General features: G+C 39.8%; 4 protein-coding genes and 2 long non-coding RNA genes across 7 annotated transcripts; 1 reads left to right on the top strand and 5 right to left on the bottom strand.

Moving 5' to 3' along the window:
* Positions 1-27,549: 27,549 nt before the first annotated feature.
* LOC124290141 (adipokinetic hormone/corazonin-related peptide receptor variant I-like) lies at positions 27,550-72,624 on the bottom strand. Of its 2 annotated transcripts, none has more exons than XM_046726835.1 (6): positions 71,849-72,623; positions 34,679-34,883; positions 34,414-34,521; positions 32,933-32,996; positions 32,330-32,418; positions 27,550-29,684 (listed from the first exon to the last, which is right to left on the bottom strand). In XM_046726835.1, the coding sequence occupies exons 1-6, from the start codon at positions 72,446-72,448 to the stop codon at positions 29,335-29,337; spliced, it is 1,416 nt and encodes a 471-aa protein (XP_046582791.1). In that variant the 5' UTR covers positions 72,449-72,623; the 3' UTR covers positions 27,550-29,334. The 2 variants fall into 2 exon arrangements, with proteins under 2 accessions (XP_046582791.1, XP_046582799.1); XM_046726843.1 differs by having other exon boundaries at positions 29,661-29,985; positions 71,849-72,624.
* Positions 72,625-85,091: 12,467 nt separating this feature from the next.
* Positions 85,092-88,843, bottom strand: LOC124290167. Its single transcript, XM_046726866.1, has 9 exons — positions 88,823-88,843; positions 88,535-88,588; positions 88,080-88,109; positions 87,926-87,967; positions 87,180-87,241; positions 86,585-86,687; positions 86,323-86,407; positions 86,034-86,103; positions 85,092-85,516 (listed from the first exon to the last, which is right to left on the bottom strand). Exons 2-9 carry the CDS (start codon positions 88,565-88,567, stop codon positions 85,504-85,506), a joined length of 438 nt encoding a protein of 145 aa, XP_046582822.1. The 5' UTR covers positions 88,568-88,588; positions 88,823-88,843; the 3' UTR covers positions 85,092-85,503.
* Positions 88,844-89,031: 188 nt separating this feature from the next.
* On the bottom strand, positions 89,032-89,553 carry LOC124290202. The gene is made up of 3 exons (XR_006901855.1): positions 89,500-89,553; positions 89,296-89,334; positions 89,032-89,076 (listed from the first exon to the last, which is right to left on the bottom strand). It is a non-coding gene; the product is annotated as an uncharacterized LOC124290202 (long non-coding RNA).
* A 295-nt stretch (positions 89,554-89,848) lies between these two features.
* LOC124290184 lies at positions 89,849-92,082 on the bottom strand. The gene is made up of 5 exons (XM_046726884.1): positions 92,063-92,082; positions 91,313-91,429; positions 90,892-91,161; positions 90,631-90,759; positions 89,849-89,920 (listed from the first exon to the last, which is right to left on the bottom strand). The coding sequence occupies exons 1-5, from the start codon at positions 92,063-92,065 to the stop codon at positions 89,849-89,851; spliced, it is 591 nt and encodes a 196-aa protein (XP_046582840.1). The 5' UTR covers positions 92,066-92,082.
* Positions 92,083-92,129: 47 nt separating this feature from the next.
* LOC124290135 lies at positions 92,130-93,699 on the bottom strand. The gene is made up of 3 exons (XR_006901841.1): positions 93,624-93,699; positions 92,236-92,383; positions 92,130-92,151 (listed from the first exon to the last, which is right to left on the bottom strand). It is a non-coding gene; the product is annotated as an uncharacterized LOC124290135 (long non-coding RNA).
* A 1,125-nt stretch (positions 93,700-94,824) lies between these two features.
* LOC124290125 lies at positions 94,825-101,699 on the top strand. The gene is made up of 13 exons (XM_046726820.1): positions 94,825-94,896; positions 96,189-96,263; positions 97,037-97,111; positions 97,327-97,759; positions 98,259-98,565; positions 98,722-98,847; positions 99,194-99,368; positions 99,566-99,690; positions 99,913-100,042; positions 100,238-100,393; positions 100,522-100,644; positions 100,801-101,421; positions 101,601-101,699. Exons 5-13 carry the CDS (start codon positions 98,357-98,359, stop codon positions 101,643-101,645), a joined length of 1,710 nt encoding a protein of 569 aa, XP_046582776.1. The 5' UTR covers positions 94,825-94,896; positions 96,189-96,263; positions 97,037-97,111; positions 97,327-97,759; positions 98,259-98,356; the 3' UTR covers positions 101,646-101,699.
* Positions 101,700-144,179: the final 42,480 nt, after the last annotated feature.

Genomic DNA, 144,179 nt, shown 5'->3' with positions numbered 1-144,179 from the left:
TAGTTACTACCGGACTATATTAGTCGTGCCCTGTCACGTACACACTGAATGTAGCCTTTGACCCGTTTGTCATTCAACCACAATGTAACGCCTGCTCTTAAAATTTAACCCCTAACGTTATCCGTTATCCGTCTAGCATAACCCAAACCTCCCAATACCCTCAGGAATGATTAAGAGGGTATAAGTTACATGGTCTCTGGTATGGGGTTACATTTATACTTTTAAACTGGAAGTGTTAGTTCAAAGTAATGGTGTGACCTAAGCAGATGTAAGAAAACTTCCAATATACTAGTATTTACACTGTTCATTCATTTTTCGTCAGAGACCCGTGAAGATCCGGGGTAGAATAGGTCTTCAGCAACCCATGTGCTTGCCATAAAAGGCGACTATGCTTGTCGTAAGAGGCGACTAACGGGATCGGGTGGTCAGTTTCGCGACTTGGTTGACACATGTCATCGGTTCCCAATTGCGCAGATCGATGATCATGCTGTTGATCACTGGATTGTCTTGTCCAGACTTGATTATTTACAGACCGCCGCCATATAGCTGGGATATTGCTGAGTGCGGCATAAAACTAAACTCACTCACTCACTCACTCACTCATTGTTCGTCAGACCTTGTCAGAAAGGTGTACCTAAGAGTCTTCAGCAGTTGCGACTGTATCCCCAGCTTTGGGAAAAATTTATCCCTTTAGAAGCTATTCGTTGAAGTAGTCGTATGTCCTTGGAAGCTATTTGTTGAAGCCTTCAAACCTTTGGAAGTTATTCGGTGTCTCCAAGACTCAAAGACTCCAACACAAACTGTGTACCGAAATGATTACACGTATCGTATATTGTCGGCATCAGTAGGGTATTACAATTCCACATTCCTAAGGAGGGGCGTGTTGGATTGAACACATGTATTCCACGATGAAGTCATGAAAGTGTTTTGAAAAATATTTTACTTACACGAGTCGCGGTCTAATGTGTAAATCAGACAGCTGCTTTGCAATCTTCACGTTAAAACTTCTTTTGAAGCAGACAATGACTACGTTCACTACTTGTATCCAGGTAGTAGGCAAATTGAGCGCTCCAGATGTTGACATTGACGGATATGTGAGTCTAATCTGATGCTGATACTGATACCGCCGTGCTTTTTACATGTTAATGAACATCGTGGTTCAACAACTAAGATGGTTTAGGCAAGTCGGCAGTCGAAAAACTACGCTGACAATTGACATATGCTCATCAAGCATTTTTGTAACGTTGAGCAGCAAGGAGCTGTTTGTCAACCTCGACGCCATCAAACGCGTGACGCATGTTGCATTCAGGAATGATTCATGAATCCTGAAAAAGCCAGAAACGAAGGTCATTAAACTGCTTCAATAAAAATTGCATTGAACTGCTTTTAGAGTCATATTTGTTTTGCGCAGGCAATATTTCAACAACACCAGGGTCAAATGATTGCTAACTGATACTTGCTTAGATGAAAAATCTGTTAGTCCATAATTAAATCTGATAATAAAGAGATGCGAAGATTCACTCTGTAAGCTTCGACTCCGGACCTGTCTGTGGTACCGATTAGCAAAGTGCGGCGTTACACTCTCTACATAATTATAAAAAATTATAAGAAAAACATAACTGATCAGGTAACATAACAAAACAACCTTGGTGCCATACTTTTGTCGCATTTGCTTGCTTGTACTTTTCGAAACTATAATGATATGACGTATGTAGGAGAGCAGGCGTCTATTAGACCCCAGGGTTGTTGTTCATTATTCTTTCCGTTTGGTTTTCATCTGGCACCTAGTAAAGGAAATACAATGCCCACAACCTCGACTTAATATAATAATAGGACGCAAGAGTTTGCCGTAGGGTCACTGACGACACGTGAGTGGGGAAGGGAAAGGTTTCTCTCTAGCTCGGACTGTTCTACTGCGATACAGCAATTATCCTTACCACTTCTAAGTCCCATAACACACCGTCGTATCAAGAAACTCTGTTCCACATGATCTTTGCCTGTTGCATGACGACATCCGGACGTGAACCTAAGGCTAGTGACTGCCTCCGTGGTGTAGTGGTTAGAGCGTCCGCCCGAAGAGCGGAAGGTCGCGGGTTCGATCCCCGACCGCGTCATACCAAAAGACGTTAAAATATGGTACTTGTTGGTTCCTGCCTGGCGCTCGGCATTCATAGGTACAACAAGGACTGGTCGGCTCGGAGTCAGTATAATGTGTCTGAGTGGGGTATTCATGCTTCACTGCGGCATAGTATCTCAGTGGGCTATAAAACCAGCTTAAGTATGGGCAGCCGCACATACACATACACACGCATGCACGTCCTCATATGAGCGAAATATTCTCAAGTACGACGTTAAATTTCACCTCACCTCACCTAAGCCTAGTCGCTAGCTAGTGGACATCCCACGGCTGTATGGAGTTACAGGTATTCTGCAGTTCTATAATCAAACATTAACTTGAACTGACATTTGTTAAAACATTCAAATTTAAAACATAAAAATTCAATGTGCATCAACAGTTACTTTTGTATCATTTCCTTAAATGTTTCTCGCAGGATACTCTGCACTGCCTGTTTTCCAAGCCTCAAACACAAATCGACATAACATGCAGCTGAGTTCATTGTCATTATCTCTACCGACGTGTGCGTGATTATAGGTAACCCTTGACCTTACCCTCGTGTTTCTATCATCGTACCTATACATGTGTTTTCAAACTTCTGTCTCGCTGCAAGAAGCACTTCATTGTCGCCCGACAGTGATTCATGTCTCAAAGAATCCAATTTCACGACTGACACATTTCGCAGCTGTATTCTGCAACTTCTTAGTCGAATCGAAAAGATATACCTCCCGTCTTTCGTGCATTCCAGAACAATGGCCTTATCGTCACCACATCCACTAACGGAAACATATACCTGTGCATCACCAACTAATACGAGAACAGGTAAATATTTGCATTCATTGAAAGATGTTGCAACAGAACAATATCCACGTATAATATTGTCCACGCAACAGTAGTAACAGTGTCAATATGCATTCTCTGTCAACGTCATCTCAAGCTTAAAGTTGCACGATGCATATGTCAATCTTTATTTCTAAAGTCTGTGTCAATAACGATATTTATTAGCAGTGACATTAGTTTACAACGGCGCTTCATTGACAACACAAAATGGATTAGGGATGCCTCTCTCAGGGCTGTCACAGATGGGCGGGCATGGGTTTGAAAGTCTGTGTCGACTACGTGGGAGGTTAATTAGCTCCCAAATTTGAGGGCTGGAGAAACAGCCTACCAAGGAAGTGTTAGTATGTTTCGTGGACCTATTTAGCCGATGCCCGTTGTACAGTAATGTGAAATCAATTGGTCTGAAAGACTGACTGACTGAGTTTGGTTTTACGCCGCTTTTAGCAATATTCCAGCAATATCACGGCGGGGGACACCAGAAATGGGCTTAACACATTGTGCCCATGTGGGGAATCGAACCCGGGTCTTCGGCGTGACGAGCCAACGCTTTAACCACTAGGCTACCCCACCGCCCCTGGTCTGAAAGAACGGGAAGACGGAAGGACGACATTCCTCCTCACGGTTCAGTATACCCGCCACGAAACTGCCATCATAATCAGTGACCTCTAGAGGGGTCACGTGATGTATAGCGACGCCTACACTATTACGAAACCACCGACGATTGTAGAAGAGCACTCATATCAGCGTAACATTCTATCCGTCAATAAACACGCTGACGGCTAGTTACAACTGCAATCGAGATGAAACCTGGACTCACCTGTGAAATATGACCAACCTCCGGTCCTGTATCCTGCACCTCAGACGTTTTCTTGTCCATGCCAGCCCTCCACCTGTCGATGATGTGACAGCAACACTGGACGCACAGCTGGACATTGTCGTCGGGTATTAAGCTTATAATCAATTACCCACAGTGCTTTCTCTGTTCTGACGTAAGACTTAGATGTCGATGGCAGAGAAATATAAGTCTGAAACCGACTGCCAACAGTGGTTGGTCACTGGTGTTGTTGGTACCAATACCAGAAGGATTTATGGTGTTACGATGAAAACAACAACAACGCTTTGTGTTTGTTTGTTTGCTTTTCGTTTAACGCTGAATTAAGCTATATTCCAGGTATATGACGGTGTGTAAATAATCGAATCTGGACCGTTAGTTAACTGACTCAGACTCTAATGCACTATGGCTGTGTGACGAATGTTTCTTTGGTCATGTAATGGCCGCGCTGCACTAGTAAATTAATGGTAATTATGACGAAATGTACATACTGTTATCAAGCCTGATTCCGAAAGGCTATGGTATTTATTGTCTAATGTGATGCAGAGGCATTCCTTTATTATTTGTTTGTTTATGTATGTCTAAATGCAATAAACCTCAGTAAATATTGGCAGCTAGTTGTCTTACTGACACTGATCTATACCCATTGCTTATAACGTTTTAGACATGATTCTTGTCCTAACATCGGATGAATACAAAGTAAGATTGCACGGGTAAGATAAGCAATAATCAGAGGAAGCGGTGAGATTGATTAACCCACAGTCAACCCATTTAGGCGAGGTGGACACAGTCGGATGTGATAATACGGGGCAGACCAGTGTAAACACTGTTATGACCAAGGTTACACCATTATGACCAAGGTTACACTGTTATGACAATCCTTGGCAACTGGTGAGGCCTGAAGTTGACCTAACTCTGACAAAGTTTAAGAAATCTGTAACTAATGACTTACAATATAAACAAGAATATAATCAATTAAAAAATATATATAATACTCATAAATCCTTATCTACAGATGGGTCCAAGGATGGTGGCGCGGTGGCTTGTGCCACTGTCATTGGATCCAGAACAATCTCTTCTCGTTTACCAGATCACAGCTCTATTTTTACAGCAGAAGCTAACGCCATATTAACAGCTCTTAAATATATGAATAAGCACCGTAAATATGAGTTACACATCATCTTGTCCGATTCTCTTTCGTGTCTTCAGGCTATTAAAAATCTATCTTGTAAACATCCACTTTTATTAGAAATTATTGAATTGTATAATGAGCTTGCTACTGGCCAATGCGACATCGTCTTTTGTTGGTTACCCAGCCACGTTGGCATTTCTGGGAACACAATGGCTGATCTTGCTGCCAAGGCAGCACTCAACAAATCTGTGACACCACTTCTTATTCCATACTCTGATTATAAAGCCAGCATTAGAACATACATCCGCGATCTAATGCAGAAGAAGTGGGACACCCAAGTAGGTATTAATAAATTACATGCAATAAAACCTTACATTGGTTACACCTACTTGGGTTGTCAGTCCAGATTTGAAGAGGTCATTATGCGACGATGTCGCATTGGCCATACCAGATATACTCATGAATATTTACTGAAAGGCGAAGATCCTCCGTTTTGCATCCCTTGTGATGAAAGAATCACAGTCCTGCTTGACTGTGTTGAATATTCCATCACAAGGGATAAGTATTTTAATGTCACAATATTGAAGGATCTTTTTTATAATGTTAGTACTCATTTAATTATTGCATTTTTAAAAGAATTAGATTTGTTAAGTGATTTGTAAATAGATAAATATTTTATTATTGGTAATTAAATTAGTAACTGAGATTGTTAGTGGCTGTACCCTCAAAGGGGGTTGAAGTAGCGTAAAATTATTGTCCTCCTGAGAGGGTACGTAAGTCCCAAAACATTCAAGTCAGTTTAAGTGTACCAGGTTTTTAATCGTAGTATATTTGTATTTTTAATGTATGGCTAAATCAAAAGTAATGTAAGTCCCCTTGGGCCTTAGTATGGTGATCTACCTTCAGTTGTTGGCGCTCTATAGCCCGTATTTTATATTGTATTGTCTTCTTTAATTGGAATATTTAAACTTTGCGCTAGTTTTATATTTATAACTGTGATTCTGTAGTCCTTTTTACTGTCCATCGTCGACAGGTTTTAATCTTTAAAATGTTTCTACTTTTCATTGTATGGCTTGTTTTCGTCACGATTTGGCTGCAATATTGCCGATGTGACGTTAAATCTTAACTCACTCACTCACTCACTCACTGTTATGACAAAGGTTACACCATTATGACCAAGGTTACACAGTATTATGACCAAGGTTACACCATTATGACCAAGGTTACACCGTTATGACCAAGGTTACACTGTTATGACCAAGGTTACACTGTTATGACCAAGGTTACACCATTATGACCAAGGTTACACCATTATGACCAAGGTTACACTATTATGACCAAGGTTACACCATTATGACCAAGGTTACACTGTTATGACCAGTGTAAACACCATTATGACCAAGGTTACACTGTTATGACCAAGGTTACACCATTATGACCAAGGTTACACTGTTATGACCAAGGTTACACCATTATGACCAAGGTTACACCATTATGACCAAGGTTACACTATTATGACCAAGGTTACACTGTTATGACCAAGGCTACACTGTTATGACCAAGGCTACACTATTATGACCAAGGTTACACTGTTATGACCAAGGTTACACCATTATGACCAAGGTTACACTGTTATGACCAAGGTTACACCATTATGACCAAGGTTACACTGTTATGACCAAAGTTACACTGTTATGACCAAGGTTACACCATTATGACCAAGGTTACACTGTTATGACCAAGGTTACACTGTTATGACCAAGGTTACACTATTATGACCAAGGTTACACCATTATGACCAAGGTTACACTGTTATGACCAGTGTAAACACCATTATGACCAAGGTTACACTGTTATGACCAAGGTTACACTATTATGACCAAGGTTACACTATTATGACCAAGGTTACACCATTATGACCAAGGTTACACTGTTATGACCAAGGTTACACTATTATGACCACGGTAAAACTGTTATGACCAAAACAACCATTATGACCAAGGTTACACTGTTATGACCAAGGCTACACTATTATGACCAAGGTTACACTATTATGACTAAGGTTACACTGTTATAACCAGTGTAAACACCATTATGACCAAGGTTACACTGTTATGACCAAGGTTACACTATTATGACCACGGTAAAACTGTTATGACCAAAACAACCATTATGACCAAGGTTACACTGTTATGACCAAGGCTACACTATTATGACCAAGGCTACACCATTATGGATCTTTACCTCTTTCGTTGTTTGCTCGACTGGCTTTGTTTTTGTTTTTGTTGCAGTAGTAGTAAAAAGAGAAATTGGACAATATTTCAAAGAAAGCCAATCGTCACCTGGAGGGTTTGTCATGGAAAAATGTTTAACATTATGTAACCGTTATTTTTTTTTAAAACAGAAGGCCAGACACTGGCTTGTGAGGTTTATTCGTTGTATTCTTTATTAACAGACACCTCTTTGCGTGACACTAGGCTTTAGAAGAAGCAACGTTCTCTCGAAGATTATAATGCTGCTTTAGATCTGAAGTTTAGTGCTTTGTGCGCTCCGAGATGCCATCTGAGTATAGTGAAGTGCAATGGCTGACATGCAAGTAGTTTTTAGTGTTTGAAAACAACCAATCAACACAAGAGGCCGCATGAGTCACAGGACACAACACAAGCGATAACGCAATCTATTGACACCCCTCATACCCGTAATAGACTAGGCAAGATCTAAAAATTAACTACAGACTAACAATTAAAAAAAGGATACAACTTCAGTTAAAACTATGCACAATCACTTCATATATACTAAATCTTAAATGAATTCATACCTGCCACAGTTACATGGCCAGGCACAATAATTCTTCGGTTTCCATCAAAGGTATGATCAAGTTGTTCAAGCGATTCTCACGGACGACCGTACTAGATCAGGCAGACCAAAATGTTCCATAAGAAGTAGAGATCGGTACGCTACCTTCAACATTCGGCATAGCCGATTACGCAGCACACTTGGTAGGCGCAGATAACATCACAATGGCATCCGCTGTTAGGTTTCAAGCAAGGAGACCCTTCTCAACACAGTAAACGGTAAACGGATGCAGGATTGGAACACGGTATTCTTCACCCAGACGAACCCGTGAAGATCATGGTTAGAATTGATTTTCAGTAACCCATGCTTGTCGTAAGAGGCGACTAACGGGATCGGGTGGTCAGGCTCGTTGACTTGGTTTACACATGTCATCGTACCCCAATTGCGTAGATCGATGCTCATGTTGTTGATTACTGGATAGTCTGGTCCAGACTCGATTATTTACAGACCGCCGCCATATAGGAATATTGCTGAGTGCGGCGTAAAACTAAACTCACTCACTCACCATGTCTCATTTAATGAATCGTTTGTTATTTTTGGATGTCTATGGTTTCTGGAAGTTTCTTCTTGTTCCAGCAATTTTGGATGGACTAGAAGGCGACTTGGAGTGACTGTAAGGGATTTGCAGGGCGATTACAACAGGGTGAGATGAGGGATGTAGTAGAAGATGAACTGGATGGATGTATAGTGAAGTGAGGGGGCATGGAGGATGGACTACAGGGTGAAATCGAGGAATAGAAGGTGAGACGAAGGAATGTACAAGTAGGTGTAATGTGACATGTACAAGAACATGAGATGGAGGGATGTACACAATGTGGTAATGTACGATATACAAGACGATGAGATTGACGGATTTACAAGCAGATGCAATGTGGGATATACAAGAAGATGAGATGGATATGAAATTTAAGGGGTGGATATGACGGTGAGATGCTGGGATGGATCTGACGTTGACATGGAGGGATGGCTATGACGTTGAAATGGAGGGATGGATATGCGGTGAGAGAGGGATGGATATGGCGGTGAGATGGAGGGATGAACATAAGGTGAGATCGGGGGATTGACTTATGGTGATATGGAGGAATGGATATGACGGTGAGATGGAGGGATGAACATCATGTGATATGGAGAGATGGATATGGCGGTGACATGGAGGGATGGATATGACTCTGAGATGGAGGGATGGATATGGCGGTGAGATGGAGGAATGGGTATGATGGTGAGATGGAGGGATGGATATGGCGGTGAGATGGAGGGATGGAAATGGCGGTGAGATGGAGGGATGGATATGGCGGTGAGATGGATGAATGGCAATGGCGGTGAGATGGAGGGATGGATATGATGGTGAGATGGAGGGATGGATATGGCGGTGAGATGGAGGGATGGATATGACTATGAGATGGAGGGATGGATATGGCGGTGAGATGGATGAATGGAAATGGCGGTGAGATGGAGGAATGGATATGATGGTAAGATGGAGGGATGGATATGGCGGTGAGATGGAGGGATGGTAATGGCGGTGAGATGGAGGGATGGATATGGCGGTGAGATGGAGGGATGGAAATGGCGGTGAGATGGAGGGATGGATATGACAGTGCGATGGGGGGATGGATATGGCGGTGAGATGGAGGGATGGAAATGGCGGTGAGATGGAGGGATGGATATGGCGGTGAGATGGAGGGATGGAAATGGCGGTGAGATGGAGGGATGGATATGGCGGTGAGATGGAGGGATGGAAATGGCGGTGAGATGGAGGGATGGATATGGCGGTGAGATGGAGGGATGGATATGACGGTGAGATGGAGGGATGGATATGACAGTGCGATGGGGGGGATGGATATGGCGGTGAGATGGAGGGATGAACAGTGTTGTTAATGTGGGGGATCGACATAAAGGACAGATTGGGGGATGGACATGGTGGACATGATTGTTAGATGGAGGGGCCTTTTAAGGAGGTGACATGAACTAGTTTACACGAAGGTGTAAAATTGGATTTTTGTGACAATAGGTATTACTGAGATAGGACCTTACGACTTGTTGCATATATACCTTCTGCTATCAGGACTTGTTAAACACGTTAAAAACGCTAGGCAATGGAATGTGCACAAATAACTTTAATTCCAGTAATTTAATCAAAATTCAAAAATAAAAATATGACGCCAGTATTGAAATTCCCAAGCGCCACACAACCATAATAAGATTGATTCTAGCAGCCTTTAAAAGTAAAAAAATAGGCATCAATCATATTTTCAAATCCAATCTAATTTGTATGGTCGTTAAGGGAATGTGTGTGGCTTTGATACCGTGTCGTGTTGCCTGATTCCAGCTCAAAAAATTGTCCACCAGTCAGGCATAATGTGAACAAAGTGGATAAGTCAAGCTATATTGACTGGAACAAAGATTTCTACTGAGATGAAACTTTCCAAAATCACTGATAATGGAAAGCGGACTAAATGAAGCCTTCCCCCTTAAGATCAATGGATAAAGCCAACTACTCCAAAGAAAAGACCACGACGGCAATAATTAGCTGTCCCCGGGGTCGTCTTAAGCTCGTGCCAATTTATCATCATACTTTATACACTGCATCGCTATATCACAGATGTGGGGCCTTTGTGTGATGGATAGAGACTCAAGTAGTACGTCAGTCAACAGGGGTCAGGCCTGGTTGTTCTGGTTAGAGTATAAATAACACATAGCAGTCAACAGAACTAGGGTCTAGCTGTGATGGCTGTGAGAGCCTATCGCCATTACTCATTAGTTTATTTTTGAGTGACATGGATACTTTCCTCGGATTACATGGTTGTGAAGGATAACTCTTAACTTAGATTCATTGGATATAGTAATGATGTATCAGTTATATTACTTGTTTCACTACATGCAGAAATTTGCCTAAATTTCATGTAGATATGCAAAAGAATGTATTTAGCTAATTCTGAAAATTATTGTGAGGTGTGGAAACTGAATGTAAATGTATCCAAAACAAAGACTATTATATTTGGAGGAAACAAAAAAGATGAAAATATTGCACTAGAAATTGTGAATGATTATAAGTATTTGGGAATTGTCTTTCATAGATGAAATAAATTTAACACAGCAAGGAAATCTCTTTCGGAGCATGCAGCAAAAGCTGTGTATTACATCGTTGAAAAGGGAAGGTATAATAGCCTATCAATACAGTGTCATCTACCAATTACCGTATTTTGAATATAATTGTACATTGAACTTCATATGCCACGCATAGTGGTCTGAAAGTAATAAACGTTCTGTTCTGAACGACACAAATAACAATGGCAACCATCAAAGGCGTGGCCTAGCTGTTATCGTTAGTGCTGACAGTGAGAAGAGTCGAAGTGAAACGTCGATCAACAGAGGCGTCACAGAAAAGTTATTGTGACAAGTGTGTTTGTGAATGATAATTTTGTTTGTTTAAACAGAGAAAGTGTGTGATAAAACGGTCAAAGAATCGAAACCAAACAATTAATTTGCAAGAAGCTTGACATATCCGAGAAAAATGACCGGCAGTGTTCGTTTATTTCTATTCAGTGCCGTCTTCAGAAGGCAGAAGGCAGACAGACATCTCTTTTCGCCGTTTTGGGACAAGTTCCCCATTCCACGCCTCAGGGAATATGACGTTGCTCGATTCAACGTCCATAGAAACACCGCTTGGCACTTATGGTGACGTTTAGAACACGAAACATCAAGTTATAGACCGTTCCCATTGTGGCCGCCCACCAGTAGCAACTCAACGTCAAGATCGATGGATAGAACCATGAACCTCCGACACAGGTTCAAGCCAGCAACCCTACAGCCCGTACCAGGCCGAGCAACAGAATTGTATCAGCTAGGACAGTTCGACGACGTCTACGGCATCCGTGCAAGACGCCTTGCCAATTCCAAAGACAGAATACCGACGTTGACGTCTCCAATGGAGCAGGGGTAGCTTTGTAGTAGAGGGTGTTATGATCTTCCGCAGCAAGAACGCCGATGATTGTGATTGAGAGGAATCTCAATGCTGTGAGGTATCGAGAAGAGATTTTGCAAATAATTGCTTTACCGTTTTTTTTGCAACAGAACGGCCTAAAGTGACACGATAACACCCGATCACACGAGTTGTATAGCAATATCGTTATATAATATGTTAATATGTTCCCCTGTCCCGCAAAATCCCCTTATTTGTCACCCATTGAACACGTTTGAGATGAGTTGAAAAACATTTACGACGTCATCCAAATCCTTCAATACTGCAGGATCTCCGCCAAATCCTTCTTAATATGTTGAATTCTCTTCCCAAGGATTTGCATCGACATTTTTGGGCCTGAGTGAGACAAATATACCAGACTTGCATCAATGCACAAGACGGGGACACTCGCTACTGACCATATGAAAGAGGTGCTTGTGAACACCCTCTTGTGTTGTGGCTTAACGCTGTTCTTATGGTCGGTTGATCGTTACCATACCTTAAAAAATCTTTCAGTGTAATTTCATTCGCAGGAGTACATGTTTAAAACTGATTCTGTTCGATGTTTGTGAATCACATTAACGTTTGCCTTGTATATATTAAGCGTGTATGTGTTATTGACACTGTTATTCATCGATACGGTATTTTTGAGAGCATATGTCATTCTGCCATCACAGTTGCCTACATTGGGTATGCAAAACTCTTAGGATTGTGACCGGAGACACTTGCAACAGGACAGACGCTTGAACAATCTAAAACTGGTTTACGACTGTCAAAAGGTTCTCTGGACCATCAGTTAACGGACTTACGACCGCTGCAGTTCTCCAACCTTTCGTACAAAGCCCGCCCCCCACCTACTCACCTTTTAAATGCTTTTAAATGATAAGCGAGGGACGGGATCTCATCTGCCCAAATTATACTGTGCCTAGATGCACCACATAAGTTCGGAATGAGTAGTCTTGCTGTGGCCCTCTTCGTTTTATCATAATTTGGTAAATTGTGATATGTAAACAGCAATTATGCCATAAATCCTGCTTGCTTGGACGTACCACAAAAATATTCAAAGTATCTTTTGAGCTGGCATGAACATCATGAAATGCTTGTGTTTGCAGGTCTGTCTATTTCACCATTCGGTCATTGATATTCGATTTGTGTTATTAAAATCAAATTTTGCAACGGTTTAGACACTTGATATTACCATGCATTATTCACCCGTTTAAGATATCGCTGTTTAATCATTTTACAATGTTATTACACATTGTGTAATAACATCGCGTGATGCCGTACGTAGGACGTCAAAGTGGTTTACTGTTATGACGTCACAATGCTAATACGTCTGTCACAATAGTATTAGACCTTGCTTGACTCGCTGAAAGCTGAGAGTCATCACACTCGTTGAATTCTTAGGAAAGAAGTACTTTGCTCGGTATTGTTTGGCTAATGTTGGGTGAGTAATAAATAAAATACTAAAAGAGTAATAAATAGAATACTAAACGATGCCCCGTGTAATACCAGTTTCTCGTGAATGGTATTGGTATCTAACTCGCTTTCACTCGTTTCATAAATATGATATTACACGGGACATCGTTTAGTATTCTCTATATACAGTTAATGTGCTTATCAGCAAGTATTAATGTCATGGGTCGTGAACTGCGGTAATTCATTATGATAGAAACCCATCTTGCTCAATTTCAAGATAAACCTGGTTAGCGTTGTCATGGTCGTCTCTGGAAAAATAGGTACTTGGAAATTACAGGTATAACTCTTTAACCAAAATAAGTATTGTCACATTAGAGACTAGATGTCAGTCTAATAAACACGCTCAGTCCACCGAAAACGAGTAGAGCAGTCCATTTAGTCCACATTTAGACATTCGAATCTAAGTCGCCTTCCACAGAATAAAAGAAATTGTATATCCATAAAAATGGTCATCATTCTTCGTTAACTTTCTAATAAATGAAACATACAACTTTATGGATGACATATTCTTGTTTATTGCATAGAGCGACGATCCGGTGCATCCAAAAAGCTTATTATTGAAAGGATCAGGATCATCGCAAAACCAAAACCATCACCTTCGGCTAAATAGACATACACCTTCAAAAACTAAATTAAACAACGTCGCCAGACTTCTTCAAAACCCCTATACAATGCCCAGAACCAAGCCAACAACAAACTGGAGCTTGATAATGGTGTAAAGAATCAACATCGAAACGTCACTCTATGCAATAAACAAGAAGTTCTCATCCATAAAGCTGTATGTTTTAGTTTTGACTCACCAACTTCTAGAATGCTAATGAAACAATCTCTAATAAAAGATACGTATTAAGATTTTAAATGAAACTGTGCGACTCAGCGTCAGCGAACACTTTAACTACAAGGCAACCTCATGAAGGAAGAAGGAGAATTGAAACAGAGAATTCGCTTCCCTGAAAGCAGGACTGGCTTGATTGATTAACTGTAACATATATAACATGGCCACGCCTTAATTGACTAACATGTGTTACAGGGCCTCTGATGATCAGAGAAGGGCGCGTCTTTCTTGATTGGCATGTGTTACCTCAAACCGCAACTGTTCAACAACGCCTTTGTTGACCGACATGAATTTCTTGTGCCGGTAATCATCACAGCTAGAGCACGTCTCTGCTTGATAGGTGATACATTTGCCTCTAACAACTTGGCCACGTCTTTATTGACCGCGGTGACGTGACGTGTCACCGCCTATAAAACTCTACATTCCTGTAATTGGAATTGATAAGTTAAGCCAATGTCGACACGGGTTGACAGAAACAGAGATGAAGGACTGTCTGGCAACTAGTGTTAAGTGATAGTGAGATACAACATTCTTGGCTATGAAATTACTTACCCAGTGGTCAGTGATGGATTGATGAATAGCAGGTGGTCATAGCTTCTCAAAAGTAAGAAATCAATCAACCGTGGCTTGCGTGATTGGAAAACAGATGCGCTGTGTACTTCTATTACCCGGCTGAGATGTACATATTACTGTTCCAGTTTACGTAGTATGGTGATGGGAATTATATTTCAGATATCATTAAATGTTCAGTTGGTCAAAACGGTGAGTATCAGCGCGAAAGTTGTAAGGAATTTATGACCACTACGGGTGAGATCGTCTAGTGATATACATTTCTTTTAAAGTTATCAGTTAAGAGTCAATATACATTTCTACACAAACACACTCGGAACCTTTAAAACCGCTTTCACATATCTGCTCACACGAACGGCAGTAAACCTCCAATAAATCGCTACCACTCAACCCACGCCTTCATCTGTTACTCTATCGCAAACCTCCTACTATATCACCCCGCCAATAACACCAGCTGTCGCGGTGCTGCAATTAACATATCACCTTACTACGACCCCGTCCCTGTACCACAAGTACCAGACTGTAACAAGGTCTATACTGTCTGCATACCGTAACACACACACCCCCTCCAAATGTCGTTATACTGATGACCAACAACAGTAACTACACATTAAACGGCACCGTAAACTCCAAACTGACATTAAGCCTTAAGTTTGCCACTGTTACTGCATCGTAAACCAAATATCACTGTTCTGCAAACTTCCAACTGTTACTGATCTGAAAGACCAGCTGTTCTGCAAAACCGTTTCTTTCGTAAACGACATTGAAGGACACATGAAATACATTTAAGCAATGTTTAACAAAATGAAGGGTTGCAAACATCAGTGTTTGAACTGATTTCTGCACACTAAAAACTCATCTACAAACATACAATTGAAGGCTTTCTGAGTATTTTGTTTCCCAGGCTGAAACAATAACATCATGACAATAATCAGTCCGTGATAAATTGGTGTAAAATCAACAACAAGGAAAAGTGATATAATTAGCAGTTGCATTCTGACATTAAGGAGTCCACAAATGAATACAAATCATTACAAGGGGACAACATCAAACTATCTTTCTCCAACTCTACGGGTGAGAATATATACGTGAATATTCCGTAATAGGTCAAGACATTTCCAGAACCAGTCTTGTCTCCAAACCTGAATATAGTCACTAGCACTACCACCACCACTATCTCCACTGAATCTTAACAGGAACAATGTAATACGTTACTGTTTTACAAACATCACTATAACCACGCTTCTTTTAGTCTCAACACCAATGATATATGTTGATAAAGAAGAAACTCAAAAAGAAACAACCGCAATAGCATTACAGATACAGTACCTGTTTTTAAGCGGGATTAAACAACTATATTTTTAGGACAAAATATATTCCAGGAAGGGAATGATAGTCTGCCTGAAACTGAATCGATTGATTATCCCGGAGCACCCCTATTTTCAGTGTCCCTGAGGCGAAGTTTGCCTTGGATTTGGTCTGCAATCTCTACACGCGTTCCTGGTCACTAAGGGGTCTGTCATTTGTAACCTGTGAAATGGTAGTGAATTCCTCAATGTTCAATCCGTTTCATTTGTTCTGCGATCGTGAGTGTGTCACGTTGTCGTCTCGTCAAATCAAGGCAACTTCCAGGTGTATTATACTGCGTTCTACACCACAGTGCAGCTGTCTCCTCGACAGTATTGATACTTGTTGAGTGAGTGCGTGAGTGAGTTAATATCTAACGTCACATCGGTAGTATTTCAGCCATATCGTGACGAAAACAATCTATACATTAAACCCAAATAAATCTATACTATATAAACCTGTCGTCGAAGGACAGCAAAAATACAAGAATATCACAGATTTGGTTTAAAACTAGTATGAAGGTCGATCACCACACACCATGGACGATGGTGATACGTCATGGAATATGCGCACGTGCATCAGGGTAGCTGTAATCTGCTCCCTCGTCAGTGCTACAGATATCGAGGTTTTCCTGCCTACTGAAGGTAAACAACTTATCAGGTTCCATTTGCTCGATGTGTTCGCATTCAATTCACAGTAAATGTCCGTAAATTGTACACCAATTGATTAATATTGGCATACTTGCAGTATCAGAATTTGTAGCCCAAGGTTGTTGTTCTCTGCCCCTACACTGTCACAGTATCTATCATCTGAACTGCATGCGACGCGATCGTCGTGTCGTTTTAGTCAATCTATGAAACGTCCTGCGGTAAAACGCGGCATAGTCGTTGCAGTCGTCTGATATGCACGCATCAGTTGTCGTATACTATATCTCTTGAACATAAAAGTCTTCTTCAACGCAGCTCATCACATACCTGGCTGCATACGGATGCACCTGCTCTGAGAATAATGAACACAATGCTCATTGCAGTCACATGAGTGCAGCCTCCTTGAAAGTTCCAGTTACATTCTCCATGTTGAGGTATCAATTATCCCATATCATAATATAAAGCTGCAAATGGACCACAAATATGCGATTTCTATGAGAGTAGTCCAAAACATACATCTGTTGACATCTCGGGTGTCCCGTCAGTCATTGCTGTTTGACAACACTCATTCATCTTTCCACAACGACTATTGAATCCACCTATATGTTTGTCAAATGTTACATTGTCTTTACCCTCTGGTTCACGGTGAAATGTGTATTAAATGGAGCACTTGGTTGCACTAGTTTACCTTGACGGTCGTAAACAACATTTGGAAGACACCTGTAGACTTGTCGGCACCATTAACTTTGCCGCCGCGGTCTTGCTTCACCCGAAGTTCTTGGATGCCTGTTATAAAATCAAATACGTTACTGTACCATAACACTGTACCGTGTAACAGTACCATATGACAGTACCATTTAACTGTACCATGCCACAGTCATAAACCTTACCATGCAACTGTACTTACACCTTGACTATGAAACTGAGCCATTCACCTTGACTATGTAACTGTACCATACACCTTCACTATGTAGCTGTACCTTTCAACTATTCCAGAAGTCAATGCCGGAAGACCTTTCCGTTCCAATCATCATGAATCAAGTGCATTAGTGAAGATAACAACTATTGTCTTTTACAGCCAGATAACAGACCAAACTCAACAATCCTGAAATAATATAAACAATATTTTGTTCGTGTTTCTCTTTATTGGTTCACAAGAGCACAAAATCACAGATATACAGAGCCGTGATGCATACGGCTTATAATAATACAGTACATGATGTACAGGTATGATATCAGTAGTTTAATATATTCATATACATGCATAAATCATTAAACGTATAGATGATGTCAGGTAGTTTGGTGGTTTGGAGTACTGAATATAAGGAATATAAGTTTCTTGCTGTTTAAACAACGAATGACTTGCAACTACTGTACAAGTTAGTCTTATTACTATACCATATAAACCGAAATAGATTAAATCGGCAATAACTGTATATTTCACTTAACATTGCCTATCTATGGTATGCTATTTACGTCGTATTGCATAGTAGCGCTGTCACTGTGTACATTACAATATATTTACATTGTTGGCCTCTGGGCCATATATACCAATAAAATCTGTCTGTCTGTCTGCATATAAGGAATATTGGTTCAAATTCGATTCGACCACTAAAATATTAATTGTACAATATCAATGAAAACAATATCTGAGCTACAATGGCTTCAAATGGCTTCCAGTGGGAATATTCCGATGTTAATTCTTCTCAGTGAAATTCGCCTGCATTCTCTTAGAACCTTGTACATTTTTTGTCAAAATGTTACTTTACGTGACTATGTAAATTTTGAAGGCTATGCAGGCCAGATCTAATGGAACAGGATGAAGCAATACTTACCATCACGGTGTTTACATGTCACTCCCATTACACTACGACCCATGGTGGTATACGTGCACAGTTGTTGCTTATGCATATTTTTCTTCATAACAGTTGTTATTAATACCTTCAACACGAAATTTCCACTGTTTTGTGAGATGCACCTCCAAACAGTATGTGACCTTTCTGGTGTGTTGGATGAAACCATGTTCAGTTATGACAACTTGTAAACACAGCCTGACAAGCGCTGTTTTATGCGCACTGGGTTAATGCATCATGGACATTTTATTTCCAATTATATTTTTTCCTGCAACATCAGGCATGCTGATCTCACGATTCAGTTTTCTGCTATAGAAAAACCAATTTGTAATTTGTGGGATTGCGTAATTGGTTTTATGAGCGATGGATTGTGTGAGTGTTTGTGATAACTGTCAACACCACAGAATGGCACGAGGAGATGAGTTGCAGCGCGTGTTGTAGGACATCCTTAGCTAAGATCTAGAGGTGTGTGAGATGTGTCAGAGTGGCGTCCATTATTAAACAAACAACCTACAACAATGGGGTCGAATACAAGCTTCGACATGGTTAATAATATCATTGGTGGTTCGTCAGCACCAAAATTCACTCTCTCGCTGTAGTGGAAACAGATTCGAGACTGAAAATATTATGTGACATGGTGAGTGAGTGAGTGAATGAATGAGTTTAGTTTTACGCCGCACTCAGCATGGCGGCTGTCTGTAAATAATCGAGTCTGGACCAGGTAATCCAGTGATCAACAGCATGAGCATCGATCTGCACAATTGGGAACCGATGACATGTGTCAACCAAGGCAGCGAGCCTGACCGGCCGATCCCGTTAGTCGCCCCTTACGACAAGCATGGGTTACTGAAGATCACTATTCTAACCAGGACCTTCACGGGTATGACATGGTGAAGATGATGTCAACAATGACAGGATGCACTGTTACCGTACATATACTATATTTTTGCATTAAGTATTGTACTATGCATTAAACGTTAAACCTGTTAAGGGGTATATAAACGTGTCTAATGTAAAGGCTTATAGAATGTGCACAAGTGATATAGGATCTCCACATCCACAACATCTACTAATTCTACCGAAATAGACACCTAAACATGTAGTAGTGTATTTTACTTAACATGTTTTACTTTAGATCATATCACATCTAATTCCAAGATGTGCTTACTCTTTCATACTTTAGTTTAATGTGTTTAAACTATGGATCGTGTTCAGGTTTGTTTGGAGAATGTCATCACATGTTTTCCTTATATCATATAACGTACAGTTAACGAGAGTGAAGTGTCTTTTACGTCTATAAAGATCCATGCAATTCAACAACAGCACGTAATCATTGTTACGTGAATATACAGATAGTTCTGATGTTTAGTGACCTCATATTTGTTTACAACGTTGAAAGGGGAGCGGTTGCAGATCTTGGAGAGAAATCTAAAGGTCGTACTAACAAAGCCTGCGCAGTTGGAAAACACATGGAAGCACGCGTTATGGTAGGGGACGACAACGTGCTGACACAGTAAGCAGACACGCAAGTTGCAGGGGAGCGTGGACGTGCTGATGTAGTATTTGGACACACAGGTGGTAGGGGAGCATCAACATACTGATGCAATGTGGAAACACACAGGTGGTGTAGGAGCATCAACGTATTGATGCAGTATGGAAACACACAGGTGGTAGGAGAGCATCAACGTACTGATGCAGTATGGAAACACACAGGTGGTAGTTAAGCATCAACGTACTGATGCAGTATGGAAACACACAGGTGGTAGTTAAGCATCAACGTACTGATGCAGTATGGAAACACACAGGTGGTAGGTTAGCATCAACGTACTGATGCAGTATGGAAACACACAGGTGGTGTAGGAGCATCAACGTACTGATGCAGTGTGGAAACACACAGGTGGTGTAGGAGCTTCAACGTACTGACGCAGTATGGAAACACACAGGTGGTGTAGGAGCATCAACGTACTGAGGCAGTATGGAAACACACAGGTGGTGTAGGAGCATCAACGTACTGATGCAGTATGGAAACACACAGGTGGTGTAGGAGCATCAACGTACTGATGCAGTATGGAAACACACAGGTGGTGTAGGAGCATCAACGTACTGATGCAGTATGGAAACACACAGGTGGTAGGTAAGCATCAACGTACTGATGCAGTATGGAAACACACAGGTGGTGTAGGAGCATCAACGTACTGATGCAGTGGTGGAAACACACAGGTGGTGTAGGAGCATCAACGGTGGTAGGAAAGCACTGATGCAGTATGGAAACACACAGGTGGTGTAGGAGCATCAACGTACTGATGCAGTATGGAAACACACAGGTGGTGTAGGAGCATCAACGTACTGATGCAGTATGGAAACACACAGGGTGGTGTAGGAGCATCAACGTACTGATGCAGTATGGAAACACACAGGTGGTGTAGGAGCATCAACGTACTGATGCAGTATGGAAACACACAGGTGGTGTAGGAGCATCAACGTACTGATGCAGTATGGAAACACACAGGTGGTGTAGGAGCATCAACGTACTGATGCAGTATGGAAACACACAGGTGGTGTAGGAGCATCAACGTACTGATGCAGTATGGAAACACACAGGTGGTGGTGGTGTAGGAGCATCAACGTACTGATGCAGTATGGAAACACACACAGGTGGTGTAGGAGCATCAACGTACTGATGCAGTATGGAAACACACAGGTGGTGTAGGAGCATCAACGTACTGATGCAGTATGGAAACACACAGGTGGTGTAGGAGCATCAACGTACTGATGCAGTATGGAAACACACAGGTGGTGTAGGAGCATCAACGTACTGATGCAGTATGGAAACACACAGGTGGTGTAGGAGCATCAACGTACTGATGCAGTATGGAAACACACAGGTGGTAGGTAAGCATCAACGTACTGATGCAGTATGGAAACACACAGGTGGTGTAGGAGCATCAACGTACTGATGCAGTATGGAAACACACAGGTGGTGTAGAAGCATCAACGTACTGATGCAGTATGGAAACACACAGGTGGTGTAGGGTACTGATGATGGAGTACACAGGTGGTGTAGGGCATCAACGTATGATGAGCACACTGGTGGTAGGGAAGGATGAGCGTACTGATGCAGTATGGAGCACACTGGTGGTAGGAGCAGGATGAGCGTACTGATGCAGTATGTGAGCACACTGGTGGTAGGGAAGGGTGAGCGTACTGATGCAGTATGTGAGCACACAGGTGGTAGGAAAGGATGAGCGTACTGATGCAGTATGGAAACACACAGGTGGTAGTAGAAAGCATGAACGTACTGATGCAGTATGGAAACACACAGGTGGTAGTGAAAATGAGCGTACTGATGCAGTATGTGAGCACACTGGTGGTAGGGAAGGATGAGCGTACTGATGCAGTATGTGAGCACACTTGTGGTAGAGGAAGGATGAGCGTACTGATGCAGTATGGAAACACACAGGTCGTGTAGGAGCATGAACGTACTGATGCAGTATGGAAACACACAGGTGGTGTAGAAGCATCAACGTACTGATGCAGTATGGAAACACACAGGTGGTAGGTAAGCATCAACGTATTGATGCAGTATGGAAATAAACCGGCGGTGTAGGAGCGTCAAACGTACTGATGTAGTATGGAAAAACACAGGTGGTAGGGAAGGATGAGCGTACTGATGCAGTATGTGAGCACACTGGTGGTAGGGAAGGATGAGCGTACTGATGTAGTATGTGAGCACACTGGTGGTAGGGAAGGATGAGCGTACTGATGCAGTATGTGAGCACACTGGTGGTAGGGAAGGATGAGCGTACTGATGCAGTACGTGAGCACACTGGTGGTAGGGAAGGGTGAGCGTACTGATGTAGTATGTGAGCACACAGGTGGTAGGAAAGGATGAGCGTACTGATGCAGTATGTGAGCACACAGGTGGTAGTGAAAATGAGCGTACTGATGCAGTATGTGAGCACACTGGTGGTAGCGAAGGATGAGCGTACTGATGCAGTATGTGAGCACACTGGAGGTAGGGAAGGATGAGCGTACTGATGCAGTATGTGAGCACACTGGTGGTAGGGAAGGATGAGCGTACTGATGTAGTATGTGAGCACACTGGTGGTAGGGAAGGATGAGCGTACTGATGCAGTATGTGAGCACACTGGTGATAGGGAAGGATGAGCGTACTGATGCAGTATGTGAGCACACTGGTGGTAGGGAAGGATCAGCGTACTGATGCAGGATGTGAGCACACACAGGTGGTAGGGAAGGATGAGCGTACTGATGCAGTATGTGAGCACACTGGTGGTAGGGAAGGATGAGCGTACTGATGCAGTATGTGAGCACACTGGTGGTAGGGAAGGATGAGCGTACTGATGCAGTATGTGAGCACACTGGTGGTAGGGAAGGATGAGCGTACTGATGCAGTATGTGAGCACACTGGTGGTAGGGAAGGATGAGCGTACTGATGCAGTATGTGAGCACACTGGTGGTAGGGAAGGATGAGCGTACTGATGTAGTATGTGAGCACACTGGTGGTAGGGAAGGATGAGCGTACTGATGCAGTATGTGAGCACACTGGTGGTATGCGAGCGTGAACATACGTCAGCGCCTATCAAATGATCTATACCACATCCATTATCAGTATCAATGTGAATGTCGTTTTACTGTTCTTTGAAGTGACAAATGAGCAAGTCCATAAATACAAGCATCATCTTTTCCCGCTAATGAGGAGAGACGTTGTCTTTGCCAGATGACGCTGTCTCACCCACCTCCATGAACATTGAAAGGCATCGATTCAAAACACTTGGGTTATTGTTATATTTTGTTGCAAATAAGTTGTCGTCTTTGCATTATGTGTAGGTGTTGCTATGCAAGGCTAGACAATATGAATAATATACTTTCATAATGGACCTAATAAATGATACACTTGCACATATCTATGGCATTTTCTGGACTCTCAACTGTCATCCTGCATCCCCTGTCCCTCTTCACCCGACCCCACCCATCTAACAAATTGACAGTGGACCTAAAGAACAACCTAATGTAGTACAAGAGCATATTTCACCTACCTTCAAAATTATCCTTCGGGATGTCACGAAATCGACAGGAAGACAACCTCTATTTCGAAAACTAAGACTAATTTACAAAGATCGCCAAGTTGGAGGACATTTTCTCTCGAACCTGTCCCCATGCAGCTTTTCCTCAAAAGCCACAAACAAATGCAAATGCTATCTGATATATCTATATATCAGATTAAATAACAGCGCCTAGAACTGACCGAGTGGGTACAATAGATAGCTGGTTGAACTGCAGGTTGAAATGGTGCATGCCTAAACTCATCATTCAAACACACGTTTGTTTAATTCAGAGCTACCAAGATGAAGTCACATACTGCAGTGATCAAAGAGCTAACTTTAATAGACATTTCCCAACATCAGTGTTAGTAATCGTGTCTCAATTGTCATGATATATAAGATATTTTTCAAGGATTGGTTGGAAGCTGAGGGAAGATATTTAATCATCTTGCTGAAAAGAACTACTATAGGATTGCTAATAAGTGAACTGGTCCTGATCGGCCGGCTTGTTAACATACGACGCGTAGAGGTTTCTGAACAAATGAGATCTGTCACGCAAGGTTGGCACACGCGAGGAATTAAAAAAGAGTCCTGCAGAGGTGGAAGTGTATCTGCCACAGGCAGATGGGTGATTCAGCACTGTCCTGCATGTATATCCTTCAGGCAACTACATGTACCTCAAAATCAAGGGCGGACTGTTCTCGTGACAGACTCACGTAAATACCATTAAGCAAATGTTCTTTCTTGAAAATATCTTGCAATTACACAATCACAGCTTTCATGCAGAATGATATTCCCTACACGAACATGCTATCAAAACTAAATTCATAATGTGAAAAGACTGTAAGGCAACTTCGTTTAAATCAGTGCATCTCTCACGCAAGGTCAGCACACGTTTGCAGCATTGCATGCTGAACGACATCAGAAACACGAAGGAATGCTCTTGATAATGTCGTTTTACACCATTCCAATAATACGAAATGGTATAGTTTTGTAACCTAGTGTTAGGTGGTATCGTTAGGTTTTGTTTCGAGCTTCATAGGGACACAGTCGCGTTAGGCATTGTCACCCCTCACATATAGATTGCAAGTAGCGGTAACCACAAATGTGCTTAACACATGTTGGGAATCGAAGTCGGGTTTTCGGCGTGAAGAACTAACGCTTTAACCACCAAACTACCCACCAACCTCTCGTTCTTAACTTGAGCTATTACATTTCCGTTTTATCCATATTCCTAAGCCTTAAAGTCTGACGCAAGGGCACGGTTTCACAAGACAATCCTTTCACTATCGACGTTCCCGAACTTCAACACAGACTTGCGATAGTCCTAGTGCTAATATTGCGCTCTGGAATGGGACGCATTGCCAGATCAAAAGCAAGTGTGTCCTCGACATAATGTTAGGTATGACGTAAATTTAGATTCTTAATTCTTACATTAAGATTGTTTTTGTAGACCGGCATACGTACAACCGGCAGATTCAAGTTTGTGACAAACTTCCTTCTCTTTGAGACGTTTTGGTCACTCCTCCAGGAGGTAACATGGGGAGTCCAGGTTTGACTCTTAAGACTCCACGCATGCTGCCTCATTGTGTGTTTGTTTCACAAGTAGCCTTACTTGTTCGATTGATAGTTAATTTGATGGGGCAGTGGGGTAGCCTAATGGTAAAAGCGTTGGCTCGTCACGCCGAAGACCCGGGTTCGAATCCCCACATGGGTACAATGTGTGAAGCCCATTTCTGGTGTCCCCTGCCGTGATGTTGCTGGAATATTGCTAAAAGCGGCGTAAAACCAAACTCAGTCAGTCAGTCAATCAGTCAGTTAATTTGATATTAACGCTGCACTCGCCGATACTTCAGCAACATATCGGCGGTCCGTAAGTTATCGTGTCTTCACTAGACCATTTAGTGACATCTACACAACTAAATCAACGAGCCTGACTACCCGATCCCTTTTGTTTTTGAGCATCTTTCCAACCAGGATGTTCACGGCTGTACTCGTCTCCTGACGACACGCATGGGGTTGCTGAAGATCATTTCTCGCGTTTTCCGTTGGAAGATCTTCACGCGTTTTCCAGTTGGTCGCCTCTTACCACTAACAACCACTGGTAGTACAGGGTTGCCTTTAATCCTTTCCTTTGCCATCACAGGAAGTCGACAACAACAATTGAGCAGTCTCTTAGCCTCAACAATGCCTTTTCATATGCCTATCCGATTAGTTGCTTCTTAGTACAAACATGGGCTGCTGAAAATGTTTGAGAACATCAATCTCTACAAAGGCCTGAGTTTAAAATCTTTAACTGACGATGTTCTTCATGATAATGCTGCCTTAGAAAGGGGACGCTCTTCACCATGTAAAAGTCACTTGAATACTCCAAGTCTTTTTTAACGAACGTTACTGCGCTGAGATACTATTTATTTCTTAAAAAGAACAGTTTTGATTTATTTTCTGTATATTTGACACTTAATGCTTGCTCCTTGTAATGCACATTTCGTGCTTTTTTCTGTGTTTGCAATGTGTTTTTATAGGGTCCGTATTCAGCTGTCTCTCATAACGCATTGGTTTAATGGTTCTATACCTTCGTTTCCCTGCCTCTGAGATGACGCCGTAGTTCCTGCACTCAAGACGTAATGGCGCTCTGTAAACGATCACATTTCTCTCCGATACCGCTGCTTTCTCCATCTCCAGTCTCTCTTCCAGAGATCCCCTTTCTGGGGTCGTGGTACCTGCATTCTGGATCTACTGGCTCAAGGTCATGTTAACATTGTATAATGCGATTTGATTCATAGTGTAAGGAAATGCAGCTCGTTCATCGTTATCGGCAGTTGCGTAAACATCAAGAGTGGGAAAACCTCTTATCTTATGAAGTGAAAGCACAAAGGTTATATTACCGAAGTGCTGGGAATGTAGCCATATAGTAATAAACATATCACATGTCACGGTATATTTACATACAAACCAATAATATTGATAACTTCCGTCTTGGCAAGGTACATGTTATCAAACTTACAGTTTGGATAATAACATTTGTCCAACAACATTGTTTTGTTTTCAACACCACAAATTGTTTGTATTGGAATAAGAATGTTCGTTAAGTAAAAATGGGTCCTTGATATCGTACATTTCATTTTCGCATTTGTTCCAGGCGGGCACTGGGGGCACAGTTGTGCCGGGTGTCGCAATTCCTTAGGCGTATCAGCGACATACGTTGTTGGTTCGAATCACAGAACTCTCCTACATCACATCTTGTTTCCCTTCCTATGTCAGGACCGCCTCCGTGGTGTAGTGGTTAGAGCGTCCGCCCGGAGAGCGGAAGGTCGCGGGTTCGATTCCCAACCGCGTCATACCAAAAGACGTTAAAATATGGTACTTGTTGGTCCCTGTCTGACGCTCGGCATTAATGGGTACAACAAGGACTGATCGGCTTGGAGTCAGTATAATGTGTCTGAGAGGGGCATTCATGCTTCACTGCGGCATGGTATCTCAGTGGGCTAGCACTATAAAACCAGCTTCAGTCTGGGCGAGTACAAGCAGCCGCACATACATATACACACGCATGCACGTCGTCATATGAGCGAAATATTCTCCAGCACGACGTTAAACCCGATTTCATCTCACCTCACCTCCTATGTCAGCCTCTGGATGCCAACACCCACAATACCCCAGTACATAATGCACATGACGTCATGTGAACATATGAACCTGGTGTTCGGATGCTAACACCCACAATACCCCCAGTACATAATGCACATGACGTCATGTGTACATATGAACCTTGACAGCTATTCTCGAAAGGTTCGTAGCCCTACGAACTTCTTAAGCACATTCTTAACACACGAGCAAAGTTAAGAATTCTTAGGGCTACAAACGTTTCGAGAATAAGGGCCCAGGGTGTTCGCCTGCGAAATAAGGATTTTGTATCAACAACCCCGACACACAACATTCATTTTCCCAACAAAAATTTATGTCGGATGTAGCGTCTAATGGACATATGACTCTTCGAACACGATGACAAAATTATGGATTGAAACAAACATAATATTTATTTATTCTTTTTATGTACAAAATATACTGCAGCAATATATTCATGACGTAGGTCAGGTTATATTACCGAAGTGCTGGGAATGTAGCCATATAGTAATAAACATATCACATGTCACGGTATATTTACATACAAACCAATAATATTGATAACTTCCGTCTTGGCAAGGTACATGTAATCGAACTTACAGTGTGGAAAATAACATTTGTCCAACGATATTGTTTTGTTTTCAACACCACAAATTGTTTGTATTGGAATAAGAATACGATCCGGTGCAGAGTGGAGAGTTCAGAATCACTGAAGGTGACCATTGTCCACGTGTGGCATTACCTTGAGTAGCATCCAACAAATTCGCAATGTCACTTTATTACTCTCATTCACATTACATTTTGGCGAATGTTTCCACCGTAGGAGCGTCACCTAGGCATCAACATAAATCGCCGCACATGGGCATTACAGGTGTTTTAATCCACGTGCTAAATGTAAGGTGCACGTGTCATGCCATGCTGCTTCACCTTTCGCCATCACTGTCAAACGTGCGTGTACGTGCCACAACTTTGCATTGCACATGCTAACTGACATATGTATATGTCACGTCATGAAGCTTCAATTTTCGCCATCGCTGTCAAACGTACATATACCCACCCAACTCAACCTGGTACTGTCACGGTGTATATATGTATTTGTCTTACGTCACGTTTCATCTTTCGTCATCGCTGCCATATACACGTGCACATGTCTAAATGCCTCAGTTTATCTCACACCTGTTACATACACGTTCACGTTAATGCTTTTAAGCTGTCCACATGTTCACAAAACCTACCTTATAAATTGCTGTACATATCCGGGAACCTCGCTTTAGGTTAAACACTTTACTTCCAACATGTGCACATATTGCAATCAGTCATCTTTAGTACCCAGTGTCGTTTATCCGGGCATGTATGAGCATGCCTCAATACGTCCCAGCTAAACGACAGTGTCAACATGCATACCCATCAATCACATCTTTGCAATCCGAAGTAAGAAACGTTCTTATGATCACTGCTTGAAAACAGGACTTTGCATACGTTATCTGGTGTGACATTTACTCATTCTTCTCAAATGAAGATTAAGTAAATGTTCTCATTTTAAAAAAATCAAAAACACACCTCTTTCCCCCGCACACAATATCATTGAAGTTTGCATATATGGAGAGGAAGTCTCGAGTAGACTGAAACAGAAGCCGCAGCCGAAAATGTATCAAATGGATGTCAGTTGTTGTCTGAAAGCAAATAGTAATCTTTTGAATTGGATTTCAAAATTGACAGTTTCCCCTGTAAAGAACTGAATGGGTGCCATGAAACAGAGCTGGTTAGCATATGATTGGTAGGCCATTAAACAAAGGATACGTGCCTACACAATGCCATATTTCTACATTCATTGGTCAGGTCGCTGGTTGTGATGGAGATGTTTCATCACTACACTTGGGAGTAGTGACTTGTATTTCACAATTCGGGAAGATAGTCTACTAAAGTCAAACTTTTAAGGAGTTTACCCATTGTAATAAAAAATGCTAATGGTGTTTTCGGATTTCTACTTGCATGTACACTGACAGACATCAAATGGTTTTCTAAGTACACTTGTCGAGCTATGGCAAGAACTGTCGCGTCGTTAAGGCAGAGAGAATACCAGTCCTTTTCAGTGCTTCATCGGTGCACCTCTGGGCAAACATAATGAAGAGACCATACAAAGTCACCGACAGTTCAGAGTCAATAAATACCACAGCTCTCAGTTCATGACTGAATGATTATCAGAAGCCGACAAAGTTGTTAATGTTGGCCCTCGAGACGCTGTTCTCCCGGGAGACAGAGACGAGGGACATGCGGGACTTTGTTGGGGAGCAGTTGGGGCCGGGAGGTAGCGGATGCACCCTGTCGATGACTCGGGACTACGGAAGTACACTCTCTCTGTTGTCTTGGAGGATATGGAGCTCTGAGACAGCCTTCGTCCCTGACGGTACGCGCCGATGAAGGATCTGCTTGTGCTGGTGACCTCCCCAAGTTTCTTGCTTCGCCATCGGGACCGCAGACAGCAGCAACATCGTTTAAATTCTCTTTTGAAATTAATCGTGAACATCCCTGTAATAGACAGTGCGTGTTGAAGGAGCGGTATAGCAGGGATGTATGCAATGTTGACAGTCACAGCCGCTAGCAATATAGTCAGCTTCGGGGTATTTAGCAATGTATTGCAAACACAGTGTGACTGAAACATACGTGTGTGTCAGTTAGACTGTGTTTGTCTTTCTATGTCAGAAGGAGCATGAGTACATGTACGGCTGACCCGTGGCAGATTTACTGGAGAATGGGTTTCCGTTTAATCGTTGTTTAAACCATCTGTGCCATTTCTTGCTTTCTCGGCGAAATGCAGTGGTAAACATGCCTGCAACGAAAAGGCACCCTAGTGTCAATCTGATTTGAAAGATCTTTTGTTTTTGTCCTGCTTAACTATAACTTATACTTTTGAAATTTGATTTTTGTCAAAGAAAATTCTACAAAGAGCATGCAATTAATTGCAAAAAACACTGTAGTTACACAAATGAAATAATTTCAGTGCAGGCATGTATTACAACTTGTTTCGTCGTCATCAGAGAACACTCGTACACATGAACAAACAGTACATATCTGTAAACGCACACGCACACACCTAACTAAGATAAACAGTCAATGAAAGAAAGCAGGTGCTTCCTGTCTCTTTTCATATACGCTTTGTACCACCGTGTATTTGTATCATCGTACCAAGTGTCACCCAACACAAACCATCTTTTCTCAACTTTGACAGAAGAATAAGCACTCATGGCAGCAAGACGAATTATGGTGAATTATTTAATTCACCCCTCCCCTATTAACAATTAAATTTTGAAAAAGTGTTCGTACAAAAGTGTAAAAGAGCATAAGGGACAACGTTACTACAATGTTGTTATATGACTGTCAACAGCCAATTGGATACAATATTTGTTGCCCATCGTTGACAGATATGTAAGTTACACGTAAAACATATGATGCACTTCACTACGAAAACTGGAAAGTTATTCACCTGACATTATAAGAAACTGCTCCACCTTCCATATATACGATGATAAAGTATCTACCTATCATGTATGGGGCATATATACAATTCCGACTACAAGGCCCCCCCCTCATTCCCACCCCACCCCCAAAAAAACATTCCTAGGGTAACTATTTCACAGACACTAGAATACACGATTCCTTTACCACAGTCACGGAATTAAATGAATCATTCTCTGACCATTGCCCCAAGAGTGAATTATTCTCCAACAACAGACGCTAAAATAAATACCCATCCTTCCAAAGACACTAGAATAGATAAGTCTCTTACTTCATAGACTGATATAAATATTTCGCCTACACCAACCTACATAAATTATTCTCCTACCACAGATACTCGATAATATATTGCATCTATCACAGACACAAGGATATATTCACAGTTGACCTACAGTTGACGTTATAATACATACTCCCTGACCATCAACATTGGATTACTGGGCTCCATTCGACACAAAACGAAACAATTCTCTGACCATCATCAATAGAGTAAGACACCCACCAAGCACGAACCCAAGAATACACAATTGTCCTCCAACAAACACAAGAACAGGATAAATGTCCTGACAATGACATTAAAATACATAATTCACATTCAACGCACACCAGAATACATCATTCACCTACTGCAGACATTAATTCGGCCACTTAACTAGCGCTGAACGCCACGCCACACGGGCATGCTCTAAGCGCATACAACATAATGGACATGGATATTCCAAGCAACTTATATAGTGCCACAGGGACATGCTCTAAGCGCATACAACAAAATGGACATTTTTACCCCGCTAACCCAAGCTGCCTGTGAAGTGCTAGAAAGTTAATAGTCATATAACTTATCCAACTGCTGTGTGAACAGAAGTAATTTTGAAAAACCTCATTTGCCTCCGGCGAGACCATATGTGTTTCGTTGTGGGGCAGGACAGAAGCCCTAGAAACTCTCAGGAGTCAAACTGCCAAACACCATCACCCATCCAAGGACTCTCTGTGACCAACGTTGCTTAAATGCAACTGATTTGTGACCAGAGCTCCTGGATCTATGCAGAAAATGGCACTGACATAACTACCTGAAAACACTACTGTTCTAGGGCGGTGGGGTAGCCCAGTGGTTAAAGCGTTCGTTCGTCATGCCGAAGACCCGGGTTCGATTCCCCACGTGGGTACATTGTGTGAAGCCCATATTTAGTGTTCCCCGCCGTGATATTGCTGGAATATTGCTAAAAGCGGCGTAAAACCAAATTCACACACACACACACACACTACTATTCTACCACAAATTCTGGGATAATAATTCACTCACTACTGACACCAACGTAAATAAGATGCGGAGAAAACCTTCTCCTGCCACAAGGTACATATTTCAAGTACCACTGACACTGTGATAAATATTCACCAACTACATACAATGCCCCAAAGACAAACTTGGGATAAATAAACCAACTACCACAATCAAGGGGATAAATTGACAATCTAACACGGAGATGTTGGTACCTAAACACACACCACAACAACGATGGTAAATAATTCACCAACCACATAGTTCATCTACCACATACACAGATAAATATGTAACCTACCACTTACTCTGTAATTATAACTCCATTCTTTAGAATACATTCTTTACCGTCCACAGACATACGAATGAATAGTTCACCTACCATAAACGATAGGGTCCATGCAGGAGTTGGAGACGGCAAATAGGAAGAAACCTTTGTGTATCGTATGGTCCACTTTACTGGCTGACTCCCTGAAATGATGGTATACATGGTAACTGTACCCCACGGCTGGAGTCATCGATCACTACTTCAAGATACGGTCGTATTTCTTATCATTTCTCTTCTGAACTTTTCAATGCATAGCAATTGTACCATCCACATACATCCATTCTTTTCTTTTGCTTGAGGTATAATGTTTTTCCGTTGAACGTTATATAAAGCTATCAGTGCACATTGCCGTTATATTGCTTTTCTCTTGCTTCTGGCAACAGTAATCTATATCGGTGTTTCTGTTATAATAAGAAAGTTCTTAAGTATGAGAATTACATAAGTATTACACTTTAGATACAAAACATAAACCTTACTTCCGAAGTAACCGTGGAACATGTTTATCATATCAAAGCAAACATTCGAGAAATTCGTGCGCAGGAGCTAACATAAAATAGGTTATGATTCCGAGCGTGTTTTTCTTTCATATGTATATAGATCCGAAATCTACATTCCGACAAAGGACAGTATACGTGAGCTGAGCTTTACAGTACTTACTTATCAAACCACCACCAAGCTGAGATGACAAAATATGGTGTCCAACACATGGCAAATACACCCACTGAAAGTAGAGATAAAAATCAAATCAATTTTACGAAATGGCAAATTGGATACAAGTGGCGCCAATAAATCCCGTAACCTGCCAAACGAGACACTTTGACGCACATATAAGATGCACAGGGCCGGGAGAATAAAAGCTTTAATGTCATTTAAGCAATTAAGATGCAAGTACGACATGGCAAATATAAAATAACTAGTTAATGTCCACATACTTCAATTTCTCGCATAAAGTTGTGTCAGAATAACCAAAACCACGTTTACTCTCCGCCTTGACATCAGGAGCGCAGACCTTTATTTTACTTTTTGTAAACTTAATTAACTTAATTTATCCTCTAACCATGATACTTAAGAGTCAGGTCGCTCTTATTAGTTGACAATTAACCTTCTGGGCATACCGGACATTAATATTTTCTCTGTGTACAATGTTCACCTTTACATAAATGTCATTGCTTATTCTCTGTGCCATCATTTAGCTGTAGTGAAACATCTGAGAATACAAAACTCACAAGTTTCGTTTGAGAGTATGGACAGTGTACAGACAGACAGACTACTTTGACTAAGTAGCATTATCACTATTAGTTTAAGCTACAGTAACACCTATAAATAAGTAATCTGTTTTACTTACTGTTAAACTCTACTTAACTATTTCTTTTTCGTCATGTTTAATCAAATCATTCAGTCAGTTTCTATTTTATACTGTCGCACGCTGCCTCAAACCCAACACTTGAACCAAATATAGATTTATTAAGGAATGGTCCCTAACTTTGACGTAACGCTCACTGACAATTAATTACTGTGTGCCCAGTAAGCGCAATAAGCGCCAGGTCTCCAACAAGCGCCTCTAATAAGCGCCGGATCTGTAAGCCCGTTGAAAAAATAAGTGAGTGAGTGAATGAGTATAGTTTTACGCCACACTCAGCAATATTCCAGCTTTATGGCGGCGGTCTGTAAATGATCGAGTCTGGACCAGACAATCCAGTGATCAACAGCATGAGCATCGATCTGCACAATTGGGAACCGATGACATGTGTTAACTAAGTCAGCGAACCTGACCACCCGATCCCGTTAGTCGCCTCTTACGACAAGCATGGGTTACTGAAGGCACATTCTAACCCGGACCTTCACGGGTGTTGAAATAATAAGCGCCCCGGCGCTTATCAGAGGAAATACGGTATATTCTGTTCTTGGGGAATCCAGAAGTATGTGTTGTAGACAGTCTGTGCGAAGACCACAACAAACACGGTCCCTACTTGCATCCATTCTTGAAGACAATGACGTGGCGACAATGGCGTGAAGTCGATGGGTAGGAAATAAGGAAGTGGCGTTGAGCATGCTGCATACGCCAGAGTGTTATATGTACAGATTACGAACCATGTGATATACGTACACAGACACGTGCACATTACTCAAATACGCACCAATGACGAGTGTCATCTTCAATGTACGTATCCTCGCCCGTTCAATATTCCCCATTGCGGAACGCCTCAGCCCAATTTTTGCCCTTGATGATGTATCTAGAAGCTCATCTGAAATGACGACAGGGTTGTCAGAAAACAGAGCGTGTTAAAATGTGAGTTAAATATATTGCGAAAGGCTCTGGAAAGAGTCCGTTATATTTTTGTTCAGTTTGATCGATTTCTTTAACAGAGGATCTTTTTGAGGAGAGGTCCATAAATGACATACCTTTGCTTTGTCTAGATTTTTTTGAGATTTCACAGAGTATGAGCGAGTAGGAGACTGTGATGATGAGCAGAGGCAGGCCGTACACGGCGATCACATGGAACAGGTTGTATGCCAGCTCGTGCATTGGCGTTCTGAAGAAGTTGAATGTGACACACTGTGTAAACCAGGGGTAGATGGGGTGCTTCTCCACGTGGAATATGACGCTCTGGAACAATGCAGTTGCACATAATGATAACTGATACAGTGTTCAAGCTACAGGGTGAAAGACAAAGAGTAGGATTATTAGTGGTGTACATAGTTCTAAAGCTTTTATTGCAAATAATCACACTTCACTATTCACTCACAAAGATCGACCTTCGTCTCAACTCTCCTCACTGCGAAAATCTGCTATACCGCTGACTGTCAGAGTTCAAATCTCAACATCATCGTCTCTGCAGCAATCTGATCTTCAGATGCTTTATGACCAACTCCCAAAACCATGTCTTATCATTGGATATTTAAATGGTCATAACCCACTTTGGGGTAGTAATAACACCAACGCAAAAAGAACGATTCTTGAGGATTTCTTCACAAATACTGATTTATGTATTTTCAATGATACTTCTAACACATATCTTCATCCTGCAACTGGCTCATACTCCTCTCTAGATTTATCTGTTGCGGATTCCAGTTTATACAATGAATTTGAATGGTCAGTCCACGATGATCTTTGTGGATGTGACCATTTCCCCACTATACTTTCAGCCATAAACCCCAGTGATGCTGCACCATCGTCTAGGTGGAACTTTAACAAGGCAGATTGGTCTTTATTCAAGACCTTATGCACAAACAGATTAAAAGCCGAATTCTTTCTAAATGTGTCTGATCCTATTCAGATGATTTCTGATGATTTAAACATGATTGCTGATGATTGTATTCCCAAGTCCTCTATGATGCCACACATTCGTAAGCCATGGTTTACTATTGACTGCAAACATGCTAGAAAGGCTAGGAAAAAGGCAGAAAAATATTTCCGTCGGCACCCAACAGTCCATAACTTAAACCAATTTAAAATTACAAACGTCAAGGCTCGTCGTACATTTAAACAAAATAAACGACAGTCATGGCGAAATTATGTTTCTAAAATTAACTCACGAACACCTATTTTTAAGGTATGGAATATGGTGAAGAAGATGAAAGGTAAAGGTTCCAAATGTAGTGTGCACCATCTTAAGGAGGGTGACTCTTTTTTTGACTGAAAAATCTGATGTTGCTAACAAATTAGGTGAAACGTTAGCTAAACATTCTTCCTCATCCAATTATTCACCAACTTTTCAGAAATTTAAAACCCAGCAAGAAAAAAGAAAATTAATTTTTAATTCAGATAATGGGGAGGATTATAATGAAATCTTTTCCATTCATGAGCTCCATACTGCCCTTGGGCAAGCTCATGAGACTGCTTCAGGTCCCGATAATATTCATTATCAGCTCCTTAAACATCTACCTGAATCATGTTTAGAAACATTATTAATTATCTTTGACAGTATATGGACTTCTGGTAATTTCCCACCAATCATGGTGCAATGCCATAATCATTCCTATTCCTAAACCTGGCCGGGATCATACGGATCCATCTAATTACAGACCAATTTCTTTAACTAGCTGTGTTTGCAAAACAATGGAACGATTAGAGTCTTTCATCAAAAATGCTAAATAAACAACATACTGTATCAATTTTTTCGATTTTGAAAAGGCATATGATACGACCTGGAACTATGGCATTTTGAAAGATCTCCATGATTTTGGTTTGAGGGGTCGTTTACCCCTTTTTATATCACAGTTTTTAGAAGACAGACAATTTCAAGTCCGAGTGGGGACTACCCCGTCTGAACATTACAGTCAGGATCAGGGTGTCCCAGAAGGCAGTATTTTGTCTGTCACATTGTTTAGTGTTAAGGTCAACAGGTTATCACAAGTTTTAAATGATTCAATTGATGGATCTCTTTTTGTGGATGATTTTAATATTTCTTGTCGTGGGAAAAATATGCATACTATTGAACGGCAACTGCAGTTGTGTTAGATAATGGTGTCTTGAAAACGGTTTAAATTTTCTAAATCCAAAACTAATTGTATGCATTTTTGTAGAAATTATAAACTGCATAAAGACCCTGAACTGTTTCTAAATGGCAGTCCCATCAAAGTTGTAAAGAAGGCCAAGTTCTTGGGTTTAATTTTGACTCACACTTAACGTTTCTGCCACATATCAAATCCCTTAAAACTAAATGCCTGTAGGCACTTGACTTGTTGAAAGTCGTTGCCAATCAAGCTACCCTCCTACAACTTTATCGATCATTGGTCCTTTCAAAACTTGATTACGGTTCCATTGTATATGGTAGAGCCTGCAAAAGCAACCTAAAACTTTTAGATTCTGTTCACCACCAAGGTCTAAGACTTTGTCTTAGCTCCTTTCGAACTTCACCTGTCGACAGCCTCTACGTCGAGGCTGATGAGCCATCTCTCAACCAACGCCGTATAAAATTAACTTTACAGTATATAACAAAACTATATTCCAACGAGTCAAACCCTGCATATAACTTTGTCTTCAATCCCTGTATGAGGATCTGTATAACAAGAAGTCTTCTCTTGTTCCGCCTATTGGTATAAGAGTGAAACTTTTCCTTTCCGTTGCTGGCATTGAGCTAAACAATATAGCTCCTTCCCGTCCTTCCATAGCATTTAAAAAATCAGGAACTAATGAATTACAATATGAACAAGAACTTAATGAATTAAAAAGTAAATACAATACATATAAATCCTTATTCACAGATGGATCCAAGGATGGCGGTGCAGTGGCTTGTGCCACTGTCATTGGGTCCAAAACAATATCTTCCAGATTACCCAATGACGCAATTCTAACAGCTCTTAAATATATAAATACACGCACTAAATATAAACAATATATCATATTTTCAGATTCTCTTTCTTGCCTTCAGGCTATTAAAAATCTTTCGTGTAAACATCCACTTTTAATCGAAATAATTGAGTTATATAATGATCTTGCTACTGGCCAATACGACATCGTCTGTTGTTGGTTACCAAGCCACGTTGGAATCTCTGGTAACATAATGGCCGACTTTGCTGCTAAGGCAGCACTCAACAAATCTGTGACACCACTTCTTATTCCATACTCTGATTACAAAGCTAGCATTAGAACTTACATCCGTGATCTGATGCAAAAGAAGTGGGACACCCAAGTAGGTATTAATACATTACATGAAATAAAACCCTATATTGGTTACACCTACTTTGGTTGTCAGTCCAGATTGGAAGAGGTCATCATGCGACGATGTCGTATTGGCCATACAAGGTATACTCATGAATACCTGTTAAAAGGTGAGGATCCTCCGTTTTGTATCCCTTGTGATGAAAGAATCAAAGTCAAGCATGTCTTGCTTGACTGTATTGAATTTGCCATCACAAGGGATAAATATTTTAATGTAAAAACAGTGAAGGATCTTTTTAGTGTTAATTATCATTTAATCATTGAATTCTTAAAAGAAATAGAATTGCTAGAGCAATTTTGATGAATAGTTTTGTAAATATATATATATTTTATTATTGGTAGTTCAGATGAGTAACTTAGATTGTTAGTGGCTGTACTCTCAAAGGGGGGTTAAAGTACTGTAAAATTATTGTCCTCAAAGTAAAATGTAAATTTACCACATTTTAATCGTAGTATTTGTGTTCTTTTAACTGCCGGCTAAATTTTCCTACAATTGCCAGCGGCTGAAGGGATGCTGTAAATCCAGCTAGGGTCCATGCAGGTAGCAAGGTACTGTAAGTCCCCATGGTCCCTAGTATGGTGAACTACCTTCAGTTGATGGTGATCTTTAGCCTATTTTTATTGTGTTGTCCTCTAAAGTTAAAATGTTTTAGATTTAATTGCTAGTTTTACATTTATATCTGTGATATTCTAGTTGTTTTACTGTCCTTCGTTGACAGGATTTTATGCTCTATCTTTAATTATTGTTAATATGTATGTTGTTTTAGTCAAGATATGGCTGAAATATTGCCAAAGTGACTTTAAATTTTAACTCACTCACTCAAATCTCAACATTCAGTTCGCCACGCTCAATTCGCAGCTTTCAACGCTCGGCTGTCTACATTTTCTCAGCACCACGTCTCTGAACACCACACCCTACACAACAGTCTCTGAATACCACGTGTGTGCGCGTGCGTGTGCGTGTGTGTGCGTGTGCGTGTGTGTGCCTTTTTGGAACGTTTTCATAGAGGAGTGCGCAATCTGGAACTGAAGAATGAAGAATTATAACTTCAAGTTCAATATCATATCTTCAAAACTTCAGTCCCCACTTCCAAAACAACACGAGTTATTTCCCATTTTCCAATAATGTCAATTATCACGGTTCGTGCACGCATGTCATGTTTACTGCCCGACTTCATGCGTACGCCATACCAACGGGCATTGCTGTAAGTTGCGATTGACAACACAACAATTTCAACCTAAAACGTGTATTGGAAAATATACTGTAGAGCGTTTGAAATCATTCGTCTCCATATTCAGTGACGTCACTCCCAAAGCACTTTCCTGAAATATCTATTTGGTTTCACAGTTTTCGACATGATTAAACGGGCCCCAATGTTCAACGTGCGTTCAGGCGATTATTGAGAATTGGTTCCGAAGATACGATTCAGTTTTATTGTCGTCTTAGATGATGTATTACATGAAAACATAAGCAAACAATATCATCCAACATTCAGCGTATAGTCCTTAGAGACACGATTGACCTTTGAAGAATTGGAATAAACGTCATCACAATTGGATCCATGCCTGATAATGAGACATGAATACAAAAACAAATATCTGGCAAAAACAATTTCGAGACGGAGGAATGACTGGTAATAACTGAACAGAGATCATAGCTTATCCCAGAATATTAATATACAACAAGCGAACAAGTTCTACCAAAAACAATGCACCATACTTCTTTACTGATTAATATTAGCACTGACCTACCACCAAGGGCAAGGAAACTTTCGGTTCTTGTTTGACTGCGCCATCAACAAACAGCGACAATGTTCGTGCCATTGTCTGTTGCGATTTGTTTCCAGATTTGAAAGAACACCCTAATGCATTTGGCTTCAAAGGAGACGTGCGGGCTCCAAATTCAGTTAGAAACCTATAAGTCAAATCACTGCAGTGTTGTGTTAGATTTGTTTCTTAATGTCTAGTCAAGTCAACAATCAGTTGGTATGCTCGACGCAAAGAATATCAAACATCAGACACAGAGATGATTACAATGGATTGTTGGAAGTCCAGAGATTGCCGTTAATGTATCTGTTGATGTGCGAAGCATGAATCAGTTTGGTTGGCATGCCATTGCTATGATTCAATAAACCCGATATATTTCACAGTCACTGAAAGAAGATGGTGAACTTATAGCAACTGGTGCGAGTGCGGGGAGGGTAGGTTCGATGAAACAGCTGATCATTATTATCACCCGCACCAAACATAAATCCCTGTATGTATAACCTATACACCCCTTCAATCCAGTCGTATACGTGAACGCGCAGTATGAAGTTCAAGTATCACATTCAGCACCGTTATATCTACCGATAGCATATAAAAGATGATTTATGAGTTCTGAGTCTCACATGAAAAGCCTTGACCTTATGATTTATCTTTCAACATGATCCTCTTCCACACTGATATGCGCATGCCGGGAAGGGATTTTATCAGAATTTCGTAGACGCTCTACTCTTGGCGGTCCAGAAGGGTCTCCAAAGCTGCAATGTAATCGTTCAAGTCGACATGGGTTTCGAATAGAGCTCTCTTCATGTTTGGGATCAGACGGAAGTCCTCCGCTCTACTCAGGAAGCGGGGGCTGCATGAGTTCAAAGCCTCACCCGTGGATAAAAGCCGTGACAATGACTGATTTGCGTTCTGCTCCATTGACCCATCTTTCCCCAGCGTCTTTCAAAACATAACTTAACCGGCGATTACCTCAAAAGTGAAGCATGATACTGCTTCATTTTTGTCTGCCTTTCAAGAACGAAAGACTGTAGCTTATTGAGAAACGTAATCTTGGTAAACAATTGACTCCCTCTGATAAACTATGGTCGTATGACGCTATCAAGTACGGACATTTTCAGTCACGACCCTGTCATACAACCCTCAAGAATTCACATGAGTATCAAGTCTCCTGCAACTGCAATAATATCACTGCCATGTAGGAGATAAACATCATGTGTTGGCCAATTTTGGGGGGGGTTATTGAGTATTTGAAGCACGGGAATTCATTTGGAACCGACGGCGTTAGCACTCATTGACATCGAGTACGGGTACAGAAGTGAAATGTCATCAGCCGTCTGTCTCCCATGATATCATCTGGAACTGCTCATTTGTGACGTAATTCGGATTTTACGTCACAGTATGATTTGAATGACATCATCACAGCTGACGACGTAACAATACAATGGTGTGAGCGATGTTTGTATGTATTAATACGCAGAGAATTTCGGGAATCAAATACCATTTGATCACGTTTTTCAACCAATCAGATTAAAGAACACAGTGACTTTTGGTTTACAATTTTGGTTTACAATACTAATTGACGGTAATCAGGCGATGAATTTGCCTTTGAGGTACTACTTCATTCCGTTCTTGATGGATGGCTTGTTCTAATACATCAAGATATTGTACTGTTGTATCTCTCTGGCGTATTCTGAATCACATAACTTCCGAAACATGTTCTGTGGGATTGAGATCCGGACTCCTAGCGGGACAAGATAGAATTGCTCAAGAATCCTGACGTACGACATCACCAACGGCACGTGTACAATGTGGCCTAGTAATGAAGACTTGCCTTGGGTTCATCGAAATGTGGAACAATATACATGCCCATGATGTCAGTTATGTACATTGTCCATTCACAGTTTATCTGGTCGTCACAAGGGCAAGTTTACAGTCATGTGGCAGGCACTCCCACACCATCAATTGACCCGCTAAACTGTACATGCTCCAATATATTCTGTTGTGCCTATCTTGTGTTCCTGAGGTGCCAAGCACGAGCTCAGTCATGAACACAAGAAATTGACCCTTTCCCAAGACGTCAAATTCCAGTGACGTGCTCATTTCTGCTCTGTGATGACACCGGACGTCTGACAGGTCGTGTAGCTCAATACCCGGTCGAATGTTGGAGATTTCAGAACTCTCAGCTGGACAAACGACGATGTTTTTTAACCCGCCACTTGATATGAGCGGATGAAGTCTTCTGAGAAGGGCTTTGACCTCCCTTGGCGTTGTGATTCGAGGTCGACCTGAACGCTGACGGTCCCTAGCATCATTAGTTTGCTGTTTTCTGGCCAATCAGCTGATAGTCTATGGATGACAACCAACATCTCTTGCAATAGCGCGTATGACATGCCAGCATTCCTTATACCGATCTCATGCCATCTTTGAGAAGTTGTCAGTTGAGGAGGCTCCATATTTGCTCATCAACAACGACACCAATTTCGAAAGTTACTGTTCCCGTGAAGATCCGGATCGCTGACCTGGTTGACATATGTCATTGTGTCCTGATTGCGTAGAACTATGCTGATGAATGTTGATCACTGGATTGTTTGGTTCAGATGCGATTATAACAGACAGCCGTCATATAGCTGGAATATTGGTGAGTGCGACTTTAAACAGGAAACCAAACCCAAGTTATCGAGCTGTAAGAAGAAGAGTTAACTGAACCTTGAAGTCAGCTTAATGGGGTGTCAACATAAACATGACAAGAATATAAATGGTTATACGGGGGTCAAAAATAAATATTTAAAGATTGAATAGATACATATCTATATTCAGATGTCACAGACAATTTGTTAAAACTGAACGCAAATGCCATATACACTGAACGAATATTTGAAACATTGGAATTCCATATCTATAAGAAAAATATTAGATTATCAATTCTAGCTTTAGGTAAATCGATGATCTGACATATTTCGATCATAAATAAATTATTTCCCTTTCAATACTTTACCTTCCCAAGGCCTACATATTATTAAGAGTCCTTTATAACGTAGTTTAATGTCAGCGGTTCAATGTTCACTATGAAGCAAATGTTTTCTATGTGCGTCTCTACCTATCTACTGGCCTGTAAGGCCCTGTATTGATTGACAAACATTGTGTCTCCAGTCCAACACCACAACATGAACCTTGACGGCTATTCCTCAAATGACTAATCACTGCTAATGGTACGTTCTACATTAATTTGTAGAATATCTAGAAGCACATCACTCTGAGTCTGGCAATGGGCTATTACAATTGAGAAGGAAATGTTGAGATTACATGCTCAATTGCGTAGATGGATGCTCATTTTGTTGATCACTGGATTGTCTGGTCCTGACTCGATTATTTACAGACCACCGTCATATAGCTGGAATATTGCTGAGAGCTGAGTAAAAGTAAACTCACTCACTCACTCATTACAATTACATGTATAACGATCAGCTCATTTCGAGAAAAGGGGCGGTGGGGTAGCCTAGTGGTGAAATCGTTCGCTCGTAATGTCGAAGACTCGGGTTCGATTCCCCCACATGGGTACAATGTATGAAGCCCATTTCTGGTTTCTCCCGTCGTGATTTTGCTGGAATTTTGCTAAAAGCGGCGTAAAACTCACTCACTCACTCATTTTGAGAAAGATTTCTGTATTGTATCAAGCGGATATTGCATATCGTTAATGATTTCTATATTAGAAAGAAATGTTACCTGCTTCACAATATGCTTTGGAAACTAAAATGAAATGCGTGCTTCTTGAATAGGATGATATTGTATATTACCGTGGTATGTCACCCAATGCATAGCAATGAGGCGGCTTTGGTGTTGATGGTTGATGGTTAGTGCAGATCTGCTGAGAGGAGTCAGAATCTTTCGTGTAGAGATAAGGCATCAGATGGGCCGCTGTTGTAGCAGGCAGACAGAATAGGTGACTTGGCTATCCCTTAAGAATCGACGCAGCTTGTTTGACAAAACGAATTCGACCCATGACACAGGCATTGTTTCAAAATACAAGAAGCGTCTAACAAACGTTTTCTTTGGATTTACACTGGATAGGCATGTGCCCTTTGAGGATTATTTGAAGACGGCAGGTGTAATCATTTCTCTTTCACTGACAGAACGTGACTAATGACCCCGTGATATTAGGACGCAAAAATATTTCAACGAGGTTTGTACATTTTTTCAATCAGCAAAAATACTTTCATCGCGTAAGACACATTGAGGGTTGTGGCAGTTTTTTCTACCCATGCTGCCCGCGAAATATACTAATTATTTCTTGCGGCGAGCTAGAATCGATTACCCGTCAGGCCCACGCCGACAGAGAGACTAAATGAAGAGACTTTCAAACACACGTAAAGGCAGTTTTTCAAAAACGCAATGCGCACGTCGTTTTCTCCCCGCCAAATGCCTCTGTAAGTACACATGAATAATTGTTTTGTTGCATCATTTGCTTTGGAAAGAATGAGACTCGAAGATTACAGAAATTCAAGCCGCGTTACGTGTGTATTTTGCACGTAAACAACAAGCAGAGCTACCAGTACTACTGACAAGGTTGGGGTGATTTGCGAAAATAGCAAGCATGTTTCTTCATGGTTTCACATAACTTGAATGAGTCGATAATGTGGTAAGGAACCCGACTTTCATTGACACAACAGATTCTAGCAGTAACGTTAAAGGTACCGTTCCAGTGGTCGGGATGCTAAAACGTATGTTTTAAATGAAAACAACATCACATTATCAGAAACATCTTTCGGATCACTCGCATGAGGTAAAATACATATTCTGCATCTGTATACAGAATTTTATGAAATATTATTTCCAGGTTTGAATATCAATTCAGAATAGACACCTTCTTCAATGTTCCTTATTTCGGGCAATTAATCCGTAAATTCAAAAGATAGAGCAAATGTCGGGTTCAATAAAACAATATGTTAGTATTAGTTATTTCCATTGTGATTTCAATATCAATATTTGTTTCCGTACTCAGGACGCCTCAGGCCTATAGTACAAATACAGTGAACAATTAATCAGTTAGTAGAATTTTTGAGAATGTAATTTTTTCTGTATGTGGTAGTGTGATAGATATACACAGATAATCTTTCTAAATGTACTCTACTAGAATTGGTTAAAAGGGATATGAATTTGTAAATGTCAGGATGTACATAGTAGTAGTTCTTAATATACTTATTTCTCAACATATTAATAACCTGGACATATACAAAGAAAATGGTACTCGTCTTCAATTACATTCAGATTACACATTTTACATATCCTATGTTCTTTTAGGAAACAGCCTTTGCTGATTCCAAGTTGACTGGTAATAGTGTCTGACAAATCATTATTATTTCTGACACATATCTTTACATTTTCATATATATACGCAACGGTTTGTTCATTTTAGAACTAACACCATGTCTAAGTAAAATATTCCATAATTTATCTCTACAAACCGAATCGAAAGCCTTTGAAATATCCACAAAGAGAAAATAAAATCTCCCCCCTTTCTGATTTAAATATTTCTGTACAATTGTATGTAAAATAAATATGTTATTAGTGGTGGTGTATCCTTCCCTAACGTCCCCATGGTCCATGATCTACCTTCAGTTGTTGACAATATTTAATTAGCCTGTTTTTACCTTGTATTGTCATCTATAGTTAAACTGTTTTAGATTTAATTACTAGTTTTAAATTCGGATCTGTGATAATCTAGTTATTTTACTGTCCTTCGTTGACAGGTTTTCACAGTTTACCATTAATAACTATGTATAAAATTAATTGTTCTCGTCACGATATGGCTGAAATATTGCCGATGTGACGATAAATTTTAACTCACTCACTCACTCCTTCCCTAAAACTAATCACTTCAAATTTCAAATGAAAGATAAATTAACCAACGTTTCCAAAAGCGTAGTCGTTGAATGTGGGGGTGGTGCTGATAACGGTTGTGGACTTGTCGGGGTTCGGGATCGGGTTGAGCAGGATGAGCATAGTTGGTGGGTGTGAAAACGAGGTGTAGTTGTGGGTGTGGACGGGTGTGGGCAATGGTTAAGTTACTTCCGCTGACAGTCGTGGGTAAGTTAATATGTTGTCTCGTGATGGAGTTGCCTTGTATGAATAGGTGTAGTGCTTGTAGAGGTTTGTGGGTAGTTGTTGTTCTGGTGCCTGATATTGTGAATCAAAAGTAAATCAAGTGCGTATCTTACAAATATCAAGGTTAGACAACACAAAGACGCTCCCAAAGACCACCACAGAACAAGTTAGATGGTTGCAGAATCTGTCCAGTAGCTGATGCTCAAAGCCTGTAGGCCCGTGGTAAGGTATGGGAGTTATGATCCCCTACGACGGATTTGTGCAAAGGCCCTGTAGTGACGTCATTTGCTTTCTTCAACAATAGGGAACAGTCATCAAATGTCATCAGCGCCTTCTAGTCTGTAGGTTTAATGTATATCCGGGACCTCTCCATGGCGATGATTGCTCACGCCGCCGTCTACCTAGCCTAGTGTTGGCAGCCGGTCACTGACGACTTCCTTTGTAGCACGGTACCAAGTATGCGCTGGACGGAAAGCTGTCGTGTCTTTACAATGTAAATTAAGCTCATGTATTGTTATTTTGCCGCTTACCGACATTTAATAGTTGCAATCAAGCACGAGCTGTTCATTAATGGAGCATGCACTATCGACTCGACTCCCATTGTCACCAGTACATTTCGATCCAGTCTTGTGGTGGACCGCATAGCATAACGCTTGCTTAAATATCTAACAAAAACACTGGTCTTCTGTTTAACGGCAGTTTACAGGCGTTGTATGTCCACAGCGACTTTCTCCTGAGCAGGTGTTTATGCATCATCTCATATCCTGCTCCACCGCATGTACCCGTCACGAACACATGCATAGTCAGCTGTTCCCTTAAAACACACGGTAGCATACATGACAAGTCGGACATTATTTGTACCGCTTAAATAAGGCTTTGATTGTTTTACCCTGATCAAACAATTTTCTGACCGGGTAGGTTCACAACATTCAGTTCATTCACATAAACACATACATTCGGATTGAAATCCAACATTAAAGTGCTCTTATCATTATCAATACAATCTTCTCTTACTGTCTTATCTGGCATACTGTTTAGGAAAACCTTCATGGCACAATACAATTCTCTTCTCTAACTGTCTTATCTAGCATATTGTTTAGGAAATCCTTCATGGCACAATACAATTCTATTCTCTTGTTGTCTTATCTAGCACATTGTCTAGGAAATCCTTCATGGCACAATACAATTCTCTTCTCTTGCTGTCTTATCTGGCATATTGTCTACGAAATCCTTCATGGCACAATACAATTCTCTTCTCTTACTGTCTTATCTAGCATATTGTCTAGGAAATCCTTCATTGCACAATACAATTCTCTATTCTCTTGTTGTCTTATCTAGCATATTGTCTAGGAAATCCTTCATGGCACAATACAATTCTATTCTCTTGTTGTCTTATCTAGCACATTGTCTAGGAAATCCTTCATGGCACAATACAATTCTCTTCTCTTGCTGTCTTATCTGGCATATTGTCTACGAAATCCTTCATGGCACAATACAATTCTCTTCTCTTACTGTCTTATCTAGCATATTGTCTAGGAAATCCTTCATTGCACAATACAATTCTATTCTCTTGTTGTCTTATCTAGCACATTGTCTAGGAAATCCTTCATGGCACAATACAATTCTCTTCTCTTGTTGTCTTATCTAGCATATTGTCTAGGAAATCCTACATGGCACAATACAATTCTCTTCTCTAACTGTCTTATCTAGCATATTGTTTAGGAAATCCTTCATGGCAAAATACAATTTTCTTCTCTAACTGTCTTATCTGGCATATTGTCTAGGAAATCCTTCATGGCACAATACAATTTTCTGCTGTCATATCTGACATATTGTCTATGAAATCCTTCATGGCACAATACAATTCTCTTCTCTAACTGTCTTATCTGGCATATTGTCTAGGAAATCCTTCATGGCACAATACAATTTTCTGCTGTCATATCTGACATATTGTCTAGGAAATCCTTCATGGCACAATACAATTCTCTTCTCTAACTGTCTTATCTAGCATATTGTCTAGGAAATCCTTCATGGCACAATACAATTTTCTGCTGTCATATCTGACATTTTGTCTATGAAATCCTTCATGGCACAATACAATTCGCTCCTCTAACTGTCTATCTAACATATTGTCTAGGAAATCCTTCATGGCAGAATACAATTCTCTCCTCTAACTGTCTTATCTAGCATATTGTCTATGAAATCCTTCATGGCACAATACAATTTTCTGCTGTCATATCTGACATATTGTCTAGGAAATCCTTCATGGCACAATACAATTTTCTGCTGTCATATCTGACATATTGTCTAGGAAATCCTTCATGGCACAATACAATTCTCTCCTCTAACTGTCTTATCTGGCATACTGTTTAGGAAATTCTTCATGGCACAATACAATTCTCTCCTCTAACTGTCTTATCTAGCATATTGTCTAGGAAATCCTTTACGACACAGCACAGATGTTTTCCCCGATATATAGTCACTAAAACCATACATAAATCATTATACGAGAGCCCTCTATGTTTTGCCTGATACTGATGTGGAAAAGCGCTGGTTAGACATTTGTTAAAATCTAGATTCTATAAAACACGTATTTACTCAGTCATGGGACAACACATCAGCCTCAACGTGGCAGCTGTGTTGACCATAAATACGCCTCAAATAGTGTACAGCAGGTATATGTTAATTTCCTAAATGCTACCACACCTTCAATTTAGGTTTTATGTTCATCCCGTAAACAGAAAATGTATATTAAGGTTCAATTGGGAAAACATGGCAACTGGTGGTATGAGGAAGGCTCTCTAACAAATGCATGAGAGTATGTCATTCCGGTACCACTATCCCCCATGACTTTTGGACTAGTACTGACACTTATGTAAAGACACAGTGCAGCTACAACCCAGTATTACATTACGGTTGCAGTCAGTGAATAGAACTGGTGTACATATAGCCACAGAGTGCAGCTGTTCTCCATCGATATTACTTGTGTAACCAGAGAGCAACGGTTGATGATCTGTAATTTGCAATATAAATAGTTAACTTGTTACAACTACAAGAGTGAGACCTCCCAGAGAGAATGTGTGGGGACATGGACGGCCAATTTGTGTATCGCACCGAATCTGCGTCGCTTAAGTATGGCATCATCCGCACATCGCGGGTTCAACTCCCGGATTCAACGCAAAGACAGCGCCAAGCACATGCTCTTGGGTTTCAAGAAAGTTGCAAGCGTCTTCGGCTTTCTGTTACTATGGATTCCCTGATTTATTCCCCAAAAAGCTGTATGACATCACCCGGTTTGGCATAAGACACCGACCTACGATACAATACGAACTTATGACACACACACTTTTATTCAGCCCTCAATAAAAATGCATCATGTGTTTTTTAAATAAAATGAGATGGACAAATGGTGTCTATATGTGATACAGGTCATTTGTAGGTATCGGTTTGCCTGGAATTTATGTGAATAAGAAATAAGCATGTAGGCCTACATATATTAATTTTTAATAACTTCAACACCTGTTGAGGCTTTTGTGAAGGGTGTGTTACATATACGCGAGATCACAGGAGACACATGTTGCTGTATCGACTGGTGGGGATAAGGCAGGGACGCACTTTCGGTCTGTATGGATCAGTGATTTTCAGTTCCGTGCATAGACATTAATCATATATGAGATGTGTGTGTGTGCCCGTGTAGCAGATGTAGTACCTTCAGAATGATTATAAATGTAACATTTCTCGCTTATTATTGCCAGTAATTAACTCCACATTAAGTCTCTGCTGTTTGAAGTGGAATGCAAAAACACCATTACTTCAACTACATTTACACACATCGATATTTATTGAAACACACAGATAGCCAAACAATACTGAAACGAATACCCGAGAAAGCTAGTATTTAACATCATTTGCACGTACTGAACTTTTGGGTAATGGGATTATAACTCAAAAGCAAGTCACATGTTCTATCAGGTAAATAGGTTGGAACCAGAGGTCACTAAAATACGTCTCTGCCTTCGGAAAATCGAGAGTAACTACGTCAATTTACTTGAGCATGTATCTATATATAGGATATATATAAATAGATTGTAAACAGCGTTCACTAAAATACGTGTTGTCATAAGCAAAATAGAGAGTAACAATACACTCCTACTAATTCTGTACGATTCTGTACCGTGATCTATAATCAGAGGGAAATGATGTTATGCAGATGCATAGTGCGTAGAAGAAGCTCCACGACAACGGCGTGTTGTGAGACGTGGTGCGGTCTTGTCTATTGAGGGGTAGTCTGCGACCCCCACTATTGATCGACATGCCCATCTCGTCTGTCACACTCAACAAAACGTCTCTAAATTGAGCCGATAGATTGGGATTTAACGGGGAATCCACTGGACTATGTTATGGGCAATGGCCAGCGCTCTTTGTACTAAGCGCTCGTCAAACTGAATGTACTGTGTGGATGACAGCTAAGCAAGCGCCGAAGCTAACCCCTGTTAAGGTCGCACAGCGTCCAAGCGTAGGCTTAAGGCGAACAGCTAGATTTGAGTAAATGACTTTCAGGACTTTAAATGAATATACAATACATCCATATCCTTCAACCGGTACTGAATCTCACATAATACTCAGTATAGTCCTCGTCTGTTGAAAGAGAATCAGGAAATATCGGCATTATTGATTCTCGAAGATGCTGTGTGGAGGTGCGGTGTATGTTCCTGCCAGACAGAGGTACTTATCGTTACCTTCCACTTCACAAACACAAACATGGTCAATGTATCGATGCAGACAGATAAACTGTCATCGCAGCATTCACAAGTTCTCGGTGGACGCAAAGGCCTCTCCATGTCTGGTCCCTGTCCTCATTATGGACACAGCGCTCGTTAAAGGTCTCAGGTGCGACAGTTCCCCATTGTTTAAAGAGAGAATGGTCACTATACATTAGTTTGGAGTCACTGGAAAGATTTGAAAATGGCAAATGGTGTTTGGAGCAAGGTATTAAGTTACTATTGTCTACTTACAGACATTGACACTCGCAGACATAAGAAGGATGTTCGCTTGAGCCAAAAACATTTTTGACGCATGCATCCTGGAATTTTTGTTGTTGTTTTCTCACAAAAATGTTAACTAAAAAACATATGACTTTGCATAATAGGTATCATAATTATTGTGTAAATGTTACGTGCACTCTTAAATGCGGGGCGATGGGATAGCCTTGTGATTAAAGCGAGTTCGATTCCCCACATGGGTACAATGTGTGAAGCCCATTTCTGGTGTCCCCCGCCGTGATATTGCCGGAATATTGCTAAAAGCGGCATAAAACCAAACTCACTCACTCACTCTTACATGCGTATATGGATATTGTCTAACGCTGCAATCAGCAATAATCCGATGTAAGAGGTGTGTACATATGCGCATGTGCACCAAAAACGATCCTGGGGATAGGATAGCATGCGGAAACAGTAATCGAGACTAAACGTCCGATCCAGTTTATGGCTTCTGACGACAAAAACAATTTTAACCTGGATCTTCACGGGTTATATTTGATGTTTCTCTTTCACTAAAAATGGATGAAATGTCGCTCACAAGCATGAACAGTCTCTGTCTCTAGACCTTTAAATGCGTTGTTGATGTGTTAGTGGCCTCACATCTGAGCAAGCACTGTGTTAAAGTCGTAATACCTGAACAACTCCAATCAGTTTCCAGCCTCCGGAGACATATCTTGTTCCAGGCCAGCTGAAGCCATTGATTCATGGCAGCAGCTCACAGGAACAAGTGCCCGGTAATGGCGCGTGGTGTGGAAGGAGTGGTGAGGAGAAAAAGTCGTCATGTTGTAGACATTGACGGTAGTAAAGAATCACGACTTGACGGCATCATCATGTGTTGCCAAAGTCAAGACTAAATCCGAAAGTCAATTATCGTTACGCATCACACGTATTTGCATAGTGGTGTATAAACGAGTGTGTCATTGATTATTAAGGCGCCACAGTACGACTGTGCTGTCAGATTTTGGAGCTGATTGAAGCGGAATAGTTGACCCATAGATAAACCGTAGACGGCGAGAGGCAATTTGAGCATTGGACAATACAGATCATACAAGGTGATCTATTCTAAAATTCAATAGTTTTCAATAGTATTCAAAGTAAACCTGTCATATAATGTCGGCCTATTTTTTTAAATAACCTCAGCAGGAAACTGGACGACATATTATTTTATCCGCAGAAACGTTTAGTTTAACATCTTTCAAGTTAGATTTTACTTTTAAGTGTTAGAATAGTTTCAATCACTCAAATTACAGGTGTCATCGGACACAAACTCTGTTCACACTGTTTTCCCAAATGAGGCTAAGTGTGTCTTCTTGTGGTGGGACACATCAGTATTAGGCACTTCAGTATGCTTGAACTTTACATTGCCATTTAAAGTGCGTTGTTGTGCAAGCAATTGGTATTCTAGATTTGTGCTTTCCAGAGTCACAAACTGATATGAAACCGTCTCTAGATGTTTACAATAAATTGCAGTATCTATGAGATGATAACACGACAAAAGGGACATTTTTTGCCTTTTCAAGTACCGCCAGTCTGGCGGCTACTTTTTAGCACATGTTCCGGTTTTCTTGTTCCATTACATTGAACACGCATTTTGTTGTTCTGTTCAACTGGAGGTGTATTTATATGAATTATTATGTGTGTACAGAATGTTTTGGGGAGAGTGTGTGTGTATATATAAAACTTACTAGAATTGACTCAACCAAGTGGTATAAGAGAAAACTAACAGGTCACACCAACAAACAGTGGGACTGATGCTATACATCGACGAATGGAATGTGTTCATTTTGTATGGTATCCATTTCTGATATCACCGGGGATCTTAACCGTCTATGTCGGTGATAACGGACTACGGGTACTGCCGCGTCGTGAAGACTGCGGCTTTTCTTTATCTGTTCCTGATAGGGTGGACTGTTAGCGTTATCTATGATACCGGATGTTTATGAGAGGGTGGACTAAGAATTACAAAAACACTTCAAAAGACATCTCTAGTGTATTTCACGGAAATATTTGGTATTTCTGTGGTTCATCATCTTGTACCTAAGCACATTAGTCTGTAACTCCTACTGGGATTAGAAGCGATTCAGTATCACCAGATAAATATAGAACCTGGATCCTCTTCTAATTTGCGATAAAGAGAACACATCTCGCTAACTCTGTCAGATCTTGTTGAGCGGAAGTATCCAAACAGATATGAAGATGTAGCTATCCATTTATCGAAGATGCTTTGCAGCAAAATATATGAAGAACATATTGTTAAACGATGTAAATGGAGCCACGACAAGCTGTCTGCAACACCAACAGCAAGGATGCATGCTTGAAAGAGAACACGACTTTCGGAAAGGGGATTAGAAATACGTTAACAATGGAATTCTTCCCCGATACTTTCCATTTGGAAGTTAACAGTAACATTAAATGTGGTGTATGTTATAAGCATATAAATAGATATAGCATGTAAGGCATTTTATTTTGAGACGTAGTGGCACCTACGCATGGCTCACATACTCTGAAAATGTCAGTGAATGAATATATGTTTTAATAGATGGCAAGTCAAAGCGATCAAAGTGACTGGGAATATTGAACACCCCCCCCCCCCCCTCTCCGATTCTCTATGGGTTTTTTAAGACTTATCAATATTGGTCGCTGATGGTTATACGTCCGACCGTGAACATCTATTTTGATCAAAGAGCTTTCATCATTGTAGCTCGCTTGAATATGTATGTACTGTGCGCTCCATTAGATAATTGAAAAACATGAAAAACAATAACCAGTTTCGATTATGTAAGATGTTCCATCGGCCTTTAAAAGCAAAACAGTGGTGATAATAATATGACGTATATAAGGTGTTCTCGAAAAGGATAAGTAGAATTTGCATAAAAAAGCAAAGACGTGTGGCTGTCTTAGGTCGTAGAAAAGTACCATTAAACTCATGATGTAAGGCTAACAATTGAGATGAGCAATTTATATCAGTTTTCTAAATTGTACCTCAATACGTTGATCAATTGCTCAAAAGGGAACCCGCATGCCAAACCTTAGTACCTTGCACAACAACAGCGAATAAAAGTTAAAGGTCATGCTCGCCTTTTGCAGACTGTTAATACACACTTTCGGTATATTACAACACATTACGTCGATGATCTATACTTGTATTATCAGAAAATCCGAGCAGTTGCCAACATTAACATGCCTTAATATACGTCATTGGTGGGATCGCATAATTATACTTAAATCCAGGCCCCGATTTCTCGAAACAAGCTTAAGTCTGAGTTTTGACATAAGTTGGAGTTTTTACTCACATGTGAGAAAACGAAAGACAATGCATTTCCCCGAATGAACTAAATCGATATTAAACTCAAACATAGTAGACAATGAGTTTGGTGGATAGATTACTTAAGTTGTTTGGGTTTTTTATTTTGAAAATGCAGTTGAATTCAGAATTCAGCTGTTTCAAATTGTCAAACTCTGTTTGAACTTAAGTTTGTTTCGGAGTATCGTATTAGCTGGAGGACATGTGGCACATTATATGTACTTTATATTTATGATACCGGAAACGTGGTAGCCAAAGGCTATACTAGAGACATTACATACTGTTAATGCACAGCACGTTTGCTATCTCTTAAATTCATACATGCGGAAATTCCATAGTCATGATCCACACTTTGCATTGTATAATGGTTAACATTATTTATAAAAATGAAAATCGATCAACTTATTAATAAAAGTGTAGTAACATTATAAACATCAAACAGAACAAATACATACATACATACATACATACATACATACATACATACATACATACATACATACATACATACATACATACATACATACATACATACATACATACATACATACATACATACATACATACATACATACATACATACATACATACATACCAATAACACGTAAAACTGTATGGTTCTAATTACCTTGCTGACCCGTTTACTCAACAGTATCTTAATTTAACGTATCTTATATAGGACGCAAGGCATATCATAAATTGAAAAAGACAATTGTGTACATGAAAAGATTGTGTAGGAAAAGTACAAAATGAAGACAAGAGCAACTGCATGCCGAAGGATACAAAATTGAAAAACAACAGGATATTTCAAAAATCGTCAAAAGACGATCACAATAATAACACATAAGAAAGTCCTATATAATGTATCATCTGTCACTCATATATGTAATGGTAAAATGTCAAGCAAAGGACACATCAGTATAACCGAACCTATTTCAGTTTCGTCTGTCAAAAACTGACAAATATTACAAATATGTTGATTCATTTCAAGTTAAGTTTACATCGGAGCTGAGGTAATTTTTGTGAGATAAATGTCATCGATCTGATCTGTGTATTATTTGTCAACACAATTAACAACACTAAGAATGGTGTACTCTCTACACCCAGATTAAGAGTGCATCGACATTCTTTAGCTTTAAATATTGATGTTAATGTCTCAATGTGCTTTAAATTACAGTTTTGATTGTTATATGTTCTACTGTGTATTCTCGTACATAGATTCAAAGATCTCGAAAAAGGCCATCATGTCAAAAGTGACAATTATACACAATTATACGTTATTCATGTTATTTTGCTGATTAGATTTTCGATACAATAAGTGTCAGTCACAATGAACATTACAATCATTAAACATTCAGCTTTTATGTATGGTGAATATGTCACTTGTGGGATTTTCAAACCTAATTAAATCCTTGTAAAAATCGTGTTCACAGAAGGGTTTCTGAGCACGTAAAACCTAGCATGGCTCTTCACACAAAATACTTTGACATGATTAGCTTATACAATCATGTCTGTCAAAACAAAAACGTTTGGCACGCCACATGTTTCATAATGCTCTAGTGTTATTGACCTCAAGTATTCATTTCGCGACGGGAATTCAAAGGTATATGTTTAAAAAATAACAGCTCTCTAATCTCTGTCAAAACAGCTTCCATACGGCGTAACTGACACATTGATGATAAAAGTTATATAGATTACGAAACGCGAGTTATGACACAATTTCCATTACAAGGCACGTGGCAAGTGAATTTTACGTAAAAAGCATAGCTTGGGATACATTTGTCCAATCTAAAACTACTGGAATGACTTAAATATAATGTGAGGTATATATTAACTTTGAGTCAGAATAAGTCTGTTTCTTAAGTGTGTGAAGAAAGAGTAGCCTTTTATATTAACATTTCAAGAGGCCTCTTTTTCAATCTGGTTGATAGCTATCTTGAAGGTGAAAATGCCTTAAACTGACGTTGGACGTCCTGAAATACTCGGTAAAGCAACATCCGGTGCCATTCTGAGCTTAAGGTCTTTAACAAAATGGCAAATAAAAAAGCTTAAAATGCATATTTTATAATCAACCTGTGTGGCCGCCATTTTAGAGAAAATAGTGAGCGGCACCAAATCACCATATGATATTAAATATTGATACTTTATCACCATTAGTACACTTAACAAAATTTCGTCATAAAACGTCATGAAAGATTTGATGGGTTAAAAGTGAACATACAATAAATGTAGACATATTTAACAACCACGATTCGAAGCGGTGTCAGTAACTCGACACAGAAAATATTTGCCTGAAAGTGTGATTTGATCAAGGGCAGCTTTATCTCAGTCAGATCACAACCAATGTGCAGGTTACACAATCCCTGCTGTCCTTTCAATATTTTAGGTTCGTGTAATGAGATACTTCTGCAATGTTATACATTGCACACCTACGGACACACGTCATATTCTAGTGATTCAGTTAGTTTGCACTACTTATACTTCGTTTAACCTCAATGCGGGCTGAATATACCTACAAGACATTTACAATGTAGTATACGTCATCCATGAGTTATACATTCTATATTCTTCAGAAACTGACACTTGTATTCAATCTTAAACATCATAGGCCTCTGATTACAACTGAAAAAACATGGGCCTCTGATAACCTCAATGAATATGTAAATTGAGGACTTGACTATAGCTCAACAGGAACGATTTTTTATGGATAGACAACTTCTTTGTTGCAATGTATGTGACGTGTCGGTGTAGATGCTAATGATCACATGCTTGATAACGGTTTTAGGATTTACCCCGAAACGTCACATCCATTGCAACAAAGAAGTTGTCTATCCATAAAAAATCGTTCCTGTTCATCATTCCAGCTTCTTAATGTCACTCAAAGTGAGTGAGTGAGTGAGAGAGTGAGTGAGTTACAATTTACAGTCACGTCGGCCATATTTCAGCCATATCGTGACTAAAACAAGTATTAAATTCACCATAAATACATATGAATTATTAAAAGCCGGTCAACGAAAGACAGTAAAAACAACTAGAGCCACTCAAAGAAGTTGACTAGAGCTGGTAGGTGAATAGAAAGTTCAGTATATTCTAACATTACTAGTTTAATTTAACACAATATTGATTTCTTGAACACATACAAAACAAGCAGTTCAGGTAATTGTTTGTAAGCGGGATTATCGTCCCTGCACGATGATATAATAGTTTTGGTGGTGAGAAATCAATTTTACACAACAGCAACTACCTCCGTAATAACTCATTTGATCATCTGTACCGAGATCAGTGAAAGCCGTGGATCCAGTCATCTTCACCATGGCAACCTGCTCATCGCCTCACGATGCCTTCTTCCACATTAAACTATAGTTTTCAATATATTATTTTGCTTCGAGACATTTGGAATGCCCAGCTATCACTCTCCAGAATAGTGCTTAGACTTTAACAAATAGATCGTCTTTATTCCCTTTATGTGAGCTATAAATGACAGAGCCATTAGAATGTAAGAGATTCAGTGCAGGAATATGATGGAAATAATTATTCTCTCTAGTGTCACACGAGATAAGGCTGCATGGTGTCAACATCAAATATAAAGTGACAACTGGCAAAAGATTCACTTGAAAAAATACAATTTCAAGAGAGAAAGGACATTTCCAGTCTTCACTCCATAATCTAGCCCTACAGCTTTTAAAAGAAATTGTGTGCGTGACGGGTGCTACTGATAGTCAAGAAACGATTGTCCCTGCTGACACTTGGAGGCATCATTGTTTTTTATTGATTTATACAAATATAATTGTCACCAGTCATTGTCTTCCAGAACAGATTAAATCAGAGCTTCGAAACTAGTTGCTCTTTGGTGGTGACGGTTAACATTTTACATCCATTTATCACGCTTATTACCTGAAAGTAACATGTGACGCCAACCAAAATAAACACTGTAAAATGGCATGACATGAACACTCACCAGCCACACTCAATTAGGCATAAGGTGAAGACCTTAGGGTGAACAACTTGAAACAACACTTATCCAGACTAGGCATAAGGTGAACACCTTACAGCAAATCACAGAGAGACTAGGCATGAGGTGAACATCTTAAAACAACACTCATCCAGACTAGACATAAGGTGAAGACCTTACGGCAAATCACAGAGAGACTAGGCATGAGGTGAACATCTTAAAACAACACTCATCCAGACTAGGCATAAGGTGAAGACCTTACGGCAAATCACTGAGAGACTAGGCATGAGGTGAACATCTTAAAACAACACTTATCCAGACTAGGCATAAGGTGAAGACCTTACGGCAAATCACTGAGAGACAGGCATGAGGTGAACATCTTAAAACTTATCCAGACTAGACATAAGGTGAACACCTTACGGCAAATCACTGAGAGACTAGGCATGAGGTGAACATCTTAAAACAACACTCATCCAGACTAGACATAAGGTGAAGACCTTACGGCAAATCACCTTACAGAGACTAGGCATGAGGTGAACATCTTAAAACAACACTCATCCAGACTAGACATAAGGTGAACACCTTACGGCAAATCACTGAGAGACTAGGCATAAGGTGAACATCTTAAAACAACACTCATCCAGACTAGACATAAGGTGAACACCTTACGGCAAATCACTGAGAGACTAGGCATAAGGTGAACATCTTAAAACAACACTCATCCAGACTAGACATAAGGTGAACACCTTACGGCAAATCACAGAGAGACTAGGCATAAGGTGAACATCTTAAAACAACACTCATCCAGACTAGACATAAGTGAACACCTTACGGCAAATCACTGAGAGACTAGGCATAAGGTGAACATCTTAAAACAACACTCATCCAGACTAGACATAAGGGAACACCTTACGGCAAATCACTGAGAGACTAGGCATAAGGTGAAGACCCAACAGCAAGACTGGAAACTTAATGGAATTTCAACCTGCGTTCGTTTCCACACGTACGGTGACATCTTTACCTCTCGTTAATACGCAAGTATGTGTCACACCCATTTCATATGTCTGTGACAGGTTGTCAACTATGTCCGCTAACACTGGAGTAGATTCCTTTCCAAACTGACGTTTTATTGTCTGCATGTTTATATAGGCTCAATCTGCTATCTCCTTCGTAAATTGTGTGAGCCTTACTATTAAAAGATAGCTAGTTAATATCCTTTGGGGGTTTGATACGCAAACGAAAAGGAATTGATTATTCTCTCTCACTAGAGCTGGTCAGTAGTGTAAATGATGTTGGTAACGACCCCAAAGTCGTGAAATAGTGCTATGGTGGACATGGAAGTGACGTGCAACGGATGTGACTGGCTCTCCAGCCTCTAGACGGCCAATTGCAATATTTCGATCTGCACCTCCCAATCTTGGCATTTCGACAGTCTCCGTGTAAGCTCAAAAATGCGACTAGAAATACATTTGGGTCATTTCTTTATAAACCTCACCTCAGAACACAGTTTCACCAATTTGCACGTGCATCACGCTTTGGGGTCCATTTCCACGTGAAAGGTCCATGCATTTCGGACACTGACGTGTTTAGGGTTATGCTTTTTATCAAGTGATGTTTTTTGGCGACTGTGTACGGGTTTAAACCTCCATTCAATATAATTTGCTGTCAAAACAAATATTTTTTAGTTTGACTTGGATTAAAGTGCGTTGACAAATTACAATTCACCCGTGCGTTTCTTTTTTGAAAGAGTATATTTTGGTAAATGGCAAAATTGTTTATTGCGGACTGTAGGATCAAAACCTTTCGTAAGCAGAGGCTGCATGAAACAAGTCATTATGTGACACCAGCCAAGATAACAACGCGATTTGGCCCTCAAGAGATGCCTTCAGCCGGATTCTCACTCAACGGAAATTTAATTTAACGCACCGGAGGTAGAACGACACGAAAGGCAACGATAAGGTAAACTGAATTTATGTAATGTCCACGTGAGTAAATCAGACGGACAAATTCAGTGCCGTAAGTGGCACGGGTGGCACTTCCGACACACCAGGATGTCATAAGGGACACAACAGAGAGCTGGAGAAGGAATGATTACAATCAATTATCAGTAAAGAACGTTGGAAGTTGGTTAATTTTCCGAAATCGGCAACCCATTTACGCTAAATTGTTGAAACGCGAGAAGATAAATTGAAGGCTAATTAACGTTAGTCCCAAAGAAAATTTTACAAACGCAGAGCGCAATAAAATCTCGTGAAGAGGAAGGCAGAATATAGAGAATATTCCGCGTATTCCCACATATGTGCACCGTGTAATTAAACAAGGCTGTGAACGACAAAGTAAATATCTCATAAATATTGGCTTATGAAGGATAATTGCTAATTAGACGTAAATATTGCCCCAATCTTGCGCTGTAATCACTCAAGGGGTTTGCTCGTCAAACCTTGGCTTGTTAAAGTGTTAAACAGCCGTAATTTCAACAATTTCCTTCGCTGAGTGTCCTTCACTTAAATGATACCCACATTAAATGACAAAATAATGCTGATCGATTCTTCGTCGTTAAATGCCGTGAATCGTCAGCTAGCAATTAAAGGCTTATATACCAACCTTTATACAGAGCAATGCAGGCTATAGGTTCCATGTCCACTGGATGGAAGATTAATTCAGCTGGTTACAGACGCGCAATCGTTTACGTACAATCAGTGCATTAAACAACAGATTTAACTTGAAGACGCGCAATATTTCAACATTTTTTGTCACCATAGACATTCTTATTGATCACTTAGCCAGTAAGTTTTTATGGAGACACTCGATATTTCTTTCAGTCGTGAATCTTTACATTAAGATTTCCCTTGCTTCTTACAGCCATTACTCAGTATATAAAGGAACCTAAGTTTTTAATCATATGTTGGAGACCATGTGAGCATACATCCACAACGTCATTTATAGGATGTCTCAATGTCATTTTGCATTCCAATTACCAACTAAGGCCTTTGTATATCCTTAATCTGACCAATACGTCAACCGCTGGAAGAACTCTCAGCAGAGGAGTTCTTCTTGTCATTCGCCCATATTGTTGTAAGATCTTGGCGACCAAGGATAGTTCTTCAGTTAACACGAAATGAAGTGTACACAGGTCATTCGCGGAACATTGATTGATTAGTTTCTCTGGTATTATTGATTCTTCATTTGGAATTATCGACGCAGTGACAATTAGTTTCAGAGAGATTCCGGTTGATATAACTTGTATATCAGTTGACCAGACACTGAGCTCCTACATCAGTCATCAGTGTGACCCTCCTCTGCCACCAATACTAAACTTAACGCAGATGCTGCTTAGGGATTGCATGCGTCCTGAGAGTTCAACTGACTTCAACTCTCACTTTCTGACGAGCAATATTCCAGTAGCTTCAGCTTGTGATATCGTTTGAGGAACAATCTAGCATTTGCCTTCAGCGAATATTTCAAACAGCGTCAGAGCACCTGCTCTGAAGATGTTTCATCATGTTATTGTTTTGTTTATTTTAAAGATACCGCCTTGGTATTTACAGGAATCAACCTTTCCCAAAACATCGTGACCAATTTTGAAATTACATGTATGTTATAATCATATTTTATCCAGTAGGTATTTATATGGCCACCGGATCCCGTTAGTCGCCTCTTACGACAAGCATGGGTTACTGAAGATCAATTCTAACCCGGACCTTCACGGGTGATATAAAGCAACAGAAAAGGGTACACACAACAAGCTCGTGATTTCATGGAGGTAAGGGAGCTGGATGTGTTGGATTAAAGGATGGCAGGATTAATGGGTGGCTGCGATGAAATGAAACCTTGCATGTCGTGGCCACAGCACGCTGACTTGTGCTAGTTGCTAGCATGTCAATAACCCTAGGCGTTAGCATCGATAGCTCAGACACAAACAATGAAAGAAATTAAGTAAATCACAGCTGTACGATAAGCGGAATCAATAGGACTGACAGAAATAATGGTCCACCGATATTGACTGACTTTCGTACAGCTGTAATACTGCTCAAGGCGGCGTCAAACAAACATGTACTCAGGATATAGTTGGAATTGTACAATCGACTCGTTTCTATGTCCTTAAAAGGTCAAAATCAGGAATGACACCATAGCCATGTTGCGCTACGGTACGTGCAAACGTTACTAACTATACTCTGATAATGTAATTTGACATGGCTCCCACGGAGGAAGGATATGAATGCACAATGGCGTTAAGGAAGTGGTCAAATATAAAATATGAAAGATTTGTGATTAGACTTTCACAGTGTACACAAGTACAGATTCAAGTATTCAACCTATATTGTCCCCCTCAATACTTTGACGAGCATATCTGCTACCTGTAGAGACCTCCCGCCCACGTAAACCGGCATTGCTCCTGCCTGTAGACCTTCTGCGCTGCTAGACCAGCATTGCTCCTGCCTGTAGACCTTCTGCGCTGCTAGACCAACATTGCTCCTGCCTGTAGATCATCTGCGCTCCTAGACCAGCATCGCTCCTGCCTGTAGATCATCTGCGCTGCTAGACCAGCATTGCTCCTGCCTGTAGATCATCTGCGCTCCTAGACCAGCATCGCTCCTGCCTGTAGATCATCTGCGCTCCTAGACCAGCATCGCTCCTGCCTGTAGACCTTCTGCGCTCCTAGACCAGCATCGCTCCTGCCTGTAGATCATCTGCGCTCCTAGACCAGCATCGCTCATAGACCTAGCACCAAGACCAGCATTGCTCCTGCCTGTAGATCATCTGCGCTCCTAGACCAGCATCGCTCCTGCCTGTAGACCTAGCATCAAGACCAGCATTGCCAGTGAAACCAGCATCACTTCTGCCTTGACACCTTGAGTACACTTAGACCAGTAGCATGTAAATACCTCTCGAGAACTTCAGCCATCATTACTACCATCTTCAGTGGCCGAGTTTATCCCTTGATTCCTGGACAAAGTCGGTGAGATCTTCTCACTTTCATACGAAATGAGGTGCATTGTCCTCAGGTCAGTACAGACGTTCGGAGACCACTGGGCAGGTCTCAACAAGCCATCTGCCTACTGGACTGCTTGGTGACCCGCACATACTAAAACACGCAGAAATAGTATAGTTGCTACATCTGCATCTCTTTATGTATCAACGTCTGCCTCACATAATGTTAGAATATTTCGGTGCATAGAAAAGATATGATTACGGATGTCCCAGTGATCAGCGTGTGTAATTCGTCGGTTTGGGGCCATTTATCTACTATGACCAGCGCGGCGTCCACGTGGAGTACGTGGTATATGTAGGTGTATGTACGTATATAGAGAATACTACACGAGGCCTCATTACATACGAAAGCTCGGTCAGGTACCATAGGAAGGACACTCGTTTCGTATAATTCGTATGTAATGAGACCGAGTGTGGTATTTTATTTATTACCCACGTCTTACATGCATTGAATTGACAAAATAGCGTATTTTCGTTATTGTTATGGTTTCAAACCGAAACCGGTTTCATAAAGAGGTTGCGGAAGAATTTTGTTCTGAAGTACACTTTTGCATGACGTCACACTGTATTGACGTCACTACGCCATTCTCGTTTGTCCCCTTGGTAACCGACGTCACGATGCATGTCAGTTGTCATCGCCTCTCGTACAGCCTCCTACAGTAAACTACTCCGTAGCACCCCGGCTAACATCACTCGGATAACATCACTGGTGGAAACATTGCGTTTATATTTTTCGACGGATATAATGTCTCACTTCGACTCACAATTAAACAGCGACACGACAACGTTCGCAATGTTTACATTCCCACAATGCATCTAAGTTGTAGAATGAATGAATTCACGTGTTTGTTATGAATGAACAAGTAGTTCCGTCACAACGTGACCTAACTGAGAGGTCATCGGTTATCCAATCAAATCGTTAGAATCTCAGGTCAAGTCGTTACGACACAGGTCAACGCGATACGACACTCGTGTGACGTACGAGATTAGTATGTAACTACCCATACGTTGACCACGTGGGTAATAAATGAGGTATATTTACGAAAAATTGTACATGTAGGCGTATATAACTATTTATCTTTCTGTCGCTTTCTGATTGGCTGAGCGCTCATCTATCATTTTCAATGTACCCCGCTCACAAGCGAGTAACATTTCAATGTACCCCGCTGTCAATGGCAACTCATTTGGTACTTCGTGGTAGTAATCTCGAATTACATTGAATCACGTGATGTACGGTAATTACCGATGTTTTGCGAATGCAAATCGATGAAAGGGAGATAACTCTAAAGCTGTTTTTCTTGTCAGCAAAACCTAGCGTTGGCTACAAAAAGATTTGTACCTGTGCTTCAAACAATTCAAAATTAACATTAAGGTGTTCAGTAAGATAAATACGTTGTTCACTGGTCCCTCGGGGACCATGGGTTGGTGTACCCTCAATGTTTGTTTATGTTCCCCTCGTCCTTCGGGCTCAGGGAACATAAACAAACATCGAGGGTACATCAACCCATGCCCCCCTCGTGACCAGTGAACAACTTATAAAGTACGTATGTTGGGTATATGTAGGTATATGTTGATGTATATGAATGGGTGAGTTTAGTTTTACGCCGCACTTAGCAATTTCCAGCTATATGGCGGCGGTCTGTAAATAATCGAGTCTGGACCAAACAATCCGGTGATCAACAGCATGAGCATCGATCTGCGCAGTTGGGAAACCGATGACATGTGTCAACCAAATCAGCGAGCCTGACCACCCGATCCCGTTAGTCGCCTTTTACGACAAACATGGGTTACTAAAGATCAATATTCTAACCCGGACCTTCACGGGTACTGATGTATGTAGGTACATGTAGGTATCATCGTATATACAGGTGTATGTATATGTGGTTTACTTACGTACATGTCGGTATATGTGGTATTTAGGTATATGTTTGTAGGTACATGTAGGTATTTAGGTACATGTAGATATATGTGGTATTTAGGTATATGTAGGTATATGTATAGTGGTGGGAATGTGCAACTTCAGGTCAATGTTGTGACACCAGGGTTGACGTAAACAATTACATAATGTGCACATAAAATAGACGAGCACTTATGTGTTTCGAGAATCTTGTGATCAACTTCAGCTAACTCATATAAAATCAATATGCTGGTTATAAAAAGGAGAACGTTATACCTAATGAAATATGCATGAGATCGGGGATACCAGAATGTCAAGCTGGCTTAGAAGGTATATTTTATCTACCAACCGCGTACTTCACAGGATGGATGGGTCATAATTAAACTAAGCTTCTACTTCGATGTTAATGGAAAAACACAATAACTCTCCCACGCGAAAAGTTCCCCGAGAAAAGACATTAAGCTATAGAATAGTACCCGGAGCTTGTGGACTGAGCCTTATTGTTGTCTGCTAAATGTTTTGAGATAACACGACATAGCATAGCTGACTGCACTTGAAAAACATCAACAGAATATACAAAACACTGATCATTCCACTAAACATCTGTCCCATTCTTCTTCTAAACCCCCAATTTCTGTAGACAAAGTATGGCACATCTTTGTTTAACATTTGTGGATAGATGTATATAGTTCCATTCCTGGACCCCAATACAATTGCCAGTGTAAGCAAGCGGAAATGAGTAGAGAGTGGTATGGTGTTCTTTGTCCTTGGGCAAGGACGGTTAAGTTATCCGTGTTTGGAAGCAACATTTCTTGGACGTGAGCTTGTTTCCATGCTTTGTCTGTTCTCACAGACGTGATGAAGGCAAATTGATCAGGTGTATACTCCATCACTTAACTCTCACATTGGAATCTCGTACAAAGTAGTGTAAAACTAAACTCAAACATTCATTTCTGCGCTCCGCTGCCTCTGCTGAGATCAGAGGAAAGGCATGTATTCGGTGCAGACAAAGTATAGGAGATCGGAGAAATGGTCTCAAGGGAAGACTTTTTCTACACATTTTAATCGTGTGACTTCTAAATGCCCCATAGTTGTTTTTGTATTTCCAAAAATCATGGAACACTTTAAGTGAGTAAGTGAGTATGGCTTTACGCCGCTTTTAGCAATGTTCTAAAACTTAAGATCACGGCGGGGAACACCAGAAATAGACTTCATATATTTTACCCATGTGGGAATTCAAACACGGACATTCGACGAACGCTTAAACGACTACCTATAGGCTACCCTACCAAGCCACTTGAAGGTTGAGACTGTGATGATCAATGCCTATTTATAACAATGACGCTGTTACTGTTGTACGGCGGCATTAAACTATATCGGAGTTACGACCATCGCGTACTGCTGCTGTATGTCAGTGTTAAAGTATATCGGAGTTACGACCATTGCGTTACTGCTGCTGCACGTTAGTGTTAAGGTACATGTATATCAGAGTTACGACCATCGCGTTACTGCTGCTGTATGCCAGCGTTAAAGTATATTGGAGTTTCGACGATTGCGTTACTGCTGCTGCACGTTACTGTGGAAGTATATCGGAGTTACGACCACTACGTTACTGCTGCTGTACGCCAGTGTTAAAGTATATTGGAGTTACGACCATCGCGTTACTGCTGCTGTATGTTAGTGTTAAAGTATATCGGAGTTACGACTATTGCGTTACTGCTGTTGTACGTCAGTGTAACATTATATCGGAGTTACGACCAACGCGTTACTGCTGCTGTACGTCAGCTTTAAAGTATATAGCGGTTACGACCATCGCGTTACTGATGTATTACATGAATGTTAAAGAATATCGGAGTTACGACCATTGCTGTACGTCAATGTTAAAATATATCGGAGTTACGACCATCGCGTTACTGATGTTGTAAGTCAGTGTTAAAGTATATCGGAGTTGCGACCATTGCGTTACTGCTCCTGTACGTCAAAGTGAAAGAATATCGGAGTTACGACCATTGCGTTACTGCTGCTGTACGTCAAAGTGAAAGAATATCGGAGTTACGACCATCGCGTTACTGCTCCTGTACGTCAAAGTGAAGTATCGGAGTTACTGTACGTCAAAGTGAAAGAATATCGGAGTTACGACCATTGCGTTACTGTTAAAGTATATCGGAGTTACGACCATCGCGTTACTGTACGTCAAAGTGAAAGAATATCGGAGTTACGACCATTGCGTTACCGCTGCTGTACGACCATTGCGTAAACTGCCATTGCGTTACTGATGTTGTACGTCAAAGTGAAAGAATATCGGAGTTACGACCATTGCGTTACTGCTGCTGTACGTCAGTGTTTTGTTTCGCCATGTATTTACATTAAATTGTAACTAATTTAACATGCATTGTGGTAATACCCAAGTGCCTCCCATTCTAACAAAACATGATTAGTGAGTTTCCAAGCGAATGACACAATCGAAAACGACATATATATTGACGACATGACGTTCGTACAGAGAAATGTTACAGATAATCCCTTCAAGTTAAACCCCTCTCAAGGACGCCCACGACTTATATCGACTGTGTGCCTATTTATACTTCGAAAAATATAAATTATATATTGATGAAACCTTTTGAATTCAACTCGTTTGGATGTCAGAACCATTTTCGTAACAAATCGAGATCGCTTACGCAAGGACGAAAGTTGTTGGGATCATGACTTCCGTCTGCAGTACTACATCATGGCGAGGAGGATGTTTGCGTCGTGTTCAAGGTTAAAACCGTATGAAGGTATACAGATAATTGCGTGTTTTACATGGGATAACGTATAACGGGATAACGGTGGGGTAGCCTAGCGGTTAAAGCGTTCGCTCGTCACACTGAACACCCGGGTATAATGTGTGATGCCCATTTCTAGTGTCCCCCGCCGTGATATTGCTTGAATATTGCTAAAAGCGGCGTAAAAGTAAACTCGCTCACTATAATGAATAATCTTTTCATGATGTTCTTACTTTCACCGCAATACCAGAGATACAAGAATTCAATAAAAATCAAGAAGCAATTTTAATAATAAACATGAGTAAGGAAATAATGCAACATTATTTCGCGACAGACCCATATGGTCACCATACGACGGAGCTGTTCCACTGGGATCACACTATCTATTGATGGAGTAAAAATACAACCCAAATTGTCGAGTGGTTCAGGGACCCAACATAACTATTTGGAATATCGGGGAAAAAATTAGACGAAAATGCAACCCCAGCTGTTAACTGGTTTCTAGGTCTAACATAAACCTGATTTAAAATATCAGAAAATAGATTTAGATATGAAAAGAAATAGTTAGAGATAAAAGTGATAAGAGTGATTGTAATGCTTGTTTCCTATGGTTGTTGCCGGTGCCCGGAGACAGGTTTGGGGTTGGTGTGTTCTAATAAGGATTACGAGGTACAGACGACGTTACTTTCGTAATCAAACAGACTGTAGGACTCATATATAGAATTGTGATTGAATTCCCCAGCATTAGCCGCTACCACTGACTGAGGCAATACGGAAGCCCACTCTTCTACGTGAAAGAACTTAATAAAGACTTTATTAGAAGAGAGGTTTATTGTAAGCAAAATCGAAAGATTGACCACTCTGTCAGCTGGCGCAGTGCCTTTCAGTAGATTTAATACCGAAACACTAACAGACGGCAGAGCTGAGTTGAATCTGTGTCAGCACTCAAACCGGCATGGAAACAAACTTGTATCTTGTGTAATTATATCACCGCCCCAGGAACAAACCTCTATACTCTCCCTGTACATCAATACCTACAGCTCGTCACGATATGGCTGAAATATTGCCGATGTGACGTTAAATTTTAACTCACTCACTCAATACCTACAGAGCACAAACTTGTATATTGTGAAATTATATCACCACCCCAGGAACAAACCTCTATACTCTCCCTGTACATCAATACTTACAGAGCACAAACTTGTATATTGTGTAATTATATCACCACCCCAGGAACAAACCTCTATACTCTCCTGTACATCAATACCTACAGCTCGTCACGATATGGCTGAGATATTGCCGATGTGACGTTAAATTTTAACTCACTCACTCAATACCTACAGAGCACAAACTTGTATATTGTGTTATTATATCACCGCCCCAGGAACAAACCTCTGTACTCTCCCTGTACATCAATACCTACAGAGCACAAACTTGTATATTGTGTAATTATATCACCACCCCAGGAACAAACCTCTATACTCTCCCTGTACCTCAATACCTACAGAGCACAAACTTGTATCTTGTGTAATTATATCACCACCCCAGGAACAAACCTCTACACTCTCCCTGTACATCAATACCTACAGAGCACAAACTTGTATCTTGTGTAATTATATCACCACCCAAGTGAACAAACCTCTGTACTCTCCCTGTACCTCAATACCTACAGAGCACAAACTTGTATCTTGTGTAATTATATCACCACCCCAGGAACAAACCTCTACACTCTCCCTGTACATCAATACCTACAGAGCACAAACTTGTATCTTGTTTAATTATATCACCACCCAAGTGAACAAACCTCTGTACTCTCCCTGTACCTCAATACCTACAGAGCACAAACTTGTATCTTGTGTAATTATATCACCACCCCAGGAACAAACCTCTATACTCTCCCTGTACCTCAATACCTACTGAGCACAAACTTGTATCTTGTGTAATTATATCACCACCCAAGTGAACAAACCTCTGTACTCTCCCTGTACCTCAATACCTACAGAGCACAAACTTGTATCTTGTGTAATTATATCACCACCCCAGGAACAAACCTCTACACTCTCCCTGTACATCAATGTCTACAGAGCACAAACTTGTATCTTGTGTAATTATATCACCACCCCAGGAACAAACCTCTATACTCTCCCTGTACCTCAATACCTACTGAGCACAAACTTGTATCTTGTGTAATTATATCACCACCCAAGTGAACAAACCTCTGTACTCTCCCTGTACATCAATACCTACAGAACACAAACTTGTATCTTGTGTAATTATATCACCACCCCAGGAACAAACCGCTACACTCTCCCTGTACATCAATACCTACAGAGCACAAACTTGTATCTTGTGTAATTATATCACCACCCAAGTGAACAAACCTCTGTACTCTCCTGTACCTCAATACCTACAGAGCACAAACTTGTATCTTGTGTAATTATATCACCACCCCAGGAACAAACCTCTATACTCTCCCTGTACCTCAATACCTACTGAGCACAAACTTGTATCTTGTGTAATTATATCACCACCCAAGTGAACAAACCTCTGTACTCTCCCTGTACCTCAATACCTACAGAGCACAAACTTGTATCTTGTGTAATTATATCACCACCCCAGGAACAAACCTCTACACTCTCCCTGTACATCAATACCTACAGAGCACAAACTTGTATCTTGTGTAATTATATCACCACCCCAGGAACAAACCTCTATACTCTCCCTGTACCTCAATACCTACTGAGCACAAACTTGTATCTTGTGTAATTATATCACCACCCAAGTGAACAAACCTCTGTACTCTCCCTGTACCTCAATGCCTAACACAAACTTGTATCTTGTGTAATTATATCACCACCCCAGGAACAAACCTCTATACTCTCCCTGTACCTCAATACCTACAGAGCACAAACTTGTATCTTGTGTAATTATATCACCACCCCAGGAACAAACCTCTATACTCTCCCTGTACCTCAATACCTACAGAGCACAAACTTGTATCTTGTGTAATTATATCACCACACTCTCCCTGTACATCCATACCTACAGGCACAAACTTGTATCTTGTGTAATTATATCACCACCCCAGGAACAAACCTCTATACTCTCCCTGTACATCAATACCTTCAGGGTACAAACTTGTATTCTGCGTCAGTACATCAACACCGGGCCAAAATTTATATCTTGTGTCTGAACATCGATAAAGTCAGGACAAACGTGCAGATTGTATGAGCACATCGACACCCACAGGGGGCAATTGTATTCTGTCTCAGTACATGGACACCGAAAGGGGGCAACTTGTATTCTGTCTCAGTACATCAACACCGAAAGGGGTCAACTTGTATTCTGTGTCAGTACATGGACACCGAAAGGGGGCAACTTGTATTCTGTCTCAGTACATGGACACCGAAAGGGGGCAACTTGTATTCTGTCTCAGTACATCAACACCGAAAAGGGGGCAACTTGTATTCTGTGTCAGTACATGGACACCCAAATGGGGCAACTTGTATTCTGTCTCAGTACATGGACACCGAGAGGGGGCAACTTGTATTCTGTCTCAGTACATCAACACCGAAAAGGGGCAACTTGTATTCTGTGTCAGTTCAAACTCAATATTGTCAACATCTTTCAAACACTACATTCTTGTTCCTACCGCGCTCTGACGTACTCTACAATAATCGGGTTAAGATTAGTTTGGAACATAGAACAATACGTTATCTTTCATGACTGACGCATAATTCGTATTTCTGAATTACAGAATCTTGATTGTGATGGTCAGAACCGTTTATCTGATGTGTGCACTCAACACATGGTGTCCCCATTGTACACAATCATGAAAGGCCACCGATAGGGATACAGCTTCTGCCACGGTTATCAATCAGAATGCTTCTAAAGCTTTCAAACTACTCGTTTTCACTTGTTTCCTTTTGTTTCCCTTGGCCACCTAAGTCTGAAGACTTTAGTTTTAAGTAAACACTGAGTGGAATTAAGTTGAATTCTGTCTCTCTGTGTGTTGTACGGGTGAGACATTTAAGGTTTGGGTGAGTTGTGTTAATGTTTGGACATGCGCGCGTGTTGGTCTTACCTGTGGGATGCTAGCTACAAAGCTGAAGATCCATGCCAACACCAGCATTATCTTCCCTCGTTTGTCCGCGTCGTTTAAACTCAGAGGTCGCATGATTGCAAAATACCGGTCCAGGCTGATAGTGACAAGCGTGAAGGAGGAAAGGTACAAACCGAAGGCACGAAAGAACATTAGGATGCGGCAGGCGACTTCACCCGCCTTCCACGCGACTGTGATGTTCCACGCCGTCTCCAACGGCAGCATGACGAAAGTTACTATTAAATCCGCTATGGACAGGTGCATGATGAAGAGATTGACACGGGACTTGATATTCCTGTTTCGAAATAACGTAATAAAAACAGTAAGATTCCCACAGGCCGCCACAAGGAACAGACATGAGTAAGCGATCACAGACACCAAGTTGTCGTCGTGGAATGTAATTTCTCGAGGTAACGTCCCTGATGTCGGATCCACTGAAATGCATTTCAACTGGGACACGTTTCCCGTGGTGTTGGTACAGGGAACAACGTTGACGGAGTCGTTGGCCACAGTTGCCGCATCTGAGCCGTTCATGGCATATGCTCTGAGAAGTTTATCAAATGTAACATTTTCTCCCATCATGTAAGAAAATAACGGCACGGGCTTCCTCAGAGCTTGCCCATTCCCACACTACATATCCGCTGAACTCTTCTGAAACACTTGAATCGCAAACAAAAGTTATCTGGCTCCTTCACCGACGTTATCAGGTAGTCGTGGCCGGCTAAAGTGGCTGAGACGGCCTTCCTCCTGTATATCGTCATTCACTGATCATAGCGAGCGATCAATACAACCACGCGCCCTCCTATAGGTTGCATCGCCCAACACATGCGCACATCCATCTGCACAACTACATCACTGGCCGGTCCCGCTAAACAAATCTTCCAATATTAATGTATCTACAAATAAGTGAATCAAATCTTTCTTGAACGAAACGATGGTGAAGCTGTTATAGGAATCCGTGATGTTGCTGCTGCAAGGCAGAGTTAACAAGTCTAGATAATCAGCTTGTGATTGTATCAGGGAATAAACAGCTTAAGGCTGGCTGTTTTCATTAAGAAGGACTCCCAGTGTTGACTAATTAAAGGGGAAGCTGACGACTTGGCTTGCACACGCTGAGCTTTAATTGCGGTTATTATGGTCTGTGACAAGCAGGATATTCAGACATGTATCATAAAGTGACCATCCCAAGAGTGAGGAAACATAATAGTATGGTGATATTATATGTACATTAGAGACCTCTGCTGATATTCTTTTCATGTCTGGATTACATCGTGAAATTCTGTTCCTATCGAGGATTAAGTGGCAAACGTGCTGCTTTTAAACAGTATGCCATCATCATTGCGCAGATATCTCGACAGTCTGTGAACAATATCATTTACATGCACGATATGTTCTGTTGGGCCAGAAAATGAAGGCTTTAGACCCATATGCTGTATGTGTTTCCTTTATGCGTATGTTTACTATGCATACTGCGTATGGATATGTTAACTCAATATCAATGTGAGTGACCATGCTGTAAGCCTTACACGACCCTTGGTATCGGGGTCATTGGTTCACCTACAAGAATACCAATTACTCATACATAAGAGGGACTGTTAAACTTTGGAAAACGCTATTCCAGACATGTATGCCTCTATATATGTTAACAGACATCAGAGGACCGCCCCCGTGGTGTAGTGGTTAGAGCGTCCGCCCGGAGTGCTGAAGGTCGCGGGTTCGATCCCCGACCGCGTCATACCAAAAGACGTTAAAATATGGTACTTGTTGGTCCCTGCCTGGCGCTTGGCATTAATGGGTACAACAAGGACTGGTCGGCTCGGAGTCAGTATAATGTGTCTGTGTGGGGTATTCATGCTTCACTGCGGCATGGTATCACAGTGGGCTAGCACTATAAAACCAGCTTCAGTCTGGGCTAGTACAAGCAGCCGCACATACACATACACACGCATGCACGTCGTCATATGAGAGAAATATTCTCAAGCACGACGTTAAACCCAATTCCACCACCACCACCACAGACATCAGAAATGTTGTCTATCTTCCTGAGGTGTGAAGATTTAAGGTATATGCTATATGAATAGAACACAGCATTATTGTATCTAGTGGTGTATTTGCGAAAATATTTGTCAACACGACACTCAACATGGCGTCAGGTAAAAATAGACAGGGTAATCATAACATATCGAATAAGATTCCATTTGACATTTTAAATAGTGACACACACTCGGATCTTTCGCCAGTCTGTCGGCACAATATGATATATTGTTAGTTTGTCACAATCGTGTGGTAGAATAATGATGAACTTCTAAACCAAGAGTGTTTATGTGTTTGAAGTAAAAGTTAAGTAATATTAAGATGCCTCAAGGGACGGTGGCAAAGTAGGTTAACTTGACTGATCTAGAAAACTAGAAACTAAAATTGTCTGGCTTGAAACAAGACAAGAGTGGCTCAAGGGTTAAGATGCATCTTGCAATAATTGATTGTGTAGTCGGCTCCCTTTGATCTGATGTATGGTACCAATGATGCGTATATTGTAGTGTAAGGGATCTCCATGCTGCTGCCCTCATGTCACGAGTATCGACAATCATACGAATCCCGTACTTATGTTCGGTTACAAGTTTAACACGCACTTGGAAAACAAACACCACGGATTGTCATAGAAGATGCAGTTTTTGTTGTTTGTGCTCTCTTGTCCTTTGCATCGTCCTCCACAGTTAAACTGATTTAGATTTAATTACTAGTATTAAATATATATCTGTGATAGTCTAGTTGTTTTACTGTCCTTCTTTGACATGTGTTGATAATATATTTTTAATCATTATAAATCTATAGCTTGTTTTAGTCAAGATATGGCTGAAACATTGCCCATGTGACTCTAAATCTGAAATCACTCACTCACTCTTATCCTTGTGGATTCCGAATATCTCAGTGTGGATTTCGAATATTTTTCGCAATTTGATTAAGTAGAGTTTTCCATTTTTCTATTGATCACAATGACAAAATTATATTTGATTTCAACTTATGTTACACGGCCTCACATGGGTGTTATTTTTCTTTACTTATGAACAAGCATATTGCCCTTAAATGGTTTTTTTTGTGATGAGTTCCCTGACGTTGTACTATCGCTCATTGATCCGTTCACTAACACCTGGTTTCACCATTATGTGATAGAGATGAATAACCATGCTTATGATACAGTCGCGTTCGCACAAAATGAGTTTGGATGCGATTTCACAATTATGAAAATAGGAACGATTTTGTCGCTTGCATTTACAATGTTATAATATGGGCAAGTTCACGTCATTTCTCAGTCTCACCTGTAAATGTCATTCTGCTGACTTTTTTTGTAACATACTGGGCGAATATCGCCTTCCTTGGCTTCAGCAGTATAGCAACCATTCGCGACAATCTACAGTCAGTGGCCAAAAGTCTGTTCGCAAAACATGTGACGTTGCCCATGTTTTGAGGGGTAGGTTGACTTTGAGAGCGTTTCGCCGTGCTGATAAGCCACCAATCGTAATGTGATTTGGGGTACAAATTTCACAGGTCACAAAATATGTTAAGCACCGATAATATGCGATTATCTCCCTTGCTTTGTTTATATTTTTTGTCGTCTGCTATCATGCCGCCTGTCAACCGAGAATTGACACCTGACCAAAGAAATTTAATTGTTGACTTGAAACAGCAAGGCCAATCAAGCTACAAAATTGCTGATTTGACAGGTATAAACCCAAGAACAATTCAGAAAATTTTAAAACGTTTTCGGGAGCGAGGTTCAGTTAAATCGTTGCCGAGAAGTGGGCGGCCCCGAAAATCGTCACCAAGAAGCGAACGACGGCTTTTCGTCTTGTGAAAAGAAATCGCCGGCAAACACTTGGGGATTTGACAGCAAAATATAACAATCAGGGACCGACTACTCTGTCTTCTCGCACTGTCAGAAGAAGATTGTTCATTGAGGGGTACCGTAGACATGTGGTAAGCAAGAAAATCACCATTTCTCGTGTTAACAGAGAAGAGACTCCGATTTTGTCGGACAAAATTGCATTGGGGAAGAAATGAGTGGGATAATGTCATTTTCAGTGATGAGACACAAGTCCAGATCGGGATAGACAGAAAAGTTTATGTGTGGAGAAAGTCGCATGAGCGGTTACGACCCGATTGTTTGGAGTTCGTACCGATCATGAACGAAATTCGAAGTTTTCAGTGATGTTTTGGGTGTGTGTGTCTGCGTATGGAGTGGGAACTTTAACTGTCGTTGATGGCAACATGAACACTGATAAGTACATTGCCATTCTTGATAACCACTTGTGGCCTGTAGTTGCCAGGCATTTTGTCAACCGCAATTGGATTTTCCAAGAAGACAATGCCCCTTGTCATGTGTCCATTCGGGCTAACCGTTGGAAACAGGAAAATCATATTCCGACTTTGCCGTGGCCCCCACAAAGTCCAGATCTCAATATCATTGAAAATGTATGGAAAACTGTTAAATATCAACTCAAAGCCAGATTAGGTGACATTAACTCCAGACAAGATCTCATCCGTGTGGTGAATGACATTTGGACTGGGCTTAGTCCCGTTTACATTCGTCGTCTATATGACAGTTTACCAAGACGACTCCGAGATGTCCTAAGAGCACAGGGTCATATCTCTAAATTCTGAAAATTTGAGGTGAGTACCTTTATTATTTACATAGATACGCGAATTTTAAAAGGGGACCCGACTCCGCTAAAAATAGCCGTGACGTCACCGGTGCGAACAGACTTTTGGCCACTGACTGTACATTCCAAACCTTTTATGTATTGGTTTATTTCATACCATGACAACTTATGGTGCCAGGCCTAATCATTTGGACACTAATCCGCCTTGTAGAAAGTCGGAGGTTCACAAATGTTGGCCATGGACGAAATATGTTACAATATTTATGGAAGAAATATGAGTGGTGGTGAAATACATATAAATCTAAGCCCACACGTTTAACGTATGTACATTTATGATACACTTTCACCATAAAAAATACTCTAAATAAACATATATATGTGCATGTATACTCACACATTCCAATATTAATCATTATGACTAAATGTTTATACTGCGACTTGAGAAAAGAGACCCGAGATATGTTTCATTATACCATTGCAAAAGTAGTAGGGAATATTCCATTTTGGGGTAATATTATCCGAGAACCAAGTTATATGATTGTGTATGGACATGGAAAATGATTGACAATGTTCCATTCTCAAAGTATTATGAATTTCGTGCAAACACGCCAGTTTCAGGCAAGAGCTTTTCATGATACGCACTGTAACATTATAGGGGTGAAATTCGAAAATGATAAAACCAAGAGTGAAAGTTCTAATATTGTTTTAGACTCAGTTAAACTATTTTGTGTTACGTCTGTCACGACAGGCAAGTCTCCGAGCAATTAGCATCTTCGAAGTTAGAGCAAGGCAAAGCATTTTGGCACGAGCTTCGTAACGTTTCACAGTCAGTAATTAGCAGGTTACAATCACGATATCGACAGGCAAATACTGCTGATGATAGTCGTTGTTCTGGTAGACCAGGCCAACAACCGGTGCACAAGACCATGCCTCTGAAATTTGAGATGTGATTCAAAGAGCTGTAGGTGTTGTGTGTGGGCAGACGACTCAAATCGACGACACAGATGAAACGTGCATGCCCGACGTCCATGTGGTATCCGACGAGTGCAGAACCGTCACACTACTTAAAGACGTCGTTCTTGTCAACAGCGGCATCTCTGGGCCAATCGTCTTTAGGCCAACGTTTACTGATTAACCAAGGCTTATTTTGTGCAGGCGCAGCAGAGTGTGGCATAGACGGAAGTGCATTTTCATGCCGGTATCGTTAGACAGAACGATTGGTTGGATCAGTACTAATGTGTTTCTGTCAGATAGCCTCACATTATACTCCCGGTTGTGTCACTGGGCAGTACTACCGAGACAACATCCTGGACGTCGCTTTGTGTGTCAGTATGACAATGCAGGAACACAAGGCTCGTATTGTTACTGTGTACAGGACCTCCAACAGGAAATACTTAGCGATGACCAGCACCGAGTACATCACCGTCAATAAACATCGAATACTCGCAAATAACTTGGCATTGCCCAGTGGTAAGAGTGGAATGGAATGAACGGAATATGCCTAGTCGAATCCGGGATTATCTTTTGAAATGGGGAGTATTCACGCGATATTAATGATTTTGTCTTTTCATGTTAAATGACGTGATGGGCAGTAATGTGATTTAGCTAATCACCTAAAACAATCTATGGTCATCTGACATGACAAATGACAAATGCAAATCAAGCCAGATGTTACACTGTTAGACCCTGAAGGTATACAATGTCAATACTTGAGACACATTTAATTCAATATACCCTAGGTTTTAATAGTATATATGCTACTAAGAATGAGTAATTTGCGTTTTATCTGGCATTTTCAACACTAATTATTAATTATGTATCAATTAATTGTTTTATCACATTGTATTTTGATGTTAGGATATATACACCGTTGTTTGGATGTGAATAAGAGAATACTTGTAATGACGTACAGGTATGTCATCTATATTTTGATTTCAGTTCGGAAAATAAACAATAGGAACGCTCATCTGTCTTCCGATCTTTAACAGGTATCCAATATCCTGCACAAGTAATTATGACGTGGTTACATTAAAAACAGAATAATGATCATATTTACGTAGAACTGAAAACCTCGCATGGTGGATAAATATACATCATCTAATGAATACTTATCGAATCATATATCTTTCTTAAATATATAGTGGTATTGATAAAACCGTCATGCCAAACACATATGCAGAGATATTGTTTCAAACATTATTGACTATACAAATATAGGGAAAACTTCTCAGCAAAATTAATGTACTCACGGATTTGAGATTAGGCAGAAATGATAATGCTCAAATGAATTAATTTTATTATAACGAAGGAGTAGTTCGACCTTAGTTTCTCTCCTTTCGCACTCATTCTCTCACTCTGTGAATCGATAGATATCCATACCGGCATACCACTTGTGAAACAATGAATTTCCATCATGTCGTGCCACATGTGAACCACTTGATGACCAGGACGGCTTTCGTACTACATGCAAACCAGTGAATGTCGATACTGGCGTGTCACATGTGAACCAATAGATGCCTAGACCGGCATACTCTATGCGAACCAATCGATGTCCAGGCTAGCATACTATACGTGAACCAATCGATGTCAAGGCTAGCCTACCATTTGTAAAGCAATGGATGTCCAGGCTGGCATATTATATGTAAACCAATGGATGTCCAGGCTGGCATACCATTTGTAAAGCAATCGATGTCCAGGCTGGCATACTATATGTAAACCAATGGATGTCCAGGCTGGCATACTTAATGTAAACCAATGGATGTCCAGGCTCGCATACTATATGTAAACCAATGGATGTCAAGGCTAGCATACTATATGCAAACCAATGGATGTTCAGGCTGGCATACTATATGTAAACCAATCAATGTCCAGGCCAGCATACTATATGTAAACCAATCAATGTCAAGGGCGGCATACTATATGTAAACAAATCAATGTCCAGGCTGGCATACTATATGTAAACCAATCAATGTCCAGGCCAGCATACTATATGTAAACAAATCAATGTCCAGGCCGGCATACTATATGTAAACAAATGAATGTCCAGGCTGGCATACTATATGTGAACCAATCGATGTCCAGGCTAGCAAACTATATGTAAGCCAATCGATGCCCATGCCGGCATACTATATGCAAACCAAAGAATGTCCAGGCTGGCATACTATATGTGAACCAATCGATGTCCAGGCTAGCATACTATATGTGAACCAATTGATGTCCAGACTAGCATACTATATGTAAACCAATCGATATACACAGGCATACCAGTGTGATACTACACCACATGTGAGCCAGTGTATGTGCAAACATTATGCAGCAATATACCAAGTTATGTTCATGCTTCACCTGCTGAAGGTTTAGTGCTGATGAAATTGTGATTACAAGGATTTATCGACTTTGGTGCCGTGTGACTCGTCATAGTTTTCCAATTATCTTCCACAAGTTATGCATAACATGTTGTGTAGAATCTAGGTTAGGTTGGTTTGTCTATTGCCCGACATCGGTTTAAGAACGAAAACGAAGCACATGTTGCCTAAAAGTCAATGAGAAATAATATTCTAATGTCATAAAGTTTTCAACCAGTGGCGTCATATGATATTTACTCTATATATGCGACACAATATAAATGTTGTGATGTCAGAAAGGTTTTACTTTCAGCCAAGCCCCGACATCCATCTAGCACAGAATACCATGCTGTGTGTGAATCTGTTCACATTGCGCTATAATTATGCTGTGTTCACTTACTAATCTTACCATTTTATTTTTTTCGTTTAGTTATATTTTGTTTTTCCACGTATACTGGGCCTAGATTTTCGAAGCTCTTTTAGCGCTAAGATAGTCGTAAGTTAATGTTAGGGTATGGCACCTACGACTATCTTAGCGCTAAGAGAGCTTCGAAAATCCAGGCCCTGTACCATATTCCCAACATTCGCACTCAGTCGGACGTAATCGGACAACCCACTGGTAATTTTAGATCTTAAAACTAATGTACTTTTAATGCAATATTAAACACAACGCAACTAGTCAAGATCCGTAAATAAGATCTGTGTTATCGTTGGCCTGCATTTGTGCTGCTTGCTGGGGGTATTGTGCTCCAGGACCGGAGGGTCATGAGACTGGGAGGAAATCGATGTCTATACATAGAGCGCCAGGGTAACATGCCGTAATTCAGTAATACCTTTATAGCGTTCCCCTGCTTCAGATTAGCATGGTTCGCCCTTGTCCTATTTCGTGCAGACCCAGACGCCTTTCATTCTCTTTGCGGAAAATCCCAAAAACTACAGTATCTATGCTTAAGATCCAGAGTCTGTAAAGACGAGCTATGTCTGAATCTAAAGTAAGTCGATATTAGCCCCAAATCTATACATAAACACAAAAAATCTGTGTCTACAGTTGGAACAAGCCAAACACGCCAACATTATCTGTGTCACAAATACGCCCAGGTATAAAATATTATGTGTCTTCATTCAGTATAAATCAAATACGTTCACGCCCAAGTGTACAATCTGACATGTCCACAGTCGAAGAATAGAAGCGCCAGACAAGATAATGTAGCCTACCAAGCACTCAACAGACTTGTTATAGTTGTGCTAAAGACAATCACTTGCCTGACTCATGCTTTTACAAGAATGAACGTTGCCATAAGTGTAACATACGTGGCCTTATGTCGAGACTTCAGAGCCATATAGTCACGGTTCTCTGACAAACCTCGCCAGTCCAGATATAAAGCATATACAAATCGCGATTTTCCTTCGGCACTGGTCGAGGCATTTACTCACCAACATATTTACATGTTCACTCGCCTTACTTATCTCGATCAGGTCAGATCTCATGGTTCGGAACCACGAAACAAACTGAAGAAAACCCATATTACTGCAAGATGTATGTACCCTAATCAATTCATGCTTGCTCCTCACTATGACAAGATTCCGTCTGACACACAAAACTGCCACACTTGGCAACAGAAAATTATTGTGATCATAATGCATAATGCATAATTGACATTAAAAGAAAAGGAAACCAGACCAAGCTGGTCAGGCGACACCACAGATGAAAACCCGGTGTAACAGGCTAGAGTATACCCCTGTCCCAGACTATACCCGGGGTTAAACTGGGCTAGCCTAGTTTATACCCTGGGGTATATTCTGAACTAGGCCATAGTATAACCCCCTAGCCCAGATTATACCCCTACAGAAAACAAGTGATTAAAGATACTACTATAATTTTATTGTACTTCTCACACAATTAAACACTGGTTACAACATTGAAATGGTCCGATACATTTTCCAAGGTTTACAAGCCCTTTATATAGCCCCATATAGCGGCGCCCTCTGCCAAGAATAACTTCCAATATAGCCGAGTTTACCGCAACGAGAAATCCACTGTAATAGTAGATGTTTCTGTCTGTTCCAACATAAATACCAGACCGTCTACCCTAGTCTCATGTGTATCTTCTATGGGATATCGACTCAATTCATCAGCATTGCTATGATCACGACCTTACCAGTAGATCATAGTGTAGTCATATGCTTGTCGCAAAACACACCAACGTCGAATGAGTGGCGATACCATATCAGGAACTGGTTTGCTTTAACAAAAGAGTGATAGCAGAGCCAAGACCTATGCTCTGTAACAATTAAAAATGTGGCCACTGAGGACTTACAGTTGAGAGTAGTTACCTTTGGCAGGTGCGAGTTTGCGGTGCACATACCCAATAATTCACTCTGTTCCATCAGAAGTCTGTGTACTAGTGCAGTAATAACACTATATGACGATGCGTCACACGCTAGTATGATGGGTTTCAAAGCGTCAAGTCATGTTTGATTGTAGTAAGGCTTTAGACTTTCCCTCAAGTATCGTGCGGCATCGGTGTCAGGCAAATCAGGTATGAATCGTTCGGCATTCTTAAACATCTCAAGACATGGGCGATTGTCACTCGCTGTTCAGAAGCATTGGCGAAGGCCTCAACATGTCTGAGCACTGGACGCAGTCCATTCTTATCCAACTTATGACCCCGGTAATCGAATTTTCAGCCATAAACACACATTTATCACCTTTTAAGTTCAAATTTGTATCCGAAAGTCTTTGAATACTTCCATCCAAAGTTTTTGATATGTTGGGGATCATCTTTCCCAATGTTGTGATATCATCTAAGTATTCGGTTGAACAGGCAATACCTTGAAGTAAAGTTTCGATGACCCTCTGAAACATTGCAGGTACTGATGGCACAACTGAAGGCAATCTGGTATATGGAAAGAGACCTTTGGGATATTTTCTGCATATTTTCTGAGTTTTCATCGAGAACATGAAATCATCGCTCATGTCATGTCTTGTAAACTTTTAACTTCCAGCTAACTTGCCCCACAGATCTTCCAATATGAGTATTGGATAATGTTCAGTGACATGTTTGAACATACTTGTTCTCACAACCGTCACGCGTTATGACATCCCTACTGGATAGGCCCAATCAGGGTATTTAACTGGTCACTGTTTGTCGTTTCGCTGGGTTAGTAACGCAGGCGGCAGCTAGGGAATGTCCCAGAAATTCTCACCATTCAGTCAAATATCACAATATCGTTCAATTTCATTCACCTGTACAGCAGCACAGCCGACACTTGTTATCCTTCCCTATCCGTGACGATCCGGATAGAATTGTTTTTTGCAGCCAGCTGACTTAGTTGACATATGTCACCGTATGAAATAATTATGATAACAGTGTATTTCCGACATTGTAGAAAATATTGATGTTCTTCATGAGAGAAAATTCTTTTGTGAAAATGTCTTACTTATCTGTATTGCAAACATAACACGAAACTGAAATAGAACATGCTTGTACAAGACGTTGGCCTTGTAACCAGATAAAAAAAAAAGAAGAGTCATGTTTGCCTAGGGGATTTTGTTGCAAATGTCATTGGAACTAAGTCAAATAAAGAGAGTGTACTTTCTTTGTTCACTGGTTATTAACGAAAAGTCTGTCATCCCGCTGTATGCTATTGAATATGTTGAAATGGATATTGATATTCAGTTTCGAATTCTTATAACGCCACAAACAACATTAAAGCAGTAAACTAAATATATATATTTTACAAAGTAAATAATTTCAATAAAAGATGACATACATGGCCGGGCGGGACAACTTAGGAATGGCCAGACAGTCCTAACTTGACACCCAGAAGGAAGCATGCTACAAAAACATTTTTTATATCATTGGAAAGATCTCAAGGAGATGAATCCAAAAATATAATGTGCAAGTGTGTTCATGTTTTCATAAGCTCACAAATTGGCTCTGAAAATGCATTTCTGCAGAAATTTCTGGCAGAATTTTTTTTTCTACAGAAATTTCTGGCAGAATTTTTTCCTGCAGAAATTTGGCAGAATTTTTTTTCTGCAGAAATTTCTGGCAGAAAAGATTTATAATATGGTATATATGCCTCTGTTGCTCCTATAATCACCCTAACTGGACAGAGGATCACTGAATTGTATATGGCAGATGCATAATCCTTGAAACCATATTAAGCAGAGCCTTCATTAATTGTACACCTGCACATTTAAAATTGTCTGAATGAATTGCTCTTTGTCAGATTTTACTTTGAATTTATCTAATTTGCAGTGTGCAAGTAAATGTGACTTTAAAACAATTAACAGCCTTTTAATGAGGCCAGCCAAATATAAGAATACATTGTACATGTACTTGGTGAAATCCAACAATTCAATCAAGATGAGATATACTATCATAGAAAGCAGAGTTAACATCAGACAGTGGGAAAATAACACAAACAAGGGTCATATAACATAACTGTATGTATTGTTTCATAAATGCCATAGACCACATTACAGTTACACATGCTGTACATATACAAATATATATATATACATTCCAAACACAAAAACATACATTATGGTTATTTGCTTTCTTTTATGGCAGGCTGGTTGTAACAAAGAACAAAATTTAAAACTGTATAAAAGGAGAATTGTATCGTGTGACAAGTTTGACAATACTGTGTTACAAGAGAGACATATCCGACATTTATATCTTAACACTAAATAACTTTTTGTGATAATTAGTTTTTTAGAGTGGCATTCAAACCATCACATCAATGACAAATTAAATTTACACCTCAAACACAATTTGATCAATAAGTAGGGTCAATAAGTACATCAAAACACATGATAATGCCAAGAAAAGAAGGAACTTTCTAACCATGACAGGGGACCATTATGATTTTTACTTATTGTTACCTAGACAGGGATATTTACAAGGAGAATAATCAATTTCAGACTTAACAGTTCCAACAAGAACCATCAGAAGATGACAAATCCCCCCGGCCCCACATATTTGAACAAATCATCTGGCCAGAACAAATCATCTGGCAGTTACTTAAAGTCCAACTTGAGGCAGTTACTTAAAGTCCAACTTGATTTTTTTTAGACTACATCCAAATCCCTTACATTGAAATCAGAGATGAAAAATATAATTTTCTATAAATATACTCTGCTGAAGTTCTGTTGAAATATATTGAAAGGTTTTCGACTTGTGACTCGGACACAAAATCCACCCCTTCTTTTTGAGACTAAGTCCAAATCGTTTTCATGGAAACCGAGAAAAAATACAAATGACAGAAATCTGTAAATCTGCACTTTGGGATCTACTTCAATTGAACTTGTGTAAACTCTGGCAGATTTATTTTTTTTAGTTACATGTAGCAGAATTGTTTTACTTCAGCAAACATTATGGAGAGTTTAGTATAAATTTCATTAAATAACGTTTTCCCATTGAAAACAACTTAAAGTTGTAGGGTAAAGGGTTTCCAGAAGTAGGATGCTGCTCAAGAATTAAAATACCTAACATAACATAAATCAAGAAGAAATAGAAATAAAGATAGAGATTTCTTTAAACAAGATTTCTTCCAACTTGATAATTCAAACTTATGAACTTGGGCTTATCTCAGTGTCCGGTTGTCTTGAAAGTCCAGTTTGGTTTCAGAGATGGTTCCTGTCACAGAAAACAAAAAAACATATGACAGCAGTGTATTTTACCCCGAGCCCTCCCAATGAAAATAACTTCAGCATAAGGCATCTACGCTTCATTTATTCCAGGAAGGTTAATTGTACATGGTAAATGGCGGCCAGAAAACAACAGGCAGAGATATGTACTTCATGACTAACTGCATAAATGTTGACCTAAATGTGACAGAGACAGTGAGGTCTTAGTTATAAAGAAATGACAAAATTCACAGATATTACATGTCATGTGACTAAACGTTACCATGAGTTTACGAACAATGCCTTGAGTACTTACACTATGGTAGCCTGCAGTTTGTTAGATTTAGCAACTCTGAGTTGGCGAGCGATTGCGCTTCTACATGGTACATAAAGCAAACTTTGGCACAGAAGAGCATTCCTAGATACCTCAAAAAAAACCCAACTAACCTCTGAATAAATACACAAGCTACTTTGTAATGTAAGGGAATGGATCATATTGTATGAGTTGAAATAATTTGATTACTTACGTTTTCTTCTCAATATACTTGAAATGAATTCTTTTCTTTGTCATGTCGCTAAATTCAATTAGAACATATTCTGAAAAACATGAAAAACACTTTCAGTCTTCTCATTTCAGGTATAAACACATTCAACATGCTTTAGAAATATATTAGAGTGAGTGAGTGAGTTTAGTGTTACAGCACACTCAGCAATATTCCAGCTAGAAATATATTAGACACAATAACAATGCAAGGTTTAAAATAAATATGAATCATAATTTGAATATATAGGCTATTTGTATAATGTTAGAAATACCTCCATCAACACGCTCAACATGGCCAGGGTATCGAGCTGCTCTGTGCACCAACCATGGAGCCTCAACCTTGTCACCAGTCTTCAACTAAATCAAACATGTACAAAATGTGTATTTATTCTCGTGAGGCTTTCACAAAGTGGAAAACATCATAGTGAAAATCTCAAACAATATAAATATGTAGCTTCTTCACAGCTCTGGAGGTTAATGTGATATAAACATTTACATATACATCGTACATTGTACTCACAGAAGAAGACATACCTCAAACCTGACCTTCTTTGTTGAAAGCCACTCATCCAAGTTGTAACCAGTCCAATGTATTTTTACTCTTTCCTTCTGTAGTGACAATACTTTGGCTTTATACCTGTTTTTAATCAAGATAAAAAGAATTATGATTTATGGAAACAAGAAGGTTCACACAAATATTTATCTCCACTGTTGTTTTTTAATTTATATACTGAAATGTCTATATCCTTCTTGAACAACAACTTTCACTACAGACTATAGCTCAAGTAACTACTAGGGCAGAAATGAAGTAACTGTAGTAATAACCAGAGAGATGGGAATTATCTTTGCTAGATTCAAACTTATCAAATTTGTTGTTGTAGATTTGCCAAATATGCAGAATCGCTTCAGGTATGAAAAATAAACACTGCAATTCTTTGAGCGACACAAAAAGTGTTATCCTTCAAGAAGTTTCAGAATGAAAGAGGGTCCGACTATTGATTTTGCGTCAAATGATGATCAGTACCTTAGCAAATCTATCTGAAAATAATTATAAGAATTGATGTAACTCATGAATTTGTGATTTCCAAATGTGAAGTTTCTTTGAAAAATGATGACAATAATAACATACCAAAAGCCGTCATCCTCTAATGCCTCCACAATCATTCCAACCTTGAATTTGCAGGGGGGTATCTATGGACAAAATCCATGACATGCATGATTAGTAAAATGAACTAGTCAGCTCACTGTTATTTTTGTAGTCTATTTTCAGAGTTTTCTAATTAAAAATTTACCAAGAAATATCTTTCACACAAGTTGCTTGAAACACTGATACTGATGATCCATAATATATACTGGGTGCTGTGTGACAATAAGTCATAGCTAATAACACTGACAGATGTTTTGATAGATGTTTGTAATTGAACTAACATGTTCATTCATAAGTTTAATTCCATTTCTGCACAGCAAAATCCACTTGTCCACCATTACAATATTTCTCCTCTGACACACTGACCCCTTCCATGAAATGTCACTAGATGCCATGCACTTGTGGTGGAACACATTACCTGCACTGGCAATATTTTACCTGCACTGGTGCAGTCTAGATTCGACAAAATTGATACCTGCAGTACAGCAACATTGGATTGAGTGAGTATGGTTTTACGCCGCTTTTAGCAATATTGCAGCAATATCATGGCGGGGAACACCAGAAATGGGCTTCAAACAATTTACCCATTTGGGGAAACAAACCCAGGTCTTTAGGGTGACGAGCAAACACTTTAACCACTAGGCTACCAACACCGCCCCAGCAACATTGGAAATGGCCCGAGAAAATCCTAATACATGTACAGACTAGCACTTTTCATAATTGCTCACCTCATTATTCATGTGTCTCCTTTTTTGCAAGTAGGACTCAGCCTGAAAGAAAATGTTGTTTTACATAAAAATTATATCAATGACAACATACCAGTATTCACATATTACAAAAAAATAGGCCATTAATTAGCAGTAGAGATATTTATTAACTTACCATTTCCTCACTTTCTGCAATCCTTGATGCCTGAAAATAGATTTGTCCGCATGTTATTTGTCCATCTTATAGAAGCTTGTACAAGTAGGGTTCTATTTGCCATCATGACCAGTAGAAAGAAAATAAGTCAGTTGGCTGAGTGATATGAACATCGACATTTCATTGATATTCCTTTTCCATGACCTAGCATTGGGAAGATGATTACAATGACAGACATGTACAGATAGACTGTGGAACATTGTGGCAAGAGCAAACTGAAGCAGTATAAAACCATTTGTTATCTTAAAATAGGAATATCTAAAGTAATATGAAATAATATCTAAATAATTAATGCCACTCAAAAAAAACTAGGAATATCTAAAATTAATATATGTTTGAAAACATCATTAATTCAACCTTCAGCGTTTCATATATATCCAATTCACAGATGGCAGTTTAAGGTTTCTATAACTTACCTTTTCAGGTGCTGTTTTCTTCAAGCTTCTCATATTTGAACTTGATTGAAGAGTCTGATAAAGAAAGTATGATACCTTATGAATATGAATGACATCATTGTTCTTTAATACCACTCTATAATTTACAAAACCATAACTTTGTGATAGAGGTAATCATTCATACTGATTTGTTTAGTTATTAAAAAATTCATAGGTGCATTTAATCAGAACAGTTTAGTTTTCATTTTACCTTTTGTATATCTTTATTAAAGGAATTTAATTAATATTAAATATGTTAAGTGTAATTACCTTTCTACCCCTTCTTGATGCTCTTCCCTTTGTAAGATATCACCTGAAAATAGTGCCAAACTTACAAGAACTGCTTTTTCAAGCCAGAAAGAAACATAAATTGGATGAAGTGTATCATAATATGTATCATTTACATTCAGTTTCAATTGACAAACCATGTGTATACCTGACATTTAACATGCAAAATACAACAGAATCTGAAATTGAAATAAAATACTTACTGGAAGCTCTGGACATTCCACGCCAGGAATATTCTAAAAAGACGATGCAGACTGTTATTCTCTAATCAGTGAATTTTACCATAGTTGACAATAAAATTACCAGCTTCACATCAAATATATGCTAATATATGTAAGTATGGAATTGCTGAGTTGATTCCAAAATCATTTCAGACACAACACCAGGATGAACATTGTCATTAAGGGTAAACAATATGAAAATTTTTTTTGGGAAAAGTGGGCTTATTAACTAACCTCAAGATGTTCCTGTGCCGATTCCTCATGAAGTATATTCTGCAAAATGGCAAAATGCAGTTGAAAATGCTGATTATTAACAAATGATATTATTTCTTATGAGTAATACAATCCCACCAATCCATTTCCGTTTTTCAGATCTTCATTGACATTAACTCATTTTAGTTGGCATGTTTTCATTGAGAAGGAATTACTGTAACTCACCTGAACTAGGGTTATTTGAAAGTCACGGCCATCATCATTATCACTGAATGCATACACCTATAAATTAGAAAATGAACAATTTACAGTGGGCATTATCATGTATGTTAAATTTTAAAGCAGATATGATATCAATAAGAAAAATTAATTACAAGGTGTCTTCAAAGTGCCTGGAATATTGCCAGGTGTGCATTGAACAACCAACAACTGACACAAGTGCATGACTAGATGCAATATTGTGAATGCTTGGGAAGACATGACATGACAGTTTTGAATGATTATTATTGAAAACTCATTACTGACTTTAGTAAAAAATAATCAGTCCAAATACAAAATTATCCTCACATCAGGCTCAGGCAATCTCTGCCTCTTGCAAAGTTTCTTTATTCCGATGCTCTTGTAGCTGCTGTGATTTTTCTTTTCTCTGAAAAAAAGACAATGGTATTTCCAGACTAGGTATTTTTTCTTTTCTTTTTTAATGCCTTACTCAAGTGCCTGTATATGACCGAGTGTGGTGTTATCTAGTGTTGGGAATTGGTTGAAATCTAATAATTGATGATTGGTTCATTATCAATCATCGAAAATGGTGAGTGTCATTTGTCAAAATTACCTGTAATGTTTGTTATTGCACACTAAACATGGAAAACATGTTGTTGTTTATTTAAATTGCACAAAATGCATTTGCAAATTTCACATCTTAAAAGGAGGACTAGTATGTTAGGAATAAATTTCCTGAGTCTGTAAGATATATTCAGTCATGACTTTGAACGAGCTCAGAGTGCTTATGTAATGTAAATTTAATGACAGAGACAAACCAACCTTGTGAAAAATATTGTTAATGTAAACAAGGGTTCCAAAACTGTTTGTGTTTGATTATGAGAAAATATGATCAACTGCTTGATCATTTTGTCACTGCGACCAATCTTCGATTAATTCAATTAATCGGACCACCACTAGTGTTATCAGCAATGATACACCATCAAGAATGACACACAATCAACAAAGTCACAGAGTCTGACCACCCAAATGTTTAGTCACCCTAACTGACCAGCAGAGGTTTCTGGGGGACATTTGTAAGCATGATTTGCCAAAGAATCAGAAAAATGAATGTACATTTACACAAGTGAACCATACCATCTTATCCAGTTCCTGTCTAAGTAATAGGTTCTGCGTCCTCAGCTCCTCAATCAGTCTGTCCTTTTCTTTCAGTCGTTCCTTTAATATCAATACATCGGTAGCTGCCTCCTGACTGATTTCAGTTCCCTTCAAATAGAATATGCATATTGATATATTCTAATGCCAAACGCCACATAACCATATAAATGGTTCTCGTGTTGAAGTTAACTGAAGGAATTATTGTTTATTCAAAGTTTAGATCTGAATCTGTTCTTATACCTTGTTTGCTTGTTTAATCTGTTTCAGTTGAAGATTGAATTCTTCTTTGGAGATTTCACTGTTTCTGAATTCTGTCAACAGTCTGTAAAGGGTTGCCTCATCTTTGAATGAAACAGTCTCCAAGAACAGACATGTGTTCACTTTAGTATGTTTCTGCTCCTTTAGTTTACCAAGCCTGAATAAATCCATGATCTCAAGCATGAGGCGATAACATCTGTCAGATGTTGCAGCTACTGCAAGGTGAACTTTGAAACGACCACCAAAATGATGCTGAAAAGGAAAATTAAGTAAATTGAAAAGAAAGAGCACACGTAAAAACAATGGATGCATATATTAATAGGTTGAAGTAAACTGGGGAAAAAAAAGGACAACAATGAATTATAAGTGAACTGCTTCATGACAAGATCTAAGTAACACTTACACGTGATGGATCTGTAGGTTTCAAAGCCGCCTGGCACTGTTTTCTCCATTTATTATCTGCACTGCCAAGAGGGGTTGTCTCACTTTTACCTGATCTTGGGTGAAGGTTGCGAAAAGCCTGGATGAAATAAATATTGAAACATTTTAGACACTGTACATTTATTAGTGCAGGAGTGAGTGAGTTAACATTTAACGTCACATCGGCAATATCTCAGCCATATCATGATGAGGACAATTTATACAACATTTGAAAGAGTAAAATCTGTCGATGATGGATAGTTAAAGTCCTAGAGTATCACAGATATGAATATAAAACTAGACTGTAAATCTAAAACATTTTAACTAAAAAAGACAGTACAAAATAAAACGCGGGCTACAGATCGCCAACAACTGAAGGTAGATCACCATACTAGGGCATTAGTGCAGGAAGTATGTTTGGTCAGTAGTGTATAGAATTAAAGGGTGGGGACTTTGACTTCGAAAAACCTTGTTAGATTAATCTAAACCATCATAAACTGGGGATGTATGTTTGGTCAATAGGGTATAGAATTAAAGGGTAGGGACTTTGACTTCGAAAAACCTTGTTAGATAAATCTAAACCATCATAAACTGGGGATGTGACAAGGACCCCATGCTTAATTTTGCATCAGTTTGTCTGTGGAATGGATCAACATTGTATTAGTATAATTTACCAAGAAAGGAGTACTCAGTAAGAAAACCCCTGTCCAATAAAACAACATCAATAACTTACCATTATTGTAGCTTTGAAATTTAGGGTTGTACATCTGTAGGAGGGTTTCTGACAGAGATGTATCCAGGGGTTTTGAACCAGGTCAGCTCCTAAAGAAATAGGAGATAAAACTGATAACACTGTCAAGAACTAAATTATAATATCATTCAAAATATATTAAATATTTTTTCTACCTTGATATGTAACTTTATATACACCCATCAGCATGTCAAGTGTCTCCAGAAAGTCATCGGAATCCTCTCGTTTGTACAGGTCACTCCATAAGTTGTCAGTAACTGAATACTTGTGTATGGGGCACTCAATGTCGACATCATCATGAAGCTGAAATTAAAACCTTAACACTTAATACATTTGAGATAAGTTTTATACTTGTACCTACACATGCAGCATTAACATCACTAGCACTACAAGCTGCGACCGATAAACCGCGATGTTGCCTCTGTTTGTACATCAAGGTATGTCGAATATTTATCAATATTTGTAAACGCCTACCTCAATAAAGGAAATGTGTTCGAATGTTTTGGCGTTGCTGGTTAAATTCGATTTTCCGAGAGGCCCATGTCTACTAGGAAAATAAGGAAATGACTTTTAAGTCAGCCAACATAATCCGGTGTCCGATGTAACAATTTCCGAATTAAACAATGACCAAGAATATTTACTATGAATGAATACACCTTCCTGCGTTTTTCGTTCTGCATAATCTAGAGTAGTTCCCCTTGAGTTTCAAAATAGGAATCGAAAGACGAAAAGAAAATATCTACTCATCAATTTTGCACCCATGTTTTAGGGGGGTCGTCACTGATTTCGTACAGGGCACGGGTGAGGGGGTTGGGGTGTTGGAGTCCACTATATATAGATATATATAGATTTAAGTGTCTGGGGTAGGAGGTGGGGCATTCACATTTTACAAGCTCCCCCATAAAGATCACTATCACCCCCATCCCCAGCTACATCGGGAACAATATACTGGTCAAAGTGACAATACCCGAGGAGGCAATTTAATTGCCTCGTTAATTGCCTCGGCACTGCATAGACAATACGCGTCTTGGGTAACATCCATTACATGTTTTGTTGGTTCAGATCAACACCAGATGCTGATATTGTTCTTGACTTCAGGAAGACATTAACATTACTTCTTAATGCAATATACATTGGTCCTGCACAGTTATGTTTCATATCTAATTAATTATATCTTACAAATAATTTTTACAAACTGCTCGCATAGTAATATCAATAGGAAGCATTTATATGGTACTTAAGCATTTATATTGTTACGTAATATCTGTCTTCAAAAAACCCTCGGCTCTGCTCTAGTGAAATAACAGAAATACCAAAGGTCGCCCAACATATGCATGCATTAAGGAAGGCTGGTCGATTCATGATACATGTATACTTTTCTACAAATTACATATAGATGAAAAGGTGTTTGTGAAAACATCTGATTAATTGTTATTTAGTGTGCTCTGCATAAAAATGCCAATGTGAACAAAATAGTTTAATGCCACATTCTTTGGTCGGCTTTTCTGTAAATCAAACATTATAATATACCATTACCCCTCACCTGTATAGTGACTGCAGTGCGTTGAGCAGACGGTTTAACACTGCTGACTGCACGTGGTTCGGGATTGTTGCTGTGGCTGAAATACAAAGTACTATTTGTTACAGAAAGAGACCAAGTTGCCTGTGCCATTGTGCATTGACTGATCATGAATGCGATGGGGCGGTTCATAAAGTACCCGAATATATTCCAGCGGCATGGCAATGACCGTAGGTCTACTCAATGAGGCACTGAAGATTACGATGTTTGAGAAATGTAGTTTTACTCCGCCCAATCCGATTATGGATTACCATCATTCAATACAAACGATACAACAGTGCATTATGGAGAGGGTAATTATACCTACCTGGTGCAGCAGGCAGATGTCCGCTCTTTGAAGTTGCCGACAAACAGGACGCATCATTGGAGCTTGCAAAGACAGCGTGTACACAGCTTCTCCCCAAATTTGCAGAACGATATGAATGTGAGTCAGATGATTTGGAGATTTACCGTGCGTAAGTCTGGCATGACATTTCACGGATATACACCTTCATGTTTGTTTTGCAATACCAATCATCGACGCCCGACCTTTCTCAATGTACTTTGTTTTTAACTGGTGTGTATATAGTGCCATGAGCACATCAGTTGTGTTCCATTTCGTTCATTCTTCGAGAGCGTTCAGTCACACGGTAAAAAGAGACCTAATTATCAAGTCGGCAAATAACTGAAACAAGTATCAGGGTGAAGTACTGGATACCGTCATCAGCTGTCAGCTCAGCTTCGACGTCGTTGCAATGGGTGAGAATGATTTCACATTTTTCATTGATACCAAATACTGTGTAAATCTCAAACAACGTTTGCTTTATGCTGGTATTGAATTCTTTATAAATATAAAATGCGTTTCATTTGACATTGTCATTCATGAATGTTTTTCAACCGTTTATAGATCATACTAACGTCATCACCAATAAAGACCATTCTTCAAGACATCTGACCAAAAGGAAAGGCACAGAAAGAGGTAAGATGAATGTTCAAGGAATAAATTGTTTCAAACGAAATGGACGAATGAATGCTTGTGACTGGAATATTTTCAAACAGATTAACGCGATATTTTAGACGAATCCCCGGTGTGAATAAACAATTCTCATTACTTCGTCTTTTAAATTTCGTTTCGGACCTTAGCACGGCGCACAATTTTTATCATTTTTCAAAATAAGTTAAGAGAGCATGCAAGAGATACGAACGTAGATACTGGTTGGCATTGCACCTGATTAGCGTTACCTACGTGCTGTACCAGGTAAGTGTCATTTGTGGCTTGTGGTAGGATGGCACTGTCTCAGCTGTCGACAGGGTTATCTCGTGGACGTGGACGTGAGGGTGGCGCAGAGGTGTAAACTTACGATACACTTGCGTCGTTGCGTCGAGTACAGTAAATCTACATCTCAGTTATTTCTAATCTCTATATCTCTGACAAGAAGTACGACTATACAGTATAGGATAACACTAGAGAACGTAACCAAAAATATCTAATGTCATAACGCCGTTTAAATTCCGCAAACCTTTATCTGACTCTGGGTGATATGTAGCTTAATACAACGTGAGTAGAGTGTTTGAACATTGATACACATATCCGATACATGGAGATAATTATTTTGCATGTCAGCTTCAAAGAACATACTACTTCAAAGAAGTTGGCATCCATAAATTCTCGCCTTTAGGTATGTTTTTAGTTTCTTGTTCATGGATCAATTAATTTTATGGTTAAGCCCAGTAATTCCGTACAGTACCCCAAGCCCAGTAATTCAGACCCAGATCCGTTGACCACAGTGATTGCTAATTACCGGGAATAAACAGGAAGCGGCCTACACAAGCAGTGTGTCAAGGCTGATACAGGTGGAAGTATGGTGAAATACACACCTGCCCAAATCAATAAAATAAAGTCTTTAGACAGGATTGAATGCACATGTTTGCAACCTGCATTAGAATATGTTTACAGCTTGATTCAGTATTGAAGAAATAAAACATTCCATAATACAATATGGCATTACATGAAATATATATATATATGAATATATTCCAGGCTCAATGCAAAAGCCATCATTATAATATTGCAATCAAAACCCTTGATGTTAGTTATGGTCAGATGTTTTACATGATACCAAATATTAATACTGTGCCTTGGTGATTGAAGAGTTTGGGGAGGTTTGAGGTTTCAAAAGTCATCCAGCTTATTTTCATGAAAACGGCATGAAATATTTTATGATTTGAGCAGTTTAAGATGTCATTGTGAACTTATTTCTTGCATATCATAGGATGATTACGTGAGTGTGAATGTATATGTATTCAGCATCCAGGGTAAACATGTTGAATTGATTAATGCACTACACATGAAGATTGTCAAAGCTGGTTTATTGAGCTGAATCTCGTAATTATATATATAATCGTCTACTGTGCAAATCATAATAAATCTGCCTCATGTGTACTACAAATTTAATGAAAGAATTGTATACTGACATTTATTGATTTTTCTATTAACTTTATGTACAAACATTCATGAAATCAATAATAATTTCTATTTTTCACATATAGGAAGCCAAACACCTGTGAAGAGAAGACTGGTCAAATTTGAAGATTTGACAAGTGGGGCAGGATTACCTTCCACAGGTATGTTCATTAAATTCAATAAAGATGTCAGTATCTATGTTGTCAGTGTGACACTGACCCTCACCAATTTTTAACAGACAGGTGGAGCAAATTTGATTTCTGGCCTTGGGTAACTTTGGAGGCATTGTGGGTTTATGACAATGTTTTTGCTTGGTATCAGAGGGAACAAGTGGGATTGTATTAATTTGTTTGTTTATTACATTTTATATGGATGCTAATATTTTATTTTCTCAACTCTGTGACATCTGGTGAAACTGCTGTTTTGCAGGTTTCAACATCATTTCTGTTACAATGTATGTCTTGTATAACTGGAATGCTGTTCAAACTAATATCAAACCCAATCACTCACTTCATTTAAGCTATAATGCCACATGTCACAGATAAAGTGAATGAACAAAGCCTTATTATATTTTATTGTAATGATATTTAGGGCTCAGTAAATCCACAAGTTGAGACACAAAATTATTGGAATAAATGTTTCATTCAGTAATACTAACAGTATAGATCTATTCTCTTCAAATTAGCCATTAGCACTTGCACAGTTGTCAAAACAATCTGTAACAATAAGGGTCCTGTTTGTAAAGTTGTTTCAGTCTGTCATGTAAGGCCCATATCACAACCATTTGTTGTGTGTCTAATTGAGCCTTTTATTTATATGGATGTGTTAGCATGCATCAGCCTCCATGTATTTAAAAGTGTTGGTTTATACAAAGGTTGTGAATAAGCAGTCAAATTGACTTTTTTTTCTAATCATTCTTTCAATCTTTACACAGGAGGCCAAACACCTGTGATGAGAAGATTGGTCAAATTTGAAGATTTGTCAAGTGGGTCAGGATTACTTTCGACAGGTGTGTTCATTTAATTCAACAGAGATGTCAGCATTAACTTTATGTTGTCAATGTGACACTGCTGCTCTGCAGGCATTTTAAAGTTTTAACTGGCAGGGACAGGTGGAGCAATTTAGGTAAGTTTGGGGGCATTGTGGGTTTATGAGAATGTTTTTGTTTTGTGTCAGAGGGAGAATATAGTTTTACAAGTAAATAATGATGTATTTCATTTCTAGGAGCAGAAAAGGCACCACAATTTCTCAGTAAGACTGCTGTTGACACTGCAACCCAAGGTATTACTTTTAGTGCTATTGCACAATAGACGTGTCAAAATCATGTACGGAATATTTTCATCACTGATTGTACTCAATCTGTAAAGTGATAACAATGTTTACAAATGCACTGACCCATGACGAACTGGTTTAAGATTGGTGTCCACAAACCCATGCATGTCAGTAGGCGATCGTGTAGTCAGGTTTGCTCACCTACTTGACAGCCAAATATAATGCTCAATCACTAGGTTTCTGGTTCTGTGTCATATAGCTTGAATATTATGGAACGTGGGGAAACAAACCAAACAATAATTTTCTGTTTAATGTTGTATTTCAGTGACACTATTTTCACGTGAGGAACCATATTCTGACAGACGGCCCATTAGATCTGGTCCAAGTGAGTGTACAATTTATCCCCTCTAATGGTTATTCAATTGTTCTATTGTTAGGATGAAGCACATAAAATAAGAAATTCATCTGTGAATGTGTTATGAGGAATGCATAATCCCTAAAATCTTGAGTGTTTACACTGCATTGTTGCTAACTGTTCCACCAACCTGGCTACAAACATGTATATGTTTTCTTGGAAAACCTTTCTGTCTCAGTCAAAAAATAGAGAGATTAATTCTTCTAGCAGCCACAAATGAAGCAGTTTCTGGTCTGACATATGGTGATCATGTATATGCAATAAACGAATATGTATATTTCTTGACAGTATAAATTCAATGAAAATGGATGCACATAATCACGGATTTGAGGTATTGCCTGTAACATATGCAATGTTGGTGAGTCAGGGTCATTTATGATATTTGAAGGGAAACATAATGCACTGGAAGTTCAAGGACATCAACCTAGATATTGCTTCAGATATAGTTATGATTGAAAATGTTTTGCAGGGGAGAGGTCAAAGAGATGTGGACAACGAGAACAGAAGGCATTAATATCACAAGACATAAAAGAAGCTTTGGAGACCAAGTGCTGTGTGAAAGAGTGTATGAAGAAACTGTCTTTTGAAGTTATCCACCAATTGAGATTGTCGTTTTGGAGGAAGACCCAAACCAAACAGAGCCGCCTCATCAACAGTCATTTGAGAGCAGTGTTCAGATATCAGGAACAAAGACTGTCAGATGTTCTCTTCACCCTTGAAGGCCATGAAGTTTGCAGTGTTTGTTGGTGTACTGTATTCAAGATCAGTAAAAGCAGGTAAGTTAGGCATAATTGTTGAGGTTATCTTGTAAAGGTGAAGAAAATTGTAAATTTTTTCAGAAGTGGGTTTACAGAATCTTTTTTCATGTAATTTTTGTATGTAGGGATTGTGTTAAGTACAATGTTGTGATATATAATGAAATATATTTTTAGATTTTTTCATCATGGGAGAGCTGTGAAGGACTGCCTACCACAAAAGGTTGATCAAAGATCTGATCAGAAGTATGATTCCTTGAAGTACCTGGATGCAAAGGTGTGGCTGGATCAATATTTCAAAAGGTTGGTTTGCATGTACATTTCTAAAGCATCATAATATCATCTTTGTTATTATTTGTGGTTATTCTTTGTATTACACAGCACCTAATGTCTGAATATACTTATGTTGATAGCTTTGTTTTCATATCAGTGCAAACTGTCTAAGACAGCTCTTGTTCTTCCTTTCCCCCCATCCATTTCCAAGGGTCTTGAGTAATCCGCTGCTTATCTCTGTCCTTGAAATCACAGTGTGCAATCACTGATCAATGTTCGTCACGATATGGCTGAGATATTGCCGGTGTGACGTTAAATATTAACTCACTCACTGATCAGTGTAATCAGACAAATATGTTTGTATGTTTGTTTACAGACATGGAGACCACATGCCACACAAGACAGAAATCCAGCTGCCATCTTGCCTTACAAAGAGGCAAATCTTTGATGCCTATGTTGAAGACAACAATGATCAGGGCAAGCCGGTGATTGGGTATAGCCGTTTTAAGGAGCTCTGGAGAGAGTTCTTCTCATCTGTGAAAATACTGAAGGTAAGTAGGATATACCAAGTGGTAAGTTGTCAACATGTATCTATTTCATGTTACTACAATTATATAAACTACTGTGATACTCCTTAGTTTTCAGTACCTAACAAGTACAGTGTTCTCACAGCTTGAAAGATGCCATTGACATGTGTTATGAACAAATAATAAATGGTGATGTTGAAATTGTTTACTTCTTGTTCCAGTCAAAGGATTTCACACAGTGCTCTCTGTGCATCTTGTATAGAGATGCACTACAAAGAAAGAACTTGGCAAAGGAAGAAGTCAAGGCCTTGAAAGAAGAAAAAAAGGGACACCTAGCTTTGCAAAGGTTCGTTATTTCTGTAATAATGAATGAAGTTAATGAAAATGTAGTTTGAGAAATGGATTTTGCATCACAAGATATTAAATGTGAGGAAATAATATAAGCAACTCACAAAAGGGCCACTCACTGCTTTGTGGTTTTTACAGGTTCAGTGTATGTCTGTCTGTCTGTTTGTCTGTCTGTATGTATGTCTGTAGTTTTCATATTTTAAATGTTTTGTGTTTGCAGGCTACTTCGAGAAACATATTACAAACATGGGGACAAGGCAAAGAGGTCACCATCTAAGTATGTGTCCCTCATCATTGACAACATGGACCAAAACAAGACAAACCTTCCTGTATTTCCAGAACAATCAAAGGTACACATGCGTGATGATTACATATTGAATTACAGGCTCCTTAAACGATTGAACAGTTGACACTCATATTTCAAAAGCTGAATATAATGAATTTGTCTTTATTCATGTACTTATCGTGTGTAATGAATGTTGATAGTAAAAATACTAGTTTTTGACAGGCATTAATTAAAATACAATAATCTTCGAACATTTCAGATTGATGGCAGCCTTGCACATGTCAAGCACCACGTGACAGGTGTTGTGGATCATGGAAACCAAGCAACCCATGCTGTTGTCTGGAATACATGTATTCCAGGCGATGCAAATGTAACGTGTACAGTGCTTCTGTATGTCCTCAGTAGAATTGCACAGGTAACACTACTATATATTTTCAATATGAGTCATTGCCTAATTAATCACAAAACATTTGTTTCAAATTTGTTCCTGCACAAATGCTATGAAATCGTATTTAATTCATTTACTAAAAACTACTATTTCAGCTGAACCATGGGCGTCTACCAGAAACGCTGTATTTACAAGCTGACAATTCGCCAAAAGATAACAAGAACAAGACCGTACTGTATGTTTTGGCATTGTTAGTCAAATTGAAAATCTTCAAAAAGGTATGTGTTCTTTTTGCAACATATTTACATAAACAGTGTGGGAATGCATGCAATAGAGGTCATTAAGAGGATCTTTAACATTCTTTATTAGAATCTCGGGATATTCAAATAATCCAATAATTGAATGTGTATTTTAATAGTGATACTCTTTTCCAGGTGAAACTTTCATTTCTCATGGTGGGCCACACTCATGAAGATGTGGACCAGCTGTTCAGCGTGTTTGCAAGGGAGCTGAGACAGAAACCTGCTGCAACACGTGATGCTCTCCTGCAAGTCCTTGCCAGCAGTAACGATCCAAAGCCCACTGCTACTGTACTGGATGGTGTTTGGGACGTGAGGCAGTTGTTTATCAACTGTGATTCACCTAAAGGACACAAGGAGGCACATGTGTTTGTGTTCAGAATGGAGGGGTCCTCAGTCTCCATGCTTTATAAAGATTGGCCACTGAAAAGTGAAACCTACAGAAAGGTGTCATTGGATTTTAAGGTTGACCTGTCAACACTCACACCTGTCACTCTGGACAAGGAAAAGGTAGATGACACCTGTAAGGCCATGGGGAGAGACTTGGCCAAATGTGCGTCATCTACCAGGCTGTCTGAAGAGGAAGGCTTGTGGTGGGTGTCCTACATTAGAAAGATGGGGGACATTCACACACCGGCCATCAAGCTGTCCGACTTCAAGCCCTTCATGCCTGCCCCAAGGGAAGAGAACACCCTCCCAAGAAATGTACAAGAGGCAATAGACCGAAGCAATGAAAAAATGCAGAAGCAATCAAAGGTATTTTCATTGAGTTCCGATTGTGAATAAAAAATTATATTGTCATCTGTTATACAGCGTTAGAGAGCATTTAATGTATAAAACATCCAGACATCAAAATGAATACCGATTTAAGCTTTTACTGTTTTTCGCATGTCTTTGTATGTCAATTCTTATTATCCTTTCATTTTCATTTTCAGGTATCACTTACAAAGCACAGAAGACAAGCCTCAACGGAACTCTGAGATGGTGGCCTGATTGTAACACTGATGTAAATATGTATATGCGATGTATATACACTGAACATAAAAATATGTGTATAATCACAAGCTAAATTTGCTTTTGCCTCACTGTCAAGTTAAATTGAAGTAGATTTTCGAAATGATTTGGACTTTGGTCTCAAAAAAGGGGATGGGTTTTGTTTCCACACAAGTCGAAAACCTTTCAATATCTTTCAGCAGAACTTAGCAGATATATGAGACATATCCCAAAGGGGTGCCTTTAGCTATTTGCAAATTTTTGGCATTTATAATCTTCCTGGTTTCCATGGAAACAATTCAGACTTAGTTTCATAAGGGAGGGGTGGGTTTCAACTTCAAAACCTTTCATTTTCTTTCGACAAGACTTGGCAGACATATCAAACAGATCTTGAAGTGGTGCCTTTTGCTATTTGCCAATTTTGGCACTTATATTTTTCATGATTTCCATGGAATATTTGGACGTAGTCTAAAAAAAATTCAAGTTGGACTTTAAGTAACTGCCAGATGATTTGTTTTTCAAATATGTGGGGCCGGGGATTTGTCATCTTCTGATGGTTCTTGTTGGGGCTGTTGTTAAGTCTGAAATTGATTATTCTCCTTGTAAATATCCCTGTCTAGGTAACAATAAGTAAAAACACAATGGTCCCCTGTCATGGTTAGAAAGTTCCTTCTATTCTTGGAATTATCATGTGTTTTGATGTACTTATTGACCCTACTTATTGATCAAATTGTGTTTGAGGTGTAAATTTAATTTGTCATTGATGTGATGGTTTGAAGGCCACTTTAAAAACTAATTATCACAAAAGTTATTTAGTGTTAAGATATAAATATCATATGTCTCTCTTGTAACACAGTATTGTCAAACTTGTCACATGATACAATTCTACTTTCATACATTTTACTTTTCGATGACATTAAACATTTGCTATAATCTTTTCTTTGGATATTCAGATCGAAAATAATGATGAAATAACTGAAAAATTTGCGTTGGTTGAAACATATTTTGAAGATGTCACAATAATACACCGACATCTGCACAAGAAATCTTTGTAGTTTTTATGTATGTCCCTCACCTATGATATATAAGTTTCATTATTATGTACATGTTATTCTTGTTATAGTTTGTCAAAGTTTTAAATTTTGTTCTTTTGTTACAACCAGCCTGCCATAAAGAAAAGCAAATAACCATAATGTATGTTTTTGTGTTTGGAATGTATATATATATATTTGTATATGTACAGCATGCGTAACTGTAATGTGGTCTATGGCATTTATGAAACAATACATACAGTTATGTTATATGACCTTGTTTGTGTTATTTTCCCACTGTCTGATGTTAACTCTGCTTTCTATGATAGTATATCTCATCTTGATTGAATTGTTGGATTTCACCAAGTACAATGTATTCTTATATTTGGCTGGCCTCATTAAAAGGCTGTTAATTGTTTTAAAGTCACATTTACTTGCACACTGCAAATTAGATAAATTCAAAGTAAAATCTGACAAAGAGCAATTCATTTAGACAATTTTAATGTGTGCAGGTGTACAATTAATGAAGGCTCTGCTTAATATGGTTTCAAGGATAATGCATCTGCCATATACAATTCAGTGATCCTCTGTCCAGTTAGGGTGATTATAGGAGCAACAGAGGCATATATACCATATTATAAATCTTTTCTGCCAGAAATTTCTGCAGAAAAAAAAAATTCTGCCAGAAATTTCTGCAGGAAAAAAAAATTCTGCCAGAAATTTCTGTAGAAAAAAAAAATTCTGCCAGAAATTTCTGCAGAAATGCATTTTCAGAGCCAATTTGTGAGCTTATGAAAACATGAACACACTTGCACAATATATTTTTGGATTCATCTCCTTGAGATCTTTCCAATGATATAAAAAATGTTTTTGTAGCATGCTTCCTTCTGGGTGTCAAGTTAGGACTGTCTGGCCATTCCTAAGTTGTCCCGCCCGGCCTTATACCAATAGCGCAATTGGACATACATTGTTTTGCACCTTACACATGTTGTATCTATGCATTACTAAGATGGTTATATAAATGTGTTTCGGCTTTCAGTGAGCGAGACCGCCTCCGTGGTGTAGTGGTTAGAGCGTCCGCCGGAGAGTGGAAGGTCGCGGGTTCGATCCCCGACCGCGTCATACCAAAAGACGTTAAAATATGGTACTTGTTGGTCCCTGCCTGGCGCTCGACATTAATGGGTACAACAAGGACTGGTCGGCTCAGAGTCAGTATAATGTGTCTGAGTAGGGTATTCATGCTTCACTGCGGCATGGTATCTCAGTGGGCTAGCACTATAAAACCAGCTTCAGTCTGGGCTAGTACAAGCAGCCGCACTTACCGTGAACGAGACATATTTCCAGCAGTTCCTGATGCATGGTGGACAACTTTCTTGAGCGATCAAGATTCATGTACGGTGAGTGAATGAGTTTAGTTTTACGACGCACTCAGCCATATTTTAGCTATATGGCGGCGGTCTGTAGATAATCGAGTCTGGACCAAACAATCCAGTGATAAACAGCATGAGCATCGATCTACGCAATTGTGATCCGATGACATGTGTCAACCAAGTCAGCGAGCCTGACCACCCGATCCCGTTAGTGGCCTCTTACGACAAGCATGGGTTACTGAAGATCAATATTCTAATCCGGATCTTCACAGGTATTATGTACGGTATGGTATCGGATGCACCACCGATCTCGCAGACTCGGTTGACACATGTCACCGTATCCCAGTTGCGTAGATGCTCATGATGTTGATCACTCGATTGTCTGGTCCAGATTCGATTATTTACAGATCGCCGCCATATATCTGGAATATTGCCGAGTACGGCTTTAAACAACCATCCAACCAACTCGTGGACTCAGCAAACAAAAGTGAGGTCGAGGAGCGTGACAAGCGCTGGAATGTTTAGGAGCAACGCCAATCTTGGTTCTTACCTGATAAAAGTATTGGGAATCATAGGCATTGTAGTATGTCGATAAATAGGTTCATAATGCAATAGGAAACACATTGAAGAATGAAAAAACTCTTTAAGTGCAACGTCATCAACGTATATTTCTCCCTCCCAAAACACAACTTAAGTAAAAAAATAAGTGAAGAGGAAGATATTCGGTTATGTCGGAAGTCCTGTGTTTTGATACATTGTAAAAATGAAACGGCAGTAATTTGAGAAAATGCCTTTTTGTCCTTTACTAAATAAGTTCTCTCTGCATTTCATTTCTCTGTTTTTCTTAACCTAACTTAAAAAGAAATTGTCACATAATTTAGCCTTGTTGTCACATAATAAAACATCGTTCTGATTTTTTCAGGGCTGGAGGACAGATCGAAAGCGCCGACCGTTTCCTCATAAACATCATAGATGATCCCAACGGTACACAAATCCCCGTATTCTTACCGTCGATGGACTGTTTCTTCTGCGGGGTCAGTATAATCTGAAACAATATACGCCATAAATTATCAAGGTAACATTATACAAGGCCAGTGCCGTTCAAATAACTCCAGCGACGTCCATAACTCGACAGCGGCCGTCAATCTGCCAGCTAAGGTAACTCGACGTTTCTGGCACTCCCAAGGATGAGCGACACTCCCTTATAGCGGATGCATTTGTCACATAATGTTGTTTAATTCTGGAAGGCAGATTAACCTCTAGTTCTATCACTGTAATGTTAGCACCGAGCGAGAATAACTCGGAGCGACTGCGAAGTCAAGGTCACGGTCGCGTCGTAAATATTGCCGCTTAAAGATGTAAATCTTCGTGTTTTGTTTGCTATCTTACAACTAATGCGTGGTCCAGCATTCATGTAATACACAACAGATGATGTCTGACATATTGTATTTCACAAACGCATCCCTTAAACCTTTACCGCTCAATATGTTTTCAGCACGCCCGCGCAGTACCTCCGGCGGGAATGGAATTATTACAAATCAATCTTCCGATATGCTGCAGATGAAGAAAGATCTTTGAGCTGTTTTCATTCATGTTACTCCGTTCAATCTGCTGAAAATAAACATTAAGCTGGCTGTGAGTTTTACCTCCGTGTCCGAATCCCCACACTTCCAAATCTAACATCGCAAATGACACCTTGAGTCATCCAGATGTTCTGTACAGTCAACGTCAGCAAGGCACAGTATGAGGAAAAGGCCCTATTATGGTGACTGTGTAGATGCTGGATCTTGTGCCTCAGAGATGCCCTGGGCATAGACTCTGATATTAGTCATGAACCATGCATTTGAGTCCTACATTAGATCGTTTACTTTAATTTCAGACACACGACATGTGCAGGAAGCTTCATATTGTGAAACTCGTTAAGTCGATGCGTTCCGTACAGTGAACCATCACATATGAAGCTGGTGAACACACATGGATATATTCAAGCTGAAAGTGCGGTTGCAAAGGAGGCATGGATTATATTAATCACCTCTTTCTTCTTAAATAATTATAGCTGGTACAACTTATAGATTGTAGCATTTTTTTTGTTTTCGATATATATAAATGACACGAATCCACGCCTCACACAAAATCAATTACACCAAAATAATACTGATATACAAATCACAGAAATGGAAATCCCAACGTATCAACTCTCCTTTCTCCTATACAAAGTCACGATTTCTTGTCCACAATTTTGTAACTTTAGACGATGTGATTCCATCAGAACAGATCAGGTCCTGTTTATCAGCTAACATGCAAACAGTGGAATGTGACCTCCTCATCTTCTTCCAAAAGGATGTGCGTCGTCCAGTCAAACACCCGTCAAGATTGACAAGGACGTTCATTTACTTTCGATGGCTTATATTTCTAAACATACGAGTCAAACGAGCCTGGAAGTGCAACCATAAAGCAGTCTGGTCATGTGATGAGGCACGAACTCCGTACAAACAGATTGAGAACTTCCAATTTTAAGTCTGTCCAATCTACAAATTCATCCTATGCTTGAGACGAGAATGTTCCTTAAGTTATGTCATCCCTTAAAACAGTATAGGTCGTGCGCTACACATAGCATCCGCATAAACACTGTAACAGCTCCATCTTCGATGACGCATCTGATCATACGACTTTACAGCTTCAGATGTCAGTAACATGCACTTGTCTACTTATAGACAGAGCAATGTAACGACCATACATGAATCACTAGTCAGTGTTTGAATTTGAAATTCAGTACATGCACAAAACTATTACTTCAAATTCAAAAGCTTTCAATTAAAATCTTCAGATTTCAAAGTTCAAAGATTCAGCACTGTTGGCTGTAAACATTGGGATTGTTATCAACATGACACTCACATGTTCACTAAACAGTCGGAAATACACTGGCTGTTTTTCAGAGTCAATCGTTATTGAATGAAAGAATCTTAAACAGACAACATATGATATGAGATACAATTACACTTACGTTAAACTACAGTCATGAATCAGAGTTGTTCATTCTCAAATATTTCATTACTTCCCAGTGTGTTATGGTTCAGTTCATAAGACAAATAGCTTTTAATGATAATATGGAATTCTAACTTTATATTATACTAATAGTATGGATTTCTGTTGATACAGCACGTATGCCCACAAAACTGTAAAACTACTTAACATTGAAATTTGTCAAGAAGAAACATATAGACGTATTATACATTGAATCCGCATGTGGAAACGTTAACACTGACAACACATGTATTATTTTCTTTGCAGCTTGTTATAACCTTCCTAACGCGAATGCTCTGTCTTATCGCGTGGGTTTGTTTAACACCATCTCCAGAAGAGCTGCATTTTTCATTAGGAAAGGAGGAATAACTCTATTCTTTCAATTCAAACTTTGGGAAACAAAGCCTGAATGACAAAGACTTTGTCAGCCTTTCACAAATATTATGCACGTCTACGATTCCAGATTGTCGGGTTACTTTCCTTATCAGAGACTGAAATAGAATACAAACTGACTAAACTAAACATGCCACCAGTGTAATATCAACTGTATATTTTGTTCAATGACACTTGTAACTTGAATAACTTCAGGAATTTCAGCTTTTCGTATTTATTGTTCGGGCCCTATTGTTTTCCAAGTCACTCTGGTATGTATAATACCTCGTTCATGTCAACATACCAGCGTACCTAATGCCACACACCTACAAATCTACGCACAAAACTAACAGACACACTGAAGCAAACAGATATATAAATATAGAAAATATTGTTCCTGTTCAACTCAGGAAAACGTTCAGATCCAAATAGGACGTTCTTGAGATGAACGTTACCGCAGCTATCATGACTATATTTATGAATATCACCATGTCACACTGACGTAGTAAATCACCTGAAGTTACACATTCCTAAAATCTGTAGAGGATTATCTGTAGAGATACGTTGTGTGCCAAACTATTCCAATGACGCAGCTGTCTTGGGTGCCGCTAACTTTTACGTGCTTAAAGGAGAATATGAACGAAAACAAAAACTCTTAATATATTGTAAAGGATGTTCTAAAAGTCACATTCCGTGATTAAACTTGAACAAAAAGTTTGTAAAATAGCAATAAAAACACAAAAACGTTCTCGTATTTCCGCCTATTGCGGAAACACCCGACATTTAATAAGCAGAGGGGGTATCACGTGACATGACGTCATAAGTGCCTGTTGCTGATGGCTTTCTCTTTGATTTTACCTCACAACTTAACAGTGTCCGTGGATTCTGAAGCAGTAAAAGATGTTCCTGATGTCATTTCTGAAATGGATGTTAGACCGTATCAGTACGATCCGATTTTACATCTTGCAAAACAATCTTCCACTGAAGATGAAGAAGAAGAATCAAGCGAAACGGAGGCAGCGCTTGAGGTCAAAATAAATAAAAAATAGAGGCACATTTGACGTAACGAGCGGAAAGGTCACGTGGGTTCCAGCGAAATATGCATAATGGCCGAAGCTGAGATTTACAGAAACTGTTTTCGCGATTAAACATAATTATACATAATAACCCATAAACATAATTATACATAATTTTTAATTGAAAATTTGGGAATATGTTTCTGATGACTTCACCTTTCACCCAGTAAATTATTGCAATTCACTCGTATTCTCCTTTAACAAACAACGTCAGCCGTCATATTCTGTACTAACATGTATTTCTGTGTAGTCATAATCTACCAAGCTGGAAACAGAAATTACCACGGATAATGCAAATCCATTTTGCATCCAAGTACGTTTTAGTAACTTTTTCAGGTTTTATGTCAACCAACACTGTTTGGGCAAGTAACAGACGCCTTTAATACCAAAATAACTTCCAGTATATATAGTACAATAGTTTAATATAATATCTTTCCTGTTTAGAATATATCTCTATGAATAACATTCCTGAACTAATTTTAATGCATTTTTAAAGCTTGTATCACTTGTGAATTAAATCGACAAACCTGACGTTTCTTATGAAGCGCACGCTCACATTACTTTTTCCATGAGAAATGGAAATGAGTGTCATTAATGTGTTTCAAAACCAACTTGTAAAATAGAAAACCATTTTAATCAATATTGATGAGCAATCCCCACACAGTTTACACTGGCAATTACAACATGAAAATAATATATGTAAATCTGGCCCTGATTTTAATTGTTTTCTAAATATAATTCACAGAAAAGTTTCTGAAAGCCAACGGTGGTGGCGAAGTTGAATCTATGTAGAACATAACCCATTAGCCTTGACCAAATGTTAGGTGACCAGACATTTCATGTGTAAATTATATTCTTCATCTGAACATAATAGCCTTCTGCATGATTGAAGCCATATATGATTTATGAGATATAAATGTACTGGTTGAAAAGTAATATAGTCATGAGATTCACCTGATGAAGGAGTAAGAGTTAGCTCTGAACCGTCGTATACAGAACAAAAAGAAGTTGTTATCCATCACGTATCCATCATGTATTCATGTTCGTCAAACTTCTAAATTTAGTATAGTCATTATGTTGACACTCCACTGTTTCGTCAATTCTTAGGATATGAAGCAGAGCGTTTTGGTCTTTACGAATACCACTCGTATAGAACAGGTGAGGTGAGGTGAAATTGGGTTTAACGTCGTGCTTGAGAATATTTCGCTCATATGACGACGTGCATGCGTGTGTATGTGTAGGTGCGGCTGCTTATACTAGCCCAGACTTAAGCTGGTTTTATAGTGCTAGCCCACTGAGATACCATGTCGCAGTGAAGCATGAATACCCCACTCAGACACACCAGTTCTGTTGTACCCATTAATGCCAAGCGCCAGACAGGGACCAACAAGTACCATATTATAACGTCTTTTGGTATGACGCGGTCGGGGATCGAACCCGCGACCTTCCGCTCTCCGGGCGGACGCTCTAACCACTACACCACGGAGGCGGTCCGTACAGAACAGCAGTTTTGCGACATGATTGTAGCGTTTAGACCGCATAGGGGAAGTCATATTAGACTTTGTTAACATCCTTGCAACTCTGAAACACCATTATGGATTGTTGGACATTTTCAGAGATACAATGAGAAATATTTCAGCGTCTTGTCTGCTTTCGTGCATAGAAATATTTTTAAATGTCATGGCAGCCGTATTGTTTGTAAGAAGTTCAGAGGATGATGTTGATTTCCCTACGAACTTACAAGTCGAGCATATTCTCTATGGTCTCCAGATTATAGCCTCGACATTTCCCTGCTGGCTTTCAGCTAAACGTCAACATACATTTATCCTTAATAGCCACGTTGAACAGTTCTGGTGAACATTAAGAGGAAGTATCTGAATATGACAGGTAGCTTCTCATTATCCATACCACGCCATCTACACCCCTTAAACACAGACTCTTAGAGCAGGATAATGTTTACATATTTATTAATAACATGTGTATTCTTTTCACCCTTTTCATTGCTGTTTAATGTGATCTTTCATAACACTTTTATCACTGTACTCAAGATTTAGCTTTTTCCCGATCGCCGCGGCAGATATTCGAGACATGATTGTTCTCTGACATTTGCGTTTCTGTATGTCGTTATATTTACATAGTGCTGGTTCTTTTAGGCTTGGTGCCTTTCTCTTCCCATATTGGCAAATATGGAAGACGATAATTGAGTTAATGTACACCGGCTGGGCGAGACCTTTTCGTTAAACCACTTTCAGTATAAAATATCAGAACGTCACGTGTGAGATAATTGAATAACACTTCAATTTGCACTCAAAATGTATTCATTTACGCATGCATTATTACGTGAGTTAAGTTTTTGAATCTTTCATGTGAATGTTTGGCACCAAAACAGACAAATCATCTCACATTATAGATCATTGAGAGGAACAAATTAAAAAGAAGTTCCTTCAGGCATCAGCAGTGTATAAACCGAAGATTTGCATGATCCAGATTCCATAAGTGTCCCTGGTTGTCATTTTCTCTCGTCTGTCTAAGGTTCTCCATAGGATGATATCGCCTTGTGAGACAGCGTCCTAAGCCCAGACACATTCGATGGGCTTGTGATCCACAATCTGACACTGACTCACGACTTCTTGTGAGACATATCCTTGACGTGTTTGGTCACCCTGGAACGATGAGGGCGTGTAGTGTCATCTTGGAGGCTGGATGCCGTAGCAAGATGAGACGTTAGGAAATGTAATCACAACTTTCTCCACAATGTCACTCCTTTTCTTTACACCATCCGCAACCTTGATGTCCATCCTGTGACCTTAATCTCCTGGCCTGATCACCATCACCGGATACTGTTGATACTGTGCTGGGTCTTTCACAGACATAGGCTTGCGGCAAGAGTGAGCGCTGTTCCATCTGTCAAGGGATCAGTATTATTCATGTCAAGGCTTGCTTGACATAAGCCCTATATGAATCTTTAACTGACCAGCCGTCTCGACACTTATGTATTTGTTACTGTTATGTGTCTTACTGCTTCACTTATCAGAAGTTAGAGGAATGGGTGTTATTGAGTCATTTCAACAAATGACGGACACATCTTCCCGAAACGAGACCGGCCTTACACGTCGCCTTGTTCTCTGTTCCCATAGTAATGACATCAATTCGGTATTACAAAAATCTGTTCCCTCACATCAATGTTAATATACTGTTCCTCCCTATCATACCGGTGTCTCAAAACCTTTCAGAAACGTTCATTTCTGCCTTATGATCGATACATTATAAATTGTCCATCCACGAGTGAGTGGGTGAGTGAGTTAAACTTTTATGTCACATCGGCACTATTTCAACCATACACGGCACGCTTTAAAACCTGGCTATACATCGCCAGAATCTATTCATCCATGTCACCCGAGGGACCGTTGCCCAGCAAATCCACCTTTCTGCACACCAAATTGTATTGCAGGTATTACTTGAGCGTGCATGCTTTATACTACATATCAGCGGGGCAAATTGAAAACAACAGTGGGTCTCAGGCGATCAAAATCGATTGTACCATAAATAGAGATTCTGTGTGTTCTGCCAGGGGGCTACGTGGATTGTACCTAGAGCAAGAAAGATAACTGTATTTTCCTGGCATCAAGAAGCTACGAGCTTGGATTGAACCTAGGGATTGGAGACTACATCTATTGAACCAGCTGGTATCAGAAGGCTTCATGCATTGAACCTGCTGCCAGAAGACTACATGATCTGAACCTGTGGAAGGAGACTACATTGATTGAACCTGTGGCCAGAAGACTACATGATCTGAACCTGTGGCCAGGTGAATACATGGATTGAACCTGTGGCCAGAAGACTGCATGATCTGAACCTGTGGCCAGGTGAATACATGGATTGAACCTGTGGCCAGAAGACTACATGGATTGAACCTGTGGCAAGATGAAAACATGGATTGAACCTGCTGCCAGGAGACTACACGATCTGAACCTATGGCCATAAAACTACATGGATTGAACCTGGAGGCCAGGAGGCTACATAATAGAAGGCCAAGTGGATTGAACACCGTTTTTAACTATACCAAGCCTTTCATACATTTTTTTCATGTAGCAAATCTAACATGGCCTTTGGCGTAATGAGCAAACGCGTGAAAACAAGATGCTATTAAGGAATGTACATTTTATCTAACGAGCCGTGGCAAGCTAAATACAGTTTGTCTTTTCAACAAAAGATGTTTACAACAACAAACACAAAGTTCTGATAGCATCATTTTCATGTGATCGAATTCTAAAATTCTATTATTCAACGATTGTACTTTGTCGTGAAACCTACATATGATATGATAATTATCAACTTTATCTTACTATCTAATCTTGAATGAGAAAAATGTGACACTTTAGTTCGATGTTGTGTAGTATGAAATAGACAGTTTCCTCCAACGAGTGATGAACTGGTAACATTTCAAATACCATTCCCTCGTCGATACATTGTAGTTTTGTTCAAATTGTAACTGTTACAATAGAATCACACCGGGGCATCGCCTACCTAATATCCGGACTAGTGACTAACAGTGACTTCACCTTGTTATTTATACACAACTATGGTTACAAAATACCACATGTCATTCACTCAAGCAGTAGTTTCAAAACACAATCTCCGTCTTTCTTCACGAAACAAATCGGTTCAGTTTCAGAGCTCTATTTGCAAAGAAATTGCTACTGGTATCAATAGTTAGCGACATGAGAACTCGTAAGCCATCTCCCGTCCTTCTAGTATGCAATGAACATGAGTGTAACATTTACGTGTCCGCACAAGATAGGTTTCAGTTGGGGGGAACCTGCTGCCAGGAGACTACATATGTTCGCACAAGACAGGTTTCAGTTGGGTCGGAAAGTCTAATCTGTGAATGTTGCGTTTAATGGGACAGTCAGTTGATCTCGAGATCTCGAGAATGAAAGTACATTAGGACCAGAATTTATCATTAATACCTTTTCTGTTGTCCAGTTTGTGCACGTTGATGCAGTGAAGTCAGGTCTGGACTTGGGACTATATAATGTAACTGTATTTACTTGTTCATCTCAAATGCAGATGCTTTTATGAGACAATATTTCTGTATTTCTTGTTCTGTGTTTTAGTGATTGAGTGAATTGAGTTGCGTAGTGTGCCGTACAAACTTACAAACAGCCATACGATTCTGACGTGCCAAAGGTACGTAAGTCTCCACAGTGAATAAACGCGCCTTCAACACACCAGTGCCCCAGGGTGCTTTATAGATATGTCATTGCAATATGTTCTTGCGTTATAACTTCAATATTGATCATAAACATCCTTACAGCAGAAAGGGGTTTCCGTAATAATACCAAAATGGTTCACTCGAGTATATGTCACTCACAACAACCCAGAGACGCAACAGAAGAGTATATAAGGCTGTTTAGAACTTGCAGGTAGATAGGATCGGAGCGAGGCAGCGTTTAGAACGCTGTCTGTAACGACGGATTACGTGGGCGAAATCCAGGGATCCGCACTGGACAATGGTAATTAGCCGTCCAGATATTTGTGGTAAAGTGATCAGCTGTTTCGAGGCCAACACGTGTAGAAGCTTGTCAGTTTGACACGTGACATCATGTTACAACGGAAGCTCGCTCAAGTGCAATAACACTCACGTGGAAGTCTGCGGTATTGAGTTCTGAAATGCAATCACTCAGATAACATTCCTGTCAATCGTAACAGAATATAACACCGGTTACAACGCTGTTACTCGCCAGTTGTCCATAATGCAGATCCACTATATTTTGCAAGGTTCAAATGGAAAGATTTTCATTTTATTTCGGAAAAGTTCACATTAAGTATGATTGTTTTCTGTTAACATAAAACGTTACTTGTTCTGTTAATATAAAACCTTACTTGTTCTGTTAATATAAAACGTTACTTGTTCTGCTAATATAAAACCTTACTTGTTCTGTTAATATAAAACGTTACTTGTTCTGTTAATATAAAACGTTACTTGTTCTGTTAATATAAAACGTTACATGTTCTGTTAATATAAAACGTTACTTGTAAAGTCTCATTTAGCTGACATAAATCGTAGTTCCACTAACAGAACGACGACAGCTCTTGCTGGGTTCTCGGCTGTGTTCGTGGATTTCAGTAAACAAAATTGGATTTGCAATATTCCAGCTATATGGCGGCGGTCTGTAAATAATTGAGTCTGTACCAGACAATCCAGTTATCAACAGCATGAACATCAATCTGCGCAATTTGGGAACCGATGACATGTGTCAACCAAGTCAGCGAGCCTGACCACCCGATCCCGTTAGTCGCCTCTAACAACAAGCATGGGTTACTGAAGATCAATATTTTAACCCGGACCTTCACGGGTCTGCACTACGTTGAACTTCGTTTGCACATCTGGAATGCCGTCATATAACCGAAATATTTGAAACAGCGTCTACCCTCCTCACTCCAAGTGCCGATCACAAACAGCTAAAGGCCTCACCTGTCCACGAGCCTCTGAAATCAACTACGTAGACCCAGTCAGCGGAGTAACCACCGCCATAGATACATCAAGAGTGATTCCTATGCAAATATATGGCCCAAATAGGGAATGAAGTTAGTAGACTAAATAACAGCTATATGATCCAATTAGTTCCAGTAACTGATCGATTAGAATTGGTGAAAACCGCTAGAGTACCAGCCTCGGTTGGTAATAATGTCTTGCTTTGCAGCGTACAAATGTTGGACGGCAAGAACTCCTCCATGGAAACAGAGAAACATCTGTGTACGTTCACAATAATGTCAATGACAGACTTTAGTAAATGTTCCAGCGATAGGAACCTTGAATATTCATGAAATCAATAAGATACACACAGGAATAGCTTTTATCACCCATATCAATTTTCTGACAAGAACGTGTTTTCTCAGTGTTGCTGTATGTAGAGAACAACAGCATTAAGGTTTGACTGTTTCGTTTACTCTCATCACACTCTATAGACGATAGCTTACACTAATATGGCAATAGCGTCAGATAGCGGTCACTTTATGAATAATTAGTCATTCAATGTATAAGGCAAGTGTAGCCCATGGAAACCAAGTGTTGCTCAGTGGATTGATGTATTTACACGTTGACCACGTGCCTCGCTAGTTTATACTCAGTCTCGATTATCTTCGGCAACAGATTCCGCTGGACGTAGTGCAACGTGCAGCCCCATCTGTTTGATGGTGGTGAAACGTATACCATTTGGGATGACTACATGTGTTTGCGACAAGAGTAATTATTGTATTTACAACCCAGACAAAACAGTCTGTAAGATCCTCCCGTGAAGATCCGGGTTAGAATTGGTCTTCAGTAACCCATGCTTGTCGTAAGATGCGACTAACGGGATCAGGTGGTCTGGCTCGCTGACTTGGTTGACACATGTCATCGTATCCCAGTTCCGTAGATCGATGCTCCTGATGTTGATCATTGGATTGTCTGGTCGAGATTCGATTATTTACAGACCGCCGACATATAGCTGGATTATTGCTGAGTGCGGCGTTAAACACCGACTAACTGTAAGATCCAGAAGAAAACCATTAAAAGCCGTGCCTGAAATCAGTGACCGAACCTAATGGCTGGTCGTCACAACTCGCACAAGATAATGGTAATCCTTTCAATTTGTACTGGTGTAATGGCAGATTTGTCCCCTCATAAATGACATTATTACCCTGACGTCCGATTGACGTGTGTGGTGAGGCGTTCCTTGATGTAAGCAAAGATGGATGTCGATCAGTTGATAAGATTACTGCAGGAACTTTTGGTAACATTGTGTAACATGATTATATCACCCTATTAACTAAAGCCGTAACGTGATATTCACTGATCACTATATCCCATTACATTGTTGTGAACACTGGATGCGAGTTTACCACCTCATATCACGTGAAGTTACCACTGTTTAATAAACTTACTATTGATTATACGTTGTGTAATAAGATCTCGTGCGAACTATTCTGGTTATGAGCTAGTAAATCGAACAGGGACGTCCATTCTGCTCCCAGAGCATCTGCTGTAGCTGGACATTAGATAAGCCGATACCGTATGCATGTATTTGAAAAGATCCTTAATGTTTTACATTGTCATTCATCAAGCTCAGGAATCGCAATCATATATTTCGAATCGAAAGTGTAATTAGACACTCTTTCTATTGTAGCAATGCAAGCTTCGTGGGAGGACGTAGATCAATACCACCAACCCAACGCCCATAAGCATACCCCACACATAACAGCAACAGCCACACCGACAGCCATACCCACTCCTTCACCACACATACATGCACATTCTCACACACACACCCTACACACACAAGACCACGCCATACCCACGCCCCACAACACACACACAAGCCACGCCGCTCCCCGCCATATCAACACACACTGACAGCCATACCCACTCCTTCACCACACACACACACACACACACACACACCACACACACACACACACACACACACACACAGTCAACTTTCTTCTCACATCCACCCCCAACACACACACACCGCACCACAGCAGTGCACGCCACGCCACGCTACGCCAGAGTTGAGTTGAGTTGAGTTGGGCTTTACGTCACATCGGCATTATTCCAGCCATATAGTGACGAGAACAAGTCTGCATTAATATACATTGTAAGTACAAAGTGGTTTCGTTTCAAAAACACACATTCATTACATTGTCATTTTGGAACAGAGAATGTCATAGCACTAAATTGAAAAGCAGGTAAATTCGTTAGTGACATTACACAGTTACAATTTATGATATAGATCAACTTCCCTCAGGTAGTTCAGTATCAGATGAGCGCTCACGCTGGAGAACAGATCTTTCAGATTGGTTGCGTGATAATGCGAGTCCCTTGCAGATGTAAAGTCCACGCAGTCAAGCAGAATATGCTTGACGGTGAAAGCCTCATCGCAGGAGAGACATATGGGGGGTCCATCCCCATCCGTTTTTAGCAGATAGTCATGTGTAAATCGACTGTGGCCAATACGACATCGTCGTAAAATTACTTCATCACGTCTTGACTGGCAACCCAAGTAGGTATAACCGATTGTTGGCTTCAATTCATGGAGTTTGTTTCTTCCTACTAGAGTGTCCCACCTTTTTGCATCAGGTCCCGAGTATAGCTTTTGATAGTGGGTTTGAAATCACTGTACGGGATTAGCAGTGGAGATAGGGGCTTTTCAAGAGCTGCTTTTGCTGCAGCATCGGCCTTAGTGTTACCTGCTATGCCGACGTGACCCGGCAACCAGCAGAGTACGATGTCATATTGGCCAGTAGAGAGGTCGTTGTACAGTTCTAGTATGTCCAAGATGATTGGGTGACTTGAAGTCACGTTTAGAAGTGCTTGAAGGCAGGATAATGAATCTGTAAAAACGATGAAGTTTTTGGAGTGATTTTGCTGTTGAATGTAGGTCAAAGCTGAGAAGATAGCTTTGGCTTCAGCGGTGAAAATGGAACTGTTGTCGGGGATCCTAGAGGAGACAGTCTTGGCTCCAATGACTGTAGCGCTGGCAACTTGGCCATCGTCCTTGGATCCGTCTGTGAAAATGGATCTGTGAGTGTTATACTTCGAACGTAACTGGTTGTATTCCTGTTGGAACACCAAGGGATTTGTTTCAGACTTTTTGAGTTTGGTGAGGGTAAGATCGACCTGTGGTTTCACCATTTGCCATGGTGGTGAGGACAGAAGTCGGTATGGTGCAATGATGTTGAGGTCAATTTTAGCTGCAGATATGTGTGGTTTGATCCTGATTCCAAGTGGTGCCTATTACATGACTTCCTGAAGACCAGGTGTCAGCAGGATTTCCGTCCAACTGTCTATGTTCCCTCTACCATCCAATGACTCGCTGTGATTTCCCTGTGTGGACGGGACTAAGAATAACATACTTTTGATTGTATCATGGAGTTTAGCGCCGTTAATATTCTACCAATGCGTAGTTCGTCAGACAAGGAAAACCATCACTGTGTGACATACAACGTATACCTAATGCGGGTGATTAATTATCAGTCTAGGTTCTTGGTATTTACTTCCTCTTGTACAAGACACTGCACCTTCTACAGGGGAGGTGTACATACATGTAGACAGTAGTTTGCTTCCGATGAATAATTTACTTCGTGGCTTTGTGGAGACAAGAGCACAAGGAAATATGGGTCGCGTCAAGTAGGGCGTTCATTTTGATATTGGTAGAATCTGTGTGTGGGTTCAGTTGTGCACTCATAAATATTCAATATATAGGACATATTTGATCTGTATTCGGAAAAAAATAGATGTGTAAAGCAAAAGATAGTAATGAGCGACAGAGCGAAGTTGTTGATAGGACAACAAATGATCGTTATCCGGGTGTTTATTCTAAGCTAAACGTGATAATAGTTCAAATGGGGATTGAAGCATAGCTCGGTCGCATTGAGAGAAATCCTATCAGCCACGTATAAACACAGTAGGGAGGTCACTTATCAATTCATTAATTCCTACAAACCACATGGATGTGCTCCAATTTTACATGTCTGAGACACAATTTAGACACAAAGGCTATGGATACAGATACGTCAAAACGACTTGACTGGTGAAATATTATTTCTGTTCATATCAGACTTTCAAATACTATTGAACTGTCTAAATTACAACTACATGCAATCTAAGCCATGATGCATTTGAATTGTCCTAAGTAGATATATACTGTAAACCGGAAATATTCTGCGCCTAGAAAACTTTGCGTCAGCGTACCCCCAGCCTGTTCTGCGACGTATTATGTTTGCGAGTGGGCTTTTGCAAAAACTACATTGTTAACTAAAACTGCATTGCATAAATATTGTGAAGAAGAACAAAGACTCAGTCATTCGTTACTCTCAAAAGAGCTCAAGGGAATCAGACCACGCACCAAGCACCGAGCACCAAGCACCACGCCCCTTGTCCATGGAGGATGCCTTGTCTGTGTGTAGAGGGCATTTCAGTCCATGGTGAAATCCTTGTTACAGTGTGTTTAGTACATGTCTGTCCATGGTGAAATCCATGTTAAAGTGTGTTTAGTGCTTGTCAGTACACGATGGATGCCATGTTTCAGTGTGTTTACTGCTTGGCAGTCCATGGTGAAATCCTTGTTACAGTGTGTTTAGTGCTTCTCAGTGCTTTAGTCAATACACGATAGAGTATGCAATGGGTGTACAGAGCTAAGTATAAGTACACATCACTACAGTAGTATTTTCGGGCTTACGTGTTTTTTGTGATTTTAATGTGCATATCTATACACGCACGTCATTGTGGGCAGGTGATTAAGGCTGTTATTTCCCTATGTTTGTGATGATTCGAATTTGACAATGCATTAGAGGATATATATGCATCGCACAACCAGAGTTAATATAACTGAAACGTATATATGTGAAGTTTGTCACCAGCTAAATGTGTAACTAAAGCATCGCTGCCGAAGATCTGTTTAAAAAAATATTCAAAACTAGCTTCTTCCCTTTGTATTCAAAGGTCGATAACGTCATGTCCAATCCTCTGCTCCCCACTGCCAATTTTCATGAACCATTTCTCTACAGTAGGAAGTGCATCCTACGGATTCCCTCATATTCCGTATCTAAAAAAACATGTCAGAAACATCTAATTTAGTTCCACATTATCTAAATTTAAAAATTATTGGCACTTCAAAACCTCGGCTTAAAGGGATGTATTTCTATCCACGAGACTCTGACATTTGCTAGATCATTGTTGTACGGAAGAGGAAGCTGAAGCACTCCACTGAACGTACAGGCCATAGGCAACAGTTCAGCGTCTCGCAATCACGGCCCTGCTGATCAGTCTTATAAAACGTTTTCCTTTGTGAGTGTGGCTTATTGTCATGTGGAGGATAGCTTGGTTAGAGATGGCGTCTTATTGTTGCACATAGTCGCCAGCGCTTTGTTAACAGAATTGTATTATTGTCACGTATAACCCCTGGCTGTCCTTTGTTAAAGGTGGCATACCATTGCGGTACATGGGAGTCGTGCATTAACCGGTGAAATCCATGTATTGTCTTCTGTGTAGAGAATCTGATATCTCTCTGATATGTCAATTCATCAGTGCATGACGAATGCCTTCCCGCTATTTGGAGAGTGTATATCAGTACATGGTGGAAGCCTTGTATGGCTGTGTAATATGCATCTCAGTCCACAGCGAATACCTCGTTTCTCGGTGCTGAGTGAATGTAAGACCGCGGTGGACGCCCTTCTGTCCTGTAGGAGCACGTGTTAGTCAAAGGTTAATGCATTGCCTATTTGTGCTGAGAACGAGTCAGCCCACAGTGGATGATGTATTTCTCCGTGTTGAATGTATGAGTCCATGGTAGAAGTCTTGTTATTCTGTGTTGAGTGCATGTCAGTCCGTGGCTGGTGTCTCTTTGCCTGGTGTGGTATGATTGTCAGTCCATGGTTTGAACCTTCGTCCTTTTCCAGTTGTAGACTGTTGTCATTGTCAGCAATCCAAACGTTTGACCTTGTCTTGACGTCGTAGAGATCCCGGAATTAGGAATGCAGTATGTATGTTAACACACAGTAAACGATCAAGGAGATTCCAATATATTTTTAGTTTCATTAGAAATAAATAAAATACATGTACAATGTTATCAGAAATTTACAGATGCCATTTCGTTGCCTCTGTTATCCATAATTGCAGATGCGAATTCATTATATTGGTATACAGGACATATAATCTATAAAGCGATTTGTCTATAATGGATATTTTCCAAGTATTTATGCATACTTGATTTTTAATATTTCGACTGACATGATACCCGTTGACATAGGAGATATTTAAATGCATAAATAATGTCAAAATCAATGCTGGAAAGGAAATATGTGTTTTGTTTCTCCCAGTTCCCACGTAAATGAGCCCCTTAGAAGCTTTGGTTATATTATGAGCCATCAGTTAAACAGGGAGTATTGACTGTGTTGTCTTCCATTTATAGATGATCTACAGTTCCATAAATGTCAGCATGAAACATTCAGAAGAGATACACAAAAGTATTTTGATATTCATCACACGCAATATAATTCCTACCCGAACACAATTATGTTTTGTTTTCCGTTTAGAAAGGCAACTGAACACTGGAATGTCCTTCCTACATCTAAAGATTGAATACAAAATATAGACTCCTAAAAACCCATTAAACCTAAAGGTTCAAGTGTACTAAACATATGTATATGTGTGTCACAACGTCTCTCTTGACATTCAAGAATATAGCAGCCTCGGAGAAGTTCAAAGTGGATGGTAAAAGCGAAGTCCAAATTAACAGAGGAATGGTCAGATGACGGTGAAGCGCATAGCTGTGTGTTAATACCAGTGATCACTGTCCGGCTTGTCGATCTCGATGTTGTCCATCTCGATGTTGTCCATCTCGATGTTGTCCATTACTGAGGAGACCACAGTGTCTACGGCACTCGAGATGTTGGGTGCTCCAGTACTCTAGCTGGAAACTGATTAGGACCACAGCCTACCGATTACCACTAGTATTAACCTCTTCGTGTTAATCAAGAGTCGTGATGGACCACATTACCTCAAATGAAGAGTGCTGGAATCTCATTGAACAAGCTAGTTATGACAATGACATGTCTCTGTTGATAGTAGTGATCGAGCTTGACGTTCCTGAGCCATTATTTAAAATGCGGATGAAGTCGGGGACTGTAATGATTGACCACTTCGCTCATCAGATTAGCATATCTTTGTTCATCCCAATGGTATAAAAGAGGTAAAAAGTTCAATACGCATTTCTCTCCAAACGAGACTACTGTGTCAGCATTTGCTTAAGACTGTCAATGCATCCTTATGACGTTGTATTTAGTCAGGAACTATGTCCGCTAAAATTAATTTCACATGGTGTTAATTTTTTACATAACTTCGTAATCTTGACACAGTACACAGTGATTTGGTAACCCTTATACAGCGATACATATGAACATGGGCACGCTGAGAAACCTTTGTTTGAATGTATCGTGACTGAATCGTTACACATCATTATCAGAGAGTCCACCATGTACTACTAAGGATTTGTTGCATTAACTGCAAGCACCTATGCGGCCTCATCGTCAGTGATGTCCAAACAATCAGACATGCCTTTTTACATGCTTGACACTGAGTTAATACAACGTCTTGCAAACGTCTTTATTGTCAGATTGAGTGTGATCATTTTGGGATCGAGTCGACATCGGACTTTTGGATAAGCTACCAGGACGGTTGGTCTGATTGTTGGCTTCAGGTTGTTTTCAGACAATGTGTGGAACATGACAACGGAATCTCATTCATTGAAAATCTATTTGTTTTTTCAGCGGATGCACATAATTGGACGTGTTTCGGTGTATCATTCATTGCAAGTTGTTGCGAGAACATCCAATTGCGACTACATATGGCCATATTTATTTCACATTTTTGTATCACAAGTCATGAATATATGATCTTTTGCAAAGGTATGGTGAACATACAGAGTCATTTTCTGAGCGGGTAAATATATTACGTTTCTGATAAAGGACGATGGTACAGTTTTTCGAATGGTTTACTAACACTCGTTTATAACTGTTGTACGGCCTCGACGTTTCTGAACAGTACTTACACTTTCATTTGTTACTTTCAAAACGACGTGTAAAATGATGATATATGATTATAAAGCAACGGTTGCTTGTGTTCAGTTGGAAAACTAAGAGCATTCAAGTATTCAAGCCTATGCATGATTAAGTGGGATTAATTAAAGAATCAGCGTTGTATACTAATGTGTAGTTCATATTGCGATAAATAGAAGTGTAATGTTATGTCAACATTCGACATGCAGAACAACCATTGAAGCATTCATTTTCACATCTGTCATTTGATTTAGGAAGTGACCTGTTGAGAAGCTTTATCAACCTGACCAACGGAAAGCGTGGATATCACGGGTCTGGGTTGGACGTTATTCGGAGAGACGGAATTTGTCATGATCGACATATAACAACAATTCAGACAATAGAGTTGTTCTCTCCTACCCAGAGTTCCATGCGGCAAGCCAGCATAGTACCTCTGCCACAGGCCAGAAAAATGTGACGATTCGTCACATTTTGCAATATCCATTCAATATAATGTACATATTTCTTTTACTCTTTTGTTTTTGACGAGTCTACACATCTAACTAAACATCTTCAATAGAATGGTTTAGTTTCACTGAGAAAATATCCAAAAACATGTAACACTATTTCGATTTGCGTAGCGATCCTTTGTTTACATATATATAGTAGCAAACGATGCAGCAAGTTTGATATCTAAATATGTACTGTCATAGACCTAACTGTCGCAGTTGTGGAATAATATATATGTCACAATGTCAAACATTATGAAGAGAGCGCCGAAAAGCTTTCGTGAGTCCAGTCTCTTCTTATTATGAATGTGCGCGTTTGATTACAAACAAGAGAAAAGTCCGGTCACGTGATATGCAAATTAGCCTGTGGCAGTGATGTTATGTTAAGTCATCGCTGTGCCGGAGTGTGAATAGAGTTGGTTACCTTTAATGTTTTCAAAATAATGACCCCATTGTAGTCCCAGCTTACAAATCTTGACCGAGAACGTTCCGAGGAGACGACCGTTTATCCATGGACACGAGGAAAGTCAACGTGTACACCCACGTCTATATACTGAAGAAAGTTGAGAATCTTCTTAATTATTTATAATCCCAAATTTATAAAAGGAAAACTGCGGAAATAACTATAATTAGGTTTGATAATATATAAATAATAGGTGAATTCCATCCGTGAATTGTATCTGACTAGCATGGTGCACAGCGACCATACCAATATCCACGTGACGTAGGTAGCAAGCGATGTACGTAATATTCATTTAAAAGATTGTGATGTCTAATTTTGTGTTTGTGATATAGATGTTCTGGAAATACTCAACAGTCATACGAGTACTTTACAAGATCAGGGTTTGGTTCTGAGTAAGTACATTAACATTTCACAACCATAGGAACATTAGTATAAACATGTGTGGAAATGGAATTTGTGGGATTTTTTAGAATCCTTTTATCTTGCAATCATGTTTAATGCATTATGATTAAATATACTGAAAGATACACGACAGCACTTACTGTAATATTATAAGTTGTAGTTGTCGGATTCTTCTGCATTCTGTGGAAGATGTAGATCATTCCACGTTCTCTGTAAAGTAAATTCAAGTTCAACGGTCCATAAAATAATTTAGCGAATTTCTGTAGTGATTAATCAGTAAAACACGTACGTCCACTATATTGTGGAGATCTTCGAGAGACATCATGCAGCCAAACCATCTTCTAGTTGATGAGGTTTCACATTTTGGACGGAACAGCTACGAAGCCATCAGTTGTGTGGTTTGGTATCTTGGTATCTAATGCAAAAGTAATGCTTCATTTCTTGTCATAGCTGAAGGATCAATTTATGATTTTGTTTTCAATTTAAAAAGAAGTTTGTGTGTTTGTGTCACTAGTCACTACTTAAACTTATTGATGGCAATAATTATACGGTTGTGTAGATTTGTGAATGATGAAAAGTAGAGACGGCGTAACCTCCCCACGAACCAAGTTACATCACTATTATTCATCTAAAGATATTTTAGGAAAGTAATTATTTCAAACTGTAAACTACTGCAAACATAATTCTCCTCAATCAGGATCACTGTCATCTGCATATCTGTTCGACTTGCTATTGTAGCAATATACTTTAGCACTGGCGTCAATTGCCGGAATCTCTGTTGTAGCAATGTACTGTAGCATTAATGTATATTGACTGACTTTCTATTGTACCAGTGTTATAAAGCACAGACGTGTATTAAGGGACACTCTATTGAAGCAATGTACTGAATTATTGGAAAGTACAAATGGACACTCTGGCTAATGATATATGGCACGGCTTGTCATGCTCATCGTTGGGGGCGACTAATGGATCAGAAAGTCAGCCTCGGAGGCTTGATTAATTACCATACCTTTGTTGTGTTAGTTGTCTAACCTGAACCAAATCTCCCCTCGTCGTTATTCGTGTAACTGCTGTAGTTTGTCCCTTTCCTGTACATTCTGACTCCAGGAAATATTAACATATTCGTGAACTGTGATCAGTGACGTCTCACCTTAATACAGCAGCTTTTAGATAACATATAACGCGTCCCACCTCATTCTGTTTCGATATATCTCTCAAACCTCAATGATATGTTGTCTATATCAATCTTATGTGATCAGTCTAATAATATAATACATGACAAATTATTTTCCATCTAGCCGTGAGGTGAGACTGAACAGTCCGCCAGTCAGTCATGCCGGAGTACCCCTGTATCCTCTATTCAAGCATTGCTATGAGAGAGAGTAGAAACAGTCCGCCAGTCAGTCATGCCTGAGTACCCCTGTATCTTCTATTCAAGCCTTGCTATGAGAGAGAGTAGAACAGTCCGCCAGTCAGTCATGCCTGGGTACCCCTGTATCTTCTATTCAAGCCTTGCTATGAGAGAGAGTAGAACAGTCCGCCAGTCAGTCATGCCTGAGTACCCCTGTATGTTCTATTCCAGCCTTGCTATGAGAGAGAGTAGGTCGCTTCCTCCAGTGAGCGCGGGTTATTTGAAAAGCAGAGCATAATGTTTCACGATAACACGTTCCTCGCCTCTAGATTTCTTATCTATTTTCCCAAGAGACCAACCTTCATGGTTTTAAACTTGTACAGGATTATGTTCTGTATACAATAGATGCAATGGCTGACGACTGAGTTATATACAAGTAATACATGTCTACATTCCATCTCTCAGAACAGAACCAGTCACTATTGTGGTATGATGTACTTTCAACGCACACCCTCTATTCAAGCCATGCTATGAGCGAGCACGGGCTATTTGAATATAGGGTGACTGCAATAATGACTGCATTACAACACCCACCTTTCATTGACCTTTCCTGACCTTTGACGTCCTGCCTACATTAACATATTCATGTATTCTTGTGCATACATTATCGGATCAACCGGATCAATCAAAATGGCCCTCTGACGACTTAAACATTACTACTTGCATATGATCATGACAAGAGCCACCGGTTGAAGAATATAGGCTCACTCATTCCAGAACACCTGGCCCTGATTTCTCGAAACAAACTTAAGTCTGAATTTTGACTTAAGTAAGAGTTTTTACTCAAATTTGAGAAAAAGCACGAAAATGCATTTCCCAGAATGAACTGAAATCGATATTACTATCAAACATAGCTGACAATTTGAGTTGGGTAGATAGGCTACTTACGTTGTTTGGGCTTTTTTATTTTAAAAAATGCAGTTCTCTTAAAAAATCAGCTGTTTCAAATTATAAAACTCAGTTTGAAATTTGAGTAAAAACTTAAGTTTTTTCGAGAAATCGGGGCCAGGTATCGTCAGCTACTGATAGTGACTCATAGACACATGCTCTGTCATCGTATCTGATGTTGTCAATCACTGGATTGTTTGGTCCACACTGGAATGTTTTCAGACAATAATACTGCTGAATTTGTCGTTTCCTTGTACTATATCCCAACTACGAGGAGCGATGCCCAGGGACTCAACCATTGGGTTCTTTGGTCTAGACAAGATTATTTAACAACAGCTGTCACATAACGTGAATATTGCTGAGTGAGATGTCACACAACAGACAATACATATACTTGATGCTGATCAGCAAAACTGAATCCTTACAGTAATGTATTCCTTCTTTTCCCGGATATTGTCACCTCGATCTCCCATTAAACAAATCAAAACGGTTAATGGGTTAAGTACGGTCCTAGTAGCATACACGGCGGTGCATGTACACAAGAAACTGGAGGAATGCATGCTCGAACGCAATCTATGCCGGTGTCGTTATCAATTTAGATTTTCTATTATCTTACTTTGATCCAAAAGGACACTAAAGCTTGTGTCAGTGCGAGACGGTATTCCCTGAGAGATATTGGACTAAGAGCAGGTGGTTGTAACCCAGTCTCTTGTGTGAATACATGGCGCTGAATATCAAAGACATGTGCCTCCTACGCTTTTAACATCCAAAATGCAGCAGGATCCACTATGCAACAGGAAGAAACCAATGGACCTGAAAAACGTCAGTGTTACTTGCGCGTACTGCAGATATTTCCATTTAAAATGTCCGACCTTTGTAAGGATTCAGAACCTGTGGGCTTGGACAGCTGCGATTTATGTTCGGCTACATTTGTTGTGTAGCATAGTGTTCCCTTCAAGAAGGTGTTCTGTTACAAATATATTATACCAGTAAATTTCAGTAATTACTACTCAAGGCTGAACGATGAACGATTGAAAACAGTGTTTCACTTCATGCATATCAAACAGTTTCACAGAACTTAGTACACACAGATGTGAATCAGAAACATGAAACCCAGTGTGTTTGTATCACGCATGTGACCCTTACAGATTGTCCAAACGTGTTATTTCTGTGTAGTTACGAGTGAGTGACTTGTGAGTTTAGTTTTACGCGCACTCAGCAATATTCCAGTTATATGGTGGCGGTCTGTAAATAATCGAGTCTGGACCAGACAATCCAGTGATCAACAGCATGAGCATCGATCTACGCAATTGGGAACCGATGACATGTGTCAAACAAGTCAGCAAGCCTGACCACCCGATCCCGTTAGTCGCCTCTTACGACAAGCATAGTCGCCTTTTGTGGCAAGTATGGGTGTAGTTACGAAGCTGGACACACTGCCTATAATACAACAAACTGCCTATAATACAACAAAACCTGGAACAAAACAAGTGTACAGAGGGACGTACGAGTAACGCACTGAAACTAATGACATTATAAGTGATGAGCTCTGTTGTGGAGGATATCAGCTTTGACAGCTAGGTTTCATATCATGTGTATCAATCGGCATACGCCTCTGGGACTTTCAACCAATGATCTCTTTGTAGACTGTACATAACGTAAGAAAAAGCCATGGAAGTGTAACGTATTTTGAAAATTTCAATTTTCCACTGGTACATAACAACATGACTATAAACACATGTTGCCGCGGGAACTAACCCCCAAATAAAGATCAATTTTTTAAGTGAAGCATCCCAGAAATATCTGGGGATTCCGATAAGACGACCTCAACTAGGCATTAACACGCTAGTCTCACGAGAAACCACTGATAATGTGTTATGCAGTAGAATAAACATATAACTGAATACTCTCTTTCCTCGCTTTTCCGAAAACCAAAGTCAGCTGGAGCTGAGACGAAGAGTGAATGTCTCAAGCAGGGTGGTGTGTGTGTCCAAAACAGTACACTTTTGCAAACTGTGCTGAGCATATTTTGTGTCATTCAAGCAACTGCGGCACAGCTAGAGCCAGACCTTGACATCAATCAATCACTTAGAGGTTGCTAATGCTCAATATAAGTTATTTTTATATTCAGTAATGTTCAGTATGTTAAACGAGGCATGTGTGATTGTCTTGTACGGTTCCATAGTGGTTAACACACTAGACTTGAAATCCAAAGTGCTTAGGATTCAAGTCCAGCGTAATGGTAAAAACCTTTTCAAATTTAATTCGTAAGTAGTAAGCCTCACTTTCATAACTGATGATCACATGACCTAACCCTTGCACAACATATACATGCAAATACTGATTCACTGTGCTATCCACATGGTTACTTGGCTGAATGCAAACCTGTCTGTATAGCAAAACAAATGTGAGTAGTTTTAATCATATATTGTTTACTTTACATGATATGTGAATACTTATGTTGTAAGATCTTAAAATTATCATTTGGTATATTTTGACCATTATTATTGTGTACTTTTGATAGAAAGCTGTTTTTGAAGCACGTGATTGATATACATTGTCTGACAATCTTCAAACGTTTTACCTAATACTTGTGATGTTCTTTTGTTGATTATCTTGAAATTCTGTATTTTAGAATTCAGAAAAGTTCTATTTAAATGATTTAATTAATGTATTATCTAAAAGAATTGTTTTGTTCCTTTTAGTTTATGAAACCTCGTATGTGGATCGAGTCGTGTCAACTTTTAAATGCCAGTGACTTGTGAGGTGAGGTGAGGTGAAATTGGGTTTTACGTCCTGCTTGAGAATATTTCGCTCATATGACGACGTGCATGCTTGTGTATGTGTATGTGCGGCTGCTTGTACTAGCCCAGACTTAAGCTGGTTTTATAGTGCCAGCCCACTGAGATACCATGCCGCAGTGAAGCATGAATACCCCACTCAGACACATTATACTGACTCCGAGCCGACCAGTCCTTGTTGTACCCTTGTTGTAGTGCCGAGCGCCAGGCAGGGACCAACAAGTACCATATTTTAACGTCTTTTGGTATGACGCGGTCGGGGATCGAACCCGCGACCTTCCGTTCTCCGTGCGGACGCTCTAACCACTACACCACGGAGGTGGTCCCAGTGACTTGTGAACGAATAACGAAAAATGTAACTTTAATAAATCCCTGGCGATGTGAGTCTTGGAGTTGTGTTCTTGGATGTACACATGTGTAACGCGGAGATTCCGTGTAGCTATATGTACGGAATCAGTAAACCGTGCGCTGAGAGTGCAATGCCACAGGTTTTGGTGGAAAAGTACTTGCGTGTCATATGTTTTGATTTAATAAGAATAATTACATGGGCGGTCAGTCAATGTTCACCTACTGGACTGAGCTGCAGAGTTCGTCCTATAACACATCATTGTCAAAGAATGGTTCCTATGGAGTCATTACCAGCGAAGTAATGAGCGCTTTGAAGCTAACTACCTGGAGATGCAGGAGACCAATAACACCACATGAATACCTGTCCCGCTGTCTGCAGAATTACTCTGTTGATGTATGTGCTGTCACAGAACATCAAAGGTATCATGATAATCTTGTTTCAGCTGTCCCGCATATCATCCGCATATACAACATTTGCTAAATGTCTCGGAAATGGCAGCATTCTCTTGTGAGAGAGGGAGTGACCTTATTGGTATAATTAACGGGTATTACTTTCGTTCAACACTTCGACTCCGAGTTATCCTTGGCATAGAAATACCAGACTGTAGACTACTGGTTGATAGTTCAGTGTATTTAAATGTAACTTCTTAGCCAGTAAACAGCTTCCTGTAGACTGTCATGAGCTATACGTATCTATCAAATAACCTACACAATGACGTCAGGGAAGTAAGAAATACGATGTGTGGATGAACAACCTGTTTACAACGTGTCGCTTTATAATCTACATTTAATTTATAATCCTCGACATAGTTTATCATATATCTTATCATTACTTAGTACTCCAACTGCCTGCTATAGGCCTCTTAAAAAAAGTTCATCAGCGACGTTGAAGTTTCTCAATGCTGCTATATTAATTACGATGCCAGTAGTCGAAGAGTACACCATTCTCTGCATCATGTTTCCTTTAGACGCTAAGAACGTCAATGACTCCAAGTAGGGAGACTCCAAGACTCTCATTGACCACATCACTGCATCGAATATGGAGAAAGTAAGTCTTTCCGGGGCTTCTATCTTGGAATTCCATGAATAGTATACATCTGATAATAACTTTATTGTGCATGTTTGAAACCAATAGAGACCAATGGTTTGACAAGGCCATACACAGGTGAGGAGATGACAAGTTACACCAATGCGCGTTTGTATATCATGTCATGAAACACTTATAGAACTGTTGTTACATTTGCATATGTATGTTCAGCCATAACTCACAAATGTGACACCTTGTTACAAGTAGTATTTGGTTGGGTTATTATATGCAAAGGATCAATTGATCAGTGAAAACTGGGGTAAATATAAACGACAAACCCCTATTAATAGCCCAAAGAAAATTCGGCTTTATTGCACGATAACGACGTCATGACGTCGACTCGATTAATTACTGTGAAATAGATACAAGGTACAAGATATTTACTTGTTGACTCAGTACACATGATAACCATACTTCTTCTTTTGCTTTTTAACACACCAAAAACAACCTTAAGAAATATGGCGACATTTAACAGAAAATTGTAGTCGTTTGATTGACGAAGCTCACAGATACTACCAGACTTATTGACATTTCGTATTACACATTTCTGACCCGTGAACATCCGGGGTAGAATGGGTCTTCAGCAACCCATGCTTACCACAAAAGGGGAATATGCTTGTCGTAAAAGGCGACTAACGGGATCGGGTGGTCAGGCTCGCTGACTTGGTTGATCGGTTCCCAATTGCGCAGATCGATGCTCATGCTGTTGATCACTGGATTGTCTGGTCCAGACTCGTTTATTTACAGGCCGCCGCCATATAACTGAAATAATGCTGAATGCGGCGTAAAACTAAACTCACTCACTCACTATTACACATTTCTCTCTCTTTTGCAACAGGTAGACGCACGTACAAAACAATTTTCCTTAACTGACTACTTTTAAACATATACACATGGGATACCACATATATTTCAATATGTTATCATTAACCATTAGCAACTGGATTTATCCAAACCTCAATTTAACTTACTATGTGGATAAACTAAGGGCCTATTCGATTATGCTAAACCGGTTTTGGTTTCTGGAAACCATGCGCTCTATTATGTCGAAACCAAAAACTGGGTTCTGAAACTTCGAAACCATCTCCGAGGCAGGTTTCGCAGTTTCGGTTTCGCGCTGTCTCATAACAAACATGGCGGAAACCACCACGCTGAGCTGCATTTGCAAGCGCCAACTTCAGCAAATCTTGGTGGCACAACAGAGCAGCAGTTTCTCTAACCAAAATAATGATAAAAATCAACTGAGAACTAGGAAAATATTATTCAAAATCCCAGTCTACTGAACATGACTATTTTATGTGAATTGTATACATATAATTACTTGTAACAGTATAATTACATATATGTAAATATTTACCTCCAAAAGCATCTTATCTCTTTATTATTTGTTAATTCACTGATAAAATAACAAAAATATGTGCTGCAATCCACTTCGTTCCACATTATATAGTAGATGGGACATTTTTGGGGGTATCTATTTTGAAACCGGATGGTGAAACCATCAACTCGTTTATAAAAATAGAAGTTAGTTTCACTTTGAAACGATGTATCCGAAACTAGACACTCGTTTATGACATCAGAAACCAGTTTCAGAAACCAAAACCAGTTTCGCAATAATTTCGCAAAAATAAAACAAAACGTCAGTTTATTCAGACGCGCAAACATGGCAAACAATTGACTCCTTTTGTTGTGCTGATAAACTATTGTCGTATGACTTTACCAAGCACGGGCATTGTAAACAAAAAAAGTCTCAGTCATAAAATCCTCAAGAAAAGACATAAATATAAAAAAGGAGTAGAGTATAACGTTTATATCTGATGTAACCTTCGCCAAATGCCAAATGCCAAATGCATTGCTTCGCCTTCTTGATGGCGGGCTTGAATATTGATCTTCAGTTACCCATGCTTGCCGTAAGAGGCAACTAACATGATCGGGTGGTCAGGCTCGCTGACATGGTTGACACATGTCATTGGTTCCCAATTGCGCAGATCGATGCTCATGCTGTGGATCACTGGATTGTCTGGTCCGGACTCGATTACTTACAGACCGCCACCAAATAGCTGGAATATTGCTGAGTGCGGCGTAAAACTAAACTCACTCACTCACTAATAATACAATAGAATCGTTTACTTGCAAATAAGTACTGAAAGGTGTCTGCATTAAATTGTTCTCTGAAACTTTGCATTTTTAAATTACTAACTGGAATACTTCTTACATTATAAAGCATAGTACCAACAGATCATACACAAGAGTGTACAAATATATACATTCATTTGTTGCTATTTAATGTCTTTTTCACAATATTAAATATATCTAAATATCATCAACTTATCCAAAGCCAAAAGGTAATAACTTACAAATAATTGCAGTATAACAAGGCAATTTCTGAATATGTTGGCGGCCATCTTGGATTTTCATCACCACCAGGTGGCGCTGTGTAATAAATTGGGAATATGTACATCACTGTTCCAATTAATCCTCTATGAAATACGAAATATGACAAGATAATTATGATACATTGAGCATCGATTGCATTTTAGTCAAAATGGCGGCCATCTTGGATTTTCTGCCACCAGGGGGAACTGCTGAGTTGGATCCATATCCAGAATTGTTCGGAATTGTTCAATATACAAGTGTGCCAAGTTTGGTGCTTTTAACCCAAAGCGCACAATTTGTGCCTTAACCGCCCCACTACTGTTCCAGTAAGTCAAGATATAGTACCAGGTGATCTCTGGCGCATTCTGCGTACCATAATATTCCAAACATGCTCTATGGGACTGGACTCCTGGAGGGTCAAGGTGGAACTGATGCAGCTTCTTGACGAACGACATCACCAACAATATGTGCACGATGTCGACTGGCATTGTGTTTCAACACCCACACCATCAATAAAAACACCCGCCAAACGATCGTTGTTCCAAGAACTTTCGTTGTGCATATGCAGTGCTACTCCGGCGCTAAACACTTTGTCCGACCAGTGGACCCTTTCGTACTGCTTCGTGCTCTGGGGATAACAATGGAAGTCTGATATGTGGTCTGGCTCTATACTCGATTGAGTATTTTAGGCGACGTTGAAGCCACTTTTTAACCCGCCACTTGACGTGAGCGGATGAAGTCTTGTGATTGTGAGAAGCGCTGTATCCTCCCTTGAAGTGCTGCATGCTGATGGTCATCAGGTTTCGTGCACAATCGGCTGATACTCTGTGAATGATGACCTTGCAACAGCCCCCAGTGACATGCCAGCATACCAAAAACTTGCCATCTTTTAGCAGATGTCTTCTGAGGAAGTCCCATACGTGCTTATCAACAACGAAATCAATAGTTATGATTCGTCTGAATTTTATGAGATTTATAAAGTGCTAACGTATTACTTTCGAGTAAAGAGTGTAGGACTGAATGTATAAAAATATTCCGTATTAACAACATCCTGATTTATTCATAGGAACCCAAAACCCATATTGATAAAGAAATATTTTACATGTCCGGCCCAATTTGACCACTCTCTCGCTATCTTAATGGGTAATAACATTTCAAAACATTGATACGGATATCCGTCCTGCTGTATTCCTACTATCCTTATCCAGTACTTAATACATTTAATATGATATCGTTCATATTCCGCATATGATATTGCCTTAGATGACGTACATGCTTTCTACAAATATACAAATGCATCGGTTACGGAAAAGTAAAAATGTCTGCTGAAACAGTTTATCGACCATAGCCATTTATTATGTATTGCATGCCCTTTTCCACATCTGTTTTGGGGTGATCATCAATCGCAAATATACTCAGCAAAAAACAGAAACGCAAATATAATAATTGGATGTATCCGAGTTTTGAGTTTTGCTGATATAAATACAAAATGAATATCAAAATGAAATTCTCGTGTCTGCATGCATCGGAAATGTCGGGTATAATAAAGTACACGACTAAAAATATTGAAACAGTAAGGGAAACGCAACCTCGTGGGAGCGTGGCGGCAGCTCCGCAAGGTTTTTCGAGGTATCGCAAATCACTATTACAAGGCTATGGAACCGTTATCAGGCGCTGGGTCAACACGGGACCTATCCACATAACTCCGGATCCATTGCAGGACAGCTCCATACGGGTTCGTCACGTACGTGATAGACTCACTACGACCCCCTCTACAGCTACAACAATACTATGACCGCCTAGGTTTTTAGCGTAGGATTTCATAGTGAGTTTCCGTCTGCGCGCCGAGGCGTCATTCTGACTGATCGAGGCGTCATTCTGACTGATCAGCATCGTCACCTGCGATATGTTTCGCTTCTCAGTCGTGTTTACAGACTTTGTGGGGAAAGTTATGCTCAAAACTGCATACAGGAAGTCATTTAATGGCACAACGTTACACAGGCTCTTTCCATTATGTAACAAGCAAACGTCATATTTCAACACAACAAAGCCAGACAAGACTGACAACGGAGTTTTCGGGGAACCGAGTCATTCAACTACTGACATGGCCCGCCATATCTAAACCCCATCAAACATTTATGGGATTTTCTTGATCAAAGTCAGCAACAGCCATAAAACATCTTTGGTACAAACACTGCAGCAGAAGTCGGTGAACATTCCCCAAGCTACAATTCGTAATCTGATTGGTTCCATGGGCTGGTGGTGCCAGTCAGTTCAGGACTCTCAAGGGGATCATAAAATAAGATATTGAAAACAGATGACCTTCACCTTGACATTCAATTGTTCCATGATGTGTGCCATAATGAAATTCTCTCAGAGACAATGACTTGTGCCATTTTTTAACTTATTATGATCTGATGATTACTTATATAATACAGAAAGTATGTATCTGAAAAGAACTTTTGTCGGTTTCTTTATGTGTTTTTTAACTGATTAAGATGAAAATGCAGCAGGGAGGGTGTGTGGGGAGCCGGTTTCTTTTTATTATTATGTTTTACAGATTAAAGATAGTATGCAGCAGAGGGGGTTTTGGGTGATCCTGGCACAGTCAGGCTGGTAAGGCTCATCATCAGCTCAGGGCCCTTGACCCCTCTACACGCAGCCCAGACAGCGAATGGGACTTCTCCCAGGAAACGCTGCCTAGTCGAACTCACCAAGAACTTTCCGGAGAATATGAAGGCTCCCCAACACTGCAGCCTTCTGCATTACCCAGAGTGTCAGAAGGGCTGAGCTTCCGGTGGATAAACCCGGGCACTCTCCTGATCTGCGCCAAGAGATCAGGAGGTACCAAACCAAGGGCGCCAAGAACAATGGGGAGCCTGACGACAGTGTACTTGGGATGCAAGCGAGACATTTTAAAGGCGAGGTCCGCATATTTATCATGCTTTTCCTGAATCTTGCCAATCACATTGCTGTCAAAAGGGACAGAAAATTCAATGATACAAATAAATTCATTGGCTTTTATCAAAAAGGACAAGATCAGGTTTTTGTTGGCAGGAATTCTTCTGAGGCTGTATATGGGCCTATTCCAGAGAGGTTTGAAAGCATCATTTTCCATGACGCCCTGGACATGTTCAGGGTCGTACCATGGATGGACCTCGGAGTCAAAGCCACAGGCATGACAAAGACGGTAGTAGAAGCAGCGAGCCATGCCATCATGTCGTTTCAGATATGCTGTTTGTGCCAAGGAAGGGCATCCACTGACAAGGTGTTGGACAGTCTCTGAGAATTCATTGCAAAGTCGGCATTTCATATTGATATTTTCTTTAAGAATCACATTTTGGCGATTACGAGTGGGAAGTGACTGGTCCTGAGCAGCAAAAAGGAAGCCCTCAGTTTCACATTTAAGACCAGCCGACTTCATCCAGGCGAAGGAGTCGGTGAGTTTGCTATTCTGTTCCACACACTGCATGTACACACGATGCAATGGCTTCTCAGAAAGCCTCTCCAAAAAGACCGACTCTGGGCAGACTTGGTGAAGGACTTCACCTGGTTTGCTCCAGCAGTACATCGCCATCAGTAAAATCAAACTCAAATTTCAGATTCTGTCCAACAACCCTGGCACGCTTAAGATAGCTGTGGAATTCCTTCCTTTCATTGTGAGTCTTGGCATGTATCACCAGAGGATCATCCGATAAATAAATATGTGCAAAAGTACACAATAAAATTCTATCATGAAGAGCCTTCACATTAATCAAACCCCGTCCTCCAGAACTGATTGGCATATATAAACGATTCAGATAGGAACGAGGGTGGTCGGCTCTTTTATCAGACATGATCCTTCTGGTCAGGCGTGTCAAGACTCTGGATGTCTTGTTTTGTCCAATCAACTACTCCAAAAGAATAGGAAAGGACTGGCACAGCAAAAGTATTGGTGGCTTTGGCCTTGTTTTGAGCATTTAGCTCTGAGCTCCAGATTTTCTTTAAGTGAGATTTGTACTCGGCCCGAAGTTTTTCTTGAATCTGAGCACTCTGGAGTTTGTCTCGAACTTGCATTCCAAGATAGGTGTATGCCTGATCTTCACTCAAGATGCTCAATAACTCCTCCCACTTGCAACCTGACCGATCCATCATTAGTTACCTTGCCACGTTTCAAATGAAGAGTATTACATTTGTCGAGCCCAAATGTCATGCCAATATCATTAGAAAAGGACTCGACAAGGAGAACCTGTTCTTTCAAATTGGTATCTCCTTTGGCAAGGAGCTCGATGTCATCCATGTAAAGGAGATGAGTAAGCGGTGTTGGGGATCTGTGCTGAGGAGGTCCGGGAGGGTAACCTTCCTCTCTATTGAGCAGAAAGCTCAAAGGACCAGCAACTCATTAAAGACTTGAGTAAATCAAGTAGTCGCTCCGGGAGGTCAATACAACGAAGAGACTTCAGAATCAATTCATGTGGGAAAGATTCTGGATTCTTATAATCAATCCAGCACATGGAGAGGTTGCGGTGATATGTTTTAGCCTCTTCCAAAATCATTTTCTGTACAAGAAGTTGATCCTTGCACCCCCAACATCCCGTTCTTGCTCCCTTCTGCTCTCTGTAAACTATATCATTAGCAGAGCAGTAAGGTGACACGAGGTTTGTCAAACACCCTGTGAATAATTTGTATTGTGTATTCAAACATGTGATAGGGCGGAAGTTTTTGGGATCAGTCAAATTTCCTTTTTTGGGAAGGAGTATTGTGCGACCTTTGCAGAACCATGGAGGAACATCACCTGTGTCCACGAGAGAATTGAAACAGTGAAGTAATGGTGTTTGGACACAGGGAAATAGTTTCCAGTACCGGTTTCGAATGCCATCAGGCCCTGGAGATGTATCAGACAAACGACCTACATGTAGTTACTTTCTCACGCATTGCATGGCCATAATCACTGACCCATGGTGCCTCAAGGTTACAGTCGCCGGGTATAGACCACAACTGTTTCCAGAACCTCTCATTGGCATCCATGGGAGGCCGCTTATCATGCTCACCATCACCGTTTGTTTTCAGTTGCCTGTAAACGTGTTTTTCATTATTTCTAAAAAGTTTATTTTGTTTGATGAATTTATTTTTCTTTTCCCATTTTTTCTTTCTTTCAGTCCAAACCTTTATGTTTGCCTTAAGGGAATCGAAAATTTGGAGAAGTATATTTTCTTTAAAATTTGGCTGTCTTATACTGTAATTTTAATTTTCTCCAAATTGACCTTTGGCATTTTGACATTGGACCTCCTGGTGATCGTAACTTCAGGCAAAGCTCTATCCAGGAAATGTATTTTCTTGTTTCTGTTAATTTCACCTGAAACCGGTTTTTGTTTGCTGTCCTTAGGATTGGATGTGTTTTCTTTGGAAACTGTGTGAAGTTCCTGCAAGGTTCACTTCATGTAACGAACAGTCAGCAGAAAGTTTCATAGAAATAATGTCATTTAATAAATTAATTTCATTTTTTGGAAAATATCCAGTGGTTTGTTTAATTGGCCTCCGTTTTTCTAAAGGTAAATCAGATATCTCATCATAAATAGAATGAAACAAAATGTACACAGGATTTTCGGAAAGATCTGCAACTGAGGAAGAGAAAGAGTGAGGGTCCGAAATTTCGGGGCCAAGAAGAGTTTGCACTAGGAAGAGGTGAACACGGACATCCATCAGAAGTTTGGATCTGCTGCCACTTGAGCATTCTGCTCATGCAAAGGTTCCTGACGAGCAGCAGTTATGGGTTGAACTGGCTCACGGAGCCAGAGATGTTTAAGCCGCCGGAATTGATCTTGGAGATTTTGCTCCGTCAGGAAAGCATACATGGGCATGGCATTGTCCCAATGCAGCTTAAACGACTTGCCGTTTATTCGTGGATTTGGAGGCCATCCTGTCGCTTTCGCACACTCAAGTAGTGTGGATTTGAGATGGTTTGACCAAGATAGTCTTGATCGGGTGCTGTGCCTTCCCCTGGGGCAAGTCCCATCTCCAGTATGGTTTGTCTCATTACCGGAGGAAGGCTGACTGGGCTGCGGAAGTGAATCAAAATTTTCCTCTTGGCTGTCTGTAACCCAGTGAAAAAACAGCTTCGGGGTCAGCCCTAACTGGGTGATGCACGTTTGCTTCAGGGAATACAATTCCCCTATCTAGGCCCACCACGGAGAGGCGTACATCGTCAGGCCCTATTATTGTTATTATTATTATTATTATATGATCCTTTGCAGAGTATATCGCTTACATAGGATTGCCCCTTCCACAACTGAAATACTACTTCAGAAAGAATATATCTGATACAACTTTTGACATTTGCCTTTTGTTATTTCTTATTATATCAATTTGTTCAGAGTATACCACTTCCATAGGATTGCCGTCTTTTAAATCCCCTTCCCCCTCTTAAATACTGTTATACTCTTATCTATAAAATATCTCTGCCCCATGTATAAGAATATTCATGTATGACATGCACTGTACAGGTTTACAGCAATATCAAATCATCAGCCATCAATAAAGCAATAATGAAATAGGAATTACTCACGAGACCAGATGTAAATTTGTGATCACACAACTCACTAATATGTTAGAAATGTCGGGAAATGGCTGATTTATTAACGGTTGTGCATAATGCTATTGCTTTAGTTCTTAAAGATTTTGGATAAAATGTAATGGAAAATATACAACAAATGTTGAAAGTTTTTTTAAAGGCACCGAGTTTTTTAAAAGTGTGTGCTGTAGATTTTGTATACAACTCGTGAAAAATAGCGGAAAGACTTAAATGTAAAATCTCTGCAGCTTGTTCAACACACCGCCTCTTTATGAAGGGCCACAAAACTTCAAATATAGATCCGAAACAACAAATGTCCATTATGTGTAACAGCTGCCATACCGAACATGATTATGTTCAAAGCAGCAATACATTGACGGCTCTGTTCAAATTAGAAACGAGTAGTCTCGTGCTTTAATCGACAAGGGTGTGTGTTAACAGCATGTTGTTATGCCGGCCTTACAAAATCCCAGTTCCTAGTCTAAGAAATGATATTGCTGAGTGCGGAGTAAAACTAAACTCACTCGCTCACTCTAAGAACAGATTGTACATTCCGTCAAGCCCTTCGATGCTTTACTGACTGATTACTGCAATTCGGGTTCTAAACAAACAAAAAGCACACCTCATACGTGTATACCATTGGATGTGAATAACTCGGTCCCCAATTTGTCACTCCTATAAACCCATCACAAGGGATAAATATTGTAATGTCAAAACAATTAAGGATCTTTTTCATAGTGTTAATCATCGTTTAATAATTGATGTTTTAAAGGAAATAGGATTATTAGATACATTTTAATAATATGTTTTGTAAATAGATAAAGACATTTTAAACATGGTAGAATAAATTAGCAACTGAGATTGTTAGTGGCTGTATCCTCATAGGGGGTTGAAGTATCGTAAAATTATTGTCCTCCTGAGAGGATACGTTAGTCCAAAAACTTTCAATGTTAAATTTCAACGCAGTATTTTTGTTATTTTAAACTTTTGTCTAAACTTGTCCTACAATCGCCAACGGCTGAAGGGATGGTGTAAATCCAACTAGGGCCATTGCAGGTAGCAAAGGTACTGTAAGTCGCCATGGTCCCTAGTATGGTAATCTACCTTCAGTTGTTGGCGATCTATAGCCTGTTTTTATATTGTATTGTCCAAATAGTGCCATCAGTTTTAACTTTCCACACAAGATTAAGTTGTAATTGTGATATTCTAGTTGTTTTACTGTCCTTCGTCGAAAGGTGTTGATAATATACATATATTCCTTTTCAATGTCAAGTATGTTCTCGTCACGATATGGCTGAAATATTGCCGATGTGACGTTAAATATTACCTCACTCACCCACTCACTCCTATAAACTGTTTCAAACCTTTATCAAGACTTTACCAAAATGTATCTGCGAATGTCAGTTGCGTTTCTGCACCATAAACCTAAGGAATGGATGTCACCAGTATGGATGTTTAAGTCCAATCTGAAAAATATAGTGGGAGGTTATTTGTCTTCAGGCACCTGGCACTGCAAAAGCTGTTGTTAGGACAAATACGTCTTTAACCATGCCTCCATACTATTTCTCACTGCATTAACCTGTATGAAGTCTAGGATCTATCCCCTCAACACTCCAGTGCTTATCTGGTAACGAGCGTTTGCCGTGCTTCTATATCCTGTAGGCGTAACTACTACATGAACTGATATGACAAGTCCTTCTCTCTCCGTGAGAGATACGTTTACCGGATATGTAGATAGGAGAGGACACTCGGAACACTGATAGAAAAGCATTAGCACAACGTACTCCGATAAACATTTAGGAAAGCCATTTATTTATTACATGTGCAAATGAGATAAGTCACAACCCGTTCTGTACAAAACCACTTAATCTCCTAAGAAAATTTGTGTAATCTCCCAGCCTATAGGGCGAATATAGAATAATAGAAACCGTAGTTGACATTTCTTTTAGTGCACAGGAATACGGATTTCCTGCTGTTAGGCGTGCAAAGATGACAGCAGCAACGCTTAACATCTTTAATTAGGAATTTCTTCAACTAATGTCAATTCAGGTGCAAAGTTAGAACGCGATGGGCAAACAGTGACGCTCTTTGAATCTATCGGAACTATCGGATCTATCGGATACATCCTATCTGTACCATTTCGGAAAGGCGAAATCGGAATTCTCGCTAAACAGTTCTTGTTAATAGTATGACCCGTTAATCAAAAAGTAAAAATCGAAAAATTCGTGCTTTCATATTGTATCAGAGGTAAGCGACGAGAAGGGTCATTTGAACCAGAAGAGCATCTCCAGCCGTCGATTTGCGATAGAGAACATCATAATTTCCATTGGCACTGGCAATAATAGAGCCGTAAGTAGGTCGCTACGCGAGACCTTAGTTTTTCAATGAGGACCAACGTTTCATATCGTCTCATGGTTTTCAGTTGACAGTAAAGAACCGATAATCCTTGCAGGAATAAACATTACCTCAACGTTTGACGGCGCACAGTGATTTCTATCTAATATAACCATCCCCAAATTAGCCAACTATTACGTCTGTTAACAGCTGTGACAGCCAAGCATGGTTGTATACTTGGTGCGGTCCAGTAAAGTCATGTTTGTAACCAGAACTGGTTCTTGATTATATGCTAGTTTCCGAAAATCTGGTACCGGAAGTAAGTTGGCGCGCGCATGGGAGCCGGGAACCAGTTTAGTACCGAAGTAGCGGTTTGCGAGACTTATATTCAGACACAAACACTTTCGGAGACAGCGCCTCAAAATACGCGTCGTGGGGTACATAGATCATGTATCAGGCTTAGTTGTAGATACAACCTTCGTTTTGGCCTCAACGCTTTCTTCACTTCCAAAGTCCCGATCCGCTGTCTTATATCGTTTACGGAATGCCATTAGTAGATCTATGCACAAGAAATATATAATCAAAGCCTTTGTGCCGTCTGGGTTATTCGATAGAAGCCATAAACAAAGGACATCCTTGAAAAATAATGAATATCGGCTGGTACAAATGAATGACGGAACCTGTTTGTTCTAGATATTGGCATGCGCAGACGACGTCCTAGTGGAAGAAATTCAAAATCGTAAAATAGAATATGAGAGCTGTCATTTACAATTTTCCGCACTGTTTGGACAAGTTGGTGATCATAACGTAGGCCGATAGATTTTTGGTGCTATGTTAACAATTTCGTTGAGTTTACTTTTGTTTTGAGCAAGTTACGAAACCAACAAAGTAGGCTGTAGGCTAAAAGTTATGATGCCTTGTATAAATGTACCATCAATTCTAAATTTATTTAAACGACGTAAGAAATACAATCTCTGCTGCCCTTCTTGTATTTGAATGCAAACATGTAACATATATGCGGCGATGCATGTCTGTAGGTGTAAAATAGACAATTAGCTTGAGTGAACTATTTTTACGTTTTGTAATATACGCAACGAACACGCTTCCCATTTTACAGTTACATAAGGAAACCTGTCTATTGCTGTGACAAAGCCTGTCAAGTGAATGTTCCAGTCCAGGAAAGTCCCGCAGAACTTCAGGGTTTTCCTCCTTCATAAAGCTGACGGGCTGTGATATAACTAAACGATTGATCAAAACGGCGCTGCAACTTAACGCGCCCATTCACTCGTGTTTTGAGTGATCATAAGTTAATCATACTATTCCTCTATGAAGTGCCTGACTGTATAATTGGCATTCCAGAAGGGGAAGGGGAACAAGAAGGGGAAACCCCACACAGACATTCTTTCAGTCACTCCAGCAACGACGCTCACGAACTCGGTTTGAGCGAGTGATAGCGTCAGTGTTGTTTGACCAAGCCAGTGATTGTGGTAAAAGACAAATAACGGCATCGTGTGGTAAGACTGTGTTCGTAGTCCAGTTGCTTAGATGGATTGTCTGGTCCGGGCCAAATAACTTGCAGACTATCGCCATATTGGGACAGGTCGCTCAGTGCGGCATTAAACAAAAAAAGAATTAAACATCAGGACATCTGTGTCTTCAAAAGGTGAAAGTATTCTTCGAATTATGTAACATGTTAAATTATGTTAATTTGTTCGGATACAAGCCCTATGAAAACAAATTAGCTGGTTCAATTTTCGCCACAAACCTTGCACAGAATCATGCAAACCACTCTGCCCAAACTATGAACACATGTGGAGTGAAAATGTTTTACATTCTGAAACTATAAGTTAGCAAATCAAACAAAGAACGATGAGTATTGTCGACATCTGGGCATGATTA

This window comes from Haliotis rubra, unplaced genomic scaffold (genome assembly GCF_003918875.1).
Source record: "Haliotis rubra isolate DU_JTF1 unplaced genomic scaffold, ASM391887v1 Scf1121, whole genome shotgun sequence".
NCBI lineage: Eukaryota > Metazoa > Mollusca > Gastropoda > Lepetellida > Haliotidae > Haliotis > Haliotis rubra.
Note: the sequence above shows the minus strand (reverse complement) of the source record. Positions and strands in the feature narration are given on the sequence as shown.

Coding starts and splice junctions, on each gene's coding strand:
- LOC124290141 (XM_046726835.1), bottom strand. CDS start 72,448: ATGATGGGAGAAAATGTTACATTTGATAAACTTCTCAGAGCATATGCC. Junction 34,884..71,848: donor TTGTAGCTAGCATCCCACAG/GTAAGACCAACA, acceptor GCATTGTTCCAG/AGCGTCATATTCCACGTGGA. Junction 32,419..32,932: donor GCTTGGTGGTGGTTTGATAA/GTAAGTACTGTA, acceptor CCATCATTTCAG/GGAGTCAGCCAGTAAAGTGG.
- LOC124290125 (XM_046726820.1), top strand. CDS start 98,357: ATGAAGAAACTGTCTTTTGAAGTTATCCACCAATTGAGATTGTCGTTT. Junction 98,848..99,193: donor CTGGATCAATATTTCAAAAG/GTTGGTTTGCAT, acceptor GTTTGTTTACAG/ACATGGAGACCACATGCCAC. Junction 100,043..100,237: donor TATTTCCAGAACAATCAAAG/GTACACATGCGT, acceptor CGAACATTTCAG/ATTGATGGCAGCCTTGCACA.
- LOC124290184 (XM_046726884.1), bottom strand. Junction 91,162..91,312: donor AACCTACAGATCCATCACGT/GTAAGTGTTACT, acceptor TTTCCTTTTCAG/CATCATTTTGGTGGTCGTTT. Junction 90,760..90,891: donor AGATTAAACAAGCAAACAAG/GTATAAGAACAG, acceptor TTCTATTTGAAG/GGAACTGAAATCAGTCAGGA.
- LOC124290167 (XM_046726866.1), bottom strand. CDS start 88,567: ATGAGAAGCTTGAAGAAAACAGCACCTGAAAAG. Junction 87,242..87,925: donor GGAGACACATGAATAATGAG/GTGAGCAATTAT, acceptor TTTTGTCCATAG/ATACCCCCCTGCAAATTCAA. Junction 86,104..86,322: donor TGTTGAGCGTGTTGATGGAG/GTATTTCTAACA, acceptor CATGTTTTTCAG/AATATGTTCTAATTGAATTT.